General features: G+C 60.3%; 7 protein-coding genes across 13 annotated transcripts in view; 2 read left to right on the top strand and 5 right to left on the bottom strand.

Annotated features, from left to right (window-relative positions):
* Positions 1–22,503: 22,503 nt before the first annotated feature.
* FAM174C (family with sequence similarity 174 member C) lies at positions 22,504–23,539 on the bottom strand (the record flags this gene model as incomplete). The annotated part of the gene is made up of 2 exons (XM_082297814.1): positions 22,504–22,669; positions 23,289–23,539. The coding sequence occupies 2 exons, from the start codon at positions 23,537–23,539 to the stop codon at positions 22,504–22,506; spliced, it is 417 nt and encodes a 138-aa protein (XP_082153940.1).
* Positions 23,540–25,272: 1,733 nt separating this feature from the next.
* On the bottom strand, positions 25,273–29,813 carry CIRBP (cold inducible RNA binding protein). 4 transcript variants are annotated; one of them, XM_082297805.1, is made up of 8 exons: positions 29,741–29,813; positions 28,976–29,084; positions 28,773–28,879; positions 28,237–28,375; positions 28,055–28,139; positions 26,223–27,949; positions 25,549–25,641; positions 25,273–25,413 (listed from the first exon to the last, which is right to left on the bottom strand). In XM_082297805.1, exons 2-6 carry the CDS (start codon positions 29,076–29,078, stop codon positions 27,856–27,858), a joined length of 528 nt encoding a protein of 175 aa, XP_082153931.1. In that variant the 5' UTR covers positions 29,079–29,084; positions 29,741–29,813; the 3' UTR covers positions 25,273–25,413; positions 25,549–25,641; positions 26,223–27,855. The 4 variants fall into 4 exon arrangements, with proteins under 4 accessions (XP_082153931.1, XP_082153932.1, XP_082153933.1 ...); XM_082297806.1 differs by having other exon boundaries at positions 25,549–27,542; positions 27,885–27,949; XM_082297807.1 differs by having other exon boundaries at positions 27,885–27,949.
* Positions 29,814–48,025: 18,212 nt separating this feature from the next.
* On the bottom strand, positions 48,026–59,768 carry MIDN (midnolin). 2 transcript variants are annotated; one of them, XM_082297802.1, is made up of 8 exons: positions 59,577–59,768; positions 57,419–57,644; positions 56,325–56,412; positions 55,963–56,025; positions 50,964–51,350; positions 50,355–50,487; positions 49,935–50,243; positions 48,026–48,792 (listed from the first exon to the last, which is right to left on the bottom strand). In XM_082297802.1, exons 2-8 carry the CDS (start codon positions 57,634–57,636, stop codon positions 48,530–48,532), a joined length of 1,461 nt encoding a protein of 486 aa, XP_082153928.1. In that variant the 5' UTR covers positions 57,637–57,644; positions 59,577–59,768; the 3' UTR covers positions 48,026–48,529. The 2 variants fall into 2 exon arrangements, with proteins under 2 accessions (XP_082153928.1, XP_082153927.1); XM_082297801.1 differs by lacking the exon at positions 59,577–59,768 and having other exon boundaries at positions 57,419–58,669.
* A 12,000-nt stretch (positions 59,769–71,768) lies between these two features.
* ATP5F1D (ATP synthase F1 subunit delta) lies at positions 71,769–74,890 on the bottom strand. Its single transcript, XM_082297808.1, has 5 exons — positions 74,701–74,890; positions 73,759–73,912; positions 73,316–73,404; positions 72,730–72,858; positions 71,769–71,891 (listed from the first exon to the last, which is right to left on the bottom strand). Exons 1-4 carry the CDS (start codon positions 74,833–74,835, stop codon positions 72,736–72,738), a joined length of 501 nt encoding a protein of 166 aa, XP_082153934.1. The 5' UTR covers positions 74,836–74,890; the 3' UTR covers positions 71,769–71,891; positions 72,730–72,735.
* A 671-nt stretch (positions 74,891–75,561) lies between these two features.
* On the top strand, positions 75,562–82,119 carry CBARP (CACN subunit beta associated regulatory protein). Its single transcript, XM_082297800.1, has 10 exons — positions 75,562–75,602; positions 77,751–77,822; positions 78,380–78,525; positions 78,624–78,685; positions 78,988–79,153; positions 79,223–79,397; positions 79,593–79,745; positions 80,065–80,272; positions 80,386–80,569; positions 80,893–82,119. The coding sequence occupies exons 2-10, from the start codon at positions 77,775–77,777 to the stop codon at positions 82,085–82,087; spliced, it is 2,337 nt and encodes a 778-aa protein (XP_082153926.1). The 5' UTR covers positions 75,562–75,602; positions 77,751–77,774; the 3' UTR covers positions 82,088–82,119.
* Positions 82,120–82,951: 832 nt separating this feature from the next.
* STK11 (serine/threonine kinase 11) lies at positions 82,952–116,122 on the bottom strand. Of its 3 annotated transcripts, none has more exons than XM_082297904.1 (11): positions 114,993–116,122; positions 114,511–114,889; positions 109,334–109,417; positions 106,017–106,106; positions 105,125–105,257; positions 104,519–104,655; positions 103,899–104,026; positions 96,920–96,977; positions 89,621–89,814; positions 85,533–85,752; positions 82,952–84,255 (listed from the first exon to the last, which is right to left on the bottom strand). In XM_082297904.1, exons 2-10 carry the CDS (start codon positions 114,798–114,800, stop codon positions 85,544–85,546), a joined length of 1,323 nt encoding a protein of 440 aa, XP_082154030.1. In that variant the 5' UTR covers positions 114,801–114,889; positions 114,993–116,122; the 3' UTR covers positions 82,952–84,255; positions 85,533–85,543. The 3 variants fall into 3 exon arrangements, with proteins under 3 accessions (XP_082154030.1, XP_082154031.1, XP_082154029.1); XM_082297905.1 differs by having other exon boundaries at positions 114,511–114,886; XM_082297903.1 differs by having other exon boundaries at positions 114,511–116,122.
* Positions 116,123–119,997: 3,875 nt separating this feature from the next.
* SBNO2 (strawberry notch homolog 2) overlaps positions 119,998–123,440 on the top strand; it is a 47,393-nt gene continuing 43,950 nt past the window's right edge. The window contains exon 1 of the mRNA XM_082298072.1: positions 119,998–120,097. The gene's annotated coding sequence lies outside the window, so the exon portion shown is untranslated. The remainder of the gene's footprint in view (positions 120,098–123,440) is intronic.

Below are 123,440 nucleotides of genomic sequence, written 5' to 3'. Positions count from 1 at the left end.
CCCCGGGGACACCGGAGAGACAAAGGCCGGGCCGGGAGGCCGCCGCTCGCTCAGTGCCGCCGCGCCATGCTGCGCCCGCCGCCCGCGCCCCCCGCCCGGGACCGCCCCCGGGCCCGGCCCCGCCCCGGCCCCGCCCCCGCCCCGCCTCTGACACATTGTTGCCACCGGCGGCCGCGCGCGCGCCCGGCGCGATCCCAGGGCGGGGCCCCCGCGCGCTCCCGCGGCCACGCCCCTGCGGGGGGGGGGGTCTGCGAAGGGTGGGGGGGGGGGGGTCACACCGGGGGGGGGGGAACGAACCGGAACCCCCGGGGAAGGGGAGCTGCATGGGGGGGTTACAGCGATCGGCTTGGGGGGGTCTTTGGAAGGGGAGGGGTCACGCTGGCAAAGCGAGGGGGCTTTGGGAAGGGAAGCGGTTCGCTGGCAGGGGATTGGGATTTTGGAAGGGGGGGGTCACATGGGTGGGTGGGGGGAGTTTGGAAGCAGGAGGGAGGTTGGGGGTCCTTTACCTTGAGGAAGGGATGGGTTGATGGGGGAGGTTGGGGTGCCCGGGGGGTGATGGGGGGGGATATGTGACGAAGGGGCAGTCAGGGGCTTGCGCTGGAGGGGACGGGGATGGGGACGTGTCCTGTGACCCGCAGGTGCCAAGGAAAGACAGACAGATGGACGGTGACACAGAGAGTCCCCCCCTCAGCAGGGACATTTTTTCAGCTCTGATCCAAGGATAAATTAATGTGTTAAGGGATCACTCTGCTTTGTCGAAATCTTGGAAAACAGTGATGGGAATAACACAAAGCCCTGGAGCTGCTGTGGGGCCATGTCTGGCTCTGGGAAGGACAGAGCTTGGGGAGAACAGGGAAAATCCAGTGGGATTTTTGGTCACAGCTGTGCCACCCAGCCACATCCCTGAACAAGGACACCCCACAGCCCTGGAGTCACATCCCCGAGCAAGGACACTCCTCTTGGGCTGTCTGGGGGGGCTGGTCCTCGCTGGACAGGACCTGCTCTGCTCCCAGACCCCCCCAGGTCCCCCCAAATTTCAAAAACTGTTTCAGAGGGATGAGCAGACACAGGTGGATTCCAGATCGTCCTCCCTGATCCTGGAATGTCTCCCTGGGTGTCCTGGATTGTCCTCCCGGGTGTTTAGGTCCCCCCTGAGCTCCTCGGAGCCAGAGCTGGCTCGCACCAGAATTCCTCAGGTGCCTCCAGATGCAAAGACACTTCCAGTTGGATTCACAAAGCACCAAGGTGCCCATTAAGTCCATCAGGAGGAGCAGTTCCAGCACATCCCGCTGCCCGTCCTTCTGCTCAGCATCCAAATATCCCTGTAAATCCATCTCCATCTCATGAGCTCTTTGGAGTTTGTCCGTGCTAAAAGGGAGGGAGCGGCCCGGTGTAAAACACCTTCAGCGCCACACGGAGAGGTGGGATATAAATAAAATATGGATCCTCCTCATTATTTATTTAGCAAATCTATTTAGGAAAAACTCCACGGACTGCGGGGCTCCACATCCCTCCCCCTGCCCCAAAGGAAAACAAATAAAAACCAAATTATTTTGGAATAATGCCACCGGAGCATCCTCCCGCGCCGCAGCTCCATCAAGGTTATCCATCTCCTCATCCCGCTCCCATCAGGATCCGTCTCCATCAAGCCCCCGACAGCCAATCTCCCTCCTGTCAGCGGACGCTGCCATAAACCCGGACACTTGTCTGTCAACTTCATTTGTTTCCATTTCTCCAGCCAAGCCACTAAAAGCCTTTCCGGGCTCTCTGGGAGGCCCGGCCGTGGTTTCTCCCAGCTCGGGGACAGCGGCAGGAGCCCCAGCAGAGCCAGATTCCAGGGTGGGAACTCCAGGGGCACAGCAAAATCCGGAGCTGCCACCTCACAGAGCGATCCCATCAGTGTTTGTGGATTGGGGAATGGGAACGATCCAAAGGGTGCAGTGCTGGCCAGGGGGTTGAGGTGACGGGTCACCAATGGGTACTCGCTGGCGGGAGATTCCCAGTGCATCCCAGTTCAACCCAGTATATCCCAGCTCGGCCCAGTGCATCCCAGCTCGGCCCAGTTCAACCCAGTACATCCCAGCTCAGCCCAGTGCATCCCAACTCATCCCAGTCCAACCCAGTACATCCCAGCTCGGCCCAGTGCATCCCAACTCATCCCAGTCCAACCCAGTACATCCCAGCTCAGTTCTACCGGAGCTGCAGGGGATCACAGATTAAATCCCCTGGGAATGGGGTGATCCCATGCTGGGATCAGGCAGGAGCAGCCCCACACCCGCTCCGGCGCGTTCCCTCCCAGACAGGATCGGTCCCAACCTGTCCCTGCCCCAGGCGAGGCAGGGGCCCAGTTCTGCTTTGCATGGAACGACTTCTCCTTCCCCACTCCTGGTAACGGGAAGGAAAACGTTTTCCAGGATTTTTCTGGCTTCTCCAAACAACACCGGGTTGTTTTTCTTACCAAACAAAACCAACTATTTGCCTTAATTACTGCAAATCCTGTGATTTCCAGCCCCCAGCTCCATGCAGGGGGCAAGGCTGGATGCAGGGAGGGATAATTCACACCCGCCTTCCTCTGCATTAATTGGATCGGCCAGGAAATTATGGAAAATATTTGCTACCGACAGAAAAAACCCTTCCCCCTAAAAAGGCGAGGAGTCACAGGGAAAGGGCTGGGAAGCGCCAGTGCAGAGCAGAGCCAGGCTGCTGGGAATGGAGCAGCAACAGGGAAAAAAAGGGGACCCGGGTGGGTCCCTTGGAGCTTCCCAAACTGGAAGGGATTGGTGTGACGGGAAATCCCAGCTGGCAGCAGGATCCGGATGCCCGGCATGGAGGCAAGAGAGTGGTGCTGATGCCCCCAGCTGAGGGATCCTTGGCATTATGTGGCATCCACAGGCACCAGCCCCCATCCCCAGGCTCTGACCCCATCCACAGGCACCGACCCCCAAATGCCGGGGATGGGCCCATCCCTCGGGATCCCCAGGCTCACAGGGCTGGGGGGCAGCGCTGGGGACACCCATCAATGTGGCTGGACTGTGGCACAGCTCCAGCTCCCAGGTTTTGCTCCCTGGAGCCGCCCAGGTTCCCTGAGCTCCCAGGTTATTCAGGAAACCAACCAAGCTGCCACCGAGGTGCAGAACTGCAAAACCTCACAAATATACCCCAAATGCGGGTGCGCCCGGAGCTCCTGTGTGGGCCCCCAGGATCCTGGGCAGTGTCGGGGGGGACTCCAGCAGGATGCGAGAGAGCCACAACCTGCGGCTCAGGGTGGGAACCCGGGAACACCCAAACCCCTCCCGCAGCCTGGGCATGAAACACGCCTCGCCCGGGGCCGTTCACACCTTCCCGCAGCAGCACCGGGCACGTTCTGCCGCCTCATCCGATGCTCGTTAAAGCACCCAGCCCTAAAATCCAGCTGCGGATAAATCCTTCCCACGCCGGAGCCGTGCTGCCCACGAGAGAGCGCGGCTCCCCCCGGCTCGGTGGCATTTGGTGGCCACTGTCCCTCGGCCACCGGGGACGGTGGTACCGGAGCGCTCGCTTGCAGCAGCGTCCTCAAAGCAATTTCCAAACATGAATGAACCCACAGCCCCTTCGCGAAGGGGGCGGCAGCGGCGCAGGAACGGCACCTGGATACCAGCGCAGCCGACACCTGGAAAACCAGCCGGGAAGCCGCCAAGGGCCAAAATCCTGCCAAAATCCTGCGGTTTCGCCCCAAAGCTGAGGCGGCGGCGGCGGAGAAGCAGCACCGCATTGCTTAGGCAATACCCCCCTCTAGTGCCGGTGCCCCTCGCGGCCCCCCGGGGCTGTCACCGTGCACTCGGGTCGCCGCTAACGCGACACAGCCCCGACCCCTGGTTGGATTGGGGGAATTGATCACCCGGGAAAACAAAGACCGCCCCCCCCAGACCACAGCTCCACAGCCCACCCAGCCCCACAACCCTGCAGCCCCTAGTCCCCCCAATCTTGCATCCCCTCAGTCCTGTAGCCCCCGACCCCATAACCTTGTAGCCCCCAGCACCGCAGTCCCCAGCCCCCCCCAATCCGGCATCCCCCCAACTCTGCAGCCCCCCAGTCCTGTACCCTACAGTCCCGCAACCCCCAGCCCCCCAAACCCTGCAGCTCCCCAGCCCCGCAGCCCTCTGGGGACAAGCAGCTGAACAGCCGAGAGCTTTGGGGAGGGTCTGCAGCCCCTCATCCCTCTGGGGAACCCCCATCCCTGCACAGACCATTCCCAAAGCCCCATTAAGGGCGCTACAGGGACACAGCGCGGTGCCACGGCCACCGTGTCCCTCTCCCACGGCCACCGGCCCCGCAGGCCGGCCTGAAACCCCCGGCCCCGAGGCCCCCGCTGCCATCCGGCTGCACTCCGGGAGCTTTTGAATATGGAAAGCGCAGGGGAAAAGCGTTTTCTGTTCGGCCAAAACCCACCCAAGTGGAATGGGGAGGGGCGGGGGGAGGGAGGGCAGCCCGAGGAGTTAATCCACTTTGAATTGCAGCGGCTCCAGCCAGCGCTCCGGGCTGACAGCTTGACAGAGACGGATTGGCAGCTCCCGAGGTGAGACATCCCGGCCGAGGCACGGAGCCGCAGGAAAACCCGGCTTGGAGGGGGCAGGTTCCACCGTGTGGTTTTCCATGAGGGGGGGAAAAAAATTAATTAAATAAATAAAGGTGAGAAGAGAGGGAGAGCAGGGAGCTGGAACAGGCCCTGGCAGGGGGAATGGTTCCTTGGAGCCTCCCTGTCACAGGGTGGCTCCTCAAACACCCCCAAACCTGACCCTGAGGTCTGCAGGCACAATCCCCCTGCGACCACCACGGCATTGTCCCCTGGCTTCCATCCAGTGGCTGAGGCATCTCCCAGCTCCCACAGGACTCGGGGCAGGGTTTTCCCACCAGGATCCCCGAGGAGCCGCTGGAATACAGATCAAAAACAAACCGGGGTGAAGGGGAATGGGCACCGTGGGGCGATGCCCACAGGGCCACACACCTGCTCGGGTGGGTGACGGGCGAGCACAGCCGCAGGCAGGGCGTTAAACCCCTTCTTTTGGCAGAAAAAAGGCGTTTTCCAGGCAGGAAAGAGCCGGGAAGGCGAGGCCCGGCTCTGCCTCCCAGGGCCGCTGCCTGTCAGCAGCCGGGAATCACTGAACTACGACGGATGTCTCGGAGGGATGATAGGGCAGCGACCCTCATATTTTCTGCGGCGAGCGCTCCTGTAAGCTCCCTTTGTGCTGGAATGATGGGAATTCATTACAGACCACCCCCCGCTGCGCGCGGGCTCCCAGGGGAGGGATCTGCCGGCTCTCTCCAAGGCTAAATGGGATTAGGTTATCTCCCGGCACGGATACCCAGACAACAGCACACCAGGAACGGTCCCAGAGCATCCAGCCCGGCACTGGTGGGACTCAGCAGACATGGTGGAAGTATCACCACCAGCTCCTCCACTGAGGATCCGCTCCCAAATGGACACAGCAGAAATTTACTGGTGATGCTGATCCTGGAGATGTTTGGCCTCCCTGTATGTTTTGGGGGAAAAGCCACTCCATTGTCTGGCCACCACCAAAGGACCCTCACCCTAATCCTGACCCTCACCTTGTGATCAGCCTCTGATCTACTGCTCAGCAAAGTGTGGCACAGGATCTGCCAGCCCCATTCCTCCCAGTTTTGGTGCCAGGAGCCCTGATGCCACCCTCAGTTCTGGATCATGGCACAGGGAGTGGGGTTGAGCTGGGCTTCACCCTGGGAGAGGTGGGAGAAGCCAGAGGGAGCATCGCTGTGCCCAGCCTGGCACCACTGGCACCGCTGGTGCTGCTCCCAGAGGGCTCACTCTGAGCTGCTGCAGGAACAAGAATCCCCAGGTTGGGCCAAAACAGCTTAGAGCACCAAAAACTCCATCTCAGGGGCTGGCAAAAGCAGAGGTTGAGTTGAGGCAGGAGCACCCTCACTCTCCCCTTCCACTGTCCCTGCCCGCTGCAGGGCTTGGCTGTTCTGCTCAGAAGGCATCAACTGCCCCCAAAGACCACCACAACCTCCTTCTGAAGACCACCATGACTTCCTGAAGACCACCACAACCTCCCAAAGACCACCCCGATCTCCTGAAGCCCCCACCATTGTGACCCCATCTGTGCAGATCCCAGCACAGCCCACCTGGGCCCCCTAAACTCTCCCGGTGCCCCCCCTCGGCACAAGCACCGGCTGTGGGGTTGGTGTGAGCACGGCTGCACTTGCTCCATTCCCTCTCCCTGTGGCTGCTGGATTCCCTCAATCATGTCAAACAAACCCAGAGAAAAACACGTTTGACTGCATCAAAGTTCAAACCTCCACCTGGCCGCGTCCCCGAGCAGGGACCCTTTAAAGCTGCGAAGATGTAAACTCCCCCAGGTCTTCATTATGTCTTACAGGCCCGATATTATATCAGATTATGGAATCATTAAACAAAAAATTGTACTCGGCGCTGTCCGGAGGGGCCTCCAGTTACCTTGTCTAAATATAACAGCATCATTTTTAACTGAGGAGCTGGTACAGTCCCTCGGGCCTTCATTATATTTCATGGGTCTGGGCTGGAATATCATCTCCCTCATCGGAGAGCTCATCCTGCACTTGTGCCAAGGCCAAGGCCAGCAGTGCCGAATGCCCCTCTCCATGGGACACCTCCCACTCCACGGGGCACCCCCTCATCCCATGCCGGCAGAGAATGGGCACGGAGAGGAGCGGGATGGGCTGATGGGATAGAACAAAGGATGGAGAGAAGGAGATGAAGGGAGAACAGCGCCGGGGAGGGGGGAATCAGAGCCAGGTACGCGCCCAATTATTTTAATTGCGTGTAGGTGCCCTTCCGGCTCGCTGATGCGACACATCAGTGTTTACTGCGCTGAGCAGAACCAATTATGTTTGAACATCGAGGGGCTGAGAGACAGCAAATAAACACGGCAGCGTGCGGGGGGCTCCGCCAGCCTCCGTTTGCACCCGTCCGTCAGCGCCCAGCCAGGCATGGACCGGGAAAGGGGGCCTCTGGGCATGGGTCTGGGCAGGGAGCCCCATGGCGCAGCACGGCCGCCAGCAGGAGCGCGGCACCCGGAGGGGAGAGGGAATAGATCTGTTTGGGAAAAAAAGGGGCAATAAATAAAGCTGTAAAGTGATAGTTTCTGGCGGGGCTTTGACACGAGTTGTCAGAGGCGGTGGTGCGTGTGCTCCTGTCTTTACAGTAAATAACTGTCAGCAATTAGGAAGTGGAGGTGGTTCGGGGGAGTCGGGCGGCTCCACACATCACTCACCGGGGATGGGGAGTGGGGACCACCGGCAGCGGCCCCGGGGCTGCGTCCCCTCAGGGAAGAGCTGCCTGTGCTCCCGGCTTACCCACAGCCAAGGCTCAAACCCCCAGGGCTGCTTGAATTCCCAAACATCTGGGACAGCAGCTGGGTGGGCAGGGGCTCAGATCCTAAGGGTCCTTTCCAACCTAAATGATTCCATGAGTCATGAAATCCCAGGATGGTTTGGGATGGAAGGACCTTAAAGACCACCAGTCCCACCCCCCTGCCATGGGCAGGGACACCTTCCACTATCCCAGGGTGCTCCAAGCCCCATCCAACCTGGCCTTGGACACTTCCAGGGATGGGGCAGCCACAGCTTCTCTGGGCACCCTGTGCCAGAGCCTCCCCACCTTAACAGGGACAGATTTCTTCCTTATACCTCATCTAAATCCACCCCATTTTAGTTTAAAACCATCACCCTTGTCCTATCGCAACAGGTCCTACAACACATCCCCAGGAACTCGGCTCCGTGATCCCTGTGGATCCCTTCCCCCCACCAGGATATTCAATGATTGCACGATCAGTGATGAACCGAGCCCCGAGCCTCATCCTTCCCCCTGCCCTCCCCACCGCTGACATCTCCATCACCTTCCTCCTCTTCCTCCCACCCCGCCCGGCAATAATTGGCTCCAGCTCCCAGCTCTCCCCTTCCCTCCTCCCGGTTTTCACTTCCCTCCGCTAAGAGCAGCTGTAGCCGCGGCTCAGCCTCTGGAGCTGCGAGTTCTTTGACACCAATAACCTCTGTCTTTGTGCTCCGGGGCTCGGCGGCCGCCGCCGCTCCCTCCCAGGCTGGCACAGCCCGCTCCCCCCGGCCTTGAGCAGCCCAACTTCAGAGGCTCCTTGGAGCTCAGCCCCAGGAGCTGGGCCCCGGGGGAGCGGGCGCGGGGGACTCCCAGCTGCCGTTCCTATGGCGACCGAGGATGCCGATGTTGCAGCCCGAGGCGGTACCTTTGGTACTTACGGATCAAACTGCAGGCCAAGCGGTGCCGGGGAGGGGACACGGAGTGCAGGGAATGGAATGACTTGAATTAAGAGCAGGAGAGCCGGCGGCTCCCCTCAGAGCAGGGCGGGAGGAGGCCAAACTTGTCCTGGGTGGGTTAAAACTCGAAATCTTTCCCTTTTTTTCCCCCCCTGTCCTTGGCCTCTCCCAAGCTTTTGGAAGCACACACCCGGCGAGGGCAGCGGGCTGGGATCACCAGCGTGGGCTGCAGGGCACCAATCCGGTTGATGTTGGCCCCACCGTGCTCACCAGGGATTGAGCCAGAGGTCAGGAGAATCCTGACAGGCTCCAAGTATCTGCCCCTCAGTGTCCCCTCCAGTGGCCCAGGAATCACCTTCATCCCCCCCCAGGTGCCCACTGGTGCGGGACAGAGCCCAGGAAGGGCAGGGAGAGGGCGGGCAAAGCCCAGCTCTTGCCTGGAGGAGCAGCAGGAGCTGGGGGGACCCTCAGCATCCAGCTGCCTTCCCAACAGCAAAAACCAGGAAAGTGAAAGGGAAAAGGTGAGTTCTCCCTGGTTTTGTCTCTCCTTGCAGCCTCTTTTCTTCTCTTTTCCATCACCCTCCTTCCTCGCTGCTCTTTCCGCTCCGGAGCGTTCCGTGCTTTGCTGGGGCATTAAGAGGCGGCAGCTCAAACTGTTTAGTGAAGCATTAAAGGGGCAGGAAAACACTCACATCACAGGAGCTGAGAGCCCTGGAGCATCCTCGGCAAAAAAAGCACCTCCCAGTTCTGGGAAATAAGACATATTTCTGTGCTCGCAGCACCAGACAAAACCCATCTCCCGGCTCTTGCCAGCCCCGTCGTCAGCCTGGCCATCCGACATTCCACTGCTCCTGAAGTCAATCCCTCCCCATTCCCATTCCAGGGCACTTGGGAGCAGCTGGGCCACCACCCCCACAAGCCACCATCTGCCACCATCCAGTCACTCACCAGCCCCCCAGGATACCTCAGACATGCCCAAACCCCGGGATTCACATGGTTTGGACACATTAAAACTGTCACAGCTCGAGTACATGAAAAGGAACCAATTCCTCACTCCCTCCTTCCCAAATCCAGCAGAAACCCGCAAACATCACGGGGCTAAAAAGGAATTTTCCCCCTTTTAAGGGGTTCAGAACCCAGCGGGTACAGACAAAGCTCAGGTATCCTCTGCACCCCATCCCAAGCTCTGAATGCAGAGCCAGAGCTGGGAAAATCAGGAAAAATCCGGAAATCAGAAACCTGGCTGTTCCATGGAGGGGAAGGGCTGCTCCACACTCTCAGCTGGCTGAGAGTTTTTCCCTCTTCCTTTAACCTCCCAGCCACTGGGAAACTGGATTCCCTGGGAGGGGATGCTGTCCTTGTCCCAACACCTGGAGCTGGGAGCGATGCCTGTGCCCCATCACCCAGCCCTGCTCCCTCTGGGAAGGGTGAGGAACATCGTGAAGCATCACAGCAGGAACAAGAGGATTTGGGGCTCCCTCTGAGAGACCCCCGTCCCTTCCCAAGATCAGAAATCAATCCCAGATCTCCTACCCCCACTACTGCGAGGGCCCAGGGTATCCCAAGCATCCCCAAATGGGGCATTCCCCAGCTCCAAGGATTCCAGACAAGAAAGGAGATAAGCTGGAGACCTGCCCCAGGCAAGCACCATTCCCTGTGAACACACGGAGTGGGAGGAACCGAGAGTGTGCCCTGGCCAAGGCACAGGACCTGGGTGTGCTGGTTGGTGCCTGGAGAAGGTTCGGCACAGGCTCTGCTCCAGCCACGGCTCCAAGAGAGCTGGAGCAGCTCTCCCATTTCAGCAGGACGAGGCACGACTGGTGCCGCTCCCAGATGCATCTCCCCCTTCCTTTCTTGTCACGGATTTGCATCTCTCCTTTGGGCAGCTAGTTTCCAGCACTGAAAGGGCTCTGTTGGGGTCTCCTCCCTCCAAGGGCTCTGTTCAGGTCCCCCCCTCCAAGGGCTCCGTGCAGGGTCCCCCCCTCCTTCCCCAGCAATTGTTACGTTAAAATCCCCAGGACATGTTTCTGCAAAGAATTAAAGGAGGGTGAGGAGGGGATTGTTTTCGTCAGTGTCTCACCGAGTCTCTGACCTTGAGCGTGAATAAAAACAAGAAAAAAGGAACTTTATGCAAATCTCCCGCACTCGGCACAAGGGGGAAAATAATAACGGCAAATGGAGATTAGGAATGCAAATCGACTTAATGAAGAGGCAGGGGCTGGGCAGGAGCTTGTTTTGCTCTTGTACAGACGACTCACCCCGCCTGGTCCTGCTGCACCCCAGGTCTGATCGTTACAAATTGTATCGGGGTGGGGGAAGAGAAGCACAGGAAAGGTTTAATTCCCTAATTATGGCATTGTTCGTCTCCCCTGCCCGCGGCTGCTCCTTCCATGAGCCCTTTCACACCTCCCTTGAGTCAACTCCCAGCCATTCACGACCCAAAACTGGCCCACTATCCTGCAGATCCCACCGTGCCAGAGCCAGATCCCAGGGTCCCCAGTCCCACATTACGGGGGCGCAGCTGCTTCCAGGGGCCCGAGGGGATGTTGTGTCCCTGCTCCCTGGGTCACGCCAGATGGGTCTGGCACTGTGGGACCTCCGTGCTCTCCACCAGCCCCTTCACAAGGCTCGGCCTCACCACTTGGGTTATTTTCCTCTCCTTTTCCATTCCCTCCCCAGCCTTCTTGGCTGAGGCTGCTGCACTGGGGCGGGGGAATGGCTCCCACATCCCCATGGAGTGGAACAAAGCCCTGGGCCTGGCAGGAATCTCCAACACACCCCCACAGTGAGGTGTGGCCAGCCACAGCCCGGACAGAGGACACGGGATCACGAGGAGCAGCAGGAGGCCACTGGCACCTTTTGAGGGGCAATTTGTTCACACACAGGGAAGTTGGGATGGAAATAGCTGAGTGTGGCCCTCAGCACCACATTTCCAAGGCTGTGGAATGTAATTGCCTCTTCCCACTCAAAATGTACCTTAGAATCTCAGGATCATGGAATATCTTGAGTTGGAAGGGATCCACAAGAATCATCCAGTCCAGCTTCGGGCTCTGCGTAGGACAATCCCAAAATCCCACCTTGGCAGGGCACGATGCTCCTGGGCCAAGCTCTGCTTTATAAAACCCTGAGCTCAGAGCCACATCCACCAGGAGCAGTCACCGCTGTGCTGGAAGGTGCTGAACACCCAGATCCACCTGGGAAGGTGATCCCAAAGCTGCCACCAGGTCTGTTGCTGCTGGGTCACACACCCCTGGAAGTTTGGAATGGTTTTCTTTTCTTCTACAAAAGAACAATCAAGGTCAGTTCTATTTAAATGAGCCTTTCACTGGCCTGAAGATGAAATCAGGCCCCAAACTCATTCCAAATTATGCTGGGCTCACAAGGAATTGCCTGGGCTGGCTGAAACCCAGGCAGGATTAATTCCTGAGGTGTCACAGCCTCCAGCATCCCACTCCCCTTGGCCCCACTCCTCTCAGTGACAAGAACAGATCCCACAGACCCGGGGCTGCCCTCAGGACATGCTTAAACCTCGGCCTGAAGGTGCTGAAAAATTCCTGGAGTGTTTAAAACCAAGTGAGGCCCCGGGGGCAGCGACCTCGCCAAGGCCCGGAAACCATCCCTGGGCTCCGGGTCGCGCTTCTCCGCCAACGCCAGGGCTGGTGATGCTTCCACCCCACAAACATCCCCCTTCCCTCCCTCCCAAACAACATCCACGGGAGAGTTTGGCTGGGAATGCGGCGCTTTAATCTCCTGGAAGCCTTTGACAACCTGTCTCGTCCTGGCTTTTAGCTGCGTGAGAGCTGCTCGTTAATGGAGCATTAACCTTGGAGAGCTGCTGCAATTACTCCAACACTAATTCTGACAGTTTTTGGTGTATCTGTTTGTTCTTTTGACAGGCAAAAGGAATTTCTTTTTAAAAGCTGTTTGATACATTTGAGACCTTCTGTCCACATTTCCCTTTTTTTTTTTAATCTGCTGGAGATGGGAAGGTGGGGGGAACGTGCGGAGGGGGAGACGCCGCCTTCCCGCGACACCTCGTTCAGGCACCAGTCGGGATATTTCCCCCCTCTCAACCCCTTCCCACCCCTGCTTTAAGTCACAGAAGCATTTGGTCTCTCCTGACCTCATTAGGGTAATTAGGAAACCTTTTGAAGCTGGGAGAATGGCTCTGAGCGGTGGGAAAGGAGGAGAGCAAAGAGGCTCTGAAGGAGCACGAGGATGGAAAAAGGGGGAGAAAAACATCTTCAGCTGCGAGGAGGTGACCTGCAGCTCTGCTCCCCTGGAAAGCTCCTTAAAATGCCTCTTTTAAGAGGATGGAAATCCAAGTCCTGGTTATCCCACAAGACCTGGGCAGCCAGGGAGCAGGAAAGGAAAAGGGTGGTGGGGCAGGCGCGGGCTGAGCCGAGGATTCCACTTCCATCTCTGATCCATCACCGCTTCCCCGGGTGCCCTTTGGCAAATCAGCTCTTGCTGTGCCTTAATCCTTCCTTCATTTGAAAAAACCATTCCCTACATGTTATTTTCTAGGTGGGAAACACAGGCTTTGGAGGGAAAGGGCTCCCTCTGACTGCGCAGCTCCCAGGAAAACCAGGCTGCTCCTGGGGACTTCTCCTCCTGGCAATCATCCACTCTGGCAGTGGTGCCAACCAACACCTTGATGTGAAGTCTGATAAAGCCACATCCCACTTCAGATGGAGGGAGAAGGTGATATCGGTTTGAACTCAGCTGCTTTCCAAACCCACCTGAGCCACCAGGTAACTCCTGGGTGACGGGAGTGGGAACCTTCCTAAGAACACCCAGCCCTCTCTTCCTCTAATAAATGTGGGAAGCATTTTTCCTGCACTCATCCGAGCCAGTCCAGAAGCCCAAATGACGACTGTGGCGAAGCTAAAGTTATCACAGGGATAAAACCTCCAGTTCTAAAGCAAAAACGCGCTACCGCAGCCCTTTGCTACCAATCACAAAGGGCACAAACCCGATGCCTCTCTGTGTTCTGCAGAAAGAGGAGTTTGATGTGAGAGAAAAGCAGATTAAAATAACACTGGCAAGAAAAAGGATCAAAATACACCAATATACCCTGGCACGAGTGAGTCTGAGCCACCGCGCCCAAGGTCCCGCTGTGCCTCCGGCGCACACAGAGATGGAAGCACTGCCACGATCCTGCTCAGCTGCTTTGAGGGTCCCCTTTGTAAGATGAGGCTTCCCAGCCATCCCTCCAGGAGAACATCCCATCAGGAGCTGCTCCTCCAGGGTGGCCTTGGAAGCAGAGCCGGACCAGCCCTGCGCTGCCAGCCTGGGTTTCAGCAATGTCACGGAACACTGGAATGGTTTGGGTGGGAAGGGACCTTAAAAATCATCCAGTTCCACCCCCCTGTCATGGGCAGGGACACCTTCCACTATCCCAGGGTGCTCCAAGCCCCATCCAACCTGGCCTTGGACACTTCCAGGGATGGGGCAGCCACAGCTTCTCTGGGCAACCCGTGCCAGGGCCTCACCACCTCCCAAGGAGGAATTTCTTCCTTTTATCCAGTCTAAATCAGCCTTTTTTGGTTTAAAACCATCACTCCTTGTCCTACTGCAACAGGCCCTGCCACACATCACCCGGATTTGGACCTGGTGATCCGTGGGATGTCCTGGAGAAGCACCTGGGGGCTGCAGGTGGAGCAACCCCCCCAGAGCCTCAATCCCCTCAGCTGTTGCTCACGGCGTTAATGCCCATCAGTTTTTCCCTGTCAGGAACAGCCTTTCTGCAGGAGCGGGGGTGGCTGGGCTCAGCTCAGGCTGAACAATGAAATAATTGGGATTATTTAAAGTACATGAGGTTTTATTATTTTAAAGAGCGAGAGTAATTAACCACCAGAACGTAACAGCAGCGTAGCGGGGCGGAGTGAACACTCCATGGAGGGGCTGGAGCCTCTCCAGGGAAACCTTCTGCCTTCACCTCACACAGAGCAGGACAAACCTCCTGATGCTCTGCTTGAGAGTGACCCCAGAACGGGCTCTTCTGGCTGCAAACCCGCAAATCTCCACACCCCCACTTCCAGGCTCCAGCTACCTGGTGGATGGAAGCATTTTGAGGATGCCCAGGTGCTGCCAACAGCAATCCCTGGAGATTCCAGCATGGCAGGAGGGAATCACCAGCACTGGAAGATGCTTCCAGTGGGAGGGGGGGTGAGAGGGTTGCCCACACATCAGTTCAGGGCCGTTTCAGTTCCATTTCCCAGCACTGGATGTGACATCACAAACCTCTTCACACCCAGGAACCACAACGACTGGGAACAGGGTGACCACAGAATCCCAGGATGGTCTGGATGGGAAGGGAACTCCCAATCATCTTGTTCCATCCCTGGTGAGCTGCTCTAAAACATCACCCCCCATTCCCCACATGCCACTTTAATTAACACAGGTGGTAATTGCCTGCAAACGCCTCTCCATGGGCAGGGGCTCTCCAAGGCCTGCTGAAGCAGGATCTGTTCAGATCCACAGAGATCCCACAGCCCATGGAAGTGCTTCCAGCAAATCAGACCTAAAATCCCCCTTTGCTGGCGATTCCAGCCCACAGGTGCATGGAAGTTCCATCCCCCCAAGAGGTATCCCTGGACATGAGCTTCAGCTCGTGACTTTGATCCAGCACCGTGAGAAGCAAATGTGGGATTGTAACATCCAAGACATTGTCTCCAATTTAATTTTTGGGCTGTTTCCCCCCCGCTGCATTTGCACATTCAGGAGCACAGAGCCCCTTTCATGTTTACTCATCCTTAGATTGCAAAAATTGTCGTGTGAATTCCTTCTCCAATTAGCTCTGGTACTCAAAAATAAAATATTGTTCTGTTGCCAGCACAGTTCTGATCATTCCTGTCCTTTATACTTTTATTCCCCAGAGTCACTTGAAAAGCAGACGCTCCTTCCTCCTCCCCTGCAAAGCCCCCTTGGAAAATTTTTAAAACAAGAAAACAACCAGCGATTCTAAAGGAAAGGCTTTGGTGGCTGAAGTGCCACTTCCATTCACCTTTCCATGATGGAAGGGAAAAAAAAAATAAAGATCAGAAGGAGGATTTAGACAAAAAGCCAACTAAGTAAAGGTAATTTCTGATACAGGAGAATCTGCTCGTCGTGTGGAGGCGCTTTGTTGAGTGGAACAGAAGACACATCACACACTCTGCAGCGGGTGTTCAAACATTCCCAGCTTCCTTCCCAGTGTGCCACCCAATTCCACACCAACCCAGAGACACATTTTGGAGTGCCAGTGTCCATGGAATGAAGGTGAGGAAGACCACCCAGCCCCTGCCCGTGACGAGCCCCAGAGGGACACGGGCACAGGAGAATTGTGAGTGCAGCTGAAAACGTTTATGGGGAAATTCCAAGAGCCACCCACAGTCACCCCAAAGTACCCAGAGCAACCCAGTGAGTGTATGAGCAATAAATGGGACAAAACCCATGGCATTTTTTTCCTGACCATGCTCATCTCCTCACCCATCCAATGGGACCAAGAGCCCGGTGCGTTCACAGGGACAATCCCCGGCTTAGGGACCCATGGAGATAATCCCAGGATAGTTTGGATTGGAAGGACCTTAAAGCTCATTCAGTTCCACCCCCTGCCATGGGCAGGGACACCTTCCACCATCCCAGGTTGCTCCAAACCCCATTCAAGCTGGTCTTGGTTAATGCCACCTATTAAAACCGAGGTTCATTTGATACTGGAGGAATCCAGTGACAAAGAACTCTGAAATCCATGAATGGAGCATCCTTTACCCATTCTATTTTTTTCTCTTTTCCCTGCTTGGCGGGGCTGGAGGGACTTGGACCATCTCTTCTCCTATAGAGTGACCAGAAAACTCACACACAGACTGCTATCACACACAAAACCACTAAAAAACCCCCTAAAAAACCTCAACTTTAGACACCAAGCTTCATTAAAACCAGGGGACAGAGAGCAGGAGAAGAGCTCTGTGTGTCGGCAGCGCTCCCTCCCCGGGCTGTGCCGCAGAGGTGATTTTGCACTCCACGGAGCACAGCGCGAGGAGCCGCAGCAGCAAACAGGCTCTGGAATCAAAAGAGCTCCCCAGCACTCCACCAGCCCCGCAGCTCCCATTCCAGGCAAGGAAATTTGCATCCAAAGCATCAAGAGCACTTTACCTCGAGTTTAAAATAAATTCCGAGCAGATCCATGCCGCCAGCTTGTGTTTGTGACTGGAATCCCAGCCAGCACCAGCCGGAGCCTGTCCCCAGTGAGAGCTCGGGAAGAGGGGATGGCACAGAGCAGGGAACAGGGATGGGGGAAGGACAGCACAGCTGCAGCTGGTCCAGCACCACAGGCCACGGCAATTAGTGCTAATTGGGGTAACAGCCCCCTGAGCCTGAAAAGGAACAAGCACTTGGTTCGCATCCTGTGGCAGCTCCCAGCACTGCACACAGACAGACCGTGAAAGCACAGAATCATGGAATTGTTTCAGGTTGGAAAAGACCCCCATGGTCACGAAGTCCAACCATTCCCCCAGCCCTGCCAAGGCCATCATCAAACCATGTCCCCAGGTGCCACATCCAGGGGTTTTTTTGAACGCTTCCAGGGATGATGACTCCATCCCTGCCCTGGGCAGCCTGTGCCAGGCTGGATCCCTTCCTTTTGGGGAAGGAATTTTCCCTCATATCTGATCTAACCAGACAGGGTGATGCTGTCCTGCCCGTGCTGCTGCACGGGGAGTGCTCTCTGTTAGTTCATTAGCACTGCAGTTAATTTGGCCCAGGAAAGCCAGGGTACCCCCAGGGCAATGCTGTGCCAGGGCTGGGTGTTCACTCTGTGCTGGAGCCGGTAGCTTCACTCCATCAAACCAGGGCATCCCGAAACCTCGTCAAGCCCAGAATCATAAAAATCCTTCCCAAACAAGTACTGACAGGACCAGGTGAAATCCAGCTGAGGTGGAGCCGGGGCAAGACCTGAGAGAGACACTCCCTGAGAGAGACACTCCCTGAGAGAGACCCTCCCCAGCCCAGCAGCTCCCCAGGAGCTGCCCCAAAACCTGCTGCTCCCCCACCCCGACTCCAAGAGAGACACAGCCCCCAAAGGGCACTTCCAGCTCATCCCAAACAGCTGCTGGAGGAAGGAGATTTCCGCCAGGATTTATTTGCAGCTTCCCCAGGTGCCGGCAGTGCCCCGGCAGCCGCAAGTCTGGTCTGTGAGTGCCACCTACAGGGATCCCCTGCGCCCCAGCTCCTGGTGTGTCCCGACCCCGCTGCCCCCCAAGAACTCCAACAACAACGAGGGTAAATCGTGGAGTAAACAAAACTCTCTCCCCTCCTCGGCTGCTCCAGGACGGGAGCAGCCAGGACAAGGGGACACGGACAGGGTGGCAGAGGGGGACAGGGGGAACGTGGCTTCTGTTTTCTCAGTGCCACTGATCCACGCAACCAGAATGAGAAGCAGATGTGAGAGTCAGGGAACGCCCTTGGTTTTGTTCTGGAACAAATTCCTTGCAGGGAGGAGCCGGGACATTCCCATTTCAGCCTGGAGGAGACTTAGGGGAGACTCCTGAGGCGCGGCTCAGATCTCTGCTCTCTGGGACCTGGGACAGGACCTGAGGGAACGGCTGGAGCTGGGTCAGGGGAGGTTTAGGTTGGAGATCAGGAAAAGGTTCTTCCCCCAGAGGCTGCTGGGCACTGCCCAGGCTCCCCAGGGAATGGGCCCAGCCCCGAGGCTGCCAGAGCTCCAGGAGCATTTGGACAACACTCCACAGGGATGTGATTGTTGGGGTGTCTGTGCAGGGCCAGGGGTTGGATTCGATGATTCTTGTGGGTTCCTTCCAGCTCAGGAGATTCCATGATCCAATGATCCAGGCAACAGCCTCGCTCCCAAATAAGCCAAATGGAATTTGGTTCTGCTGCTGTGGAGAGGCTGGAACTGGCCTCACAGGGACCTTATTTGGTCTTCTGTACGAGAAAAGGGATTAATGTGGGACCAGGGAGAAAGGAGACTTCAGAAAACTGAAACCAACCCAGAGATGATTGGAGAATCATGGAGTCATGGAATGGTTTGGGTTGAAAGGGACCTTAAAGCTCACCTCATTCCACCCCCTGCCATGGGCAGGGACACCTTCCATAGACCAGGTTGCTCCAAGCTCTGTCCAACCTAGCCTTGGACACTTCCAGATGTGACACAAGGTGACCAGCAGCCCTGGGAGCACACGGAGGGACAGTGCCACTGTCCTGGGAGCGGGAGCAGGGGGAAAACCCAAAGGACTCCATAAATCCATGAACCCCCCACAGCAGCCTCATCCCACGGGCTCAGCAGCCCCTGCACGCAGCAGAGAGGGATGGGTGGGCTGGAATGCTTCATTCCAGCAGTTCCAGGTACAAGGGAGGGGATGCTGCAACAACAGGAGAACTATGGATCAATACAGGGCCGGTGGCTTTTTAAAGATAAATCAGCATTTCCAGGAGGGTGAAACACGAGCTGCTCCCTGAGGAGTTCAGACAACAATGCGCTCAAGTGCTGTTTATTGACTCCAGGGCTCCCACCACAGGCCCCTCTCCCAGCACTCCCAGTGCTGCAGATCCCATGCCAGGCACAGAACACAATGGCAGAGCCGATCTCACCCCGCTCCCATGGATCCCATTAACCCTGCAGATAGCCCAGGCAGTTTGGGCAGGTCTGTATCAGCAGCAGAGCATCCCATAAAATCTCCAAAACGACAGAGGGATTACGTAAACTTTGGAATTTGGCTTTGGCTTAATTCAGAGCAGACTGTTGTAGTCACTCGTGACGCTCACAGGTGGTGACTGTCACAGGTCGTGGTCCATTGGCTCCTTTTGGCTGGGATGAGCAGGAATCCTGCAGACCAACGGGCACACACAGCCTGCCACCAGCACCCTGATTCATCCCGGAGAAAAAAAAGTGCAGTAGTGGCTGGTGAGGCCTCAGCCTGCCCAGGGCCAGGCACAGGCAGGTCTGGTTGCATCCCCATGTTTAGCCTGAAAAACTAAAACTGGAAAGCTACTGGAAGATCCAACTGGTGCAAAGAGACCTAAAATGAGGGTATCAAACACACGTGGAGGAACTGAAAGAGTAATGGAAGGAACACCCGAACTGCTCCTTTGTGGAAATGTCACGTGAGGTGTTCAAAGCTGCTGTTATTTTTAGGATCCACCCCAAAAAAACCTGCCCTGGCCTGGCACTGATCACACTGCAGAAGTGACAGCTCCGGTTGGTTCCTCCTGGAGAAATGGGATCGTACTGAGCACCCCAAGGAGTCTCAGGTCTGTGACTTGGTTTTCTCCTCTTAGAAAACGACTCAGAGCAGAGCAGGGATGGAATGTCACGGCCCACAAAAGGCAAATCCAGATGCCAACTGCTGCCAAGGGGCAGGATGGAAGTGGAAGCAGCTTTCACAGGGTCCCTGGTTACAGCTCCAAGCTGTCCCCAGCCCAAACAGGACCAGAACAAGTGACAGCCCCACAAGCACCTTTGTACCCTGCACTCTTCAAAGGGGGCTGGCAGGACTCTGAAAACATGGAAAAGGTGCAGAAATTCTAGGCTGGCACCTCAATTTCCTTCCCTGGTACCTACAGAGCACAGCACAGGCACCTCATTACCTGCTCCACACCTTTCCCTGCTCAAACACAAACACCTGTTCCAGCAAAACCAAATTCCAGCAGAATTATTTTCAAGGCAGGACATCAGGCTTGAGGTTCCCTCTGATGCAAATCATTTAACAATAAACAAATCCTCCACTCCTGCGAGGTGAGGAAATTTGAGAATTCCAAAGCTCACCTGTCCAACAAGAGGGGAGCCTAAGGAATGCTCAGGTTCATCACTCCAGGTAAAGGAAGGTCAAGGAATGTGTTGGTCCAACACCGAGCATGGCAGTGGATTGGGACAGTCGGGCTCATCTGGCTTCAACAGCACAAGGAGCACTCTCCAGAGGGAATAGAAGAGCCAGGGAATTACCAGCACGTGCAGCCCTGCAGGATCAAGAGATCCCTGACCAGGGATCACAGAGCTCGGATCATCCCCAGGGAAGCTGCAGCCGGGTGAAGCCATCCCAGCAATTCCCACATGGAACCTCTGCCTGCTCCCAACTGCAGCAGCCACACAAGCAGAGAACACCCCAAAACAGGTGTGAAAGGGTCCAAACGACAGGAAAACAGGGCACATCCAAGCACTGTGTGCACACGGCAGCGTTATTAAAAATATATCTATATATGTAAAATCCTTCGTGCACGTGCAGACGGAGCTGCCGCGGGGGTGGGATTTCTCCAGGAAACCTCACCTGGTCCCGAACAGACAAACGTGGCCAGGATCACACCAGGATCACAGCACTCCCTCTGCTGCCTCGGGGATCCCGGAGCAGCTGCCAGCCCGCCCCGGCCCCTCCCTGATCGGCACATCCCTGTCCCTTCTCCAAGTGTCACCTGTGCCCCCGATCCACAGGGGATTTGCAAGCCAAAGGAAAGGAGCCAAAGACATTCCAAATATTCACCCTAAAGGTGCCACAGGGACCTCCCTGCCCGCAGGGCAAATCCCTCGGGTTCTCCAAACAAAGGCACTACCAGCTTGGGGGGAAGTGGGATTTAAGGATGTGCTGCCAGTTTCTAAGGAAAGGAGCACTTGGCGAGCAGTTTTCACTCTTTTAGCAGCAGATCCACCCAGCAACAACCTCCTGACACATTCACCTTTGGTCCTACACAATCAGATCCCAAATACCCACTTAACAAAGGGATTGAAACTCCAGGGTCCTTGAGTGGAGATAACTCACAGCCAGGGCTGCCCTGAATCACAGTCAAGAGGGGTTGGGGTCCCCCTTTTCCAGTCATCAGCTGCTCCAAGACACTCCCTGGCTCACACCTGGCTCTTCCTCAGGGATCTCAAAATCCAGAGCTTGGCAGATGTCACACAGTGTCCCTGGTGTCACAGGGGTGGGGCTGGGCAGAGTCCGGGCACTCCCAGCCCCTTTTGGTGGCTCTTCTGGAGAAATATTCCTTTGGGTTGTGGCCCCTTTCATTTGTAAACACATCAGTAAACCCATGAATGACCAGGATTATCTCAGTAACTGCTAATCCTGCAAAATTTAACTCGTTTAACTCATTCCCAAAGCTGTTCTGTCTGAACTATCACCCTCCCACCCCTGTTTGTGTAACAGACACCAAGAGCTCTCCCAGCTCCTCCCAGGAGCTGATTACAGAGACACTTCCCAAAGAAGCAACCTGATCTTGCATGAAGGAAAGAGGATCAGCATGGAAAAGGAATCTGATGCTTCCAGGGCAAGGAGAGAGGGATATGAGGCACAGGGGCAGCTCTGGAGCTCAGAGCTCGGATTTCAGGTGCTGAAAATCATCCAGGAGCATCTCCCTTACCTCAGCCTCTCCCCATGCAGTGAACAGCTCCCATCTTTCCCCAGAAATGTCCCCAAGAATGCACGTGAAGAAAACAAGTTTGGTCCCCTTTCCCCTGCCCCAGCCATGGAAGGGCTCGAACTGTTAATTAAGAGTCACTGTAAGCAGATATGAAACTTGAGCACTGGAGATTCCACTGGGATTGGACCCTCCATCAGCCCAGGCAGCCGGTGCCACTGGTCATCTGGAAAAAAAAAGGAGACACCCAAAATCAGGGGGAGCCCAGGTGGGAGAAGCTGAGGTGACATTCCCTGAGGTGACATTCCTCCTCAGCTTAAAACAACCTCCCCAGAAATCGAACTTGTGGGATGTAAGCATGACACTGGGAAAACAGGAATGGATGTCCCGGTGAGACTGGGAGTTTGAACTGTGATATGACTTGGAAGCAATTCCCAAACTGAAAAAAAAAAAAACCCAAACCAAAACAGGAGTTTTGCTGGGAAAGCAGGAATGGATGTCCTGATGGGACTGCGAGTTTGAACTGTGATATGAGTTGGAAGCAATTCCTGAACTGAAGAAAAAAAAAAAAAAAACAGGAATTTTTGTTTTCCTGTCTAACATAGGGAGGCCCAGACTGGGCACAAGGGCTGCCTCTCCCAACAGCCCTGTGACCTCACAGCAGCGTCCACATAACCTTGTCAGTGGGACTTTCCCGGGCAAAAAAATGAGGAAAAGCGAGACAAATCCGTGTGCCAACACAGAGACCACACACAGGCGTTTTAATTTATGCAGATCTGGTTGGAGGAGCTGTGCCAGAGCTCCCACGGCTTTGGGAAAGGAGCCTCAGCCTCTTGTGAGGAAAAGAGCAACACAGAAAACACACAAAATGCTCCCTCACCGCCTCAGGTTCCGTGTTTCAAACAAGGTGTCCTCATCACTGTCCAGGGAGCCCAGCTCAATGTTCTCATCGTGGCTCGAGAGCAGCCCGTACTTCTTCCTCTGGGGCTTCTTCAACCTGAAATGAGTTTTGGGCTCATTTCTTGGGCCCTCGGACCTGGGGCTGAGGGACAGGGAGAGCACAGTGAGTGAGCCGCTGTCCCCCCGCAGCGGGACCGGAGATGGTTTAGCGCTAATTACCTCGGGTAATTAACAGTGCTGGGGATTTACAGCAACGTTTTGCACTCGCTGCCAAGAGGATGAGCGGGGAAGCAGAGCCCCGGCTGGCAGAAGGAGGGGAGAGGAGGGGAGGAGAGGGGGATTCAGGGAAAATGGGCACAAACCCAGGGATTAGGAGCGGGACTGGAGCAGGCAAGGGACAGGGGACACCGTGACGGGCTTCGGGGGGACCCAGACACGGACCGGGACTGGAAGGGGCACGGCCATGGGGGGCAGGGACCGGGACAAGCAGGGACACTGCCCCAAGCAAGGGGGACTGGGTCCAGGACCAAGACAACCGGGGTGACATCCCAGACCAGGGGGAACCAGGACAAGAGGGGTAGATCCCCCTCTGGAACCGAGACAAGCTGGGACACAGCCCAGGACAAAGGGAACAGGGACTGGGACCAGCAGGGACACAGCTCCGGGTCAGAGGACATCAGGATTGGGACAAAACCAGGAGCGGGACCAGCAGGAACGCGGACACAGCCCCGGTCGGGCACCCATCCCCCCCCCGCACTCACCGCACCGCCCGCAGCACGAAGTAGAGCCCAGCCAGCGCCGAGAGAGCGCTCAGCACATAAACTGCCCGCCTCAGCACCGGCAGCCCCAACCCCACCGACAGCCTCGGCCCGGACTCGTGCTCCGGCCCCGACTGCGTCTCGTTCCCTGCGGCCGCCCGCGGCGGCTCCGTGCTGTTCCCCGGGCTGGGGGCGGCGGCGCGGCCGAGGTGCGGGACGAGGAGGAAGAGGAGGAGGAGGAGAAGGCGCCGCATGGCCGGGCCGGGGCAGCGGGGCGGGAGCGGCGGCCACAGGAAGGCGGCGGGACGGTGCGCGCGGCGCAGGCACCGCCCGGGCCCCGCGGAGCCGCTCGCGGGTTCCGGGGCTGCGCCGTTCCGGGCTGGCCGTGAGCCGCTCACGGAGCCGCCGCGGGGCTCCCGACATTTTGCCCTCAGGGTCGCCGTTCTCCCCTCGCGGTCTGCGGCCACCTCGGCGGGGCCGCCGTTTCTCCGTCACTGCAACACCCCGTTCGTCACCGACGCCATTTTCCGCTGAGGGTCATCCTTCCTCCCTCAGGGCCGCCATTGCCCTTTGAGGGCTCTCATTTCTCCCTCAGAGCCGCCATTTCCCCCTCAGGGCTGTTCTTCCTCACCTAAGGCCACCATTTTCCCCCGAGGGTCATCATTTTTCCCTTAGCGTCACCACTTCCCTCTCACAGCAGGACCTTCTCCCCCAGAGCCGCCATTTCCCCCTCAGGGTTATCCTTCCCCCCATCACGGCGGCCATTCCCGCCCCAGGGTGAACACAGCTGGAAACAGGAGCAGTTTGAGCATTTCTAGAATTTCTAGCCCCCACCTTTTTCCTCTGCAGACACTTGCGGCTGACCAGGGCTCAGTCACCGCCCTTCAGCCCTGCCCCGCTCGCCCATTTTTCCTCAGGGAATGGCTCAAGCTGCCTGGGCACCCAGGGCTTACTTTAAAAAAAAAGGGGCTAAAACTGGGTCACCCGAGCTCCCGTCAGACCCACGGTACCCAAACACCTTCCCGATGACGCCACCGGGTTCCACATCCAGCCCCTGGATCCAGCGATTCCCTCACCCATGCCAGCAAGACATCATTAACTCAGTGCCATAATTAGCAATGCCAAAAATAACAGCACCTCCAACCAGGCTCTATTTTTACACCTGTTCATTATTTCTGCCAGCGTCTAAGCATCCTATTTAGGGAGATCTTACAAAGCATTATTTGTAAGTATTTTCAGCCTGAATTCATTTAAGCCTCACCTGACTGCATTTTTATCAGCTAAGACTTCACAACTCCTCAGCCTTCATCGTATTTAATACCCTCCCGCATTAACATGCAAAAATCCTCACTGGTGAATTGCTCAGTACAACCCCCAGAAGTGTGTCACGGCTGATTGCTTTTTTTAAATCCTGTTCACTTAGATAATTTGAAAAAGGTTAAAGGAGGAAAAGTAGGTTTCGCGTAAGTGAGCTAAATAATCCCCTCCCGCAGGTAGGAGTGTCTGGAGACTCTTTTTATCAGTCGGAAATTGGGAACTGATGACTCCTGGGCAACAAGTCCTTGGGGCTTCTGAGTGAGCCCATCATCACATTCTGAGTTTATCAGTTTAAACAAAAGGGAGAAAAGGGCAGGATGAAGCAATCAGCCCTCTTTAACAAAAAAAAAAAAAAAAAGAGGAGCAGCTGAGATCATCAAAAACTCTCACAGCTCTCACCCTGCAATCTCCCGCCAAAGACACATTCAGAGTTGTCAGCCTCTTCCCCAAGACTAATCCTCATTACTGAGCTGCCACATTCCTGGGATTTAACCAGCAACAAGACCTCATTTTCCATGAGGATCAGGCATCAATCGGCTCGGAGCTGAGTGCATCCACCTCCTCCAAGCACCACCAGCGGTGGTTTGTTCTGGTGCTCTGAACTGGGCTGTGCACCAGATAAATACTTTTGCCAAAAATATTCTGTTTCCCACAAGAAGTACCACAGAGATTTTTTTTTTTTCCACATTTCAGTGTTTTATTCTGGCTTGGTTGACTTGGTTCATGTAAAAATGAGCAACACCGCTGCTCCGAGCTCTTCATCTCCCCACTCCAGTGTCTGTCCTTCTGTCTTCTCCGACGTGTCTCAGTGCTGAAACGAAATGGAGACAGAATTTCAAGGTGGATGAAGATACAGAAACAGAACAGGGTTACTGGACCACTTAGAGCTCAGGGCCATGGAACAAGGACACAGCCAAAGACAAAAAGCTCAGGAAGGGGATGTTACCTGGTTGGCAAACTTGCTCCTGCATCCCTGGAACGCAGCTCTGGTCCCTCAGGATCTGCTGGGCCTCCGAGGCGTGTGCCGGGTCCCTTCAGCCTGCCAAAGCAGAGAGGCATTAACAGGAGCCCTGGGCAGAGGCTGCTCTCGCCCCCAACCTCCCCACACAGCTCACAGCGCACGAGGGTCTCACAAGCCATCGCTGAACCCATCACACCACAAAGCACAGTCTGGGAAAACTGTTCCGGGCCGGCTGCTGCCCGTGCTCAGCCAGCCCATGGATTGGATCCCCTAAGCAGAGAGTTAACACTTGGACATGGCTGCTTAGGAAGTGTGGGCCATGGGAAAAAGTTAATGGCAACAAGTAGGATGGCAAAGAAAGCTACAATTAAAGTGAGCAACTTAATGAAGTCTAGGAAGAGTCTCAATAGATGAACACATATCGAGTCAGGGAGTTCGTTCCCATCTTGCTTCCGTACCTACAGCAAGACACGGCTGCATGCCCAACTCTGATCTGTGGAACTCAAGGTGTGCCACAAGCCAAAGGTTGCATACGGCATGGGTTAACGTTTTTCCAGCAGCTGACCAAAATTGTCAAAAGGAATATTTCACAGGTACATTAGACTTTCAAATGAGCTCTCAACAAGAGGAAGGATGCGGACATGAGCAAAAGGAGTTACCTCGAATTACAGGACTATTTCCACATATGAACTAGCCAAGAGAGCAGCTCTCGTCTCAGAGGTTTCTGTTGGAGGCACAACACTTCTTTTCTCCAAGGACACTGCAGTTTCCATTTGCTAGCAAAGAATTCTTAGAACTTGTAAGCAATGACACAGCTAAGCTAAGCCCGGCATTCCCCTACATCGCACACGCGCTCGGCACGCAGGGAACAGCCCAGGGACTACAGCACTTGGCTCTTCTCTACAGCTTCCCAGTGTAGGCTACAGCAGCTTTTGAGGAAATATCCATCATCCTTCCTAACATTCCGACTGCACTTCGCTCCTAGCGCACCCTCAGGTTTGTACTTTCAGCCTCTACAGACAAGTTTTGACTGTTTTATGTGAAATTTGTTGGCCAATTCAGATGTCAAGACCGATTTTAGCATTTAAATTCCAGCGCCCGGGCAATCGTCCGGCTGGCTCTGCCACTGTCCCTAATCTCCTCCTCTCGCTCCCAAGACTTTTCTTCGTCTCCAAGGGTTGTGTTGTGCAATGAAATGTAAATGTCAGGAGCAGAGTTCATTTCAGACGGTCTTTTAATAGGCTTCGTAAAGCCAAAGAAAACTGTATACAGGAATCCTTTACCACTTCAAATACAACAGCAATGGAATATGCATATTTCTTCCAGTAAAAAAGGACAATATAAATAAACATTTTCAAGAACCTCTTTATGGTAAGTTTGCAAGTCTAGTTCTGGGTCATTTACATCGTTACAACAGTAAAAATACCGTTATGCGGGTTGAACATACAAGCACGTTTCTCTTTAGATATATCAAGGTGGTTTGCCTTCCAACGGAACCCAGGCTGCATTCCTACCTTGCTACACTAAAGGAATGTTACAAAAGACGAAGGTAATGCACTTGGATAAAAAAAAAGAGAAAAAAAAAAAGTCCACAGCTTGTTCAGCTTCCAGTGAACATCGGTACAAGGTCCTTTCTAGCTTAAAAGAAACGGAATTGGGGCCCCAACTTTAAAAAAAAAACCAAAAACCGAACACCTTGGCTCATTCATGGAGGATAAAATAAAATCTGAAGTGCTTTCAAAAAAGATTAAAACCACTTGAAAGCAGAGCTTTCTCCAAGACAGTCTAATCAGACCGCCTCGTCTCAGAAGCTGCCAGGCTGTGTATGACAAGATCAGAACTGATAATATTATAAAAGTGAAAATACAAGTAGATGTACTACACAATAACCATTTCAGCGAAGCTCCAAAAATCTTTATAAATACAGCCATTGGAAGGACGATCTTGAGTCAGGAAGGATTTTTACTCGTTGTGTGTAGCTGAGGACAAGAAGCAGGCACAATTGTAAAGGCACTGAAGCAAAGACAAGTTCCAGCATTTTACTCCCTTTGCATTATTCCGAGGCTACGGCTACTTGGCTACTGAGATCCCCCACCCGCGGGTCAGTGCGTTAGGGCAGCCGAGTTTGGGCTCCAGGAACACCTTTTTTTAACACTTGCTTTGCCTTAGATCCGAGCAACTCCTGCACATGCATTAAATTAGAATCTCCCGGCACCACCACGTCCACAGCCTGAGCCTGCCCCAGCTCCAGGCTCAGGCTCAGCAGGTTCAGAGTTCCTACAGCACACGGACTCAGCGCTCCCGGTCGAAGCGGGACTTACCGTAACTGTCGTAGCTGTCTCTGTAGGAGCCTCCTGAGTTCCTGTCTCCATAGCCACCTTGACTCCTGCGGGACAAACAGCACCCACTTTACAGCTGCTCAACTGCTTCTCTGCTGGTTTGACCTCCACCACAGCTTCCCCACGAGCCCCAGCACTGACAGAGCCCTTACCTGCTATTATAGTAGTCTCTGGAACCATTATAGCCTCCGCTTCTGGAATCAAATCTGCTGCCGCCATAGCCTCTGTCTCCACCTCCTTGGAAATACGTGGAAATGAGGGGTTTTTTTAAGCATTCTGATAAGTGACACCCCCCCCATCCAGACATTACGGCTGACCTCCCACACACACTCACCTCTGGAGAAGCCACGGCCCCGGCCTCGGCCCCCGCGGAAGAAACCCCGGCCCCCCGAGGACCCCCCTCTGTAGCCACGGGATCTGTTCTCGGAGGATTTCCCAGCCTGGTCAACCCGGATCTGACGCCCGTCTACAGACTAAAACAGAACCACAATTAGCCAAACCAAAATATTTAAATAGCTAAGCACATGTAGAATGAGCTGTACGATCTACTGCTGCTCACAAATTAAACATGTATTTCATGCCCCAATTAACTCAAGTAGGCAAGGAACTGACATATTAATTGTATTTACAGGGATTCCTATGAAGCCACTATCTCAGTCATCCAGATTCCATCATGGAACTTTATCAATCTATAGTCCTAACATATATTTATACACAAATTCACGCAGCCCGACTTTTTACATCTCTATCATTTCGTGTCTGTAAGACACTGGCATTTATCTGTTTTTCCACACAGCCTAAACAGCAGCACACATCTGATTCCCTTCCTACATTACCGGAAATAAAGAATCAGCTCCAGAGCCTCCTCACCTTTCCATTCATGGCCATCATCGCATCTTTTGCATCATCAATATTTTCAAAAGTAACAAAGCCAAAACCTCTGGATCTCTGAGTCTCTCTGTCTTTCACCACCACGACTGTGAAAAGGAGAGGCAGGAAATAAATAAACCCATCGCACGAGCGAAATTTAACAGATTAAGGGAAACTATCCCAGCTTGGCTCTGCAGTCTCACCTTCAGAAATCTGTCCGTATTTAGAGAAGACTTGCTCCAATGACTGCTCATTGGTGTCGAAACTGAGCCCGCCGACAAAGAGCTTTCCCTCATCTGATGCCATTCTGACCTGCCAAACCAACGGAACCGAGTCAGCGACTCAAAAAAACCCCATATCCCCCGCGAGGTCTGAAAGATTAAATCCTTCTACCGCCACCTATAACAACACCGATGTGAGCTCACACTCCCGGACGCCTTATGCGCCTCTGAGCCCACGCCTTATGTGGCAGAGGAGTTCTCCCTCAGGGTGGCGAGGAGCCAAGGCCCACAAGGGGCTTCCGCGGGGCTCAGCACCGCGGCCGGGCCCCGGCAAAACCCACGGACGGCTTCGGTCCCGCCAGCCCCCGGTGCGATCCCCGGCCCCCGCCCCTTCGGGCCCAACGCGCATGCGCGCCCCGCCGCGCCCCCTACCGACCTCCCCGCGCAACGCCGCCGCCGCCTCCTCCTCCCTCCCGCCCGCCGCCATTTTGCACGGCCGAGGCCCGTCGCCATTTTGTTTCTGCGCGCGCCTTTCCCCCCGTCGCGGCCCCTTCCCCCACACGGCCCAGCCGGGCCCGCTCCGTCGCGCCCCCCGTGCCCGCAGACGGCACCGATCGGCGGGTCGGGAGCCGCGGCCCAGCCTCCCGCGAGACCCGGCCCTCCGGCCCTACGACAAGGCTCCGCTCACCGCGGCCCACCCAGCCCGGCCCGGCCGCGTCCGCGTCCGCCCCGCGCGACTGCGCTCACCGGTGCCCGGGCGGTGCGGGATCCACACAACACTTCAAAGCCTCAGCGCAATGTACGGCGAGCCTGGCGGGGCGGCGCCTTATAAACGCCCGCGACTCGGCCCGCCTATCTCATGAATATGCAGATGAACATCGCTGCAAGGCGGGGTGATACGTCACCAAAGCGCTGCCGCCGCTGCACCACCCGATTGGGCGGGACTTCGTTAATATTAATGAGCCGCGGCGGGGGGCGAAGGGAGGGGGCGCGCGCACAAAACCGCAGCGTGGCCCCGCCCCCTCCACCCACGTGGGGGCGGGGCGCGACGGACGGCATCGATTGGCTGCGCCCGCGGAGGCGGGCGGGAGCGCCCCTGTGAGAGGGAAGGAAGTGGAGGCCGCTGATTGGTCGGGGGCCGCCGTCGCCACGCCCCCCGGTAAAGGGGGCGTGCCCACACTGCCCCAGTTTCGCGCCCTTCTCGCACTGCGGCGGCGGCCGCAGACAAAGGGCCGCCTCAGGGGCTGCCGCCATCTTGGACGCTGAGCGCTGCCCCCGGCCCGGCCCCGGCGGCTCCTCCCGCTGCGGCCCATCCGGTCACCGCCCCGCTCAGGGGGCTCGTCTTGTCCCCGCCAACTAGCCCCCGGGGCGGTCGCCTTCCTCCGTGTCCCATGGGGAATGATCCTTTCCGCCGTCTCCTTGCACTGTTGTCCTACACGCACTCGTGAGAAGTAGCCAAAGCAACAAAGTTTTCTTCAAAAACAAAAGGTCTTTGCTCAGCCCGTTTTCACAAAGATTGAAGTCTCTAAAAGCCCATCGTGAGGTTTGACAAAGGTGAGAATGCCTTCAGCAGTAAAAACTTCCGTATTGAAAGAGGAAACTGGCAAAGCCAAAGACGTGTCTCAGCGAGAAGCTACACAGCTTTGAAAGGCCTAAAAATAAAAATTTTTAGTGTTTCATACAATAATTACAACTTCGTGTAGAAAAGTGTTTGGAAACATTGGAGAGGAGGAAACGCACGTGAAGAAACAGATTGGAAAGGAGGAGATGCATGGGAGGGAATAGCAGCGTGAAGGAAACAAGGGAAGGAAACACAGCAAGGACAGGGCTGTGGTGTCACCGTGTGTGTCCTGTGTCTGAGGACAGGACTGGACACATCAGGGGTCACTCTGTGTGTCCCCTGCCACAGACAGGGCCAGCCACGTTGGCTCTACCTCCAGAAACTCTTTGTAATTCGCGTTGCAGTTCGCAGCAGGAGTTTGCAGCCACCGGCCACCCTCCTTCCTTCCTTCCGCCCTTCCCTCCCAGCATTCCCAGTCAGATCCAGGCTGCACAGAAGAAAATCACTGAAGTATGGAAATCACCACTCTTTGGTGACCGATTTCCAAGCCAGGCGCTGAGACAGAGGAAAAACAAACCACGGGGAGATGCAAAGAAAGAAACCTGCCTGTGATTGCTCTGTCCGAGCAGTGATCACCCATTCCCTGCCTCCCAGAGCGTAGAAATCAGGCTTTTCCTCCCTGATTTGTTGTGTTCCCTTGGGGATCTGCAGGAAAAGGGCAGTTTGTACATAGCTTAGACAGTAATTACGAAACCCAGAGGCACCACATCAGTGGTTTTTCCGAGTTCACAGGGCCATAGGGACAGAATGCTGCCACCAAAGCGCTCAAAAACACATAAAAAACCCCAACATTGATGTCAGACCAAGCCAATATTATTATTTTCCTACCATGAAAAAAATTACTCACTTTCCTAGGCCTGGAGGAGCAAGGAGACACATCTGCTGTTACTGCAAATTGATTTTTGCCCTTCAAGAGAGGAAAAGATCCCGGCCCTGCACTCACAGGCACAGCATTTTGATTAAATTAGAGACCCATTAACGTGAGCCTTTCTGGTCCATGATGAGGGCAGATAAAGTGACCTTGATGCACAGAGTCATTTTCCAGCCTGGGATGCTGCAAGAGGAACAGCACCAGCCCAACACCAACCCTGTTGCAAACCTCGAGGGACAAACACCAGGATTCACTGGGATTTGACTCCACACAAAGCCAGGCAGGTCGGGTGTTGTGCAAATAACACCGAGAGCCTTTGCTGCTTCACGGGAATTTGAGTCCGAGCAGGATGAAGGGCTGCTGGGAGCAGAGGAGCTCCTGTGACAGGGAATGGCGAGCACAGCCCTGCTTGGATGTGTCCCAGAAGTGTGATTTCTGTCTCCCTGGGGTGTGTTGATGCTTTTGCTTTGACAGTGAGAGTCACCCAGCGATACATGGCGAGAGCTGAACTGAATGCGTACTCTGGCCCCAGTGCTGCTGCTGCCAGGAGGTTTCAGTGCTCCAGATCATTCCTGACCCAGGGCATCAGGCATGGAGTTGATGATCCTCATGGATATTCCATGATCAGGCTGCACACAGGGGCCACAGCAGCCCAGTGTCACCGGCCCAAGGGGCTCAGGGACATCTCCGCAGGTACCACGGGTTGAGCTCTGGCAGGTTGCACTAGTCCTTGGGGCAGTTAATTAAGCACTGAAACAGCCCAGGATTCACGTCCTTAGAGCAAACCTCCTGCAGCAGAAGGGCCCTGGCCAGGGGTCCCAAACAGGCAACACCACATAGGAGACTCAGAGTTCACTCCTGTGTGAGTTCCAGACCTGAGCACCCACGGGTGTTTTCCCTGGCTGAGCGCCAATTTCAGTGACCGGGAGCTGGTGGTGATCAGGGCTGTGGCTGCAGTGACCCAATACGACAAAAGTGCCGGCACTTCCTTAGGGAGTGCAAATATCCGCTCTGGAGCAGAGCTGTGTGTGTGTACAGGTGCAGCCATGGGAAATCGTGAATCACCAGAGGCTGGAGGGACCTCAGGGATCACCTGGAGCTGATTCAAGCAATCCCCCCCCACATGACTGATGTTTTTATCACCCATTTTTTAAAGCTTCCAAGGGCAGAGGTTGTAGGACCAAACATCCTGTTAATGCAAATCCAATTTCCTGGAAGCGTTGCCTGTCCAGCAGCACAGCAGGGATAGTGCCACATGGAAATGCCATGGGGGAGGAGTGATGTGAGGAGTGGTGCTGCCCTCCTTCCTTCACCCCGTGCCATTTCCACATCAACATGAACCTCTCTCCTGCCTCCGGCACATCCCGCAGCCAGACAGCTCCTTCCACGGCGCCAGGGGCTTCTCTGGGGATCCCCACTTTGCTGTGGTGTTTGTCGGGACCTTTCCCAGTCCCTGCACTCATGGCCCGTTTCCAGGGCACACGGAATTGCCCAGAGCCGTGCAGCAGCCGAGCCCAAACCTGCTCAGCAGCCCCAGCACCTGCTGAGGAGCCAAGGGCAGGCAGCCCCCGCCCCGGGCACTGCTTTGATGAGGTTCCCAAATCCCGGAGCAGCTCCTCCGGTGTTGCCGCTGCGGGCCAGGGCTGGGGAGGGGAGTGCCCGGGGGGAGGACAGGGCAGCGGGTGCCACGTCTCGTGTTCTGGGGCTGTGTTTTACCCTGGACTGGGAGGGAACAGAACCCTCCAGGCAGCGCCCCCGCCCGCTCCGGGCTCCAGCATCGCGTTCCTGCCCCCAAGCCTCGGCGAAGCCCCTGGGACCACCCTCCCTGCTCCCAGGCACGGCGGTGGGAGAGCTCTGCACGCCCCAGCACATCCTGCACGGCGCAAGAGCCGCCTCCTCTGCCTTTGTTTTTGCTGGGATTGCAGGAAAGGAGGGAATGTGAGGCTGGACTGAAGCAGGGCTCATCCCTGCGCCTCCACCCCATCCATCACCAAACCTCTGGCTCCTTCCTGGTTTCCCTGCAAGATCAGCTTATACCACGAGCAGGGAGGTGCCACAGGGAAGGCACACGGAGTCTTCCCAGCACGGGAGCCCTCACTGCCCCCAGCACAGGAACCCTCGGTGTCCCTGGCATGGAAGCCCTCGCTGCTCCCAACGTGTCTGGCCCATCGCAGCCTGGGTCCAGCCTTGGACCCAGGAGCAAGGAGCAAAACACCAAACCATGGCTGGATTAGGGAACTGGCAGTCCCAAAGCGCCCCAGGGAAAAGAATATTCCCTTCTCCCTTACTACAGTCCCCGAGGGAGTTGCTCATCCAGCTTTGCAGTTGGAAAGAAAAGCCCTGACGCAATCCCGCCGTTGCCATGGCGAGGAGCGCGGCCGCTGCGCTTCCCTGTGACCGGGATTTACCGGGTTGTAGGACAAAGCCACAGGGAACGGGGGGGACAGGATCCGCGGGGATCAGATCCGTGGCGAGTGGGGGAAACCGATCCACAGAGAGCAGGAGGATCGGATTCACAGGGAGTGGGGGGATCGGATCCACAGGGAGCAACGGGATCGGATCCACAACAAAAAGGTGCACGAGATCAGGGCTGGGACACGTTGCCCGGAGGTGACGGGGGGTGGTGGTCACAGCAGCGTCGGGATACCCAAACTGGAGTATTAGGAAATGAGCTGAGGTCAGCGGGGATTCGGGATCAGGGATACCGGTGCACCCAGCTGGAGTCAGGGCAGGATTCAGAGCTGGGAATGCCAGTGCACCCCCAGTTGAGGTCAGGGGGAACTCAGGGTTGGGAATGCCGGTGCACCCCGGCTGAGGTGAGGAAGATGGTGAAAATAAGCATGTGGTAACCATGGCAACCATGTAACTGCCTTGGCACTGAGCAGCAGCTTTATCAGGGCTGGTGCTTCCCAAACAGATTATGGGAAACCAAATCCTGTGTGTCAGACCGTCCCTACCTGCCCAGAAACAACTGCACCCAGCGGCTCCAGCAGCAGCCTCATCACTCCTCACGGGCCACACTAAGGTGTTACTGTGACATTTTTGCCTTTTTCCACCAGCACTCCCAGCTCACCAGCACAACATTCCAGCCACTGTCACACATCACTGCTTTTCCAGCACAAACCCTTAACCTCCCAGCCCTGCTACACCGTAGAGCCTGGCCATGCCATGGGCAGCATGGTCCAGGGCAGCAGCACTGGCTGCTTGCTCCCACGAGACCCAAAACTGCTGGGAAAACACGGGTAGGGGCTGCTCCAACTACTTCCCTGTGGGTGGACTCTCCCCTACATCTGCCGGGGTCCCCCTGCATGGAACGCAGCTGCTCCGGTGTGGGAAAAGCAGCAGCGCCAGCGACGTGCACTTTCTCGCTCCCACCTTCCCTCCTGTCACCCTCCCGGCTGCATTAAGGACTCAGCTCGGTTATATAAGCACTCATTAATCATCGTCTAAGAGTATTTGCAGCATCGAGTTCTTAAGGGCAGGAGATGCTACCCCAAGGACAGGACAAACATCCTCTGACCGCCTGACACCGGGCGACCTTGCAGGACAGAGGGCTGCGGACGCGGGAAGAGTTTATCGCAGTCTGCAGGGGAAAAGCTGCCAGGAATCAGGAACATCGTATCCCTCCCCAGCAAGGGGTAAAGTACACACCGAGGGGGGCCAGCCCAGGTGTTGAGGGAAACTGGAGCTTTTCCAAACCCTTCGGGCTCCTCCACACATTCCCTCAGGCACTGCCTCACACTGGGGTTTGCTGCCACGATATGCAGGGTAGCCTTTGGTCCAGCTCCTTCCACAAGGGTGCTGGGGCTCCCCAGAATCCCAGTGTCCCCCCCCTCGCTCCCTCTGCTCCTCAGCAATTCACTGCGTGCTGCTGTTTCCCTGCAAGGACACGTGAATCACCTTGAGCCCACAGCCCTCCCCGAGTGATTTTATTGCCATCGGCACGAGGGGCGGCCCGGCGGAGCGAGCCGGGATCTGCGGGAACAGCCGCGATTGCAGAAATCCCTGAACTGCAGCATCAACGTTTTTTCCTGCCCAGAAGGTTCCCGCGCCCTCGCATGAGCTCATCCTGCACCGTCCCCTTTCTGCGCCTCCCGTAACCCAACCTCTCCCAGCCCCGCGCCGCAGAGCAGGAATGAGACACGACAGCGGAGCAGATTCTTGGCTCCCTGGGTCACTCTCCCCGCGCTGCCTCTCGGGAAGCTCCAAGTCATGCGCCTCCTTCTCTTTTTTTCCCCTTAAGGTGGGGAAACGAGTCGGGAAAGTTCCCCCGCTCTCCCCCCTCGCGCTGATCCGAATGGAGGCAGGTAGAGACAGCGTCTCTGCCTCCAGCAGCACCACACCTGCCCTGGGAGCCGGGCGTTCCACAGGGAAAGGCCGGATCCTGGCACTGCACAGGATGGTGCCACCCAGCACAGCTGCCCTGAGACAGGGGAGCAACTCCTGGAGCAATGAGCTTTTTGGGGGAGCTTGGCAACGCTCCTGCCAGAGCAGCCAAGACCCCCAGCGCCCATCGGGGTGAGCTGAAGGGAAGCAAGGGCTGATCTCCCCACTGCCACCTCCTCGGGATGGCAGTGCCACGTAGCCCCGCACCGCTGGAAATCCTCCTCCCACAATCCCCAAAAGCGCTGGAAGAGGCAGCTGGCTGCTCCCAGCAGCCCGGAGCTGCCCCAGAAAGCTGAGCTCCCCCGGCATCGCTGCCGTACCGGGAGCTGGACGTGACCTGCTTCCCAACGCAGCGGGATGGAGGATGGGATGGAGCTGCGGGATTCATGCCAGCCCCACGTCCGCGAGAGCAGCGGGGGCCACCAAGAACTGACACCAGCCCCCCCGCAGGCTGAGCCCCTTCCCCATGGCTCTAAAAGCCCAGAAAATGCTTCATTCCCTCCCGGCTGCTGCGTGACCCCATCGCAGCTGGGGGGGGCACAGGGTGGAGGGGGATTTCATCTTTAGCAGCGTCTCAGAGCCCCCGCCCCTGCTGCCTCACACTGGCAGTCCCTCACCCCAGCCCGGAGGGTTCTGGTGTGGGCCGGGGGCTGGCAGAGAGAGCTGCCATTGTTCGGCACCCAGGGGGTCCCTGCCGCGGCCCCCCGGCAGCGTCCCACGGGTGCCGGGGTGCTGAGCGCTGCCGTGGCCGTGGCAGCAGAGGGCAGCCACGCTACACGCACCGATCCTGCCCACGCGGCACCGCACGCGTGTGCCCACACAGCCCACGCGTGTGCCGCGGCTGCGCTGCACTCACCGGCAACCCCGTGTCACCCCCTGCCCTGGGGTCCTGCCCGCGTCCCCCCCAGCTCCCGGCTGCAAACCAGGCTGATCCTGGCACCCAGCACCCCTTCCGCACCCCACAATCCCACCACAGGGCTGTGGGCACCAGCAGCATCAGGCTCTGCCCACGTCCACAGGGTTGAACACGTGTGGCCGCGGCAGACGTGGGCTCCCCACGTGGACCCCCAAGTGCAGTGGTCGTGGGTGGCCTGGCAGAGGGTGCAAGGCACAGCAGGAGCTGCCTGGGGGCAGGCACTGCCTGCCCGAGCCCTCCAGCCTCATGCAGAGCTGGTCACAGGGCTCATCCCGGGGTCTGCAGCCACCCAGCTGTCCTGGAGGCAGTGGGTGGTCCCAGGGCTTCCCTGGCACAGGGCCCAGTTCTGGCCCCCACCCCACACTCCCCTCATGCACCAGAGCCAGAGCCCCACACACACACACCAGACCTCCCGCAGCCCCCCCACTGGGGTCCCACTGCCTGTGTGGTGCAGTCACCAAAAAATGCTGGGTCCCCCAGCCCCCCACGTAGGACCATGCACACACATGCACAGAACACATGTGTGCAGGAACTCACACACCAGGTACCTGCACCCCCATCCCAGCGCAGAGGCTGCTGCCGGGTGCGTGTGGGGTCACCTGCCTGCAGAGCCCCACACGTGTGTGACCACAACCAGGGTGTGACGGTGCTGGCTGGACCCAGCACCATGCGGGGAGGGTCAGAGGTGGTGGCAGTGTGAGATCCCCCCCATCCCCAAGCTGCCCCTGTCCCCAGGTGACCGTCTGTGGCAGGGTGAATCCCATGCCGCCACTGCCTCAGTTTCCCTCCCGGCACTGCTGCAGGAAGAACCAGACAGTGCCGAGGGCCCTGTCTGCCAGCAGTGCCCCAGGGTGGGGTCCCTGAGCCCCCACAGCCCTGCTCATGCAGAGCACATGTCAGTTCTTGCATGTGTGCACACCCAGACACGCGTGCACATTCTGTGCCGGCACCGTGCACGCACATGTGCAACCACACACCGGGAAATCCCACACCTGTGCCACCACACACCTGGGAAGTCACATGTGTACAATCCCACGCATGGATCCAGCCGGCCCCCCCCTGCCCTGCCGTGGGCCTGGGCCCCTCGGCAGCCCCGCACCCGCTGCGCCCCATTGCAGCGTCGCCGTGGCAACGCTCCAGATTTATCAATGGAGACACTGCGGAAACGCTCTGGGGGAGGCGGGAGGGAGGGGTGTTCTGTGGGAGCTGGCAGGGGACAGACGGACAGACGGATGGCTGGGGGGGCTGGGGTGCAGGACAGGCTGTCGCACTTGCAGAGTGATGCACACGCGTGTGCGTGGGTGCACTGTGCACACACACGTGTGCGAGGGGAGCTGCAAACGAGGGCGGCTGAGTACTCTGGCTCTTCCCTGCACACCTTCCCCAAGGTTTCCCCAGCCCCTGGGCACAGCCCTGGGGGCTGGTGGGGGGCTCTGTGCCCTGTGTGGGTGCAGGGAGAGGGTCCTGAGGTGAGGCAGCCACTCCCTACCTGCATCCCTGCCTCGTCTCCTGTCCTTGTGGCTGCTGAACAGCAGCAAGGGACAGAGCCAGCAGCTCCCAGCTCTGAAGGGGGCCAGGGCCGATCCAGGAAGGGGGAACCCTGATCACAGGGAAATGGCCAACAGGTACCAGGGGTTATCAGGGCTGCGGGGCTCCCCCTTCCTGGGGAAGTGCTGCTGGTTTCACACATGGGTTGTGACTCAGGCACCCGACTCTATTCCTGTCCAGTCCCTGACTCAGCGTGTGGCTCCAGGCAGGACACACTCACGCCAGCCCTACACAGCCGGCATGGGGAAGAGGAAGCAGCTCAGGGACTCCCAGAGCAGCAGTGTCCCCACCCAGTGTGGGCTCCTCGCCCTGTCCCCCCACAGCAAGGCAGGAGCACCCAGGGCACCTGCACTGACCCCCAGCCCTGCAGCCTTTGGCCTCAAAGGCTCTCCCTCCTGTATGAGGCACCCGGATGCCGTGGGGATGGGCACAGCTGCCCACACCCTGCACCCAGCAGGGACCTTCCCGGCAGCTGTTCCAGGAAGGGCTGGAGAGGAGGAGACGGGGATGGGATGGCGGGTTCACACCAGCTCAGCACTTTCACAGCTCTCGCCAGCCCCGGCACACCCGGCTCATCACATGCCTGCTCACACCCACCCCCCGCGCCTGCCCCGGGCCCCCAGCCAAACCCACAGCAGAAAGGGTGGAAAAAAATCCAGTAAGCGACTGACCGTTTTCCAGCTTCACCACAAAACGTTCCTGATGTTCTGGGTGCGTGCGTGCATGAGGTCCCAGGTCACAAGGTGCTGGCAGTGGTGGCACAGCCCCACTGAGGATTGAGGACATAATGAACCCTGTGCTGGGGCACAGCATCACTCACAGTCCCCCAGCATTAGCCACACACTGGCTCTGCCCTGGCTGCAGCAGGGCTTGGGGAAGCACTTTTGGGCTGAGAATAGACAGAACTGGCTCAGTAATGAGACCTCCAGGTCAGGGGTTGCAGGAGCAGGACAAGCCAGAGCCAGGCAGTCAGCTGCCACTCCAGAGCTCGCTCCCAGCCCAGTGGGCACGTAGCCGAGCCGCAGGGTGCCCGGGCAGGCCGGTCATGCCGTGAACCGGGCAGTTGCCTGCAGTTGGGTTTTACGCCTGCCGGCCCAGGGAGAGGCCGCACAGCCCCAGCCCAGGTGAACCTGGACCATGGAAATCCCCAGCTGCCAGAGCCAGGTGCCTGGCCCTGGCCACTGCAGCTCCTGCAGCGAGGGCAAAAGGCAGGTGTTCGGAGATCCCCGGAATTGCCAGTGCCCATCAGCCCCTGCCCCGCATTCAGGACCCTCGGGTCTGTCCTGCTGGCTGCAGGGCAGGGGTGCCCCGTGCACCTGTGTGTGACACCGCACGTGGCAGCAGCTCCGTGACTGCTCCCGATGCCGTGATCACTGTGGGAGATCAATGACCAGGGTGCACCAGCAGCTCCCTGGTGCCGGGACGCGGAGGAAGCTGCCACCGCAGCTTCACACGGACTCGCCTGTTTGTTTGTTTAACACATGAGTCATTCCCCGATCACGGTGTCCCCGATCAAGGCGTCCCCGTCCCCATGTCCCCATCCACACTCCACACCTGCCTGTGCTGACTCACCAGTGGGCATGACCCCCCCACTGCCACCCCCCAGCCCTACCGAGGGGGCTACAGCCCCACAGAAACACATGGGATCCGCTCAGGAAGGCAAACGCTGCCGTGCTCAGCAGCCCCTGGGAGCTGGCGAGGGCCAGGGTTAAGAGGGTTTGGCTGAGGGCAGCAGCAGCAGCAGCACCGTGCCAGGTCACAGGCAGTGACGTGGGGGCAGGAGGCCACAAGGTAGCATGGGCAGAGTGGGTCAGGGTGAGCTCGGCAGAGCCGGGGTGGCTGCATCAGTCATTGTGAAAGTGAATCTGGTGAGCAGGGCCTGGGAACGGGTGAGCGGGAAGGGGGCAGCTGCTGCACCTTGCTCTGACTCACAGAGGCTGCCCGTGCCGTGGCACCACGTCTTGGGCACTGCGTGGCACCACCAGCACAGCACCCTGGGCACTGTACAGTGCCACTGACCCCCAGCACAGTGCATGGCCCTGCTGGCTCCTGGCACAGCACTCTGGGCATCACATGGCACCACTGATTACCTTCCTCTGCAGCCACTTGACCCTGCCCAGGTCCACAGTGCTTCCCGCATGATACTACAACACCCCAGACCCTTGCCCAGCACTGGGCTGAGAGCCAGAGCAGCTGCGGAGCCCGGTGCTAGCGGTGGCTGAGCGCCAGGGGCAGGTGGAGCTGCAGCCACAGCCCAAATCCACGGCAAACCCTGGGCAGGTGGAGCAGCCCTGGCCCCCCACGCAGAGAGGACGCTCCCGCCCCCCGGCTGGAGCTCGGGGTAGCGCCTGGCACCGCTGCCCGGGGGTGGCAGAGCCGGAGCCGCCCGAGACACCCAGGAAACGTGCCCGATCCGGAACCCCACGCCCAGCTGGGGCGGGAGCTGGGGCGGGCGCGGTGCCACCCCGAGCCCGGGGCATCTTCCTCCTGCACGCCCGAAGGCACCGGTTCCCAGGGACCCCGCCGTCCCCACGGCCCAGGGAAAGGACCCGTGCCGCCAGCACGGCTCCGAGCAGCCCCACGAGGACCCCCAGCACCCCCACTCGCGTCCCGCCGGGCCGGCCGCAGGTCCCGCGGGCTCCACGTGGCCGCGATGGCCGGAGCGGCCGGGGGGTGGGGAGCGGCAGGAATCCAGGACTGAGTCACGGCTTCCTCTGCGAGCCCGTGAGTCATCCCGGCAGCGCCAGGCGCCCGGGCCCGGCGTGCGGAGCCCGCGACGCGCACACGTCTGCATGTGAGGGCAACCCCCGCGTGTAGGGGGGCTCTGCACACCCGCCCCGGCGGTGGGCTGGGTGCAAACACTCACACGGATGTGCCCGAGGGCACAAGCACCAACACACGTGTGCACACGTGTGCTCTTGACTGCCCATGTCCTCCACATGCACAGATTCGGTCGGGAGAGCCCGTCTGTGCAAGGCACACGCGAGTGCAGCCGTGTGAGGATCCATGCTCAGCCCCACGCTGATCTGGGGCACTGCCCTGTCACGCTTGTACATCGGCCTGTGGGGCTGGGGCTCACCTGTGGGGCTGCAGCGGCAGCTTCTCCTGCACCTGTGGTTGTGGCTTCTCACTCCCGATGCCCTGGAGAGGAAAAAGAGGCCGTGGGGAGAAGCTGTGTCCAGCTGCAGCTCCCCGCTGTGCCCCTGCTGCATGCCAGAGCTTTCTGCCACCACCTGCACAGCCCCCTGTGCAATAGGTGTCCACAGCACCACATCTGTCCTCCCCACACAGTTGGACCTGAGGTGCACAAAAGGATGGCTGCAGGGTCTACACAACCCCCCACACATGCAGCCGTGGGTGCACACGTGTGACCTGCACACACCCTCACATGCAGCCCCTCTGCCACCCGGCAGTTCGCACCCACAGCTCCCCGCTGGCACTCAATGCACTCCACAGGAGGTTTCGGGGTGGTCGCCCCCACTCTGGGGTGAAAAAACTGCACTCTGCAGAGCCGGAGCTCAGTGCCACGACCACAGAGACAGGGGGTGGGCTGGGAGCGGGGGGTGGGGAGGGAAGGTCAAGGTTATGCTGCGCCAAGCCCGGCCCACGATGGAAACCGCCGGGGCCGGGCTCCTACCCCAGCCCCGGGGAGCGAAGGGGGGCCCTCCCCGCCGACGTGGCAGCCGCTGCCCGAACCTCAGCGGGACTGAGCCGGCGGGAGCCCCCCCCTGCCTGCAGCCGTGCGAACGAGGGGACCCCCGGGCGCAGCCCCCGCGGGCTCTTGTCGCCAGGAATCCCCCCCCATACACACACAGAGGCTCACGGACCCCGGGGCGGTCCCCGGCCCCCCCAGCGCTGCGGCTGTGCAGTGGGAGCGGGAGGGGGCGGTTGCTACGGTAACGGGGCTCCCCGCGCACCGGGATGAATGGGCCGGGAGCGCGCGCGATCTATGAATGAACGAGCGGGGCCGGCAGCACGGAAAGCCCGGAAGGGAGCACGGAGCGGAGCCTGAGGCCCAGTCCCGCCTCCCGGCCGGGACCGCCGGTCCGCGGGAAGTCCCCGCCCGCCCCGAACCCCCGCCCGAGCTGCGACCTCAGCTGTGTCGGGAACCGGGGCTGGGACTCGTGGGGTGCCTGGTGCCGTCCCGCTCCCTGCCCGCTGATCCAGGCCGGGCTTTGCCGCCGCGGCGGGCAGGGGTCCGGCGGGCCAGGGGGAACACCCGGCCCGGATCCGGCGGGCGGAGGGGAACGGGGCAGGACCTGACTGTGCCCCCGGCCCGGGACAGCCCCAGACCTCGGCACTCCTGTGGCCAAGGGGCTCCAAAGCTGGACCTCACCTCGTTCACCCCTGGTATCCCCAGGGCTGATCCCGGTCATGGCTGGGTGCTGCTGCTGGGACTCCCGACGGGACCCCGGCCGCGGGCTGCCCTTCCGGGCTCTGGGGTACCCAGAGCAGAGCGAGGGGGTCCCTGGGGGAACCTCGGCTCCTTCGGGCCCCGTCCCTGCCAGCCGCTGGGCCCCTCACCTCCGCCCCTGTAAGCGGTTCCCAGAAAGCAGGATGGGAGGGGGGGCAGGATGGAGGCGGGGGGGGCAGGATGGGGGGAGCAGGGCGGGGGGGCACCGCCTCATCTTCCCAGCAGGGCCTGGGTCAGCCCTGGGTGTCACCGTCCCCCAGGACAACCCGTTCCCAGCACAGGCCAGGGGCGGGGAGTGGGGAGGGGGCATTCCTGGGCTGCCTGGGGGCTGAGTCACCCCCGGCCAGCGAGGCCACTTGCACACGCGGAGACACGCCACGGCCACACACACAGCGTGTGCACGGCGCAGAGCACACAGGGACACACGCATGAGGCCGGGTACAGCGACATGAGCGTGCCGCCGCCGTGCACCTGGGGACACACGAGCGGGCACACGCGGTGACATGCGTGGGAACACGCGGTGACACACGCAGCTTTGGACACACAGAGACACAGCATCCATTCTCAGGGAGCGTGTGCACACACAAGCACACACAGGCACGCACACATGGGTTTGGGGGCGGTGCAGGCACGTGCCCCTCGCAAACCCCCTCCCCGCAGAGCACAGCCAAGGGCTGAGCATCCTCCAGCTGTGACCAGCACATGTGGGAACCTCCCCCAGCACCCCGTTCCTGGGCGATGGAGGCCGGGGGCTCGGAGGGGGGGCCCCGGGAGCCGGTTGCGGGGGCGTGCGGCCGAGCGTCGCCGGGGCTGCGTCACCGCGCTGACGCACCGTCGCTACCTGTGGGTCCCGCTGCTATAAATAGCCCCGAGCATGCCCCATCTGCCGCTCGCACGGTGCTTTGTGGCGGGGGGGACACCCCGCTCCGTGCTCCCCGAGCCACCGGGGCCCAAGGTCCAGGTGGCCCCATGCCAGCCCCTAAAATCTGAGCGGTGGCCGCGGGGGTAGCGCGGCGGTGGTGGCACTGTGCCACCTGGCAGGGCCTGAGCTGGCAGGGCCAGCGCGGACGTCACGAGAGCTCCTCGAGGTCTTCATAAACACGGTGACGCACCGGTGCTGCCCTCTGGCCCCGTGTCCCCACCAGCCCCGTGTTTGGCCTGGCCCCACTGCCCGGGGCCGTGGTATGGGGACGAGACCCCCAGGGCACAGGCTGTGGGTTTGGGGTCACACAGGGGTCACCCCTCAACCGTGCCAGTGTCACCGGGGCCACTGAAATGCCATCTCCTGTGGATGCCAGCTGTGAGGGGCTGAGCCGGTGCCCCCTCCCACAACACCTCAGCTGATAGATGCCTTTGGGGGGGTTCTCCAAAAGGAGGGGAGAAGAGGAAATTGGGGTCTTTTTTGCTGGCAAGGGCGGGAAGCCAGGCTGGGATGCCCAGTGCAACCAGTATCGGTTCCCAGCGCAGCTTCGGCTGCTGCTCTGTCCCCGCTGCGACCTCGGCCGCGGCGGGTGGGGGTCCGCGGGGATGGGCTGGCGCCGCGCCCCCGGCCCCACCGCCCCCGTGATGTCACCGCCCAGGCACGCCGGGCTCCACTGGCCGCGGCTGCCGGCCAGGCTGGGGGAGCCGGGGAGGCCCCGGGCTTGGCCAGGACAACAAGGGGACCCTCTGCCCCACGATGGGCTGGGAGGGAGCCGGGGCCGGGGTTGGGGGGGGGCTGTTGTGCACGCGTGTCTGGCTGTGTTCCACGTGTGTACGCGTGCACTGCACACCGGCTGTGTGTGCACCCCCACAGCCCAGCCCAGGGGGGCTGCAGCCCCTCGCAGCAGCCGGGGTGCTCAGCCCTCCTCCGGCGACCCCCAGTCCCCCACAGCAGCCTGGGCACGCCGGGGCTGCCCCCGCAGCGGGGCTGTGCTGCACACGCGTGCACAGTGGCTGCGAGCTCCGCCTGCACACGCGTGTGCAAGGGCCCGCGTGGGACAGTGGGAGGCTGTGGGGAGCGCCGTGAGGCCGCGGCCGGCGGGCGGGGTGAGACATTCCTCACGGCGCTTGTTATTTTATCTGGTTCAAAGTCAGTTCCTGGAATGTTTTTAATTCCAGGATCCATCCCTGCGCCGGCAGCTCCCGGCCCCCCCCCGCGGCCACCTCTGCACCCCACACCGGGACTGCCTGCCCACAGCCCGGCCCCACGGCAGCACCAGGGCCCGGTGTGGGGGCTCAGCCTTTCGGGGGCCTCTGCACCCTCTGGGACACCCAGAGGGCACCCATGGGTGCCCCAGCCTCGGTGGGTGCCCCAGAGCTGGGTGGTGGGGGAACCGTCTGCAGCCCCACGCAGGGGCCTGGGCTCGCCCCCACCTGGGACCCCGCTGCAGCAGACGCCGTGTTCCCAACTCGTGCCAGGGACACGCAGCAGCGCGTCGCCCACCCGGCGTCTGGCACCGCCGCGCCAGCCCCGTCTCTCGCCCGCAGCCAGCACCGGGTGCAGCCGGAGGAATTCCAGGGGGCTGTGGGGCTGCGGCTCCGTGATGCACCCCACGCCATGAGGGAGCTTGAGGCGGCCGCGGGGGTCCCATGACCATGGGGACGCGGGGTGGGCACACAAGGCACAGCCACCATCCTCGGCCGTGGGGTTCACGGGCACACACGGGGTTCACACGCGTGTTGGCAGGCGGGGGGGGGGGTGCAGGCAGGCACTGCGGGGAGGCCGGGTGTGTTTGTGGGGTGCAGGGTGCAGTGGGTGGGCGTGCAAGGGCTGGGTGTGCAAGGATTGACGTGCAACCCCACGCATGCCTGCGCCGGGGTGTGCCCGGCACCGCGGGGCCGCGGCGTGGCCGGCGCCGTGGGCGTGCGCGGGGCCCACGGGTGTGCCGGCAGCCCTGGGAGCCGCGGCAGCTGTGGGTGTTTCCTGGCGCACCCTCTGCGGCAAGGGCTGGGCAGAGGGACAAGGGGGGCACTCGGTCCAGCTGTCCCCACCCACCGGCCGTGGGTGCATGGACACACAGTCCTGTGCACGGACACACCTGCCAGGTGACACCCACGCTGCCCCCACTGCGGGCACCGCACCGCAGGCACAACGATGGTGCCGTGGATTGCTCCATACTGGGAGCACTGGGATGAGCACAGCCTGGCAGGAGGGCCGGGTGATGGCAGGGCTGGGGGCAGTGGGGAGAGGAGCCAGGATGGGGTGCAGGGGGTGTGAACCACCCTGGCACCTGGGCTGGGCAGTGAGGGGGGCTCTGCCCAGCCTCGCCCACCACCAGCGATCCCTGTGTTATCAGCAGCATCTGGGGGCCCTGGGCGCGGTGATGTCACCCTGTGGCGTGGCACGATGCGGTGCCCCATGTCCTGGCTTGTCTCCTGCCATGCCACAGACACCTCCTGCGGGCGCCTGGTTCGTCCTGTGCCATGAAGCTCTGCCATGGCTCAGGGCCAGGCCTGTCCCAGCTCACACCCTGCAGCACTCCCTGCTCCCCCGGGACCCCCAAACCCTGAGCTGAGCCCATGGGGAGGCAGCAGCTGTTGGAACCCCCCAAAGATGGACTGGGTGCTTGTCCCTGCGTGCACACGCGTGTGCGTGTCCCCCGCGTGCCCTCCCGGCAGCGATTGCCTTACAAGGCTGCCGTGTTGCTCCTGCCGCGGTCGGCGGCTCTTCCCGTTGCCAAATTTGGCACGGGCCGGGGGTGTGGGGGGGGGCCGGGGGCTGCCGGGGGGGGCCCCGAGCTCTGCTCTACCCGAAATGACGTCAAAGCGGGGCGCGGGGTGCCCGGTGTGGCACAAGTCACCGCAGGAACCTGAGCTGCTTCCGCTCCCGCCCGGCTTCCTCCGGCGCTCGGCTGCTCCTGGGGGTTCAGGGTCCGGCCAGGCCCCCCCAGCCCCACACTGGGCCCCCCAGGTATTCCCCATGGGAAGAGCCCCTGGCCTCCCATCCTGTGTGTGAGATGCCGAGTGCCCCTTGGAGCTCTGGATTGTTCTCTGTCCCCAGTCCCCCCGGGGTGTAGGGACAAGGCTGGGACATGGCAGAGGGGATATGGGCAGCCACTCCTGCCCCCTCCCCAAATAACAGCTCCACAGCCCAGCTCAGCGCCCAATCAGGATTCACCCCGCCCCAGGTGTGCCTGGAGGTGACAGTGTCACCGCATCCGTGTCACAGCACAGCTCCGGGGGTGTCCCAGCCCACAGTGTCCCCCCCACTGCCATCGACACCCCGAGCCCCCCTCCTCCCGGGTTCCTCCCTGGGGGCTGCAGGAAGTGGCTGCATGGGTGGGATGGTGTTGACACACGGCCCCAGGGCCACCCCCACACCATCACCTTCCCCGGGGCAAGTACAGGTGGGGAAACTGAGGCACGGCCGCATTCAGGGCCACCAACCCCCCCCCGCCCCGGCCCGCGGCCACCCCGCCGTGACGCAGGAGGGAGGGAAGGAGCTGGCAGGGAGCTGGCACTCACGGCCAGCCCGGCTGGTGCAACCGGCCCAGCTCCTCCGGGCAGTGGCCGGTGGGACGAGACTGGGAGCACCCAGTTGGATGAGCATCCACAGGCTGGGGGGTCTGGCACCCAGAGAGGGTTGGAAACAGCCCAAGGAGACCCCAGACCTGTTCCCCTTCTAGGCAGCTCCATCACCCCCCTCCTCTGAGGTGCACAGGTACAGGGTCACTTGTGGCTGTGCTGTGTCCCCCTGACACTGATGGGGTGCTCAACTGTGCCCTGTCTCCCCATACCAACACCAGACATGGTTGCATCCAGACTGCCCAAATTTATTTCAAAAATAAAAAATAAAATATTAAAGACCGAAAAAAGCCTCGCTCTCCCCCCCGCCCCCCCTTTCCCCAAAACACACACAAAAAAAAAAAAAAAAAAAAAAAAGACTTTTACAGACAAAAAACACATCACGTGGGGGCTCTATTTGCACAGATCCTGACAGAAAAAAATCCAAGTCGGACGAGAAAAAGGATCCTACGGCCTATGAAGACTATGTCAGTATTGGCTCAGTCGGGTCATTAATGTCTATAAATACCGGCCCCGTGGCCGGGACCGAGTTTGGGGTTATTTATTCAGGGATTTTTTTCTTTTTTTTTTTTCTTCTCCTTTTTTTTTTTTTTAAGTTAAAAAAGAAAAAATCCAACCACCCAAGCGGCGGGCGGGAAGGAGTCCAGCGACTCGGAAGTTGGGCTCGGCCGCGGAGGGAAGGCGCCTTGGCTTCTCCCTCCCCAAACAAAATTAACACCCCCCTCCCCCCACAAAACAAAGCCCCCCCCACCCCCGTCCCCCCTCCCCGGGCTGCGGCAGTGGGGCCCAGGCACACGTGTCCCCCCGGCCACCCGGGGGGGCCCAGCCCCGCAGCCGAGCAATGCTACATATAGAAGGGAAGGAAAACAAACGGCCCCCAAATCGGGGGGGCTCCAGCACCTCCGAGAGAGACTTCATCTCCTCCTGCCTGCACCGGTGGGGTGGCACAAGGTGGGGCCAGAGCCCACCCCGCTGTGCCCCTCTTCACAGCAAAGCAGCAGCTTCGATACGCCCCAGGGTGCCCCCCTGGTGCTGGGACCCCCCAGCTGGGGAGGCTGCAGGGAGGGGGCGGCTCCTGCTGCTCCCCCCACATCGCCCCAAACCCCACCGAGCAGGGGGTGGGGGGCTCCCCCCGACACGCGGGTCGGCCCACGGCGTCTGGTCGCAGGAGATGGCAAAACTCGAGGAGCCCGGCCCGTGACACCGGCACTGCCCCCCCGCAGCGGGGGCAGCGAGCGGAACCCCCCGGCACAGTCCCCCGGGGCCCCGGCTCTCTATGCTACGACAAACTCGGATTTCATCTCGGCCTTGACCTCCGGCTTCCAGACCGAGTCCTCGAAGTCCAGGTCCAGGCTGCCCTCGCTGGAGACGCTGCTGTTGCTGTTGGTGCGCCCGGCCTTGCGGTTGGGCACCCAGTGGTACGGAGCCCTCGCATCCCTCCGCGCCTTCCGCCGCAGCCGCTTCTGCTGCAGCAGCAGCTGCAGCCGCTCCACCTTGCAGCGCGTCGCCCGGTTCTCCGTCTGCCGCAGCCGGTCCCCTGCAAGGGAAAAGGGGAAAAGGGGTCACGAGGGGCTGCCGTGCAATGCCATGGGGGGGACACGCCAGCCGCCAGGCAGCCCCGCGGGGCACGGACATGTGGACATCCCTGTAACAGGCAGGGTTGTCCCCTGCAATGGAGAAGGAGGGGTCATGGTTCCCTGATCCATGGCTGGGGGGACACAGTCCACCAGGTAGCCCCCCATGGCACAGGCACATGGACACCCCTGTAGCAGGTGCCCTGCCATAGGAAAAGGGTGAGGGGGTTACGGGAGGGTGGCCTGACTCATATCCTGGGGGGGTCACGGAGTCCCCCATGGCACAGTCCCTTGGACATCCCAAAAACAGGGTGTCCACCACAGCACCTGGCTGGTCCCCAGTGGCCTACAGCCCTTTTTTGGGGTTCTGGGTCCCCACCACAGCACCTCCTCCATCTCCCTGGATGGAGAGGGAGGGGTCCCAGGACAGAGCAGAGCTGGGGGCAGACCTGGAAGACCCAGCCATGTCACCAGGGGCTGGAGCCAGCACAGAGCCATCCCCTGTGGGGACCTGGACTACTCCTGGCCAGGAGAGAAGGAAGAGTGAACCTTGAGGGGGACGGGCCAGCACTGGTGGTTTCACTTCTTTCCTCTAAGCAAATCACAGGGGATCCAGGGCAGGCGCCTGCGGCACCTTCCGGCCCCAGGGCTCACAGGTGTGCACCCAAAAACGCCAGGGGAGTCACCACCATGCCCCAGACAGGCCCCCCAGCCAGGCCCACCCTCACCCCCAGTCTGGGGAGACGGGTTTGGAAAGGGGGAGCCCGGGTCTGGGTGACCCCAAAACCTCTGCCCACACAGCAGGGACAGGCCCTGAGCTCCCGGGGGAGCACGGACACCGCAGCCACCTGCCACTCCCCCACACCCCCACCCACACCGGGACACTGTCCCTACAGGGTTGGGCAGAGATGGCAATGCAAGGTGGGAGGGGGACCTCCCAGGTCCCCAAGGGTGCTGGTTGTCCCCAAACGTGCCACCGCCTTGACTAACACCTGTCAATCATCCAGTACCCAGCCCCTCTCTGCTCATCTTGGCCACGAACCAGGGACCCCCAAGAGGCGCCGAGCCCAAACCCCGACTCTGCCTTGGGGGCAGCCAGACTCACCACTGGGCTTGCACATCCGGATCTGGCTTTGGCACTGGACTACGGGGTGCAGGGTGGGGGCGGCGGCCGCTGGCAGCGGCTCTGAGGTAGTTTTGGTGGCGAGGTCCGGGGAGGCAGGCGGCGAGGAGGAGGAGGAAGAGGAGGAGGAAGAGGAGGAGAACTGCGTCTGGCAGCGGAGCTGCGTCAGGGACTGGGGCATGCCCTGGTAGTGTCGCGTGGCGCTGAGGAGGTCGTTGAGGATCTGCAGGATGGTGCCGATGTCCCGCCGCGGCCGCCCGCTGCTGTCCTGGCAGTTGGGGTGCAAAGTGCCTGGGGGGGGGAAAGGGGAGAGGTGGGTGTGAGATGAGCAGCCCCCCAAGATCCCATCGCCCCCAACATCCCCCCAGCCCCAGAGCCCCTGGGGAGCTCAGCAGCACGTACCGGAGAAGGTCCCTGAGAAGACCCCAGGCGCGTGGTTGACGAAGCTCTCGATGACCGCCCCGGGCTTGCGGGATCGGGCTGAGGGGGCTGGACTGCTGCCTGGGGAGCTGCTGCTGCGGGAGCCACAGTCCACCTGGGATGGGGAAAACACAGGATCAGCCTCGGGGTAGGGGTCTGGTGGGGCACACAGCCCTGCTCCTGCCTCCCCATGAAGAACCAGGTCAGGAGAGCCCAGACAGAGCAGGTGCAGCAGGCACCAGTCCCAGTTATTGTGGCATGCAAGGAACCACCCTGGGGGTCCCAACAGCCCCCCTGCCCTGCTGTGCCATGTGAGGGGAAAAGAGAAGCAACAGCAGCAGCTCCTGCCCACCCATGGGGACAGACAGGGTGTGAGGACAGGCAGGGTAAGAGCCTGGGTTACACCCTGTCCTTGAGCCCCTCCCTGGGACCTGGGGACATTCTGGAGACCAGACTGGGGACAACCCATTTCCACACACAAGAGAACTGAGGCAGGGCCGGGCATTGCCACAGCCAGGCTGGGAAGTGCACGGCTTCACTCCCCTTTCCCAAAGCAAGGGTCCCAGTGTCCCAGGACACCCCCAGACTCACCTCTGAGCAGGAGGAGACCACGCTGCTGTTCACCGTCTGCGTGCTGGCCCCGTGCGACCGGAACATCCCAGCGGTGACGGGAGCGGCGTGAGGGGCGTTACAGTACATGGGGGGGGCCGGCGCGGCGGGCGCGGGGCTGGGGGCCGGGCTCTGCTGGCACGTGGGCACCACGGGGATGCGGGCAAAGCCTGAGCCGCTGGCACCGTGCAGCGTCCGGCAGTGGGGGCTGGCGCTGGCCCCCGCCTCGCCGCGGCTGGCGATGAGGTGCCGGTGCTGGAGCTGCCCGGTGCTCTGCTGAGCCGCCAGCTGCAGCTGCACGAACATCATGTGGTCACCCACACGCAGGGCCAGGGTCAGCGGGGACCGGCCTGACAAGAAGTCGTTGACCTGGGGAGAGAAAGAAGGGACCCTCATCAGCCATGGCACGAGCAGGGGGGCGGGGGTTGCCCCCCTGGTGCCAAGCTGGGGACAGTGGTTGCCCCCACAGGTTTGCCATGGGCACAGGGATGGGTCACTGGGGCAGAGAAGGGGTGACCCCACTCCCACAGCCCTTTCCAGGCCCTCGCCCATGCCAGGCTGGCAGGCGAGCCCGGCTGCCGTCCCCATGTGACCCCAGCCCGGTGCCAGCTCTGTCAGCTGACAGTGCCAGGGGGTATTTTTCTTCCTTCTGCCCTTCCTGCCCTTTATTCCCCACCACTGAGTGGCCTGGCCCCTCCCCAGCGCTGATCCCGGTGGACAAGGACAGGCAGGGGCCACAGCTGGGACTGCCCAGAGCCAGCGCTGCTGCTCCGGCCAGCCCAGGGCCAGCGGGAGGGGTGTCCCCCCTCCGAGCACAAGGGGGTGCCCCTGCTGGCACAGGGGGAAGAGGAGGGGGCAGGTGAGGACATGCCGGGTCCCTTCATGCCCACCACTGTGACTCAGGCAGTGCAGCCCACCTGCCCTCCTCCCCCCCCTCAGGGCAGCTGGGGGTGGGGGACAGGCCCTGCCCAGCCTGGAGGCTCCAGCTCCGGCAGGTGATGGAGCAGCTGCAGTGCGGAGACAAGAGCCAGGGCCTGACCCTGCCCAGGCTGCAGCTGTGGGGGGCCCCCAATGCCCAACACCTGCCACCCCCCAGCTCACACCCCTCAGCCCCCCTGCTCAGACGCATAAATCACTTGGCAGCTGTGCCAGGGAACACGGGAGCCCCCCAAGCACCGCTCCATGTTCTATGGGGGGCTGGGGTAGCCATGAGCCCCCTGAGCCCCCCTTGCCCTCGTGTGTGCTGCAGGGGGGGCTGTGCCCCTCACCCCTACCAGCCCAGATGGGTTAATGGGGATGATCCCCCCCTTCCACCCCCCTCACTATTCCAGGGCATGTGGGGCCCGGCTTTCCCAGCCTGTCACGTGCAGCTCCTGATACCAACCACCCACACCCCACAGCACGTTTGGGGTGCAGCCATCGAGGGGTGCCCCAGGAGACCCAGCACCCCCCCATCCCCAGCACCGCAGAGCGGGGTTCCCCCCGGGCCCCCCCAGCCCTGGCCCCGCTCCCCCACGCCCTGCTGCCGCGGAGGCCGGTTCTGAGAAGCCGTGGGAAAAGCAGCTTTAAAAATACCAGCAGCAAAGCCCCGAGCGTGTCAGGCGGAGGCTGCAGAGGAAGGGGTGGGCAGGAAGGAGACGCTGCAGCTCTGGACACGGAGGTTACGGGGCGAGGGGGCGGGAGAGGACGGCGGGCGTGCACATGGGCACGCGTGTGCACACGCGTGTGCGTGCACAGAGCGCCTGGCCGCGGGAAAGCGTCACCCCAGCCCCCGGCTTTGCCTCAGTTTCCCTTCCCATAGCAGCCTGGATGGCTTCAAGCCAGGCTGGCACAGCCCCATTCCCACTGCTTGGCCGCATCCCAGTTCTGGCCACCTCGGGTCCCTGCATGGAACCCCCACACGGCTGCTGGGCCACCCCAGCCCTGCTGCTGCTCTCTGAGCCACTCCAGGGGATACATTTCACACGGGGACACCACGGACCCCAACACCAGGTCCACACACCGTTCACCAATGCATGACCCAGCTGGGTCCCGCTCCCACTGGGCTCCTGAGCGGGGTCTTTCACAGCCCCACAGCTGCATTCCAGCCCCAGTTCTGCACCCAGGTGTGCCCGGGGGAGCCCCGAGCACCTCCCGGGGCCCCCTGACGTCAGCCGGGCCCGCGGCCGCCTCCCGCTCCCTCTGACTCACCCCTGCCCTGCCTGACCCCTCGCCAGCGCTGGGAGAAACCAGAGCACCCCAACCCAGCCAGGCCCGTGCTGCCGGCGCTGCCCAGCAGCACCAAAACCCCTCCCTCCATCCCCAGGCGCGGGGGTCCCATGGCCCCCGGCAGCACCCCCGGGGTAGGGCCGTGGCACGGAGCCGGCCCGGTCCCCGCGGCGCCCCAGCTCCGGGGCTCCCAGCACCCGCCCCCACGCCGCTGCCAACCTTCCCCCCCCCCGGCGAAACCAGCCCGCTCCAATGCAAACACGTCCCACCCAGCCGCCCGCTCGGCCGCCCACGCCGGGAGGACCCCGTCCCTCCCAGCCGGCTCCGCCGCGGGGGCTGGGACAGCCTCGCCGAGGGGGCTGGGGCCACTGAGCCCCCCAAAGTCCCCGCATTCACGGGTCCCCTGGGACCTTGCCAAGCCCTGGGGGGCTCGGCTGCACTGTACCGGCCTCGGGGCCCGCAGGGATGGGGCAAGTGTCTCCCAGCTGCTTCTCAGAAACGCCGATGACTCAGAGAACGCCGCATTCCCGCCTCGCTCCGACGCCTGGCCCCGCGTCACCCCGGCCCCCAGCCCCAGACACCCCCGGGCTCCCAACTCCGGGCTGGCAGAGAGCGGGAGCTGCCCCCGGTGAGCCCCTGCCCCGCATGGGGAAGGCAGCACCCCCAAACAGGCACGAGGAAACCATCCTGGGAGATCCAGATGGCAAAGGCAAAGCCAGGCCAAGGATGAGGAGGGGGAGCAGGAAATGTCCCCCCTCCCCAGCCCCTGCAGGGTCTCCAGCTGGGCACAGCTGGGCCCCCCATCCAGCCACCTGTGTCGGTGCCTAGGGGTTTGTCTGTGCCAACGGGAGCAGAGGGCCAGAGCCCCCCGGCCACATTCCCGCAGCCCTGGAAGAGCAGGATGTGTCATCCCCCTCCTCTGCTCCCCCCCCTCACCACTGCTGGGCAGAGGGACTGGGGGAAGGAAGAGCCGAGCCAGTGGGACTGAACGCCTGCCATCCCTGGAAAGCGGGGGCAGCCATGCGGGGAGGAAGGAAGTGCAGGAGCATTTCCAGGAAGCCCCCGTGCCCGGCAGCCACTTCCCCAAAGGCTGGGGAGGGGGTGGCAGCGCCCCGGCCCCCCCCCCGCCGCCCCCAGAGGAAGCGGCTCAGCTCTCCCTGTGCTCCGGAGGCTGCGTGACGCAGGCAGAGCCCAGCAAAGCATGAATGGGAGGAGTGGTTTCCTGCCCCCCCCGCCGCCCCCCAGGTGCTGGCGGTTCCTCCTGCTCAGCCTTGGCTTCCTGAATCACCAACCGGAGGAACCTGCGGTGGGCAGGGAGGTGCGGTGCCGCTTCCCACAGCCAGCGCCAGACCGTAGCCCACCCACCCTCCTCCGTCCGCTGTGCTCGGTGTGGGGGAGCCACAGCCCTGTGCAGGGGGGTACCCTGAGCTGCACGGGCTCCTGGCTCCCCAGTCCATCCCACACCAGAGCAGAGCTGCGCAGCCCCATCAGAAATATCTGCAGCCCTGAGGCCAGGACGTGCACGATGACCCTCGGGCCAGGCTGCCCTCTCTCACAGCTCTGCACCCCAGCTGGGATGGGCAGCACCCTGCAAGCCCTCCATGGCACCCCAGCAGCCTCTGGCACAGGGCTCCAGTCCAAGCTCACCCTGCTGGCCCCTACGGGGTTAAACCAGCTCCCAAAAGTCAAGGTCACCCCAGGCAGCCAAGGGCACTGCGGGTCAGTCCCTGCGGGCAGGGCAGCCTGGCCACATCCCCACAGGAGGCACAGCTGTGCCCCCACCAGCCCCCTCTCTGAGCCCTGGCACCTCATGGGGCTCAGCCCCTTCCCAGAATTCAGCAAGGCACGTTATAAAAACCCCCAAAAACCCAACCCTTAAAAACCCGAAGCTGCAGCACCGGCCAGAAAAAGGAAGGAAAGAGTTTCACAGCAGTAACAGAGACGGAAAACAAAGGAGCGGGGCCTGCACGGCTGGGGGTAAATTCCACCTTCGCGGCAGGAGCTGGCGGCTGCGTGCGCACCCACGGCTCACCCACGTCTCTCCCACCCTGGGAACGCTTCCGCCCCGCAGCTGAGACCCCCCAGCAGTAAGGACTCCCCACCCGCCCACCTCCCACCCTGCCAACAACTCCACAGCGATTCAACCACAGCCCCACCAACGCCGCCCACTTGGCCCCCTCCGCGCCCCTTCCTTGGCGCATGGCCTCCCAGCACAAGGCCACCGAGCAAGGGACAAGGAGAGGGCCAGAACACCCCAGCACGGGCAATCTGCACCCCCCAAGGACGGCTCCAAGGAAAGGGGGAAGAGCTCTTTGGGTGCTGGGGGGAAGCCGGGCTCTGCAGCCCCACGAGCCCCCAGTTCCCTCAACACCCATCACGGCTGTGGGGCAGATGGGCAGCCCTGTCCCTGCACCCCGGGGTAGGAAGCTGGGGGGGGGCTGCAGCCCCACACCCCCGGGCAGGGCCCTGAGCCGCCCTGCTCTGCCACCGACCTGCGGCGTGACCTTGAGTGAGTCACTTCACCTCCCCGGCTCCCGGCTTGTTTGGGCTGTGAGGCTGCGGCGTGGGACCTCCCTGAGCCCAGAGCAGCACAGGGTGACGGTGCCCGCCCCGGGCACCACCCTCAGCGCTCCCAGCCCTGCTGAAGGTGAAACCTCAGCGAGGCACCAACGCCAAAGCTTTTGGGAGGAGAAGCAAAGTGAGGCCGCAGCTGTCCTTCCCCCACCCGCCCCCCGCCTTTGTCTCCATCCTGCCCCGGCATCCAGCCCCTCACCTGAGTTTCAGTTAAGCTTTCCAGAGCTTGCATCACCGACTGTTCTGGTCTGGACGCCTGGGACTGGAAAAAAAAGGAGGAGGGGGGGGGGATTAACGTTACAAATGCAGCGAAGGAGGGGGCGTCCGCAGCAGGAGGGAGGGATGACATGTCACTTCCACTATTTCTACACAAGCCCTGAGAAAGGAGTGAAATACTAAACCTGCTGCCGTGCCCAACCCAGCACTGAGGAGGCAGCGAGAGCAGGGGCAGCAGAGCCGCGGGGCTGCCAGCACATCACATCCTCATCCTTGCCCGGGGCTTTAATAATAGACAGGGACGAGTGGGAGGGATGGAGGGAGCAGCAGGAAAAGGCCACTCACCATCAAGCCGGCCTCCACGGTGGGCACCAGTGTCAGCTTGCTACCTTCCACGACCCCCAGGTCCTGCAGTTTGCCAGAGCTGAGGCGGCTGCAGGGGGAGATGCCAAAAGCGGGGTCAGTGCGGGTCGGGCAGCCACCCCAGAGGGTACACACGAGGTGGGGGGACACCAGCTGCAAGTCTGGCTGCTCCCAGGAGACCAACATCCCCCCCCAAGCATCCCTACCCCAAGAAATTCCAAGCCTTGACAGGCAGGAGGGGACCCTGGCACCTCAGCTGCTCCCCGGGGGAACTCACGGTGTGGGTCACCCCTGCCCTGGGCACGGGGCAGGGCTGAGGGGGCCAGAGAGGAGCTGAGCTTGGGGGGGGGGGAGGTTGGGAGCACGGGGTTCGTGGCACAGGAAACCTGCCCACTGGGGGGGCGGGTAGAGAGAAGTTGGGACCAGCGTAGGTGGAGGAGGCAGCACTGGGAACGTGCTCCCCCAACCCCGTGGGTGCCGGCAGATGGATGTGGTGTCCCCATGTGTCCCCCACCTTCCTCCCTGAGCCGGGAAAGACTCTCCAAGTTACTCCCAGCCCGGCCCCACGCGGGCCCCGCTCCACGCGGGGGGTGCGCAGCCCCTCGGCCCGGGCCCCCGGCAGACAAAGGCCCCCCCCGCCGCCCCCGGCGCTGGGGGCTCAGGGGGGGCCGGGCCGCGCCGCCGCCGGGGCTGAGCCCAGAACAAAGGGCCGGGGCACGGCCGGGCCCCGCCGCCCACAAAGGAGCCCCGGCAGGGCCGGGCGAGGGGGCGGCGGCCGCGCTCCCGGCCCGGCCCGGCGCCCCCCTCCCTCCCTCCGCCCCGGAGCCCCCCCTCCCTCCTTCCCTCCCTCCGGCCCGGCCCCCGCTCGCCCCCGCCGCGGCCCCCCGGGCTGCCCCCCCCCCCCCCGCCCCGCACAGGAATGGGGCCGAGAAGGGGGAGGGGGCGGGAGTCTTTGTGCAGTGCCGAGCCCGGTGCGAGGGGGCCGCCCCCGCGCCCAGCCCCGCTGTCGCGGGCTGGGGACCCCCGGCCTCCCGAGCCGCGCAGACCCCCCCCCCCCGTACCGAGCTGTGCCGTACCTCTCTTTGTGCAGCAGCGCCAGCCGCTCCTTGGGCACCTTGAGGCGCTGGGACAGCCGCCGCTTCAGCCCCTCCACCGTCTCCTCGGCGGGCACCGAGAGCTCATAGCGGGTGCCGGTGGTGGTGTGGATGTAGAGGTTCATGGGGGGCTCGGGCGGCCCCACCTCGCAGGCGGGAGCCCCGCGGCTGCAGCTCCTGGCGCCGGGCTGCGGGTCCATCCGCCGACCTGCGGGGGCAGCGGCGGTCGGTGTCGGGGGGCGACGGCGGGACGCGGCGGGGGGGGCGGCGGGAGCGGACAAAGGAGGGAGCGGGCCCCGCTCCGCCACACGCCCGGCGGGACCCACGGGAGCTCCGGCTGCGCGGCGAGGCCTCGGGCGGGGGCCGGGAGGAGGCGGGGGGCGGCTAGGAGGGGGGTCCCCAAGCAGGGCTGCACCGGCCGTGCCCTCCGCGGCCCGGGCGGAGAAAAATAAAATATATATATATAAAAATAAAAAATATAAAATCTCCCGTTCTCGCCCCGCTCCGGTGGCTGCCGCGGGAAAGGGGGGCGGTGGAAGCGGCGCTGCCTGCCCCTGCCTGCCGCCTCCTTTCTTTCTCCTCGCCGCCGCTCTGTGCTCTCGGTGCGGGGTGTCTGGGGGCGGGGTGAGGCCCGAGGCCGCGGCGAGGGGCGGGGAGGCCGCTCGCTCCCCCTTCTCTGGGGCCGGACCCGCCGAACCGGCCGCCGCTCGCGCTGCCGTGGGAGCACCGGGGGGGGGGAGGGAAGTTACAATGTAGCAACGTCCCGCGGGCGGGGCCTCGCCCTCATTCACTCCGGCTCCTCCGGCGGCCGCGGCCAATGGGAGGGCGCCGAGCGCCCAGACATCCGCGGTGCCGGCCAATGGGAGGCGGGCGCAGGCTCCCCACGTGGCCCGGTGGGCGGGGCGGTCCGGCCGGATTCCTCCCGCCCACGCTGCCGGGTGGCCCCGCCCCCGGCCCCGCCCCCCGCGCGCCCTCGCGCCGCGCCTGGAGCCATTCATAATCCCGGCGCACAACAAAGGGGTGCGGGGGGTTTGGGGGTCCGGCCGGGCTTCGGCGCTGCTGGGCACCCGCCGGGCCGTCCCTCACCGGGGAGTCGATGGGGTTGGCGTGCGAGGTCCGGGCGCCGCGGAGGGGTGAACGCGGGACACGGGCAGGCGGCTGCCCGGAGCGCCGCGGCGGGGGCGGTGAGCGGCCCCCGCACCGGAGGAGGCCGCGGCGGGAGGTGACTGCCCGCGGGGCCGGGCGGGAGCCAGAGCCCCTGGAGCCGAGTGACGCCGGGACACAGAGGCGGAAAGGGCGGGGGGTACACGCACAGTCACCCGCGGCCGGTCACACCCGCCCGGTCACACGCACCCGCCCGGTCACCCTCCCGGTGACGCCGTTACAGCTACGGGGAACTGTCCCGATCAGGGGTTGAACCCCCTGCTCCCCCCAGCACGCTGTTGCCCCCCCCAGTTTCGCAGCTGGAACCTCCGCCCCAGCGGCCCCAGCCCCGCCTGCCGCCGCCCGGGGGGTGGAACGGACACCCCGCAGCCCCGGGGCCCCGTCCCGGCACCCGCACCGGGGGGGGCTATGAGTCAGCAAAGCGCGGGCGCCCTCTGCCGGCCCCGCCGCGCCTCGTGCGCCCGGGGGGGCCGCGGGGGCCGCACCGGCGGCGCGCCGGGGAGCCCTTACCGCGACACCGGGTGGCCCTTACCGAGCAACCGGGCGGCCCAGCCGCGCTGCGCCCCGGGGCCGCTGCTCTCCCACCGGGACGGAGAGACCCTGCCCGAGCAGCCGCCCCCCCCGGAACGCCGGGTCTCGGGGGTTAGAAGCCGCTCCCCGGGAGGAGGCGGGCGCCGAGCGGGCGCACCGGGGTCCCGACAGCTGGAGCGAGGAGAACCGACCCAGCTCCCGTTCCCCGGAGGCAGGCAAGGCTCCAAGTGACCGAGGACACGGAGGGTCTCTGAGGATAAGCAGAGCTCCCGAACAACCGAAGAGGGGCTCTGCCGTGAGTCTCCCCGGGAGCCCCGGGGAAGCGAGGCCACCCCTCCCGCTCCGGGGAAAGCAACCGAGAGAGCGCGGCCCCGGTCTGCGGATCCCCCCCCCCCCCCCCGCAGCCCGACCCGGACCTCCACCGGCCCCGCGCGGCTCTACTCACCGAACACGGCCCCGCGGATCCCGGCGCGGCGGGAGCTCAGCTGCCTCCGGTGGCAGGAAGAGGGAGAGAGACCCCAGAAACGTCCCGGGGGGAGGTGGTGGTCGGTGCGGTGTCACCTCCTGAGCGCAGCAGCCGGTCCGAGCGCAGCCCTGACGCGGAGCTGCCGGGGAGGTGCCCCAAGTTTTATCCCGCACCGCCCGGGGTGGAGCCTGGCGGGGGCAGGGACCGGTCTGGCCCCGGCAACGGCCCCGGCAACGGCCACGGCCCCGGCCCCGGCGGTACCCGCACCTGCTCCCGCGGGGGGTCCCGGTCCTTGTCCCCGGCTCTCAGTCCTGCCCCCGGGGTCCCAGCCCCTACCTCCTCGTTTCGGATCCTGCTCCCGGGATCCCGACTCTCCGTCCCCTAATCTCGGTATCAGCCCACCGGGGGTGTCTCAGCCCCTAACGGGGTCCCGGCTCTGCCGCTGCACCAGGCAGGGCAGGGGCGACCAGCCCCCCACGGGCCGTGGAGAGGGGACGGACCGGACACCTCTCCCCCTCCGGGTGCCCCGTCACCGGGGTCAAAGTCAGTCCGTGGGCAGGGAACGGATGGGTTGAGCTCTCCTTGGGAGCCGAGCGTCAAAGCTGCTGCTACTGCCCGTGGAGACTCAGTGATGTCTAATATCGAGACTCTCTGATGTCTAATAACAAGGTTGGGCCATTCCTCCCCCAGGGATTCCCTCTGCCCAACCACCACCCACTTCCCATCAAGGACACAGACTTAGCCCCACAGGGTTTCTTAGAGCAAGGGAGAAACGGGCTGGTGGGCACCAGGTCTGGGGGGCAATGCCCCGGGGGCCATGGCGCAGAAGCTGCTTCCTCCCGGGCCAGCGGGTGCCCCGTGCACGCAGGGAGGGTGCTGGGAAGATGCTCGTGACCTCGGGCTGCCTCTCCGGGTCTCGCCCTCACAGACAATGCCCTGGCACACCGAGACACAAAGCAGCTGGAGGGGGGATCTGGCAGCCGGTCTGCAGTGGGGAGACCCGACCCGTAAGGCAGCAGCACCGGGAGCCAAGGGGGGGGGCTCTCTGAATCCCCAAAATGCTGCCGCTGTGTCCCTCCCGCCCAGCCTCCCCTGGGGTGGGTGCAGATGGCTGGGTGGGAGCGAGGCCACTCATGTGCAAGGCACCGAGCTGGGCTGGGAGGGAGCCTTTGTGGTGCAGCCCGCGGCCCCCCGCCCGCCCCAGCCCCCTCCAGGCTCTCGGGGGGGAGATGAGCTCAGGCGGCTCCGACTCCGGCTCCTGCCATTGTTGTCCCTGGGAGAGGGGCCGGGGCAGGGATGCGCCATTGTTCTCCCCGGGAGCTGTGGAGCCCCGGGCCTGCGAAGCCGCCCCTTGGGGGGCCACATCCCCAGCTGGCTGTGCGGGGTGAGGCCCTGGAGCAGCGAGGAGAGAGGACAGCCAGGGCGGCAGGTTTGGCCCCGCCACAGCTCAGGTTTGTGCACCAGGAGGGGCCATGGTGGGGACAAGGTGTCACACCAGAGCTACTCCCGCAGGGAGCAGGGTCTGGCCGCCAGCTCCCAGCCCCGATCTGTGGGGAGGGACAAGGGGACATTGTGCCCGTGGCTGGGAGTGTGGCCCGCTTGGGTTCTTTGGCAGAGCAGCCATGCCCCAAGGGCAGGGCATCTCCCCACATCCTGGCAGCCTTGAAGAGCCCCTTTCCCAGTCGCCACCCTCCTCACACGGCTCCATCTCCTTCCTGGGAGGAAGCTCATCTCCTCCGGCGATCCCATGACTCCAGGAGTTGGTGCTTTAGGAAGTGTGTGCAGATTTCAGTATGGTTGAAGGTATCTGGAGCCTCCAGAGACACAAGCTGGGAGATCCCAGGATTCCCAGCAGCCTGGATTTTGTGTGTTTAGTTTATTGTGTTGCCCTGGGAATAAATCGTTAAAGATTACAGGCAGACTTGGGCATAATTGCTGCGCGGCATCCGAGGCTCCTGCGTCTCCAGAGGGAGCGTTCTCCAAACCCCGCACAGCTGAGCAGCTCGGGGAGAGACAATCCGACGAGCAAATACCTACACAAATCCCGCTGCAGGCCACACGCAGCTCCTGCAATCCGCTTAGCTAACCTGGGCCCTGGGATTAGCCCCCGCGGAGGCTCACGCACCCGGGAGGGCAGCACGGGGCGGACGAGAGGGGCTTACCCGGGTCCCACCGGGACACTTCCCACGGGGCCTGGCCTCCGGGCATGTCCCGGTGTCACGGCAGAGCCGGGGCAGGACCGTGGTGTTGGCTCCTCTGTGTCCCACGGTCCTGCCGGCCCCAGCTCCAGCTGGGAGCCCCGAATCTTTTGGAGGCTGGTTCTTGGAAGTCCTCTCCCTCGAAGGAAGGGAATTCCCAGCCCTCCTTCTTCGGGGAAATCCCCCACCAGCCCCGGGCAGCAGCAGCTTTTCTCTTTTCTCTCTCTTCCCCCCCCCCCTCCCCCGCCCCCCTTTTGGACTGAATTCTTGGCTGATTCCACAACTTTGGCAAACGGGGGATTTTATCGCAAGTCTCTGCATTCCCCTCGCAGGCGCGGGGTCATGGGATTAGGGCAGAGCTGACGCCGGCTCCGGAGCGGAGAGAGCAGGGGAGAGGAGGGGAGAGGGGGCGTTTCTCGCTCTTGCGGCTGCAGAAGACGCCGGGCTGCAGCCTGGGGGGACCCAGGTGGGACAGGAATCGTTTTCCTCCCTCAGCCTGAGGAGAGGAGCGATCCCGTGGCTTCCAAGGGGCTCCCAGGCCCGCGGTGCCCAGCTGGGGCCTCGCATGGAGCTGCCGCAGCGAGTGGGAGCGTTCCCACGGGCGCGGGGCCAGCGGCCGGGATCATGCGGGGCACACCCCGGCAGGAGGGTGCAGCCGAACCACTGCACCTCCACCCGCCCGCCCGGCCCGGCCCGGCCCACCAGGCACCGCCGCGGTGGGAGCGGTGCTGGGCCGGGGGTCTCGGCGCCCCCTCCCCGTCCCCCGAGCCCCGCGGGGCCGAGCGGCTCAGCCTTAGTCACGCTGGCAGTGGTGACTCAGTCGCCCGGCGCGCTCAGGTGAGCCACGGCTGCTGCCGTGAGTAAGGAGCTGCTGATCCCACCCTCCCGACACCACGCTGGGCACGGACCCCCGCCGGAACCCCCCCCCCCCAGAACCCCCCACCCTGCCGGGCTCGGGGTGGCCTCGTGGCGGGCGCGGATGTCCTTGGGCAAGACGGCGGTGCCTGTGCCGGTGACGCTGGCGGGGCTGTAAACACCCAGGCGTGTCCTTAGAAACACACAACCGGCTCTGTGTGTTCCCAGCTCTCGGGGACGTGTCCTGGTGGCCTTTGGCAGAGTGTCCGGGCGTCACAGCCTGGGGACACTCCAGCTGCCAGCCCGATGCAGCCGGAGCCAGTGGCCCTGCCTGGCCTCACTCGCCATGCCCTGGCTCTGAGGCACCCCACACTCCCAGGGGCTCTGCCCACCACTCTGGCCTCGGCCCTGGGGAGTCCCAGGGATGAAGTCACCCCTGGAGTGACTCAGGCAGCCCCCCTTGGGGGGCTGGGCACACGGTGAGCAAGGGGACCCCAGCACAGGCTGGATGGCTCAGGCCAGACCCCAGGGTGAGTCGGCTCTTGCAGGAGGCTGGGGCTGGGGGGAGTCACCAGAGGCTGTCACCCACCTGGCCCTGGCCCCGGGAAGGATGGCGAATCCCTCTGGATTTAGCAGCGCCCAGGTGTGAAACCATACTTGGCTGTGCTGGGCCGTGGCCCTGCTGCCACGGTGAGGCCAGGGCTATTCTGGGCTCCCTGAGCTCACGGGCCCCTTCAGGACGCTGAACTCCAGTCCCTGCTCCGATCCCAGTGGCTCCCAGCCCCTGGCCTCGCCGCCTCCCTGCCCATGGCCCCCTCAGCTGGGGGCAAGCAGAGCTTCAGGCCCCAGCCCTGATTCATCCTGGAGTCGTGATGGGATGAGCAAGGGGAACTGTGGACCCCATCCCTGGCCACCTCCTGTCCTGCTCCATGTCCTCTGTCCCTCTGCCCCCACAGCCCTGGTGCCCCCTGAACCCCATCCTGCCCCCAGCTGTGTGCTGGTGCTGGTGTGGCAATTTTGGCAGCCACAGAATTCCAGTCAGGAGAGGTCCTGGTGGTTCCATCAGTACCATGGGCACACGCTGCCAGCTTGTGCCCACCAATGGGACACTCCCCTGGGCACAGGCCAGGGGCCGAGGCCCCCCCAATAGGGCAGGACTTGGCTCCTGTGCCTGGGGAGCCCTGGAAACACAGAGGGGGAAACTGTCAGGGTGAGAAGAGACACCCAGGGCACAGACACCCTGCCCGCTGCGACCAAGAGGCACCAGAGCCCTGATCCCCCACACCTCCCATGCCCCCTGTGCCCCCTGGCCCCTCACAGCCCTTCCTCAGCGCCAGCGGCTGTTTCCCAGACGCTGCCACATTTCTTGGTTTGCTTTAAATCCCGGCTCCAGGAGTCAGCTGACAGCTCAGCTGTTGTTGACGGTGTTATTATTGTTGTTATTATCATTATTATTATTATAAATGCTTGAAGCAAGTTGCCAGCCTTGGGGAGGGGAAGGACTCAGGATTTCGGGAGCCTCTTTGGATACACACTGAACCTTGTTCCTGGAGTGACCCAGGCTTGTAAACACGAGGGAAAGTAACTCCCTATTCCACCGTATCCAATCCCACCCTATCCCATCCCATCCCATCCTATCCCACCCTGTCCCAACCCATCCCATCACCCTCCAGCCCTCTGATCTCACCGTGGGCTCGCCCTGTGAGGCGTCATCCCCAGTCCTGGGAATGCCCGCACACAGGGTGGCAGAACCTTATGGGATGGATCCCGAGCCCGTGCCCAGAGCCGGGGGTGATGCCAGCAGGGATCCCGGTGCCCGGCGGGAGAGCGAGGGGGCCGTGGGGCGGGTGTCCCGCCGGGCTGCCCCACTCGCTGACACTCGGGCGCACACTCAGCGCCGCGGCATTCCCGCCCCGCGCCTGCCCCTGGCTCCCCTCGGAGCCGCCTCAGGAATGCGGGAACCTCACCTGGGTGGGGATTGCGGTGCCAGCGCGGGGCCGCGGGCACCTCTCCACCCTCCATCGCCTTGGGGGATCGGTGGGGGGATGGCAGCCCCCCCAGCCCAGCACGGGATGGGGCAGACACAGCCCCGGTGTGGGCCCAGTGCTGTCCCTGCCCTTCTGCAGGGTTAGCACCCCCTGACCCCCAAAACCGGGAAGAACAGGATCCATGCAGGCAGGATGTGCCCCATGAAACCACGACTCGGGCGGGATGGGGATGGGAGGAGGCACTTCCTCCTGGCCTTGTCCCTTCACACACAAGTGCAACGCCTTCACCCCGAACGGGCACACGCGTGTGCACAGCCACACATGCTCACCCCGCACACCGGCACACGAGCTCCGTGTGTGTGCACACACTCCCGCGGGCTCGCTCGGCCCCGGTGGGTGCTGCACCCCCGCCCACGCTCCCACACCCACGTTCCCACACCCCGGCCATGGGCGCAGGCTCCCCCTCCCTTCCCGGCCCCCCGCGCTCCCCCGCGGCCGCAGTTCCTGTTTACGGTGATGAAGCCGCCTGCCCGGCCCTCCCAGCACCGGGGGGGCTACCGGGGCATCGCTGGTGCTGCTGCCTCTCCCGTGCCTGGCACCGGTGCTGATGGGTTCCCGGCTGATGGCTGTGCGGGATCACCCCACGGATGCAAGGCCACGGCCCGTTCTGGGAACAGCAGCAGGAAATCCTGACAGGGAAAAGAGCTGGACCCTGTGTGGCGCTGGCATGGGCCGGGTGCCACCAAGCTGCTGTGTGTGGAGTGTGGGTGCCCCCGCCCAGCACTTCCAGACAAGCCGGTGTCGGGATGTCCCAGCACTCCGGACTCTCCGGCTGGAGGGGGCCCCCTGCCCAGGTAGGGGGCTCAAGGGAGTTTCCATGCCCGGGGTCCAGGTGTGTCACAAGGAGCCAAGGGAGGAATCCAGCCCTGGGCCGGACCCACTGTGCCGCATTCCCCAGCGCCAAGCCACGCTGTGAGGAGCCGGGCTCAGCTCATCCCAGCGCCCGACCTGTGGGGAAACTGAGGCACCGGCTGGGGAAGTGACTCACCTGCACTGTGGCCTTTAAATGCACTGCTCCGATTAGATAATGGGCGGAAGGATCAGAGAGAGTCCGACAGCCCCTCATTAAACCTTGGGCTCCCCAAAGAGCCTTCAGCTCCATCGGAGCCCGTGGCCACCTGGGCCGGTGCTGGCCCGCGGGAGGCAGCCCTGCCCAGAACCCACCCACTCACATCCGCAGGCGGCTGCAGCACTTCACATCTGTCCCTGTCGATGGGTTCCTACCCACAGGAGATGCTGCCCCTCCCACGCCCCCCCAGGAGCCTGCAGGAACTGGGGGGAGGCATTTTGCAGCCCCCTGGCAGGACCCTGCAACTTTGGGGTGCCCTACCTGGCACACGAGACACAGGGGCTGCAGCTGCCCGGGGTCGGGGCCGCGGCCCATCTGCCAAGACAGGATGTGGAGCCGGACGGGGGACACAATGTGGGGAAGCGAGGAGGGGACAGCAGGGACGGGGACATCCCACTGGGCACAACTGGGCTCACAGCCCCTCCAGTCCCCAGAGCTCCCGGGCACCCGGAGCTCCGGCTCCTCCAGGCCCCCAGCGTGCCCCCAGCGCTCCGGGTGCTCCTACCTCCTGCACCTGCCTGGCCCGGGGGGCCCTGCCTGCAGCGGCCTGTCCGCGGGCGGCCGGGACGCGAAGGAGCTGGTTGGGCCGGGCAGGTGCCGGGTGGGAGCGGGGTCCGCTCAGCCCACACAGGTGTGGCCGCGCCGGCTGCGGCAGCAAAGCTCCGCGCCCGGCTGGCCCCGTCTTGCTGGGTGGCAGGAGCCTCCCGCGCCGCTCGCAGCCCGGGGCGGGCGGGCACACCCCGTCATTAGCCCACAGCAGCTGCCGGCGCTGCCCGGGCAGGGAGGGGACAGCAGGGCCGGCACGGCCAGGTGGGGACGGGGAAGACGAGAAGCCATCGCCCACCCGCGCCTGGCCCTCGCCTGCTGAGGGGAGGGCGAGAGGGGGGTTTGTGCCTCCTCCCTGCGTGGGACCCCGCGGAGGAACCCCCGAGCCCCACCGGTGCCACCCCCGAGCCCCACCGGTGCCCCCGGCGCGTGGGGGATGCAGGCGGGGTCAGGCCCAGCAGCTGCTCAGGACGTGCCCTGCGGGACCGCGGCGCACAATGACCCCATTGAGGTCCGGCGGGGCGGGGGGGGAGGGGGACACCCAAGGTGGTGGTGGCAGAAGTGACTCCAGTGTCACGCCAGGCCTCAATCCTGCTATTTATACCCGGCGGAGGGATGGCCTTTGAGAGAATGGGGATGGAAGCGCTGCCGTCCCCTCCCTGCCGCATGCCGGGGCATCCTGGAGGGCAGCGGCCCCGGGCCCCCCGGCTTTCCCTCTCCACCCCAAGCCCCACCCCGGCGCCAGCCCCTCCAGGAAGAGCCCCAGCACCGGGACCAGCTGCAGCCGCTTCCTCCCGGCCCCGCCAGGAACTGGGCAGCCCGCGGGGGCTCCAAGCCCCCGGCTGCAGCGGGGCAAAGGGAACCGAGCGGCGGATGGAGCCCCATGGCTCACGGCGGGCTTGCACTGGGCACCTGGGTGCTGGATGCCAGGATCCAGCTGGGAACTCCTTGGGAACCTCCCAGCTTTACCAAGGGCGAAGTCCCGGCACATCAAAGGCGGGCGGGGGCAGCGGGAGCCGGGGCAGGAGCCTTTGGTCCCTGCCAGCACCCGGCTCCACCACCCCACGGAGCTCCCACCGCCCTGCACCGGGGTCCCGTGCCGGCACACCTGGGTCCGGGGTCATGCCCCCCTCCACGGCATGGCACCCAGCCCATCGCTGTGGCAACCGCCACCAGCTCCGGGTGTATTTTCTGCACCAGGGCCACCGTGGGAACCTGGACGAGTGCCACCTCATTCCGCTGGGCTCTCTGGGCCGCCTTTGTAGCCGGCGTGGAGCCCAGCTGGCAGCCGCTTCCTCCCCGGGCTCCCTCTGCCCCGCGTGGGTCACGGCCGTGGCCGGGAGGCAGTGGGAGGGGGCTTTGCTGGAACCCCCAGCACAGGGCCACGCACCCCCTCCGGCCCCCCACGGCTTTGGGCCACCTCCAGCGGAGCCGAGCGCGAGTGGCCGCCAAGGCCGCCCCGAGCGAGGGCCGTGCCCGTGGTCACAGGGCACCGAGCCCCTGCCAAGGCACCTGGGACCCCCAGGGCAACGCGCCGCCCCCGCCACCCCCTGCCTGACTCCGGCAGCTCCCGGGGGGCTCCTCCACAGGGGTGGAATCGCCAAGCACATCAGCAGAGTCTGAGATTCCCATGTCCCGTTCCCACTCTCCCCAGCCTGCAAGTGGCTTTCCCCATCTGTGCCTCAGTTTCCCCACGAGAGAACGCGCCCCGGGCCAAGGTTTGCCGCGTGGCTGGCGCGGCGCTCCGGGGCTGCTGGCCCGGGAGCAGCATGACAAGCTCTGTCGTGCTGGCTGCAACACCCGCCCTCCTCAACGCCTGCCGGCGCTCGCTCTTGTGCCCGGATTTTGGGGGTGAGGCCGCCGGGGTGACGCTCCCCACGGCTCCGCCACCATCTGCAGGCAAAGCGCCCCCAGAACCGGGACCGAGGGGCCCCACCAGGACAGATCCCGGTGCCAGACCCCGAGCCAGGTCCTGCTCCTGCCCACAGGGTTTTCCCTGAGCTGTGCCACGCTCCCTCCGCGGGGCCACGTGCGTGGGAGGGCGTCGGAAAAGGAGCATTTTCCAGAGCTGGAAACCCAGAGGAAAAAGGCTGCCGGCCGGAACGATTAACGCGGGCGGGTTAATCATTACAGCAGCTCCCCCCCTTCCCCCCCTCCCCATTCTAAGGAAGCTGTGAGGATTTGGCCTTCGAGCCGCCCAAGGGCAGCGTGGCCCAAGGACACTCCGGGCTGTGCTGGCAGCGTGTGGAGCCTCCACTGACCTTCCCACGCCGGGGCCAGCGGCAGCACCCACAGGCCTGGGGGTGGGAGAGGGCCAGGTCTGCACCCAGGTGCTGCAGAGCCTTGGGGACAGGCAGGGAGCTGCCCGGCATCCCGGGGGTCCCCAGACTTCGGGGAGTTGCTGCCACATCCTGCAGCCCCTGGTAGTGTGAGGGATGGGGGGCAGCCTCTGTACCCCCAGCCTGATGCTGCAGGGTGGGCACCGATGGTGCGGGCAGCAGCGGGGACAGGCAGGATCCCGAGCAGGGCCAGGCAGGATCCCCAACGCGCCAAGGTTTGGGCAGGGAAAGGGGCGGCTCTGCCGGATGAGTCAGCCCGGCGGGAGCGGGGCTTCCTGGGGCTGCGGTGGGGTTTGGGGTTGTTTTTCCTGCAGAGAGAGGAGAGCTGGAACCTTTCGCCTGCATTCGGGACTGGGTGGGACGGGGAAATGCCACGCGGCCAAACGCAGGGAGGGCCGCCAGCACCGGGAGATTTGGCCTGGCAGAGCCCGGCCCGTCTCGGAAATCATCCCCCGGAGAAGCGACGCCGCCGGCAGAATCCGTGATGCTTCACTTTCCGAGCGCTCCCGGCCCCGCTCCCCACCCTCCATCTGGCAGCAGAGGATGCGAGTCATGGGCGAGAGTCCTGGGTGGAAGGGGAGGAGGGGGGACAACACCAGCCCTGCCCCCGCTCCCACCACGTTCCGGGCAGCCCTTCCCCTCTCACACCCACCACGCCCCAGCCCAAAGCCGGAGGCAAACAGGTCCCGGGCTCCCGGGAATAACTCCACCACATTGTACTGATGCTCCCGGTCCTGGATGGCCCCAGCAGAGGCAGGGACCCAAAGGCAGGGGCACCTCGGCACCCACCACCCCAAAAAGAGGCAGAAACCACGGATAGAGGCTGCCGTGGCCCAAGGCAGGTGGCAGCACTCCAGGGACAGGAAAGTACCACACTGGTGTCACAGTCCAGGCTGGTGTAGGGAGGAGGGAGAGTCACCTGCTGATTCACATCATGACCCACACCTCCCTGCCTTCCCCCAAGCTGGGCTCATCCCTGCAGCACCTGCACAGAGAACCGGGAGCAGGAAAGGGCTCTGCCTCTGGAGCAGCCGCAGCCACACATCTCCTGCACCGAGTCAGACCATTTTCATGGCATCCAGCAGGATGTGACTGATGGCGGCTCCGGCGTGGGCAGCGGGAGCCAGGGGAGGAGGAGAACGTGGCTCTGCAGAGCCAGATAACGAGCAGGGAGGGGAAGGGCCGGAGGCAGAGGTGGGGGGCATCCCTGCAGGGAGCAGGCTGGGCTGGGAGCGTGGAGGAGCACAGGGAATCATCCACACAGGCCCTGCACCCCCAAAAGTGCAGCTCAGGGTGAGCAGGGCTATGATGCCGCCAGCCAGGCACCCACAGTCCCTGCCCAGTGCTGCTCCCGTCCCGGCTCAGGACAAAGCCTTGTCCTTGCACCCATAAGGCCCCATCCCCACGGTCTCTGGATGTGGAAGAGCCCCTCACTGCTCCCCCCAAACGCAGCCTACAAGTCCCAGCAGGCGTCAGGCCGTGGAACACCCGGCCAAGGGCACCCTGCGAGGGGGGCAGGACCGGATTCCTCAGCCCCCCCTCCCAGCTCCCCCGGCGCTGGCGGGAGGCAGTGGGAAGAGCTGGTGAGAGGACGCTGACGGAGACACTTTTTTCCCATCCTAAAAATAGCAGCTGGCCGTTTCCCCAGCTTCCCGGCCTCGCCAACGCTCTTCCATTAGATGAAAAACCCAAGGCAGCCACCTTCCGTCAGCGCGGCTGCGTGTGCCGGGGGAGGCTCACGCAGCCGAAGTAGCAGCTGGGGACAGAGAGGTGCAGCAGCAGAGGGAAGGGAGCCGGCCGGCCCCAGTAATTCCCAAGATGTTTTAATTAGCACAGCTCTGACTCTGAAGCTTTGCTCATGCTCGGTGCAATGTCTGACCTTTCAGGAAAAAAAAAGAAAGGGAACGAGAGGGGAAGGGGAAAAGGCACTAGAGCAGCTCAGGAGCTGGAAGTCGGCTGAGCTTCAAATAGGCTCCGCGTCAGGCACTCGGAGGCTTTTAATAAGCCACAGAGTGAGAAATTTAACACCACAGGCTCTATTTTTGATCACTTGTGAAGGGGGGGGAGAGAAAGACAGAGTGAACGAGAGGAGGGGGAGGAGGTGGCGGTGAGAAGAGGAGGCAGCCAAGATTACATCCTGGGTGGCAGCGCCAAAAATAGCTGTGCCCTGCTCCAAGCACGGAGCGGCGGGAGCCGCACGGGGCCCGCGGGAGGCCGGAGCGGCGAGCGCTGACCTCACAGGCAGCCAACACGCCTTCCCGGGCTGGAACACTGCGGGCAAAAGGGGATTAGAGCGACGCAGAGGGAGGAACGGAAGCTCTGCACAGCAGTGGAAACCCAAAATCCCTCTGGGAAGGCGTGGGAGGGTGGCACAGAGCGAGGGGCCCGGCAGCAGCTGGTGCAGCAGGGACACACAGGACACACATCCCGGATGCCTGGCACAGGCAGAGCAATCCCCTTGCCCAAACCCGCCCCTTCCCAGCGGCGCCGTGGCCCGGTGAGCCCTTCCTGCTTTCCTGGGCTGTGAGGAGCCCTGAGGAACCCCAGGTGGCCTCCTCAGAGAGGGCTGCACCCAGCTCGCCCCGAGACCAGCAGAGCAGCTCCAGCCACCCCCAGCATGAACGGAAGCAGGAAAGATTCCCACCATGCATCTGCTTCCCTCTCCACACCAAGCCCGTCTCCAGGAGCAGGGGAAGTGCCACTGGCAGCAGCAGGGGATGGGGCAGAGGCCGGCAGCTGCTGTCCAGCTGTGAGAAGCACCGTGCCAGAACAGCCAGGCTGGCGTGGATTCCTGCAGTGCCGGAGCCGGGAGGCTGAGGCAGAACTGGAGTTGGGACACAACAGCTCTGGACCAGACCTGTGCTCCTCCTGTGCTGCTGAAATCCCACTGTCCAAGTGGTTACTGGAGATGGAGGTGGCTGGAATACAGGGAGGGGGTTATAAACCTGTCTGATGAACCTCCTGGGGGTGAATCTCCCCTGGGGAATGCCCAGCCAAACCCCAGGGCAGTGCTGGGGACCCCTTCCCAGGGTGAATCTGCCTTGGGGCAGGAGCTGGGAGCTGCTCCTGGCTCTGGCTGCAATTGCTGCCTGGGAAGAAGGCGACGTGCCACGAGAGGGGGTCACATTTCCTTTTAATTGATCAGAACCATTTCTCCGCTTCCATTTGTCCCGTTCCAACTGTACAACCAGGGAGCAGAACAGGGACAGGCTGGGAGTTCTGCATCCACAGTGGGATTCCTGCAAAACACAAAGTGGGGTCGGGTTAGCGCGGGGTGAGCTCAGCTGGGCCATGGATCCCAATCCCAGGGCTTGGCCCCACTCCAGCTGCTCAACTGCTGTGAGTAAACACGAGCCACCGGCTCTGAGGGATCAAAGAGCACCCGGACCAGAGAGCAGGAGAGAGCAGGAGCTGGTGCCCTCCTGTGCTCCAGGCTGAGCCCGTTGGAGGCTGTCAGTGACTCACAGCCCCACACAGCACACGGTGCAGCAGTTCCCAACTGCCAGCACGTGGGAAGGGAAGGGATGAGGCACAGTCTGAGCAGGGCAGAGCAAAAAGAGGCCACAAGGTAAGAGCCTGGCCTCACCTCCCCTGAGACTTAAGCTGTTTGTCTTTAGTGGGAGCATGTGGGGCAGAGGCCACGTACTCTCTCTCTCTGTGGGGCCCAGCATCCCCCCTCTGCCCCCAAGTTGTCCCCAGGCATGGCCAGTCCCAGTGGGGACCCGGGGCACCAGCGAGGCCCCAGCAGTCACTGCAGCTCCCAGTCTGTCCCAGCACCATCCACCCACCCTTGTCAGGGCTGGACCCTGAGGGCTGGGCTGGACCCCACAGTGTCAGGGTTGGACCCCACGGTGCCACAGCCCAACCCAGCCCAGCCCCAAGCCCCGCTGCCATCTTGCAGTCCCAGGTCAGCTCTGGGCCAGGGACCCCCAGGAGCCCGCCCAGAGCTGAGGCCTGACCCTGGCAAGTGACAGCTGTGGTGTCACTGCTCCCCAAAAGTCAGGCAGATCCTCTTGCCCAGCCCGGCAGGCCCTAGAGCAGGTCTGGGTGCTCTGCCAGGCTGCAGGTGAGCCTCACCTGGATTTACTCCAGAGCCTTAACCAGGGCTTCATTAGCTTCTACCTTAATCTGAGCTTCTGCTTTAGCAGCTTCATCGGATGCTGCTGCCATCTCTGACACAGCTTTCTCCAGGTTGGATTTCGCCGTCTGGACATGAGGGCACAAGGAACGTGTGTCATTGGGAGACAGTGCAGGACAGGGGACTGTCCTTCCCTCCCTCCCTTCCTCCCCTGCAGCCACTGGCCCTTCACATGGATGCCAAGGACCCACTGACTTGGGAGCCCCACAGAGCTACAGACACAGCTGTGCTGGCTCCAGACACCTTATCAGCAGGGAAAAGCTGTTCTGGGGGTGGGGACAAGGTCAGTGTCTGTCCAAGGGGTGGGAAATAGCATGGAGATTTATGACTGCAGAGCTCCCTCTCTCCAGAGAGTTCACCAAGGAGGAGCCCCAAGCCTCTGATCCCAAAAGGTAGCGGGGGTCAGACACAACCCTGGGTTCTGGGCACAGGAAGCTCCCAAGACAAGCACCCCAGAGCAGAGAAGGGGGGCAAATCCCCTCCAGAGAGGGAGCCCAGGGCTGGCCACAATCTCTGAGTACTCACAGCCAGGTCCAGCATGTCCATGGTCACTGCCTCCTCTGCCAGCACCTGCACTGTGGAGTCAGCGTGGACACTGACAGAGCCGCTGCTCACTGCGAGGCACAATGTGGGGTGGGTCAGCCTTGGCATCCCACCATCCTTTCCCAAAACAAACCCTCGGCCCCCTCCTGTCACATTTCCAGGGACTCCCACATTCAGGGACTCGGCTCCCATCCCATGGGAAGCTGGAGCAGGGGATGCTCCCAGAGAGCCTGAGCAGAACCAAGACCTGACCCCAGCCCACGGCTCCCAGAGCAGCTTCCAGGAGCCCCTGGCAGGCTGGGAAAGCAGAAATCCCTGGAAGTGCACCAGGCCACACCCGGATGGGCAGAGCCTCCCTTGTGAAAGCGCCAAGAACACCATCCCCACGCACACCTTTCCCACCCAGCTCCTCCTGACTCGCTCACCGAAGTACTTGGTGGCCGTCCCATCCTCGGCGTGGACTGTGACAACGCCCGGCCGGAGCACCTGGAGCGTGGGGACGTGGGATGCCAGGATGCCAAAGGAGCCGGTCAGCGTGGGCACATCTACCTGCTTCACGTTGGCACCGTTGTAGAACACCTGCATGAAGAGGGCAAAGGGGCATGGTCACCAGGGATGGGGGGGATCAAGAGTGGTGGCTCTGCAGAGCCCAAGGAAGAGCCCATCCCGAGGGAGCAGCCCAGCTCCCAGCTCCTGGCAGGTTCGGCACGCCCAGGTGTGCCCAGGACAGGCTGCACCTGCACGGGGTGGGAGCAGAGCCGGGCTCCGGAGGAGAGGTCCTGGCAAAGGCAGTGGGGAAGCGTTCCCAGCTCCCAGGGGCACGACGGGGAGGCGGCTCATGGAGACACGGAGTCGGGAGTGGGCGAGAGGCGCCGGCACAGCCGGGAGCAGCCTGGGAAGCGCGTGGGGAGCCCTGAGCTGCCGTCCCCGCTCCGGCCCACGCTGCCGGGCTGTCCCTGTCCCCAGCACCAGCCCGCGCCCTGCCCCGGGGACAGCCCCGGGCCCGGCGGGGGCGGACCGGCCGGGTACCGCTCCGGGCCGGCGGCGCTGCGGCGGGGCCGGGCCTGGCAGGCACAGCGGGTCCAGCAGCGGGGCTGGAAGGCCTGAACCGGTCTCGGGCAGGCCCCGGGAGCGCTGCGGCGGGGACCGAGCGCCCGGAGCAGGCGGGCAAGGCCCGAGGTCAGGGCCAAGGTCAGCCCGGTGACATCCCCGTGACAGCCTGGCCGGACTCCGGGGACCGCAGAGCCCCCGGGCACGGACAGCCCCGCGGGGGCGGCAGCACCGGCCGCGCCCCGCCCGCCCCGGGCCCTCAGCGGGCACCGGGCGAGGAGGTGGCGGCGGGGGCACCGGGACCGGGGCGGGCCTACCTGTGTGGGCGAGGCGAAGGTGAAGGCCATGGCGGCGGGGCCGCCGGCGGGCTCGGCATAGCCACGGGCGGGGGGTAGCGGCAGCGCGGGGCGGGCGAGGCGGAGGAGGCGGCGGGCGCAGAACATCGCGGCCATGGCGGCGGCGGCGGCGGCGGCGGCGCGAGGCAGGCCGGGACGGCGCCGGACCACAGCTCCCAGCGCACCCCGCGCGCCGCCCGGCGGAGGAAAAGCGTCATGCTGCACCGCATAGCCTTATGGGAATTGTAGTCTTCCCGCCTGCCGTGTGTCGTGGTGCTGGGTGGGGGGGGCCCCGCTCCGCCCCCACACCGAGGGGCCGCAGCACCCCCGGCCCCCGGTCCGGCCGTGCCCCAGCGGCTCGGGGGCTCCGGGGCAGGGAGGGAGACAGGGAGGTGGGACAGGGATGCAGGCAGGGCTACGGGGCAGGCAGGGGTACAGGCAGGAGTGGTACAGGCAGGGATGCAGGCAGGGATACAAGAAGGGCTGGTGCAGGCAGGGATGCAGGTAGGGGTGGTACAGACAGGTGTGCAGGCAGGGGTGTAGGCAGGGCTGGTGTTGGCAGGGCTGGTGCAGGCAGGGATGCAAACAGGAGTGCGGCCAGGGCTGGAGCAGGCAGGAATAAAAGCAGGGGTACAGGCAGAGGTGCAGGCAGGGGTGCGGGAGGAGGCGCAGGCAGAAGCACAGGCAGGGCTGTGGGGCAGGCAGAGGAGCAGGGGGGTGCAGTGGGGGGACAGGCAGGGCTGGTGCAGGCAGGGCTGGGGCAGCCCCTGTCCCCACGTGACGCCCGCGCCGCGCGGGGGCGGCTCCGGTTCATTCATAAATCCCGGGGCCGCCCCGCCGCACCGAGCGCAGCGGCGGCGATGGAGCCCCGGTCTCGGTTGTAGGTGAGTGTCTGGCTCCGCCGCCTCGCGACAGCCCCTATCGCGACACAGGGAACCGGCCCGGCCGAAGGGAGGCCAACATTCCCTACCGCGCGTGGAGGTCCCGGGGGCTCCCGCCTCGCTGTCACCAGCCCTGTCGGCAGCCCTGTCAGCAGCTCTGCCTGCATCCCTTATCCCTGTCCCACATCCCTGTCCCACATCCCTGCCCGCATCCCTCATCTTGCATTCCTGTCTCCATCCCTGCCCCACATTCCTGCCTGCATCCCGCATCCCTGCCTGCATCCCGCATCCTTGCCTCCATCCCCGCCCCACATCCCTGACTGCATCCCCGTCACCGGGCTGGGGCGCGGGGCTGCAGTCACAGGGGGCAGAGCGGGTCCCCGCCACACCCCCAGCCCAACCCCGGCCCAGCCGGACCCCGTGGGTCGCACACACGCGTGGGGCACAGCCCCGGCCCGCCCCCCGCGCCCCCTCCCACGTGCGGGGGCGCGGCACCATCGGGGTCCCCGGCCCCCGAGCCTCCGCCCTGGGCACTGGTGGCGACCCCAGGACCCGCCCCGTGTCCCCCCCCCCCTCCCGGGGGGACAGCCCGGGGACCGGCCCCCTCCTCCAGACAATGGCCGTCCTGTTCCTGCCGGGTCGCCATGGAGACGGGATTCCTCCATGATGGGGAACAGGAGGAACATTCTTCCCGCTCCCCCCGGCGCCCCGCGACCCCCGCCTCGGGCCTGAGGGTGCCCCGCAAGGATCTCGCCCGTGGGGCGCCCATCCCGCGTGGAGCCGCAGCCCCTCTGCCGGGGTCCCCCCATGTGGTCGGAAGCGGGACCTCCCCCCTCCCTGTCTCGGGGGTCGCGGGATGGGTCCCCTCACCTCGTGCTGCATCCCACCAGCTTGGAGATGCCCGAGGGGCGGTGTGGGCAGGGGATTCTCTGCCTCGGGAGGCCCCCAACACCCCGATAATCCTCCAAGGGGTTCATACCCCGACCCGTGACAGGGCTGCCCTCAGCCATCACCATTCCTCACTGCCAGCTGCGACACGGCCACCCCTGCGCTGTCCCCACGAGTGACAGTCCCCACCCCTTCACGGGCTCCATTCACATTTTTCACTGACCTAATTTTGAGCGGCTTCCAAGTGCCCACCCCTGCCCGCTCCGGGGGTCCCCAACAGCATCGCCCACCCAGCTCAGGCTCAGCCCCTTCAGCAGCCTGGGGACACACGGAGGGGACACACGGAGGGGACACACGGAGGGGACACACGGCCTCGCAGCGGGAGCTGGAGCTCGACAGCCCCCGGGAAGGGTCGGACACGCGGGAGGGTGACGAGGTCCCCGCCGGGTCCCCAAAGGCCGCAGGGCCGATTCCGCGGAGGGATGTGGGACCCCTGTTCCCCGCGGCTCTCGGTCCTCAGGAGCTCGGCCCGGCCCCCCCGGCCCCTCGGTGTCCCCCCCGCGCGGACAGCCCGGTGACGGAGCCGCTCTCGGGATGACTCACGAGCGTCACCCGTCGCGCTCCGGCGACACCCACGCCACGAGCTGTGGGGCGGCCACCTGCCCCCCGTCCCTGCCGGGTGCCCCCAGCGCGGCTCCCCCCGACCTTCCGCGGGCAGGGGGTCCCCCGGCAGCGGGGCTGGGGCTGCGTTTGGCCTCCGGGGACGGCAGCGCGGCGTCACCCCGGATCCGGGGCAGGGACTTCTCCCCCCGGGCCAGCTCTGGCCACCAGCACCAGCCACTGTTTGGCGGCTCCGGCCCCAGCCGGGCGTGGGGACCGCGGCCGTTCTCCGCGGGGTCGGGGGCTGTGCCCACGCGAGTCCGAGGGCTGGGCGCGGGGGGTGGCTGTGCCCGGCGGGGGTGAGGGGCTCCCTGGGGAGGGGCAGCGGTTCTGCCCCCTCCTCCCCATCCCTCCATCCGTCCATCCCTGCTTCCCTCCTGACCACACCCTCCATCCCTTCATCCTTCCCCTGAGCACACCCTCCCTTCATCCCTCCATCCCGGTCCCTCCCTCCATCTCTCCATCCCGGTCCCTCCCTCCCGGTCCCTCCCGGCAGCTCCGCACCGCGGTGCCGGGCAGGGGCCGGGCAGGAGCCGCCGCCGCCGCCCCCGGCCCGGCCCCGCCGTCCCGGCCGGTGCCTCCCTCTGTCTCCCCCCGCCCCAGGACACGCTCGGGCCGGGACAGACCATGAGCGATGACCCAACACCCTGGGACAACGCGACCGAGAGCGCCACGGTGAGTCCTGCCTGTCCCTGCCGCGCCTCCCCACGTCGCCAGCCTCGGGGTCCCGCGGGAGGGGGGGATGCATGTTGGGAGCTGTGGGGTTCTCGTGGCTGCCCTGGGGCTGGCGTCTTCTCTCGGATGGGGACAGCAGCAGCCCCTCTGTCACCTCTTGCTCTGCCAGCGCTGGGCGTGGGTGACAGCTCTTCGTGCACCGCTGGGATGCTCTGGGTGCTTGGGGTCCAAGGGCCTGGGGGCTGCTGCCGGATCAGCCCCTCTGCCCCGGTCAGGGGGAGTGAGCAAGGACCCCCGCGGCGGGGAATGACTGGGGGCCCTGTCGCCGTCCCCATCCCCGTTCCCACTCCCGCTTGGCGCGGGGGCCGCGGGCGGCTCAGCCCCCCCGGCTGCCGTTGCCTTGGTGCAGGCAGGGCCCGGGGGCGGCGGGGGGGTGGGGGGGGGGGGGCGCGGCGGCTCTGGGGAGCAGTGCTGGCGTCAGCGCAGTGGGGGCAGATTTGGGGTGGGCTGGGGTCCCCCAGCGCGTCCCCTCGGCTCAGCTCCTCGGGCCCGGGCAGGCGGTGCCCGGCGAGGTGTCCCCCCAGGATGGGTACGTGCTGCTCCTCGCCCTGCTCTCCATCTTCATCGGGGGCACCCTGGTCCTGCTCTCGGGCATCCTGATCATCTGCCGCCGCTGCTGCGAGGCCGACCGCCGGCACTCCAGGTGGGCTAGGGGTGATGCCACTCTCTCCGGGGTGTGTGGTACCGCCAGGAGGGTCGGGCAGGCTGGGCCGGACACCTCTGATCCTCCTTCCCTCACAGAGCCAGCGATGACCCCGAGAAAACCAACACCACTTACCTGGATGACTCGCAGCCAGCGCAGGGTGAGTGACCCGAGTGCAGCGCTGACCTCCCCAGTGGCATCCCAAGTTCTGGGGAGGGCAGTGAGGCAGCTCCTGGGCCCTCCCCTCCCAAGGTGCAGCTGCCGGCCCTGCAGCAATGACCACCACACACCCCTTGTACTCTCTATTATCCATCCCTGGCTGTGGAGCGGGACTGGCAGCCGGGAGCAGGGAATTCCAGGCTGGCATTGAGGCCATGGGTGCAGCAAGTTTGCCAAGCCTCAGCTGGGGAAGCCGGGGTGCACCACGGTGGGGGAGCTGGTTGCTGACCCCCTTCTCCACAGATATCACCGGCAAAGCAGAGGACCCCGAGTGCCTGTCATCCTCCAGCTACCGGGATGCGGAGAGCGAGCGGTTCCTGTCCTCCAGCTCCTCCACTGCCCGGCGTGTCTCCTTCAACGAGGCCGCGCTCTTTGACCAGGGCAAGAAGACCCAGGAGAAGGGGAGGAGGTGAAGCTCTGGGCTGAGGGGTGGGACAGGAGGGCCAGGGCTGCCCCTCCTGACCTGGCTGTCCCGCAGGTACACACTGACAGAGGGGGACTTCCATCACCTGAAGAACGCCCGCCTGACCCACCTGCACCTCCCACCGCCTGCCCTCAAGATTGTCACCATCCACGAGTGCGAGTCCAGCGAGAACAGCCTGGCCATGACCCCCCGCCTGCCCCCGCCCAAGCCCGGTCTCGCCATCTTCCAGGTGAGCCCCCAGCGCCAGAGGGACAGGTGGGACTTGGGGAGCCGGGCATCCTACAGCACCCCAGGGAGGCACCGCTGGGCCCAGGGTGGGAGTCTCAGGGCCTTGCTGGAAGTGGAGACAGGAGGCCCTGGGGTGCAGGGGCCCCTCTTGGTCCCCACCCTCATGCAGACCCCCTGAGCGTGCTCTGCCTTGCAGCCCCCTGCGGGGGCCCTGCCTCGGCCAGTGCTCCCCAGCCATGCCGTGGGCCCCAGCTCTGCCCTGCCCGGGGACACCTACAACTCCACCGTGGACACCAGCTTCACGGAGGCCAGCCCGTCCACCTCCTCCAACTCCGGGGAGGGCCCCTCGGTGAGTGCTGGAGCAGGGGGCCGGGACTTGGCAGGGGAAGGGGCTCCCAGCCTGCGCAGCCCCAAGGGTCCTGTCCCGCTCCCTCCCTGTTCCCCCAGATCCCATCCCTTCCCCCCCACTCCGTGCCAGGGAGAGATGTGGGCATCCAGCTAGAAACAGGCTCTGCCCCCCCCTGCCTTGTCCCTGCCCCGGGGGATATTTGTGCATCTGCTGTGGCCCAGCTCTGTGGAGCGGACAAAGGAGCCGAGTGGGATGCGGCAGGGCTGGGGGGGCATGCGTGGGACCGAGCGGGCACTCACGGCCCCCCCCACACCCCCAGTTCACAGCAGCACCCAGGAGCGGGAAGGCGGCTGGGGTGGGCAGTGCCGGCCCCGGGGAGATCCCCCCGACCCCCCCCCAGGGCACCGTCCTGCAGTTCTTCACTCGCCTGCGTCGCCACGCCAGCCTGGACGGGGCCAGCCCCTACTTCAGGATCAAGAAGTGGAAGCTGGAGAGCACCCAGCGGGCGTCCAGCCTGGACACCAGAGGTGGGGGGCAGTGGGAGCCCCACGGGGCTGTGCAGGGTGGGTGGACATGTGTGGGTGGGGGGCTGGCGGTGCCGGTTGGGTTTGTCCCCCCAGCCCTGCCCTGCACCCCACAGGGTCCCCCAAGCGTCGGCAGTTCCAGAGGCAGCGGGCGGCCAGCGAGAGCATGGACCAGGAGGACCGGGACCCCCATCAAACCGACATCATCCAGTACATTGCCCACACGGACGACGTGGCCTTCCACCCCGCGGGGGGCCCCTTCCTGCCCTCCCCCGCCAGCCCCCCACCCTCTCTCGGCAGGTATTTTTCAGTAGATAAGAGGGGACGGGGATGGGTGAGCCGGGCACCGGGAAGTCACCGAGGGACCCCACGCTGCCCTGGGCATGGGGAGCTCCCACTTCTGCGGCTCTGGTGGGGCAACCGGGTCTGGGGTGAGGGGTCTGGGGGAGGCTGGTGATGGGGAGGTTGGGTTGGGGCGCGGGCACGGTGGTGGGGACAGCATGGGGGACCGGGTGGCACCATGGAACCGCGGTGGAGCCTGCAGGGGCCGGGCTGGCACATCCCTGCCCGCTGCCTGCGGGGTCTGTCCGGTCCCTGACGTGACACCGGGGTGGTGCTCGCAGGCTAGAGCCGGGCGAGGGGGGCGCGGGCAGCCCCGGCGAGTCCGGCGTCCCCGAGCAGCCCAGCGCCTACCACGACATCTGGAGCCTGCGCGCCTCGCTGGAGCTGTACGCGGCCTCCGAGCGCAGCAACGACCAGGACTCGGTGCGCAGCGACGGCGGGGACAGCGTCTCCTCCGCCAGCGGCGTGCCCCCCTGCCCCTCCCCTTCCCTGGACGAGGCTGAAGGCCCCGAGGAGAAGTTCTGGGGTCGGCCCAAGCCGGAGGAGTCGGAGCCCGGCACGCGCAAGCTGCTGCAGATGGACAGTGGCTACGCCTCCATCGAGGCGCCCAGCCGGGGGGGCGAGGAGGGTCCCCCCAAGGACCAGACGGCCTCCGAGAAGCGCATTTGCTTCACCAGCGCCGGGCGGAAAGGAACGATCTTCGAGAGCTTCGAGGGCCGGGAGCCGGAGGAGGAGGAGGAGGAGGAGGAGGAAGAAGAGGAGGAAGAGGAGGAGGGGGGGAGCACGACCCTGGGCGCAGCGGGTGGGGGCCACCTCCGTCCCCACAGCCCCCTGGCCTGGTCCCCGTACGGGCAGATGTTCCCGGGGAGGGAGGGGCTGCCCCGGCGGGACTACAGCATCGACGAGAAGACGGACGCGCTGTTCAACGCCTTCGTGCGCCACGACCCCCAGTTCGACGAGTCGCCGCTGCGGGGGAAGCACCGCTCCCGCACCCACCTGCGCAAGCAGTGGCAGCACACGAAGCAATTCAGCGACCCCGGCGTGCGGTACCCGGCGCTGGAGCGGCACCGGACGCCCCTGCGCCGCGGCGACAGCGCCAATTACCCCCTGGACGCCCGGTTCCACAGCCCCCTGCCCCGCATCGTCAGTGCCGGCGACGAGGAGGCGGCCGAGGCGGCCGATGGGGTCCCTCCTGCCCCGGCGCTGCCTGACCCCGAGATCCAGGTGATCGTGGAGGAGCCCGGAGAGGCAGCCCCCGAGCCCAAGGCTGGCTCCGAGCCCCCTGAGGACGATGACTGCCCCGGCCCCGGGAGATGCTTGGGGCTGGGCTCCAGCTCGGAGCTGATGGACAAGATAGCCGGCGGCCTGGAGGAGCGGCTGTATGGGCACCTGAGGAAAGCGGGAGAGAGAGAGACCCCCGAGCGCACGGTGGCCGTGGCGGCCAGTGATGCCCCCCCCGACCACAGCCCGGTCTAGGCCCAGCGTGAGGGGGAGAGACCCCGGCACAGGGGGGCTCAGCTCCCACCAAGGGTTCGGGGGCTCCATCCCCTCCTGCTGCCGGCACGGGGTGCCCGGTGCGGGAAGGATGTCCCGGCCCGGGAAGGCCAGGAGAGCACGTGGGGGCCCCTGGCTGTACCCCCACCGCGGGGGTCCGGTAGCGCGGGGTGGCCGAGCCCCCCGGCCCGGGAGCGAGGGCCCGGACTGAGAGAGCCCCGGGGGTCGGGGCGCGGAGGAGAAGCCGAGCGTTGGCCGGGGGTCAGCGCTAAGGGACTTTGCTGAACCCCCCAACCCCGCTGAGCCCCCGTGGCACCTCCGCTCTCCCCTCTCTCCGTGGTTTTACAAGCAATAAGCCTCTCGTCCGGCCGGGAATGTCCCCGCCAGGAAGGGGCCGGAGCTGGGTGTTCCCGCTCCGGGGGATGCTGCGGTGCCGCCCCGGCCAGGGGGCAGTTTGGGGAGGGGGGAGTCACCTCCTCAATCCCAAACCCCCTCCACGATCTGCAGGGAGCCTGGGATCTAAACTGGAAGCAGGAGGCCTGGGCCAGGGGGATTCTTGAGGGGCTCAAGCACCTCCTGCGGGGGGGGCCCCACAGTGGCAGCCTAAGGGCTGGGGGGGGTCAGGATCAGCCCCGGGGACCCCAAAAATACCCCCCGGAGGGGTGGGGGCTGCCTGGTGCCTGCCCCCGGTGCTCCCCCCTCGGCCCAGGGTACAGGGTGAGAGCAGAGCAGGGGGTCCCCAGTGTTTGCTGTGGGTGACCCCCAGTGCCCCCCACCACCCCAGGAGCTCAGTGGGGGCTCGAGGATATTTACTGATTTTTACAGAGGCGGCGGCTGCTCCGGGGGGAGGGGCGTGTTTGCTTTTTATTGGGTTTTTATTTGTGTTTCAAAGGATGGGTGAAAAAGAGAAAAAAAAAGAAACTGCCCCAGCCCAGCCCCGGCTGCGTCACCTGGGACTCGGCAGCGGGGGGGGGACAGGCAGGGCCCCCCCAAACCCCCATTGCATGCGAGTAGAGGCCGGGTTGCCCCTTCCCTCTGCGCAGGCTCTGCCCAAAGCCCTCCCTCCATCATCTCCGCGTTTTTAAGTCTATAAACAAAGGAGAAATACCAAAACCAACCAACTGTGACGTCTCTGAGCTCTTTTCTTACCTTCTTCCCCCCCCGGGATGGTGCCTCTTGGGGGGGCGGGGGGGCTCCGGACCTGGCATTGCCCCACAAGTGTAGGGTTTGCCTGGGGGGCTGTGCCCTTCCAAAAGGAAAAGGAGGAAGAGGGGCTGGTCGTGCCCCTGACCCCGCCTGCTGCAGGAGGAAGGACATGAAACCCACCTGCTGTTTTCACTTTATTTTTCTTTAAAAAAGAAAAAAAAAAGAGAAAAAAAAAAAAGGAAGGGAAAAAAAAAGCAAAAAAAAAAAAAAAAGGCAGGAAAAAAAAGCCAAGTGGCTGCCAGTGCCCCGATCCCTTCTGAGCCCAGATTCCTCCCAAGCTCTGAGCCCTTCCTGGGCCCTGTTCCCTTCTGAGCCCCTCCGAGCCCCCGTGCAGCATGCAGGTGTAATAGAGTTCTGCTTTGTCTTAATACCTGTTGGTTTTTTTTGTTTGTTTTTTTGTTTTTTTTCCTCATCTGGTTTATTTTAACACATCACGATGTGTAGGAATCTCTAAATATACCGCAAATATAAACAAAACAAAACAAAAAAAGAAAAAAAAAAAGAGGAAAATATATAATATATAACAGTAGTCTAAAACATAAAGTGCACGGCAATGGCTTTGCACGACTCTACATGGCCGGGGGGGGGGGGGCCCGGCAGGGGGGAGGGGGAGGGTCCCACCCCCCCGACCCCTCATCCCTCCCTTCCCATCGCAAAATTAAAAACAGAATCAGTGTCTTGATTGGCAAAGAGTGATTGGGGGGGAGGGGGGCAGCGTCCTGGCAGCGGCAGAGTTCAACTTCCAGGTGTCCAGAGGGGAAGGTCCGGCCACTGCAGCTTCGTGTCCTGGCGCTGGCCGGAGCAGGGGGCGCGGGGAGGGAAGGGGGGGCTCCTTGGTTGGTTTCCTCTGGTTTCCTTTTGGATCGCAAGCACAGTCCAGTCCCAGGAGAGAGGCAGAGCTGGGGCGAGGAGGGGGACGCAGGCTGGCCCGGGGCCTGGGGACGCTGTGGGGAGAACAGAGAGAAGGGCATTAGGGAGGGCAGGGGGTGCCCAGTTTGGGGTGCTGGCTCTGCTCCTGCCCTGCCCCGGGGCTCCCTCTGGCACCCCGGGATGGGAGCAAGGGGCCTGAGGTCCCTGCAGAGGCAGAGGGGCCTGGGGTCCCTGAGCTGCCCCTGGAAGGTTTTGGGTGCTCCCACAGCTCGTGATCCCTCAGCCAGGTGAGCCCAGACCTGCCCAAAGCAAAACCCCGAGGAGAAAACGCTGCCAAGGAATGTCATGGATGCCAAGGAGGGGAACATTCCCTTCCTTCCAAAGGTTTCTGGGCTAAGGAGGGCAGTGACCCAGCCAGGCTTGGGCAGCCCACACGGAGCTTCCCCTTCCAGCAGCAGCGGAGCGGGGAAGGGGCAGGAGGAGCAGCAGGTCCGGAGAGCCCCATCCCAAGCTCCGGCTGCACCGACTCCCCGCAGGTGACTCACTGCCCCCATGAATTAAAGATGGAGCTGCCACGGGCCTCTGACAGCTGCAGGGGGAGGATCCGGCTTTTATTTCGGGCTTTTTTCACACCACAAAGCTGGTCGTGATCCAGGAGATAACAGAGCTCAGCCCCAGCAGCGCCGTGACGAGCATGAGGCCGGGGGCGGATGAGGCTGAACATGAGTCACTGCTGGCTCCGTTATGAATGAGGGGTGGGAAGGAGGGGACAGGGCTTGGAGATAGGGAGGAAGGAGCCGGAAGGAGGGGGGGAAGCAGGGAGTGGGCTCAGCTTCCTCTGGAAAGGGCTTGGGCACGGCAGTGGCCTGGCCATGGGTGACTGGGCCACCTCCTGGGCTGGGGGCAGGTCCCATGGGGGCCTCTCTGGGGACACCCTGGAGCTCAGCATCCCTCTGCAGCCCAGCTCCTCTGTGCTCCCCAAATCCGGGTGAGTGGTGAGGCCGGGAGCAGGGCAGGGGGGGGCCTGGTGCCAGGGAAAGGGGGTGTCATGACGCAGCCTGGCCACAGCCCAGGAGGGGAGAGAGACCATGACAGCACCTCTCACACAACAGGCCAGAATAGAGCAGAGCCAGGTGGGCAGAGCAGGGCATGGGGAGTCCCCCCTGGGCTCTGCACTCCCCAGCACCACAGGGAGTCCAGACCTTGGGTACCAGGGACTCTGCAGAGGGATGCTCAGGACCCAGACTACAAAACAGCCCTCCACTCCCTCCTGTTACCCATGGCTGGGGCAGGCTTGGATGTCCCCCTCCCCATCCCTCAGGCAGAGACCCCCGGGGTGCCCCTGCAGTACCTGGGCAGAGCTCACTGCTGCTTGCAGGTGGAGAGCTTGCGGATCTTGCTGCTGGCAGAGCAGGCCTTGCGGGAGGGGTTGGAGGAGGCGCTGGCCCGGCGCTCGCCCTTGGCCCTGGTGCTCAGCTGCCCCGGCTCTGTCCCGTTCATGCACACGGCCTTGGGCAGCCCCTTGCCGCGGCTCTGCCCGTTCTGCCCGGCCTCCTCCTCAGGCACCTGTCCTGCAAGGGAACGGCCACGGTGAGATGTGGCAGCAGCCCCTCAAGGAGCATCCCCTTCCCAGCGCCTGCGATGGATCCTGCTCCTGCAGGAAACCTGAACCTGCTCCTCCTTCGAGGAGCACAGGGGAGAGATCCTGAACCTGGCAAGTGCAAGGTTGGGAGCCTGAGACTGCACCTCCCTCCCTGCTCCCCTCGAGGACGGGTTTGGCCCCCGTTCCCCCAGCACACAGCAGATGCTGGTCCCCAGCACACAGACACGGTGTCCCCTCCTCCCTGGACTATGTGTGTGCCCTGCTCCCGACCCCAGGCAGCAGCCTGGCTCCTCCGGGGAGGAGAGGGGCAGCAGTGGATGAGGTCACTCCTCTTCCTCCTGCCTTCTCTGCAGGTCCCAGCCCCAGGCACCAACTTTGGGGTACCCAGGGGCTGGGTGTGTTTGCAGAACGGGGCAGCACAGCCCCTTCCCGGCAGGGCTGGGGCTCAGGTGTGTCACCGTCCCCTGAGGGAACACCCTGATGGGTGTCATCAGCCCCTCTCCCTCCTCAGCTCCCTGTGACTCAGCAGAGCGGGTGAAGAGCTATTTCCAGAGGCATCTCCTGCTGCCACAGCCGGGACTTGGGTCACATCCCTTCAGCCGGGGAGTGACGGAGGGATGTGGCTGCAGAGCATCCCTGGGGGCTCCCAGCGGGCACACGGCGCAGCCCCCAGCCCAACGCAAGGCTGAGGAGAGGCTTTATCAGGCTCCTGGCTCCCCCCCACCGGATCCAGCCGAGGCAATTTCCTTCCAGCAGGAACGTCACGCTCCAGGGCCCTTCAGTTATGACTCAGAGGTTTGAGTGGAAGCAAAGGCTGTAAGACGATTATGTATAATTTTCTTTAAAGGATGCTCAATCCTTTCTCCGCCAAGGCCGGGCGGGACGTCAGCTCCGCTTGCGCCAACGATCACCCCACTGCTGGGAGCTGGGGGGGACACGCAGGACTGGTGGGAGAGCTGCTTCTCCTCTGAAGGAGCACAGTGGGGGTTCCACCTCGGACCCCTGTGCCTTGCCACATCATCCCTGGCCACTGCCAGAGATGGGAAGGGATGGGGGGATGCATCCTGGGTTACACGTGCGATCGATTCCCTCCGGATCTGCCCCCCGGATCCCTCCCAATGGCTCCCAGAGCTGCCACAGCTCCCAATCACTGCCTTGTGGCTGCTAACCTGAGTGCTCCTGCCACGGGAACAGACATGGGCTGACTGGCCAGGGACAGCTCCTGGCTCTGGGCACCCAACCCTGGCACTGCCGGAGCCGGTAGCACCTGCAGTGCCCAGCCTGGCACCCCAGAGCAGCACAGTCCTGGCACAGCTCACCACAGGGGATTGTGGTGATGGGGATGCTCTCCCCTGCCACTGCCTCTGGCACTCTGGCAGTGACTGGCACAGCGGGAGGCTCGGGAGCACAAAGCTCATGGCCCTGCTATCGATCCCTGAGTCCTCTGGAGGGGTGATGGCTAGAAAGGGATCAGGGATCCAAGTTCCAGAAGAGGGGGGACACACTGGCCCCAGAGCCCCCAGGGATGGGGCTCCCTCGGGGGCTCACACGGGTCAGGCTGCAGCTCCAGGGCAGCACAGCCCAGCAGCAGCCCCAAAGAGCTCCAGGTTTTTCCTCCCATCCCTCCATCCCACCGGCACCACTGCAGAGCCTCAAACAACCCCATTCAGAGCAAAGCTGAGCGCTTCTCCTTCCCCTCCCTCAGCTGAGCTCGGGCCAAGTCAATTAACATTTCTGACTGGGGAGGGAAAAAAGAATCCATCCAAACAGCTCATTTGTCTTTTGTGTGACTCTTCCCTCCTCCCCTCCCTTCCCTGCTTCAAAAGCACAGTCCTGGGAGTCTATTATGGATACCAAGGAGGGAGGTGAATCGTGAGCTAATTTTACCTCCTTCACCAATGACAGTTGCTGACGTTCAAATTAATGAAAATAAAAATTCAGCATGGGCTGAAGTCTTGGCAACTGCTGCCCCCGCGGAACCGCTGACCCAGCGCTGCGTCTGCCCGAGCAGCTCCTGCCCACCTCACCCTCACCACGAGCAGGGCTAAAAATAAAATAAATAAAGGGAGGGCTGAGAGAGGAACCAGGAACGTGGCTGCTCATCCCTGCTCGTCTCTGCCACCCCTCACATTCTTAATGGCTCCGCATCCAGCTCATTCAGGCACCAAAAAAGGTTTCAAAATAACACCGCAAAGAGGTTTTGAATCGCTGTTTGTCAGACTGAGCACACAGACACCATGAGAAGTCAGGAATGCACCTTCCTGAGCACCAGGCTTGGCTCAGAAGCTCCAGTCCTGGCTGTATTTTCCAGCCTTAGACTGAAAAACCCAGGAGCAGGTGCTGCAGGATGGGGCTGCAGCAGAGGAAGGGTTAATGTAGGACAGGAAAGAGAAGTGCTCGGCAGAGCAGGACACTCACATCCTTTCACTGCAGGCAGAGTGGGGAGAGGATTCTGCCTGCAGGCCACAGCCATCCTCTCCTCCATCCTCTCCTCAGCACTTCCCTGGATGGGATGTTTAACACCGATTGAACCAGGGGCTTGAAACATGTACATCTCCCCACAGAGATGCATAAATCTTTAAATAACCCTTTAAAAATGAAAGAAGTTCCTCAAAGCCCCTTCTTCCTCTGAAGAACACAGGATTTAATGAGGTTTCCTCTTTCCCCCCCACCTCAAAACCCAACACCCACCCCCACCCATGAGTCACTCACACTCCTGCTCTGGCCGCCCAGCAGAGCCACAGCTGAACTGATCCACCATGTATAAGAGGGCTTTTAATTTATATTTTAATATGGGATCAGTTCTAGAAATGTAGTACTGAGCAGGTTCAAAGGGATGCTGCAGGAAGACTTGGGCAGAAAAATTCACATTTATTCCTCTCTGCAGCTGCCCCCACCTCTGCAATGCCTCACAAACCCACCGAGGGCCTGTGCTGGGACCCTCCTCACCCTGCTCCTCCCACGAGTGTGCTCCCAGTGCTGAGGGGATTCCTGCCCACCACAAACGCTGCACATCCCACCTCACCAGCCCCTCTCATCCTTTAGGTATCTAATCCCTCTGAAACAGCATGAGTTACATAGAGAACATGGAAGATCTTCCAGTAATCTGTCTGTCATCTGCCATGACAGCTCTGATTTGGGTTTAAACGCTGCTGTTTGTATGAGGAGAGTGAAATTCCTGGTGACACTGCTCTGGAGGGGATCCCCAACCTCAGCCACCTGCCTGCATGGGGCTCATCCTTCTCAGATGGGATGGACATGGAGCTGGGGAGCACTGGCAAGGGCCAAGCTGGGATGGACATGGAGGTGGGGAACACTGGCAAGGGCCAGGCTGGGATGGACATGGAATTGGGAAGCATTGGCAAGGGCCAGGCTGGGATGGACATGGAGTTGGGGAGCATTGGCAAGGGCCAGGCTGGGATGGACATGGAGTTGGGAAACACTGGCATTAGGCCAGGCTGGGACCAGTCTCCCAGCGTACAGGGGATCCCCCAGGTGTGCCATGTAACCTGAAGACAGAATCATTTCAGGGCTCTCCTCCCAAATAACTCATTCTAGCAAAACTGGTCCAAAGAATGAACTGTGCTGAACAGCAGAGTCCAGCAGCAGCTGTTCCTGGGAGAAAGGAAGAAGCTGGCACAGGGGTAACACTGGGAAGGGCATCCTGGTCGATGGAATCAAGGACTGAGGAATCTGGATCATCATGGCTCACTCACACCATTCCACAACCAACAGTCTCCTCCTCTGCTGAAAGGACTATTCAGACCTTGAGGCCTTTCCTAATAAAGCTTTAAACACGAAAAGAAAAAAAAAAAACCCAACCACTTCTCCCCTACCTGGTACTGTGAAGTCCTGAGTGTAGATGATATCATCTTCAATGTCATACAAGTCATCATCCTCTTCCTCATTGTAGCCATGCAGATCTTCCAGGTAAGGCACCGCCGTCATGCTCCTCCACCTGTCCTTCGTCTCGGGGCTGGGAGGGATGGGCACCAGCGCCTCTGCCTGAGCGTGTTTCTTCCTAAACCAGCTGCAGAGAGCCCAAGGACAGAGCTGGGTCAGTGCACAAGGCATGCAGGAATCCTCCACTGAGGATGGCCCCAGCCCACCCCAGTATTCTGAGCTGGGAGCTCCACCCACGGCAGGTCAGGAGGAACCGAAAGGTCTGGCCAGGTGTCAGAGTCTGCTGCAGCGCACACTGGGAACGGGACAGGAACAGAGGGACAGGCACAGAGGGCAGCTCAGGACCATTCTGCTCATCACCCAGACTACCTGTAAGTCAAAACACATCAGCAGAGCTGCCAGAGCTCCTGAGTTTTATTATCCAAGCAAGCAGGACAGAAGGAACTTCTCCTATCCTGAAGCTGAGGCTGATCCAGCCCAACAGACACAAGTTTGCGGGATCCCAGCCCGAGGAGAGGGGCAGTTACCGCAGCAGTTTCCTCTAAAAGCCAGTTTGCACCAAGGCCACAGCAGAAACGCTCCTACTTTATCTTTTTATCCCCCCTCTGTCTCAAGGGACTCCTATCACCACCAAACCCCGTGCTGCCATCTGGCCAGGAAAGGATATCAGCTCTGAAAGCTGTTGTTAATCAGATCAGGAATCCAGCAGGCTGCCTCCCAGCAGCATCCCAGAGCCAGATGGGATAAACCTCTTAGGTTTTCATCGTACTCCCATAGCAGAGCTCTGACTCCAGACTGTCTGGGACATTTCCCAGGGCTGCATGTGGGCACCCAAAGTTTTCTGGAAGTGCTGTTGGAGCCTCCACACTCTCAGTGACCCCCTAAATGTGGGTGGGAACAGAAGTTCCTCCAGACCCAGGTACCTCTAACACACCTTTCCAGCCCACACAAGCCTGATGGGACACAAGTGCTTCCCACCCTGCAGTTGGCACCCAGTAACTCCTGGCCTACAACCACGGAGGAGGGCCTGAGCCAGCCCAAGAGCTCTCACCAACCTGAGCCATCTGGTTTTTATCACCCCAGTTCCAAATTCCTTTCAGGAAGGAAGGCTGAAGGCACCTCTTGCACAGAGCTGTAATTATCATTTTGTTCTAGTCTTACACTGCTTTGACAGTCGGCCTAAAAAAAAGTGGGATTCTAACAAAACTAGGAAAAGCGAGGAGATAAACAAATGGAAATGCAGCTACTGGGACAAATTAGGCAGGATTCAAGGGAGGGGTGAACTCTCATCCAGAAACTGCTTCACCATCGGCATCTTTAAACTGTTTTCTCCGCAGCAATCGAGTTTTAGAGTCAGGCAGCCCCTTGCCTGCAGGAAGGAAAGTGTTGTTTGGGGAGAGGGACAGGAACTGCTGCAGCTCTCAGCTGGCAAGTGTCACCTCTGGGCCCTGAAGTGGCATTACAGGAGCTGAGCAAAGCCCATCCCAGCTGCTGGACCGGCAGGAAGGGAGCGGGACCAGCGTAACTCGATTGTGGCCAAGGGCTCTTCACAGACCCCACGGATGGCTTCCTCGGTGACGTGCATGGCACACCGCTCTCCTAATCGGATCAGCCCATTTCCCTTCCCTGGAGACTGCGTTCATCGAGGAAGTGACTGCCAAGACAGCAAATCCAGCCAGGGCTGATCTGGCCTGGCAGGATCAGCAGCACAGAGGCAGAGGAGCCACCAGCCACCAGCTGGTTTTGCCAGGGGAACTGAGGCTTGAGGGATCCAAGCTCAACACCAGAGACCTCAGGAGAAGGGAATATCCAGGACAAATGAGATCAGAGTGACTGCTGTTAAAAGGAGAATTTTAAAGGGAAAAAGCCTGGAAGTCCACAGCAACTGGTGTTTTTATTTTGCTGTATTTCAGCTCTGCCTCACTCTTCCCTCCTGTCCTACTTACCAGGAGAGTAAAAATAGGTTTTTATTAGCAGCAGAAACCTGAATCACTGTACTCCAGTCATTATGCTTCCATCCTCCGGGAGGTGATTTCAAACACTTGCATATGCATATATGGTAATGAGGATAGAGAGTGAGAAGAGAAATCCATTGAAGTTCTAAGAAAAATCAAAGACCTCTTAGAAGGAGCCTCGAGCAGTTCTGTATGGAGTAGTGGAGTATTTCCTGGCAAGGATTTTCCAGCAGGGACAGTCATTCCACTTTCTGTGCTGGTGCTGGAGGTTGTCAGTGAAGATTTACTCTTCAGCTGAGAACCACTGGCTCCAGGAACACCCTCATCTGCCTCAGGAAGCCACTGCCTGAGCCAGAAGGCAGCACCTCTTGGTCAGCGATGGCCATGAGATAAAGCCCCTCCTCACCCTGCCCTCACCACCACCCGAAACACGGGCTGGGTGCTGATGAGCACCTTGCTCCACCAGTTATTCCCAGCTTTAGGGATGCTCTCTGAGCCAACTGCACTGGCACACACACAATTACCTGGTGCTTGTGGCAGCTGCTTTAACCCTGAGGGCGAAGAAAAGATTTTGGGTATCTCAAAAGCACCCCTTGTGCAGAACATCCCTCTGCAAGAGGCAGATTCCTCCCTGGTCTCTGTTTCAAAGGGCTGGGAGTGGCTTAGAAATGCTTCAGAGTGAAGGCAGCAGTAGGAAGGGATTATTTCTTCCTATTCCACAAGCTCATTGAGGCGCCTGCAAAGCTCAGAACTGCTGGGCAGCAGCAGCACAAGTGTTAATTGTGATCCTGCCAGGCAGAAGTGGTGCCCAGACGGCTGCTGTCAGCCACAGGGAGATAAGACAGCAAGGGTCAAGGACTGAAGGAGAAGAGGAATCTGGGTTGCCCAGTGCTTAATGAGCCCGTTTGGTTTGCAGCTCCCAAGCTCAGATCTCCCATCACAAGTCCTCCCTCTGCTCTTTTCAAGTCCTGGTATAAGCAAGGTTAAAATAAGAATCTTGTAAGCACAGCTGCAGCTTTCCAACACTCCCAGCTATTCACTTCCCATTTGGGTCACAAACATTGCAGTTGGCTTGGTTTGCACAGGGATGGTTTTCTCTGAGAGCAGATGCCAAGCTGCAGATCCCTGCCCTGCCACCCAGGGTCGGGAGGAGCAATTCTCCACCTCCTGTGATGCCATGTAAGGGCCTCGAGCTCCCTGGAAGGTCACTGTCACCACAAGCAGCAGCTAACAGGCTTCCAGTTTAGCTCAGCTCCCTCACAGGCAATCGTGGAAGGCACACAATGTCCCAGGGAAAGGCAACACACGCCAGCAGTGTCCCTGCAATCACTGCTCCAGCTTTTGTTGCATCAAGAGATGTCCAAGCTCTTCAGTCAGGTTCAGAAAAAACCAAGGTATGAAAACAGCAGTTTCTCCCAGCTGGTGGTAGGACCAAAGGTGGCAGGGATGGCTCAGACTCCTACAAGGAGTTCTGGAGATTCAGTCCTTTAACACACCACGTTACAAAGCTGATTTGCAGAACGTGGGTAAATGAAGGAAAGATCCCTCCCATGTGCTGCCAGAGGGCAGGAAGACTGAGCCAAGTGCCTCAGGAAGGAAGAGGAAAAGCTTCTTTATGTCCTGCTGAGGGGAGATCACTGCCTGGCACAATGGAAAAGGGATGGGGAAAGCCCACAAGTGCACAGGCAGCAGTAGAGGCTCAGAGAAACCCCTCTCCCTCCCTCAAGTGCAGCTCAGGAGCATTGTCAGCCCTGGAGGTTGCAAAGGAGCCCTCAGCAGCACCACACAGATTTCCAAGGGGTTTGGTACCCAGGTTTGAACAGCACAGCATCCCAGAGCATCTTAAAGCCATGCTCCAAACCCCACAGGTGCTGGGAAATGCAGCACAGCAGCTCCAGGAGGGCAGGAGGAGACCCCAGCCCTGCAGGTTAATTTGCACCTCCACTAATAAAAGGTGGAAGTGCCTCCCCTCTCGTGCTATGAACTCCTGCAATCGGATCTGCGCCTGAACAAATTAAGTGTGACACTTGTGGAGAGGGAAGGGAAGATGGTTGCCTTGGAAACAAGGGACAGAGGTAGAATTCTGCATCCACTTCATCACTTTAAGTGCTGCAGCAGGTCAGTGAATTAGTAACAAAATGCAGTGTGTGAGCAGGAAGCCCTTCAGCAAAAGCACGGGGCAGAGGGGAGGTGGTGGATAATCCATAGGGAGTAGGTTGGAACTCCCTGGCTCTTGGCAGCTTTTCCTCCCTGCCCTACAATCCCCATCCCAGGAGCACCAAATATTCACAGAGTTGAGCTATGAGCACTGGTTTTCCACTGAACATCATCCCACTCGGCTCCTTCCAGGGAAAGCAGGTTTCCAGGCTCTTCCACTGCTATTCAGGGGTTGGCTTCTGGCAGTTCCTAAGCTCTGAGATGACAGGCTGGGAGAAGTTTAACTCATTTCCAGTTCCAACTCCAGGTCTGCTCTGCACGGACTGGCTTGAGCAGAGCAGCATTTTGCTTTGTCCCGCTCCAGTAAAAGTGCAGAGACAAGAGTTTGATGCAGTTCAGCTGCAGGAGTGAGGAGGGGGGAAGGCAGCTGGCAGGGATGAAACTCAGCAGACTCTTCCTCCAGCATTCCTCTGCTGCTGCAGGGGGAAAAGCATTTGGAATAGCTGACAGGAATAATGGGAGGAATGGCTGGATTATCATTGCTGGGCTGCCTGGATGCCTTCCCTGCCTCCTGCAGCTCTGCTCCCTATGGAACAGCACTCTGTGCACCCTCAGTGCTTTCTCAGTGCCCCTGGGCCACTGATTTTATCCCTGATCCCACTGCAAGGGCCTTCACACTTTATGGAAGGTGAAGTGGGGAAGGATGGATCCTGAGCCCAAGCTCTGTGGCTGCAGGACACCCGATTCCCTTGGGATCACCCTTCCCACAGGGCAGAGGAACACAGCCCCTTCCCACCATCCTGACACGAGCCTGGCCCAGCAGCTCCAGTACAAAACCCCTGCCCGGGGCCCAGGGGCTGCTCCTGCTGATTTCAGAGCACTTTGATGATCCTGACTATCCATATGAGTGAGTCCCTGGGAGTAGCAGCTCAAAGACATAAAAGGAGACTTCCAGCAGCACGGAAAGGCACGGGGTGATTCTGGTTTGAGCCGGGATCCATCCCAGCAGGGCAGCCTGGGGAAGTCGCTTGATGTTTCTCTGATTTAGTTCCTGTCCTTAGCACACGCTTTTAAGGGGAGGAGTGTAGAGAAACCCACAGTCATTAATGATTTACTCCCGCCAACACGTGAAATCTAAGGATTCTAGAAATCCAACCTCTTCTTACCAAAATGCTTTCCCAAGCCCCTCTGCCAATACCCGAATGGCTGCCTGCTGTCCTGACTGCTGTGCTCCATTTACAAAAAAAAAAAAAAAAACCAAAACAGGGTCAGGTTAAGCATCAGGGCTAAGCTTCTATTTAAAGAAAAGGCAGGAGAAGCAAGCTCTGGATTCTTTAGCACAAAAAGAAGCTGGACAGACACATCCGAGGCCCAGGCCGCAAGCTCTGCTGTGCTTGATGTAATTACTAGATGCCACAGCAGGAGGAAGGAGGCAATTACTAATAGGGGAGAAAAGCCTGTTAAGAAGCACTGGCTAAGCTCACACAAAACTAATAAGAGCCTAAGCCTTGGAAATGCTTCTGGGTTTGCAGGTAGAGCCTTTCCTCAGCCCCTCTCGGTGCTGTGGGATGAAAAGCCTCAGCACAGCAGCCAAGGAGCTCCATGGCTGCCCCGTGCCGGAGCCGTGCTCCAGTTTCTCCAGCTTTCTAACTACAGGCAGGGTCTCTGGAGACCCCTCTGTGCTTCCAGCTGGGCAACGCTGACACAAAAACTCACTGCCACGTGGGAGGAGGGCAAAATGGAGTATCTGGAGTTGGGGAACCAGCTCAATCACCCGGCAGTGACCCAGGAGGGCCCAGGGCAGTGCCTGAGCTCAGGGGCGGCCGCTGCAGCCACAGGAAGGGAAGTGCTTTTAGTGCTTTTCTCAACACCTACTGATGACTCCATAGACAATTCCTGCTTCTTTCCAGTGCTTCCTGACAAAGCATGGCAAGCTGACCCCCTCTGGTCATGGCCACTGGTACTGGGAGGCACCTGCAGGGAAAGGCAGCCTCGAATGGAAGATGCCTGCTCCCGGAGCCCCTGAAACAATCCAGGCATGGGACTTGGCTGCTACAAAAGAATTGTCCTGACAATTAATTAATTGCCTGGGCAGCTCCAGAAACCCTGCCCCCTCAGCCCTGCTTGCACCCTGGCTCCTCCAATCTCTGTTGGAGCTGGTCCCAGTCACTCCCTGCAGAGCCCCACTGCACCTCAGGCCTCTCAGGTTCCGGCTGTGGCTCCTTGGGCACCTCCCAGGGACCATCACCTGCCAGCACATGGCTTTTCCAAAGACACAAGAGGAAAGCAGCGCTGTTCCTGCAGCATGAAGCGGGCTCGGCACCACCCTGGATCACATCCTTGCTTTTACAAGGCTCCCAAAAGGATCTGGGCAGGCTCACAGGCCAAGCAGCTGCAGTCCAGAGCAGCTCTGCCTGTCCTCAGAAGCACTTCCCATTCCAAGAGGAGATAAGCTAATGCAGCCTCCGCAGTGAAGCAGCCTCATGATGCTTTTTGTTCTTGTACTTTTATCCGCCCAGGAAATCTCTGCTCAGAGCCAGCATGTTCAAACAGATCCTTAAAAAAACCCCTCAGTGATAACGGGGCATTTCCCCCCCTGACTATGGCACGGAAAATGGGGGAGGATATGGGGGAGGGAGGACTGTGATATAAAAGAGAAAGAAAAAAAAAAAAATTTCCTATTGTCCTGGAATGCTTTTCCACATACTGACTCCATATGGAGCAAATAGCAGGGGATATTTCTGTCCCCAGACTGGCCAGAACTAATACACGTTACTGAACAGTCCTACTTCAACAACACAGCCTTCAGGACCTCCTGTTCTGCTCCATTAGTACTTGCTGGCCTCTGGAAAAAATTATCCAGAACCCTTAATTATCCAGAAGCAGGCACGCCACGAACAGACTTCCAACATATTCCTTATTTACTGGTTAGCAATTCCAGTGCTTTACCGGATGCTCTAATAGGAGGAAAAAAGCCAAGTGGAGCTTGCCAGAGCCCCAGCAGAGCTGGAGGAAGGAGATCTAGTGATTTCCATGTGTCTGCTGTCAAAAGGAAACAGGAGGTGAGAGCAGGAGCACAGGTACAGGAGAAGCAGGAAGAGAAGGACTGGTAACACTCACTTGTGCTGCCTTATCTGCTGTATTGAGAACCTCTTCGCTGGGTCGTATTCAAGCATCCCTGAAAAGAAGGAAAAAAGTCCAGGTGTGATCACAGACACTCTCAGCTGAGTCAAAGCCAGGAAGCACAGAGCTCTGCCCTTCCCTCCCTCTCCCTCCCCAGCAGCCATGCTGTGTCCAGTCCTGGCAGCTCCAGGCAGGATTTGCTCCATTGGCCACAGGAAATTCAGCATAAAATCCCAATCCCACTGCTGACCCGACCCAGTCTGTTCCTCAGCTTCCCACCTGCAAAGCAGGTACAGCCCTGCCCTCCCTCCCAGAGTAGGGACTGAGGCTTGTCCAGCCCTCGATCACAGCTCCAAGAAAGTCTCCAGGCAAAGAACATCAAGACTTTGCATTTTAGAGATAATTCCGTTGAACCTCCTCCATGGAAGAGCCAAAGCCTCAGGCACAGCATATGTCCAGTTGCTCAGTGTCCCAGATACTCTGGTCTAGTGGAATTCTATTGTGAGGTGCAGCCAGGGAGAGCCAACAAAAAAATCGTCCTGCTGCCCATCCCTGTGCCCTGGCCAGGACTCGGATTTCTGGGATCATCTGCTGAAGTAGCTGGGGTGGGTGGTGAGCAGAGTGGGCAGAGGAAAAGCAGCTCATCCCTATTCTCTCTGGGAGAGAGGGAGGTGGATTCCTTAAACAGCCTCCTGGGATGCCCACTCTGCTCCACTGCCTTTCAGAAGCTTCACAGCTCAAGAGAAGGGAAGCAGCAAATTTTGCCTTATTCCTCAGAAATGAGCCCATGGAACCCTGGGAGTCTCATCCAGCAGCGTCCAAGATATTCTCCAATGAAGGTTCCAGGAATATATTCACCTAATGAACATTAACAAAGCCTCATGGCTGAACACAAGGAGTTTTGCTTTTACTGGATGATCCCCTGTTGCTCCTGAAGTGCCTGCACTGTCAAGTCTTGCACAGGTTGCATGAAGAGTGAAGGTTTGGAGATGGGCGGGAACAGGAGGAGCCCATCTCCAGCAACCAGAAAAGTCTGGGAAGCAGCACTCACTGTCAAACAGGAATTCAGAAAGTCAGGGCAGGAGCAAATGGTGCAGAGTTCTGGGGAGAGCCAGGACACGGACACATTGAGAACACAGGGGTGGGACATACATCTGGGTGGACACTTGGGAAGGGAGGGCTGGAAAGACACATCCTAGCTCGAGCAGGAAGCTGCAAGGGCCTTGCAGGTGAGATCCTGCAATCCAAAGGTCACAGAAGAGATAAATCAGCACACCACATGTGATAACAAAAGCTGCTCCAGAACATCTTCGTGTCAGTCCGTTCGTAACACATCAGATCAGGATATGGGCAAAGAGCAGGGATAGGACAGTACAGCAGGGAAGGACTGAAGTTATTTTCCCCCCAGAACCCAAAATACACTTTGCCCTGGCAATTTGGGAAGGTTTATCCATGCTGGTGACAGCATTAAGAGCTTTATGGCAGATGGGATCACTACTGACCTATATGACATCACAGGAATTAGGTTAAAGCAATCCAGGAAGAGCTCTCTGGGTCACAGGTCAGGTGCATCCCAGGCCCCTGGCTCAGGAACTCAGGGCACTGGAGTCCTCAGAGCCCAATTCCTCAGAGTTTTGGATTGTTTGGACTGGGTTTTGAAGGTCTCTGAGGATGGAAACTCTACAACCCTCCCCATTGCAACCTGTTCTGAGCATAACCCTGGCAGCAAAGGAGTTTTCTCACATTCAGATGGAATTTCTCCTCACCTTACAGAAAAAGAAGTAAGTTCAGAGGGGAAAAAAAAAAATCCCACACCTAATTAAAGAACCTATTAATAAGATGATCAGACAGTTTCACAGCTGAGCTGCCCAAATTGAGTTGGCTTTTTTTTTTTTAAGAAATAGGGCTGCAAAGAGCTATCACATGAAGTTTAGGGGACAAGAACAAGTTGGGTTCTCTTATTAATGTCGTCAGAAACAGGAAAGTCAGGACACCACCCACTCCTCCCACTGATTTATTTAAAGACCACACTTCAAGGTGTTTTTGAAATTTAAGGCATTTACCAGATGAAACCGGTACAAGCAGGAGAGGAAGTTTAAGGTAAATTATTAAAAGAGGCCCAAGAGCAGTAGTCACAAACAGCCACGGCACAGGGAACTGTTGCTCTCAAGCCATTAAAAAGGCAGAAGGAAAATAATCGAGCGAAAGGAATTTTTAGTTCAATGAAAAATGACCGCATTTGGGGCAACGATTGAAAGAAAACGGAAAGTGTCCTCACTGAAAATGTACATTCATACATTCAGCTCTGAGTCACTCGTGGCAGCTCCGTGGCTCAAGTCGTGCACTGAAGAGAGTCTTCAGCAAGACAAAACATCATGTTCTATTCACCAGGCAAGTCATCCCGGAGCGTCTGCCCGCAGGAGCCGCCGCTCGCGGCCATTTAGGGTAAAGACTTCCCTGGAGTTTATCTGTGAGCAGGGATGGGACAGGCTGTGCCAGGGAATGCTTTGGGAGGCCCAACTCCAACCTCTGCTCCCCAGTATTCCCGGAGGATTTCACTGTGCCCATACAGGGGTGTCACAGAATCACCGAGTCCGACCTGCGGCTGATCCCCAACTCAGAGCAGAGCACTGAGTGTCACATCCGGGTGTTCCTTGGAGACCTCCAGGTCTCCAAACTTCCCTGGGCAGCCCCTTCCAGTGCTTGACAACCCTTTCCATGAGGAAATTATTCCTAAAATACAAAGACTTCTCATCGAGGATGTATCAGATATTAAATTGATAAGAACAGACACCACACGGTCGTGCCCAGACAGGGGTATCCTGTCCTCTGCAGCACATCAACAGTTTCAAAACCCTTTCAAATCACATCAAGTGATGACCCAGAAACTGGAGATCATGGATCTGCCCTGAGCTCCTGACAGCCCTCAGCCCACACACTCAGTGATCCTGGACAGGCACAGAGCCGTGTCCCAGGGCAGAACTCCTGGAGTTCAGAACACAGGACAGTCACAAGTGTGGGACTGGAGAGGCAGGAAGAAATCCAACAGCAAGGTTAATGAACTCAACCTGGATTCCACTTCAGTCTCCAACTTGGATTAACATTTAACAACCACTGTAAAAGCAGTGTGAGGCCAATCTGCAAACGAGGCAGGACCTTCTCCCCCTCCCTGCACTCAGCCGGGTGTTCTGGCCACAAACTCCCTCTGCAGGCAAATCCCGAGCCTGTGATCCAGGACAGACCTCTGGATGGGCACAGGCAGCCCTGGGGACCCCCTGCCACAGCAGAATTAAAGCATCCCCCTGTCACCAAGACACATCCTCTCACTGTCCCAAGGAAAGGTCATGGAAGTGAGAAAACAAACTGCTGAGGATCCAACTATCAAGTCCCAGGTCACAGGGCTTGGAAATCAATTCAGATGCTGATTAATGCAGAGCTGCAGCCTCAGAGCTTCCTCTTCCAGTAAAAGTCTATTAGACCAGGAGGAGGAAAGCTGACCTTGTGCATTTTTCTGGTCCAGAAGCAAAGTGCACAGGAGTTGATAAGCCACAGGCAGATGCTGCCAGAAGAACCTTAAGGCTATTTATAAACTCTTCCACTCTGACACATCTCTCCTGACTGCACACACAAAACAGCACCAGCCCTTCTTCTTTCCATCCCTGAAGAATATAAATAAAGCTTCATCCCTGATTAGGGAGACAAAAAGAGGAGCAGCATCCCAACTAATCTGGAGGATATACTGTCATGCGAGTCTCTTTACAAGCCAAATACCACTGAAGCTGTAAGTCCTCTAAACTCTGCTCTTCTGGAAAAGGGGAACAAAGATAAAAACAAGCTTAAGGGGAAGAAAAAGTAAAGACGCACTACAAAAGTAGTCAACAGAAGAACAAAAAAACCTTACAAAGTGTTTGTGTTTGCTTCACAGCCTGGCTGTGGGGCCTGTGGTCAGCACAGCCCTGGCAGACAGAGGAAATGAGCACTTTGCTGCACTGAATTCTGCCTCACTCAAACCCAGACCAGGCGCTCACAGCCCTGTGAGGGCTTTTAGAGCCTTTCAAAGCAACACAAAGATGAGACAAAACCGCCAGAGCGACAGAGCTGAGCTGGGGGTGTCTGTGCTGCTCACACAGACACAGCCATTGACAGTATCTGATCCACAGGCGATGGATTCAGCTCCAGCCCGCTGCAGGGGGAGCGGGCACCGACCAGGAAATGCAGATGTTCTGGAGGAAAAGCAGGAACTAAATAAAGCATCCAGGTTTGTCACCATAGCTACGTGGTACCACCGCTGCACAGCTCAGCCTTGGGCCTCAGCAGATGCTGGGGAGCTGCTCAGGCCTCCAGAGTGGGCAGAGCCCACCCCAAAATTCATCCACCTTGGGGCCACGGGGCAATCTGACCACTGGAAAACGTGTGTCACACCAAGCAAGGGGACTATCAGAAGGTTTTGCCAGATTTTACAAGGTAGCAGCTTGTACACAGCAAGATGAGGGGTGGGAGACTGTGCTCAGGTGGGAGAGAGGACAGGAAGAAAGATCCTTAGGGCTTCCCACTGCCCTGAAAGAGAGGGGTGCAGCCACCTCCTCCCAGACAAGCTCCTCTCCCCACCAAACCCACTCGACTCCCACCTCTGTGGTGCACAAGCACAGAAGGGATGCAGACAGACTGACAGCAGTGAGGATGCAAGAGGAGACTCAGGCTGTAAGAGATGGACAAAGGGCACCAGAGTCAAGGCTCATCCATGTCAAATCAGGCAGAGGGAAGAGCAGGAAATTCTGGCTCCAGATCTCATGCAGAGGTGGGAAGAGAACTAGGAGGGGAGTTATTGTGCTAATGAAGCACAAGATTTTAAGCTGTCAATATCCTCAGCACAGGAAAAGAGGAAACTGCCACGCTCCTTTTCCCTGGGGGAAGCACTAAGTGCAGCTGCGAGGCTGATCACAAACCTCCAAGGAGTTCTGCTGGATGCTTTAGGAGAGCTGCTGCCGGACCACCAGGATTGCGGGATTTGCTCCATTTGGGCAATTCCCAGCTCATTAAAAGGCCACGTTTGGAGTCAGCAGTCACAAGCCAAACGCCACACAGAGCTCAGGCCATTGTTCACTGGGGCTGGCAGGTACAACGTGAAGCACATCAGGCCACGAGCAGCCGCTGTGTCGGGCTCAGCTGAGCAGCCGGATCCCGGCTGTGCCGAGCGCCATTGGAAGCGCTGCCTTATGTAACGCCTTCGGAAAGCTGCTAAAGCTGGCTAATGCTTTTGGAAACACATGGAAATAACTGATTTCATCATTGGCATGGGGCCAGGGAAGCTAAAATAGCCTCCAAGGGGGGCTGTGGGGGTCTGGCAGCTCCTTGATGCTGAGGGGCCGGGGGAGCCCCGGCGGCGGCAGCGGAAGAGCTCGGACTGACAGCACCACCTGCCGCCGGCACGGCCGGCACCGAGCCAGGAGCTGGGGCCCTGCACCGAGCCCGGAGCTGTGGCCCTGCACCGAGCCCACGTCCCTGCACCGAGCCTGGAGCTGTGTCCCTGCACCGAGCCCGGAGCTGTGTCCCTGCACCGAGCCCGGAGCTGTGTCCCTGCACCGAGCCCACGTCCCTGCACCGAGCCCGGAGCTGTGTCCCTGCACCGAGCCCACGTCCCTGCACCGAGCCAGGAGCTGTGTCCCTGCACCGAGCCCATGTCCCTGCACCGAGCCCATGTCCCTGCACCGAGCCAGGAGCTGTGTCCCTGCACCGAGCCCATGTCCCTGCACCGAGCCAGGAGCTGTGTCCCTGCACCGAGCCCACGTCCCTGCACCGAGCCCACGTCCCTGCACCGAGCCCACGTCCCTGCACCGAGCCAGGAGCTGGGGCCCTGCACCGAGCCCATGTCCCTGCACCAAGCCCAGAGCTGTGTCCCCCCACACCAGAAATCCTGTGATTCTGTGTCCCAACACTGAGCCAGGAAGCCCTGTCCCCACATCGAGCCCGTGTTCCTGCACCAAGCCAGGAGCTGTGTCCCTGCACCAGGAGCCTGGATCCTGAAGAGGTGACACACTGCCAGCAGGGAGGCACTCAGTGCCCCCCCCCCAGCCCCTCACCAACCCCACAAAGCACAAGGACCAGGAAAACCAATGTGAAACAAGACAAACATCCCACATTTGGGGGCTGATTCCTCACAAAGAGCTGAAAAGAAAGAAGAGGATAAGCCTGTGCTGAGGGCTGGGGAGCATGGCTGCACCCGGCTGTTCTGCTGCCAAGGAGGCACTGGGAATGCTGGTGAGGCTCTCCCAAGGGCTGGAATCACATCCCAGCTCCTGCCAAAGGGGCTCACCAGGCACAGCACAGCTGCTGCCCTCCCTGGCCACTCAGCTTCCACAGGTAGAGACTGTTCAGCACTAAACCTCAAACTGCTGCAATAAGTGATGGGAATTAAAAAAACCAAAAATCCCCATAACTTTCTCTCCAGGAAGTGCCACTCATGGTCCTATTCCAGCTTTGCTCCAATATCCTGCAGGTATAGGAGCAAATGGGGGGGGAGGAGACAAATGGGACTGAGACAAATAAGTCCAGAGCAGAGGTTGATGAGGAGGGACAGGAGACCCCGAGGATTCAGTGTGTCACATTAGGGAAAGCCTGGACACAGCATCTGAGTGCTCTCACTGTCCAAATCTGCATCAATGCTATAATGCCATTTTAAATTTAACCTCTTGTGGGCTTTGTCTTTAGATGTAAAAGCTTCTCAGAGCACAAGAAACAATGCAAGGACCAACTCTATAAAGTAGTGGCTGTGAGCTGTGCAGGGGTTAGTGGATCTCAGGAAAATACCAGTGCTGAAGATCTGCCAGAGTCTTGTAAGGCTGTAAGTATAACCTCCCTGTCTAACAGGATCCCATATCCCCACAGGACACTTAGAAGGAAGCTCTGGCACTGTGCAAGCTGAGCAGTTGTTTCATCTATAAATGTTACCTTTTTAGAACCAGGTGGGAAGACTCACCTCTCAATAAGTCTGAGAGTGGAGGACCACAATCCTCTGGAATTGTGTAGTCGCCTTTCCCAATGTTTTCAAATAATTTATAGATATTATCCCCTTCAAAAGGGTACAGACCCGTTGTGATGTTGTATCTGTGGAGGCAGAAGGAGAAGTGGGATGAGAGGCAGCACACAGGTACTCAGTTCTTACCTGACTACATAAGCCAAAAGCAGCCAAGAGGAAACCAAAAGAGGAATATTTGGCAGTATGTGGAAAGCCTCTTTAAGCTTAGCCTGCCTTCATCACAGCTTTTCATTCACAGGGATCAAAACCACCAGGATATCTCCCTGACAGTCTGGGACAGCAAAAACTTAAATACTGGAGATACTTGTAGTTTCTGTTACTGCCCTGGCTGTGCCTCTGGGTGCTAAGCAACAGCTGCAGAGTCACTCATGGAGAGCGAAGATCCCCTTGGGCAGAATTACAGGTACTTTGGGGAGCATCAACCCACCCACAGGAGCGAGCAGCATCCCCCTCTCTGCTCCCCCCACCACACAAGAGCAGTGATGGCAGAGCTGGGCCAGGTCTGAGCTATGTGGGGGCATCATTAGTTACTAAGTTTCTGGGGTCTCCTGGGCACTCACAGCGTCACCCCCGCGGACCAGATGTCAACTTTAAAGCCTGAAAAGGTGTCAAGGCCATTGGCAATTTCTGGGGGCTGGAATGCTGGCGACCCTTGGCTCGTCCTGCACGTGTCGTCCTCTGCAAACGGATGCAATGCCTGCAGCAGGAGAGACCAAACAGTGTCAGGCTTCCAAGGAAAACAAACTGTGCCTGTTGGAAAAGTTCCACCTGGGAAACAAAAGAGGAAAACTCCTCTACGGAACACGTACAGCTGATGAGATCCTGTCACCACAGCAGCCACACGCCGCAGCGACAAGTCTTGCATCTCTCCTACCTAAGACAGTCTCCACATAAAAAGAAGGATAAGGTTATGTAGCTTTATCCCCATTTCCCCCCACTTCTAGGCTTGTCCAAGATTGACATCTTCCTTCTCTGTCCTTCCTGAGTGGAGGTTTCACGCTGTTATCAAAAGAAGTGCTTTGCCAATTGCAATAAATATTCAGTCACTCAGAGCTCTCTGCAAGTGCAACAGAACAAAAGCCTAAATGCACAATAAATCAATGACACCACAGAGGTGACCTCAATCTAGAATGCCCCATTCTGACTTTGCTGTGCTTCTCACATACCTCTGCTACGCCTAAATCGGATATTTTTAGTGTCCCATTGGTTGTTAGCAGGAGGTTCCCCGGTTTTATATCCTTGTGGACAATCCCTTGGCTGTGCAAGTATTCTAAGCCATCTATAAGCTGACAAAAGTACCTGCAGAGAGAGGCAGAGGGGAAAAAAATCAAACACTTTTAGCCAGCAGAAAGGAGCATTTTGCTGTGGTCAGAGACTCTGGGCCATCACCGTAACCCAGACGCAGCCTGGCAGTTATGCAGGCAAGTGTTTCATCTCATAATACCCAGAAGTAATACTAATGTATTGGGCTGTCTGTAATCTCAGAGACCCCTTAAAATAAAATGAAAATATGACCATAAAATTATGTAGTTGCCACAGATTTTCTGCTCTGCCCCAATTTGATCCTTTTGATCCATTTGACAATGTTTCTGTACTTATTCCCAGAATTCTCAGGTTTCTTTCCTTGCAGAGTGAAAGGGGTTCCAGCTTATCCCAGCTAACTACCCCAGCTACCAGATCATGCTGCATATTGCCAATCCCTAATCCATCCCAAGGCCTTTAAAGTCTTTTCTGATGCTGAACTGTGGCTTGACCTCCATTTAGGCAGGAGATTCCCCCCTCACACCCTTTGGCACAGCAGGAGCACAGGGACTGGGGGGGCTGTTGGGCATCTCAGGAAGTAAAACAAAAGTAACAGAAAAATCAATAGAAAGATGGTTTTCCTCCCAGAATCTAAGGGCAATCCCTGCTGCCACTTGGAGAGCTTTTCACTTTTTTGCACGGGTGTAAAATATGAAATTATTGCACAAAGCCAGGTTTGCTTTCAAACGCAGCCTGAGCAGAGCAGAATGTGCTCTCCATTCGAGAGAACACAGTGGGGACAGGAACAGAACTTACCCGTGAGCCTGAAACACTGGAAACCTCTTCTCTGGGACACTGTCCAGCATTTCCTGCATCCCACACACACAGTACTCCATCACCATATACGTGAAGGCAGAGTTAAGGAAGCTCCAGGGTTAACACTCCTCAGTTTTAAACACTCCTCCGATGGGCAGCAGCCCCATCCCAGAGGGAATGGCTGCACTCCCCAGGTACTGAGGGACATTCCTCCAGCTCCCACAGGACAGGAAAGCACCTACAGGGAAATCCTTCTGCTAAATGAGCAGCTGCAGCTCTGTGACCAGACCTGGAACAGGATGGGAATTCCACAGAAAACAAGCTGGGGATCTCACAGGCATGACAGAGAACAGGGAAACACCCTGAAGTGGGCACAGAAAGTTGGGAACTCCCTGGCAGAAGAGCTGTAGCACATTCCCCCAGTGCCCCGGGTGCTCTGCACCTGATGTGACAGCGAGCTCCCACCACCTTCCCCAAAGTTGGTTATTCCTCATTCCCTGTCCCAAACAAGCCAGTTGTGTGCTCAATGGAACAGCTGCTGCTTACCTCCAGCCCCACAGGAGTGTTTCAGTAGCAGGAGACAGGATCCCTGGAGAGCTGGGAAGCTTTTTTGAAAACCACATGGATAAAAACAGTTACAACAGAATGCCAAGAGCTGGTGGCACTTTGCAGCATTTGTTCCCTTGCAGCACATTCCAGTTTTTATCTCTGTAAGCTTTAATGTTGAGGCCAAAAAAATGGGAACCAGACTGCCTGATGCTGTAATTGCCTGTTTCCTCCTCTCCCTGGGCTTTTGAAGACAAAGCATGGCTTGGAGTGCCCTGGGAGAACAGACCCTGGGACATCCAGGAGTGTCCTGACAGAGCAGAGGCTGCCAGGGCTCCCCAAAAACCCTGAACACTCCTTTGGTTACTAATTATTCCTGGCAGGTGCCTTCTTAACCTAAGCCCAAAATAAGTTACTTTTGCTCCAGGAAGCCACCTGAGGCAGGAGGGAGACTCCTGCCCTGTGTGGGATCTGGGTTGAAGACTGTCCTTCCCCTTTCCAGCGTGTTCCATCTAGCAGCTCCAAACACTGAAAACTCATTAAATTCCTGCTCCACTCCCCATGAGCTGCTCTTCAGAGAGACTCTAAAATACTCTAAATATACCCAAAACAAGATTTTTTGATGGGCACAAAGACACTCAGTAAATCAATAAAAGCAAGAACAGAAGAAAGAGCTCCCAAAATGAATTTCTACCCTTTCTTACTCTGGAAGAAACCTGTGAACTACTCGTATCACAGTGATGTGGAGACATCAACTCTCCCACTGTCAGGAGAATAACAGTGACAGCAGATAATCCAGACCAGCTCCCGGGGAGCAAACAGGCTCAAGGACAGCCTGGCTGGGTGTCATTAATGGCCAGGCTGCTCCTCAGCCCTCCCTGGTCACTGATCCACTTCAGGTTGATCAGTCAGATTAGAGAACAGACTTCCAGGCTGGAGCAGATCTATTACAGGTGCCCCAAGCTCTCAGTTCTCCCCCTCAAGGGGTTCTGCTCCCACACTCAGCTGTACACACTGGTAACGGGATCCCTGGGATGCTGCTCATGGAACTGGGCTCATTTTCTGCCTGGATGAGCTCTCCATTCACCACCAGCTCTGCACTCCCAGCCACAGCAAGCCAGCAAAGAGCCCTTAAATACTAAAAGTCGTTGATCTTTTTAATCCAGTCACCACAGCTTTCCCTTTCCCACAGAAAATCACTGAAGGCTTTGATTAGGTGAGTTGCTCAAACACTGTCTTAACCTGAAGGGAGCCTACAAGAAAGATGGAGAGGGATTTTTTACAAGAGCATGGAGTGATAGGACAAGGGGGAATTGCTCCACACTGACAGAAAGGGGCGTTAGATGGGATATCAGGAAGAAAATCTTCCCTGTGAGGGTGGGGAGGCCCTGGCACAGGGTGCCCAGAAAAGCTGTGGCTGCCCCATCCCTGGAAGTGCCCAAGGCCACGCTGGACAGGGCTTGGAACACCCTGGGATAGTGGAAGGTGTCCGTGCCCATGGCAGGAGGTGGAATGGGATGGGCTTTGATGTATTTCCAAAGCCATTCTGTGACTCTGTGACAAACAGCTCAAGCCTGCAGTGCACTTCCACCAGCAACAGAACACTCAGGTGGGAACAGAATCCCTCCTTCCACAGCCCAAATTTCCAATCCCACAATGCTTGGTCTGGAAATGAGGATTTCTTTTTATCACCAAGAAGGAAGTTGACATCCCTCCCCTAAACCTCAACTCTGCTTTCACCTGGCAATCCCTCCTGCAAGGAACCAACACAGCCCTGTGCACGACTAAGGGCCCTGCCCCCAGGGCAGCCTCAGGGAGACAGTCCCTTTTCTGCTGGATCCGTTCCCAAACCTCTTCGCCGTGTGGCTGCTCAAGGTCTGCTCTGTCACAGCCCAGGACATACAACACAGGAGCTGGGGAAGGGTTTGAACAAGATCAGGGATGAATTCCTGCTCCCAGTTCCAGCAAAATTCTCCCAGTTATTGCCAGAATCAGCACAAGAAGGAACAAACTTCGTGAGAGTGCAGGAGCAGATAAAGATAAAAATAACAAAATCAACTCATCCTTGCAAGGGAAAAGCACTGAAAACCAACTCTGTGGACCAGCACTGCTCAGAAAGTCCAGCGAGGAGCATTCTTGGAGAGATCCCATCTCCCAGTGATGGTTTTGGGTTGTCATCACCTGGTACCGACACACGATGTCTCTCTTGGGCTCCTTTTCCCCACACTGCCTCCTCCCTTCTCCCTAATTAAACGGGATCTCTCTATCAGTAATTGACTCGCAGTCCCCCCCCTCTGTCGAGGCCACTGCACAAGCAGAAGTTGTCACACTGCTTTATCCTAATGATCTGGTGGCAGAGTGTTTGATCTAATTAACGCACACAATTAAATTACTCCTTTTCTGGAGTACTGTAATAAGAAGACAGTAGTTAGAAAACACTGTCAAAAATAAAAGCACCCATTTATAACACTGTGCTACAAGGGACCAGCTCCAGCAACTTCCACTCTGGGTGAAGGCAAAGTGCTCTCAGTGTGGCAGAGTCACAGAAAATCCAGCAAAGGGAGGATAAAATTGCCTTGATCAGTGTCTGTGTGAATTTGTGTTTGTGTGGAAAGTCTCCCAGGTGGGCAGGATGGTTAACAGCAGTGAAAGCAATTTAGTTGCAAAAATTTAAGCTTAAGAAACATCCAAAAGGGCCTTCCCAAAAGCAGAACTACAGCAGGGAACAGTGGGAATTCAAACCTGATCAACAGCCCTGTGCAAAAGGATATATTTTCTGCTTCTCCTCATTGTACAACACATCTACCAGCTGGATGACGTTTTTGTGCCGTAATCGCCGCAGGAGCTGGATTTCCCTGCAGGAAGAGACAAGGAAAAAGTTATGTTTAAAAAGCTTATTCCCAACTCCATTTCTTCCAAAATTTCACCCAAACTTAACTTGACTGAACAGCTCAGAGACCTGAACTGAATCCTGTGTTTGTGGGGAATAAATAACGTAAAACAGTGAGGAGCCACCTTCCCTTGGCTCGGGGAACAGCACCTTGATTGTCACTTTCTGTCAGCTGTTCTGATCTTTGTCTCCAGGTATTTTGTACCTGCCCCAAATCACGGTTCAGTCTCTTTCGCATTAAACTCAGCCTGCAAAATCCCACTGGATGGCAGCTGTAGAGAAACAGGCAGAGCAGGACAGTCAGGTCAGGGTGGTTGTGTTGGTGCCTGGCAGTGCAGGTCCTGCTTTTCACTTTGTTCTGCTGCTGCTCCATCCTGGGCTGTGCTGAGCTCCCAAATTCTCCTTCCCAATTCCCTTCCCGAGCCATTTGGCGAGTGCTTTAAGCAGCGTGGTCACACTTCATCAGCTCAGCCTCTGGGAAGCAGCACTACAAGGAATTCTGAGCACAGCTTGGGAAGTGAGAGCCCCTGCTCAAAGCCAGCTCAGAGCCCCTCATGGGCACAATTAGCAGCTCCAGTAAGGAGCTGGGGCCAGCACAAAGGCTGAGCAACAACCAGGAGCTGCTCTTTAGAAAGGCTTCTCTGATGCAGGAGTGCAAGGAGAATCCCTACTGATCTTTTAAGGATGCCTGAGCAGTGTGAATTATTTCACTACCAAAGTTTAGGCCAGAGACTCCTCCTTTCTCAGCTCTGGATTTAGAAGAAGCCATCAAGAGCTGAGCAGAGACCCGGGATACCACGGCAAAGCTCCCAAGTGTTCTGCGGACATGGCAAACAGGTCTAATTATAGGAATGACCAAAGGGCTGAAGTGGATTAAATTAGCACGGGAACTGCAGCCAGTGTCAGTGTGGGGCTGAGGAGATCCTGCAGCATGGAGGGAGAGGGCCAAGGGCTTCAACCAGGGCTGCCAGAGGGGAGCAAAAACACTCACACACAACTGCTTTTAATGTTGGGAACACATTTAAAATCCTGATCCCAACAGCTCACTCCCTGTAATACAGCTCGGAAGCACAAACACTAATTCCTCCCACCTTCAACAGACCAATAAATATCTCATATTTCTGTAACAATTCCCCCCCCCCCAGGAGGACTTTGTGAACCAATCCAAAATGCCGGGGCAGTGCCCCCACCCCTGGGGCAGAGGCCAAGCAGCCCTTTTCCCAGAGGAAAGATTACTTCTATTTTTAGCCCCTCTTTTGCTCTGGAATGCCTGAGGAGCAGGGACAGCCAGCCCAGTCACCTCTGATCCTGTTTCACTTTGCAAACCCCTCGAGTAGGGGAACACAGGTCTCACCTCCTTAGAACAGGCCTAAATTTGGGTTTTTTTCTTCCAAAATTAACACCAAAACCCCACCCCAGCCCACTGCAAATGTGTGACCAGACAGAGTGCCCGAGGGCAGGGCCTGCTTCCAAGTACAACCCCTTGGAGGAAGACAAGGAGTGAAAAGACCTTCTAACTCAAGCTGTCAGCTCCATTAAGCTCATCCTGGTGGATTAAGACTTATCCCCTGCAAGGTACCTGCTCTGGCAAATAACAGGGGGTGTTGTTGCTCAGAACTGTAAATAGCCTCCTTGTTCCATGTGCCACACCATTTTGGAAGATGCCAAAGGCAGCCTGGAAAGCAGACATTCCTTCCTGAACATCTCCACCATGAGATCCAGTGTTCTTCCTACAGCTTGTTCCCAGTCATTCCTGCCTAAACAAAACCCAGCAACACAGCCAAAGGATTCAATCCCTTCCTTTGGTTCACAAGGCTCTTCCCACAACATCCTGAAAGCTTAGGAAGTGCAGTTCCAGCTCCGGGACCGTGTGAGCCCAAGGGCTGCAAGTGCCAGGAAGATCTCGGTGTTGCTTTTTCCCTTTCCTAGTCCCAAGGGTCCATCCACATTCTGCTCCTGCAAGGATGTCTGGCATTGCAAGCTCTAGATCCATCACAACCTGTGATTACAGCTCCCAGCATTTCACCTCTCAACCCAAGCATACATCCAGCTCAGCAGAGGAAGTCCTTGAGCCACGCGGCTCCATAGGGAATGCGTGTCTGGAGAGGAGGGATCAGCCTGTTCCCACCTGAGCCCACACCTCCGGGGCTGCCAGCAAGTCCTTCCCCAGCAGAGATGTCCCTGTTTGGAAGTTCCAGTTTGGGACATGCAGATCCCAGGAACAAACTGTCACAGCACAGCCCCATGACCCAAGTTAACCCTCCGAGGAATTCCAAGGAGCACAAATTCCAACCGGAGCAATTGCCGAGGTGGTAAGTACAGCACAGGGCACTTGGGATCCCACAGAGCCCCAAACACTTAATTAACGTGTGAGGCTATTAGCACACGGCTTTATTAAACCTCTGCTGCTGCAGCCACAGGCTGCCAGGTTTTCCTGCCTCTTTTTGGCAATCCCACTAAACTCCTTTTTTTTGCAGGGATGAGTTCCAGCAGCATCTGCCTGACTGAGCCACCTCCACCTGCTCTACAGAGAAATGAAGATTCTCCCAATGGATTTAAGGAAACTCTGTCTTACAAGTTTAAGGCCTCAACATCTTCTCCAGGACTCAAGAGAGCCCTTCAGGGCTCATTTTCCTGGGCCAGAAGTGGAGTATTTTGGGGTAGAGAAAAATCATTCAATTTGATCGAAGTCCCAAACACATTTTAGTCGTAATTTCTGGGTCTCCAGAACACCAGGAGACAGGGCTGGGGCAGGGGTGAGGCTGTAGCCTGGGATATCAGCAACAAGTGACCCAAGGATGGCATTAACATCCTATTTCCAGCCCCACATGTCCAGGTGCCCAAGGCCCAGCTCAGATTGTATGATCCTCCACAGCTCATTACTGCACTCTCATTACTCCCCTGTGTGTTAGTGCTCATGGAATCACCCGAGGGCCACAGTCTAGGAACTGTTTTCCAGGGAATTCCTTGGATGACATGCTATCAGCACAGCTGAAGCAGCACTGAGGTGCCCTGTGAGGGGGCAGAGGCACGAGCCCACCACAGTAACTCAATCACCTCTGCCCAACAACCCAAGCCTCACGTGCAGCTTTTCCCTGGGTGGTAGGAAACACTGGAAACCACTTCAGTGATCAGATTCCAAGAGAGAAAGCAGAACCTGACAGTGTGATCCAGCCCACAACCTGATTTCCTGCAGTTCTGTGACACAGGAGCAGTTTCTGGATATAAACTCCTCGAAGCTGCTCCGACACAGCTGCTCAAAGTGAGATTCCAGGGCAGTCTGGCCATGTTGATGTTAAAACACTGATGTCAGTGTCCTGTCCAGCACCACCTGGAGACCCGATAGAACTTTGTTCCTCCCACACTGACCACTCAAACACCTGGGTTTGGTCACATATCTCCACACTCAGAGCAGACACAGCTTTCACTCCCTGTCGCAGCAGTGCTGAAGAGTTCTGATAAGCTCAGAGTGCCACGGGCCCAAGGGACCACAAAATACAACAGTTTGCCTTAAAATTTCCCAGTGCAGCAGCAGATAAAGCACATGGATAGGTGGGCAGAGAGGAAAGGACGAGGGGACAGAAATAGGAACTTGAACTAAAGTAAACCCTGGGTACAAGACAAGACCTAAAATCTGTCTCAGTGTTTTAGAGCAGGAGGGGCTGAGCCAGGAAACGTCCACAGAAAACCTATCTTAGTAACTCCCTTAATGACCCATCTGATACTCTCAGCCCCACTCTGGGCACGAATAAAACTTCCACAGAGTTCACCCCAGGACACAGGAGCATTCCCATGGCTCTGAGAGCAGGGAACTCTCCTGATGTGGGCAAGCTCTTTTTATCTAATTTACATTAAAGGTTTCCCTAAGGAGGAAACTATCTCCACGTTCCCCAGTGGCAGCTCTGGATGTGCCCGTGAAGGGACCCAGGGACGGGGCACCCAGCCTCTACCAGAAAAACAAGAAACATTTTATTACACATTAACCAAGTTTGCTGGATCCTGAACCTGAGCCAGGAAGGGAAGGGAGAGACAGGGAGGTCCCAGCCTTGGGATGTGACTGTTCCACAGCCAAGGCTGTCAAGAAAGGTTGGAAGGCAAAGTGAGAAAGCTCCCTGACAGCAGTGCTGGGACAGGATGTGAAATATCCCACAGCTAAACTGGGAAATCAAACTGAGGGACAGACACGGGACCCTGCAGGTCAGGGCTCACCACAAGAGTCTCCTCAACATCTCAGAGTTCTCCCTCCCAGCCCAGATAAACCCTCATGGGTTGTTTGGGCTGCAGAGGCTCCTGCATGGCTGATAAGCAGCTCCTGGCAGGGCTGGGACGCAGCTGCTGCGAGGTCCCGGGAAGGGAAAGTTCCCACACCAGCCCCAGAGATCCAGCCCCACATCTGGCTTCTCCTAGGGTTCACTTCCATGAGGTCCTTGTGCCCTGAGTAACCAGGTGTGTCAGAGGCACAGACAGACGACAACCCTTGGCCCCATTTTACAGCTACAGAAATCAGCTGGGGAGAGCCTTGAGTTACCTCCCAAGCACCTCAGAAATGAAGCCAAGGAAAAAAGCTGAAAACTTCCTGTGCCCATTGAGTGCCCCCTGTACATTGGATCCCATCCCAGGCACCGTCCACATGGGTGGGAGCAGGAATTGCCACCCCAGAGAGCTCCAGGGCCTTTGGAACACACCTGGGCAGGTACAGGAATAACCCCGACTGTGACGACCTGGGTGCATTTGTGTCCCCCCACCTTTCCCAGCCAGCAGCACCTGGGGAAGGTGAGACCTTACAGAGGGATTGCTTTAGGAAACACCATTTTATCCATTAAACAACACCAAAGTGGTGTATTCCAGACTGTCCTGGCCCTCGGGAACCTGTCCCTTCCCTGTGCCCAGCCTCACCCGGAGCACTGGCGGCTGTTCAGAGGTAAGAGATTCCTAAATGCCTGTGGATTAGGAAGAACTTCCACAGCAGAGCCACGCTGTCAGCTAAAACAACACAGGAGCTCAGCTGGAAAACAAGGACCAAGTTCACCCCCTCAGCTCCCAGAACTCTTTACTCACTTTTTCACATTGGCCTCCCCGTTGGGGATCCGGCGCAGCTTCTTCTTCTTCAGGATCTTCACAGCTCTCCTGCACAGGGTCTCTGAGTCCAGCATCTCCTTGACTTTGCCGTAGGAGCCCTCTCCCAGCAGGTCTCCCATGAGGTACTTGCCGATGAGCTTGGCCCGTTTGCGCCGGGGCTGGTAAATGACCTCGGTGGAGTCGATGCGGTGGATGAACGTGTCCATCCCCACCGACATCAGCTCGCTCTCCGCAAACATTCCCAGCTGCTGGGGCTCCTGCAGATCCATCCTGGATTAAGTTCCTTAACCTGTTTTTTCCTTAAGCGCTCAGGGCTTTAATCCTGTTCGTTAGTTTCCAACGCTCCCTTTTACTCCTTCTTGGAAAAAAAATATCCAGAAGATTGTACAAACATGAATAATAAAAAAAAAAAAACACCAACCAAAAAAAGAAGGAAAAAAAAAAGAAAAAGAAAACCAAACCTAAGAGCTGCTTCCAGGTCAGTTGGATGCCAAAAGATCCCGGCCTGGCTCCAGAATGTCTTTGAAAAAGAACATAAATCTGTGACGGGACACACTCAGTTTGGGACTCGCTTTGCCTCCGACCCGGTCCCGGCTGCCGGGGGCTCTTCCCAGTCAACTGGCCTTGACTGGGCCCAGTTTGATCCTGCAGTGTTAGGTCATCTCCGGGCCGTCAGGCCACCCCGTGGAACCAGAGCAGCTCCCAGTCCCTCTCGTGACTTTCCATCCCTAGGAGCTCATGATTCCCAGCCGGGGTGGGAAGCTGTGCTCCCGCCGCCCTCCCGGGAGCACGGGGCGGAGGGGAGGGGTTCAGCCGTTGGGGAGCTGGAACCAAGTTTCCTTGAAGGAGTTTTCCGAAACAATTCTCGCGTCTTCGCTTTCGCCTACAAAAGTTTGAGGCCTTCGGTGCCTACCGAGAGCTCCCGGGGGCATCCTTCATCCACCGGGATTCCGCCTGGCACATGATGTGTCACCACCTCTGCTCCGGGTGTCAGCGGTGCAGGACAACACAACCCACCCCGGCCCCGCCGACCCCGGGGGGGGTCAGGGGGACTCTCTCTGCCCGGTGCCCCAACACCCGGGTCCTCCCGGGGGGGTCGGGGGGACCTTCTGCCCGGTGCCCGGCCCCTCACCGAGTGGGGTCAGGGATGCCCACCTGGCCCGGGCGGTCCCTCCCGCACCTCCCACAGGTGTCACCGGGGCAGGGAGGACACAGCGGGGGAGCAGGGAGGGCTGACAGGGGACAGGACACTTTTAGTGCGACAAAATCAGCGCCGGAGCCGGAATGGGACGGACTCCCAGCGGGGGGGTTCGGTGACCTCCGGGCCCTTCCCGGCCCGGGCCGGGTCCCTCGCCGCAGGCAGCTCCGGCCGCTCCCACCGGCCCGAACGGTGAACTAGGGGAGGGGGGGGGTGAGCGGCCGAGTCCCCCCTCCCCGCCGCCGGGCGGGGGAACCGGGCCGGGCCCCGGCGCCGCGCTCCGCCCCGCCGCCTCCCGCGTACCCCCGAGCTCAAGGGCCGCCCCTCGGCCGCTGCCCCCCGGCGTTGTCCCGGCCCCGGTCCCGCTCCCTGTCCCGGTCGCACCGCCCCGTTACCGCCCGCCCCGCCGCGCGCGCGCCGCCGCCGCCGCTGCCGCCATCTTGTCCCCGCCCGCCCCCGCCGTTCCGTCCCCCCCCCACTCCGCGCCTCGCGCCGCCCCGGCGCGCTCTCCCATTGGCCGCGCTGCCGGCCCCGGCCCCGAGCGCTCGAGCGCTGATTGGCTGTGGCGGTACCACGTCGGGTTCCGGTTGGTTCGTTACGAGCAACCCGCCCACCCACTCCGGCCGGGGGCAGTGCAATATGATAGGTTAAGTGAGCTGTCAGTTGTCTTCAGAGGCGGGGTTTGAGGTGAAATGCAGATGTGATAGGTCGTAGGGTATGTCCGTCGCCAGGAAGGGCGGGGCTTGAGGCGGTAACGCACTTCGATAGGCTGCGAGAGCTGTCCGTCACCGCTCGGAGGCGGGGCGGTGGAGGTGAAGGGCGGAGGGCAAAGGGCACGCGGGTGTCATGGAGACGAGGCCCGGCCCGGAGCCGGCCCTGCCCCGCCGCCCTCGCGGTCCGTCCGCCGTGCTTGGGCCGCACTGCAGCAGCTTCGGGGTTGGGGCGAACCCGCTCCCCCCGCGGTGTCCTCCAGCCCGCGCGGTTCCCCTCGGCTCCGGCTGCGCCTCATCCCCTCCTGCCCAGCGTGGCCGTGTAAGTCCAGCCAAGCAGCTGCGAGGGCATCGCCAAAATAACGGGGGCATCCCCAACATAACGGCGCCCGGCTCCTGCACCCCGGGCAGACCCCGGTACAGCCCGAGGGAACGGGCTCCTCTCGGTGCCGCCTGCCCCTCACGGAGACCTGCGGGGATCCTCCGCTGGCTCGTACGGGCTGGGCTGCACAACGCTGCTCCCCCCGCAGCAGGGGCGCTACGAGGCTCTCCTCCCGGTTTCACCGGACACCGGAGCCCCCTGCCCAGCCCGGGAGGCTGCGGTACGACAGCTCCAGCCTGTGCCGTGCCTGCTCCCGCCGGGAACACCGGGAACCGGTGCCGGCACATCGGGTTTGTGCAGTGCCAGCTCAGGGGAACCACGATGTCCCTGCAGCCGCCTCCAGCCCCGCTATGCCAGAGGGTCGAAGCCTTGGGCAAAGGGACGGAGCCAGACTCGGCTGGGATTGCAACGTGGAGCACCAGCTCCGAGAGCTGAGCAGTTATTTTGAGGCGGGGCAGGACAAATCCACGTGTTCTGCCTTTCCACAAGAGCTGCTGGCAATGCACGGATCCCAAAGCACAGGTGGGAGAGCCCTGAGCCTGTTTTTGGGGGCCTGAGCAGGGTCAGAGCTCCCTGGGTCCCCAAAGCATCAGAGCACAGCGACGCTCCAGGGCTGGTTTGTTCAAGGAATTTGAGCCTGTGAAGGGTCAGGAGGAGGTTCCAAGGGCTCTGAAGAGGGGGTGTAGAGGAGGGGGCTGCCCTGCTGAGCCCTCCACTCCTGGCTAGCACCGCCTTTCCCTCCCTCAATGGCTTCTGTCATGACAGCGCCTGGCTGGTAATTTACTCCAGTCTTGGCACCGAGTCCAAAGTGCTGGAACGCATCCCCCAAATTCTGGTAAGTGCTGTGCATCCCCTTCCCGAGGTGTTCCCAGCAGTGGGAGGGCAGGATCGGCTGGAGGAGCTCCTGGCACTCCACACTCTGCTGCCTGTCCTGTTCCCTCTCCCACGAGGGTGGCAGGACAACAATCCCCCCCAAAGGTAAAATCCTGCTCGACCGTCCAGGAATGGGCCACTAGAGCGGGGCAAGCCAAGGACTCACATGGGGTGTCCCCAGGAACCCCCGAGCACCCCAGCCCTGTCCCCCAGGAGGGCTGTGGGTGCATCAGGCAAAGCCAGAGGCTCTTGGGCTTTCCTGAGCGTGTGCACCAGCATCATCCCCTCCAGTGGGGAGAGCACAAGCTGGGGGAACCAGCTGAGACCTGCCAAGCTCGTAGCACATGGGGCACTGCAGGAGCACAGCCCCCGCTGTCCCCTCACCCTCCACAGCCCCTCAACCTGGCTGAGGGAGCACAGAAGGGTCTATCTGGACATGGGATGGTTCTGTGGGACCCTGGCGCCCCAGCCAGGTCCCAGCCTTGGTCCCAGCCAGGTCTCAGCCTTGGCCCCAGCCCAGCACTGCCAGGACCCTGCATGGGGCAGGGTCTGTCCCCTGGCTGCCTCTTCCCGCAGCTCTGGGGGCAGAGGGCCAGCTGGCGGCAGGGCTCTGCACCTCTCACCCCACGGAAAGTCAGGGGATTTCCAGGCTCTGGGAAAAAAAAACAGGAACTGGCAGTGGGCGACAGCAGCCAGGCGCACCCCGATGTGGAGCTGCTGTGCAGCGAAGCCCATGGGACCAGGGCCCCAAAACTCCCATCTTTGTCCCCATTTCCTGAGGTTGTCTCACAGGGACCAGCTGCCTGGGAAGGACTATTCCTGGAGAAGCCAGGCTGTTTTCTAGGGACACTGCTCCTGTATGGGGACAAACAGACAAGGACACAACTCAGCCACATCCCCACGCCTCCCACCAGTGCAGGCACAGGGCAGCCCCAGTGCTCCCAGACCAGCATCAGTTCTGCTTCATCCCTGCCTTGGGGTTTCCTGTGTGAGTTGGGATCCAGGCTGGGATGGGAAGGAGATCCTGGTAAGGGAAATCCAGGTTTGGTGGTTCTGGGAGGAGGCTGGTTCAGCGCCAGATGAATCCCTGTGTGTTCTCCCACTTTATTTATTTGTATTTGTGTAACACCAAATAAAGAGCTGGGGGGGGAGGATTTAAAAGAAGGATCCATGTAAGAAGGATATGTTGCAAAGTGTGACAGGATTGCCTTGATTAATTACTGTGTGCAAATGAATGAAGCCTGGGAGCAGCAGGATTAGGAGGGAGAGAAGGGGACTGAGCCCCACACAGCTGTCTCAGACCTTCCTGGTTCCCCCTTTGCCTCTGGCAAGAACCCAGTATTCCCAAGGACCCATTGTTAACGTGGTTCCCATTTGCCAGCACTTCCCTTCTTGGGAATAAATCAGTTTCCTCCTGCTGCTGCTGTCCTGGGGTAAAACCAGACCCATCTGGGAGGCTTTTGTGTGACTCCTCGGGATTTTGTTCCTACCCTGGGACTGCAAAGATGGCATGAATCCAGTGCAAGCAAGGGGAAATTAAAAATATTAAAAGGCCCGGTGTGGGAAAAACGGGTGAGGACCCCGGGATGGTCAATTCTTCAGCCCTGTGATCATTTAATTCCTACAGCAGGACTCGCGGCATGGCAGTGGGCAGAATCCTTGGAAGTTGCTCAGGGTTTGAGTGTTTCCAGCTCTCCTGGGTCCTCTGTGGGTTGAGCTGCTGCCCATGTCCTGCAGGGAGGCAAAGTGAGGAATTTCCTATCCTTTTGTGAGGAGAAGGACTGGACAGACTCCGCTCGGCCTGCGGCTGTGCGCAGCCAAGGCTGCTGCAGGACTTTGTTTTCCCTCCCATTTCCACCCCATCCCGGGACGGATGGATCCATGTGGGACACAAGGCGAGTGCTCCGGATCCGCACTGCTCCAAAGGCTGCGGGAAGGGGCCGTGCCGGCACCCACGCGAGCCCCCGGGCCCGGTGTGGGCCAGGACCCGCCGCTCTGGGGGCGAGGGGCCGGGCGGGGGAGCCGCGGCCCCGGGCTCCCTCTGCGCCGGGGGTTCCTTCGGCCGCGGGCCTCTGCCACTCTCCGGGGCCACTTCCCGGCGCCGCGGGGCTCGCTGCCCGTTCACCACCCGGGGCCGCCACGGAGACCGGGTTCCGAGCCCTGCCTCTCCTGCTGCCCGGTTCCCTGGGGCCCGGTTCCCTGGGGCCCGTTCTCGCGTTGCCCCCGTTCCCCGCTGCCCACTCCCGGTTTTCTCCCGCTCGCCACCGCCCCTTTCCCCGGAAGTTCTGTGGCTTTTCCAACATGGCGGACCCGGAAGCGGCGCCAGGCGGCGGCGGCCGGGCGGGAGCCTGAGCCCCGGAGCCCTCGGGACCCCCCGGCGCCCCCCGCGAGCCCCGGACACAGGTAAGGGCCGCCCGCTCGCTCCCCCTCCGGGGCCCGCGGGTTCCTTTTCCCCCCAGCCCGGTCCCTCTGTGGGCGGGGGCCGCAGGCCCGCTCGAGACGGGCTGGGGGCTTCGGTGGGGACGCGGCCCCCGGCCGGGCCTGTCCCGGGAGCGGTCGGTCGGTGCCGCGGGGAGTCCGGGGGCTGCGGGGTGCGGGTCGGGCCCGGAGCAGCCTGTGGAGGCGGCAGCGCCGGCCCCGCTCCCCCCGCGCTTTGGCCGCCCGTGTTCCCCACGCGTGTCCGTCCCGTGAGTGGAGCGGGGCTGCGGGTGCTCGACGGAGACCGCTCGGGGCTGTGCCGGCACCGGCAGCGCGTGTCTGCATCGGAGAGAGCCGGAGATGCTGCGGAGCCTCTGTGACCCCGATCCCAGCAAAGCCCAGACCCCTCCAACCCTGTCCGAGCCGGGTCCGGAGAGGGAATTGCCCCGGCACAGCCGGGGTGGCCACAGCCAGCGAACCTTCGTGTTTCTGGTTCTCTCTTCAGCTGCTTTTCCACGTAGCGCTGTAAAAACTGCACAGCAATCACAGAATCGTGGAATGGTTTGGGTTGGAAGGACCTCAAAGCTCATTCAGTTCCACCCCCTGCCATGGGCACGGACACTTTCCACTATCCCAGGTTGCTCCAAGCCCCGTCTAACCTGGCCTTGGGCACTTCCAGGGATGGGGCAGCCACAGCTTCTCTGGGCACCCTGTGCCAGAGCCTCACCACCACTCTCACAGGGAAGGATTTCCTAATATCTAATCCAAACTTCCTCTTTGTCAGTGTGGAGCCATGAATCCATCATGCACCGAGCTCCTGCTGTGGTGCAGCCTGTACTGGCCCAAGTCAGAGCCTCTGCAGTAGGGAACCAGTGCTGTCAGACTGTTAACTGGGCTGGTACCAGAGGCTTCACCTTATTAAATACTAGTGCCAGGTCTAAAACTCGTCAGACTAACCCTAAATTCCAGTGTGAGAACTGTGGCTCCCCTTTAGCAGGCTGGATTTACAGTGAAAATGAGATGGGCTGGGTAGGGCAGGTCGTGCAGGTTCAGCACTGGCATCCCAAAGCTGGGATCCAAACCCCCAGAGGGTTTTCTGGTCCTTGTACTGGCCCTGGGGTGAGTCCGGAGGGCAGGAGGGTGTCGGCTGTGCCTCCTGAGGCTGTTCCTGCTGCACATCACGGAGTGTTGAGCTCGTCCTGAGCCATGCAGGAACGGCTGAACCAAGAGCAGCTGGTGGTGGGAGCGTTTAAGTGAAAAATGATGTGCTGATACTGTTGCTGTGGGGTTGGGAGTGCTGCGTGTCCCGTTCAGCACTGCCAGGATTTGCAGAGCTCCATAAGCTGCCAGCTGGAGCCTTTGGAAGCCGGAGCTCTGTTATCTCTTCCACTGGCTCTTTACTTGATGGGGGTCTGTTTGTTGGATGTTTACACCCTCATTTTCCTAAAATAAGCCTGTACCTGTCTCATTCAAATGTTGCCGGGAGGTCTCTGCACAGGAGAAAACCGCGCTGTGACTTGCCACCGTGAGATTCTGGATCCTTCAGGAAAGCCTTCCAGGCCTAATTGGGAGGTTTATACTCTCCTGAGACATTTTTCTGTTTAAAACTTAAAACTCCGAAGTCTTTTTTGGTTACACAATCGAGGTCTGCACAAGTGTGGGTGTGATCAAGGCGAACACACGCCTCTCATGGAGCAGGTGCACACTGAGCCTGCCTTAAGGCTGCCCTGATCCGTAGGGAAGTTGGCTTTGATGTCCTGGAGTGGTTTTTCCACCACGAGTGGCTGCGTGTGAAACAGAACATCGGGACCTGCTCAGGTCCAAAGGGTTTCTCTCAAGTGTCTCCTGGGAGAGAAGCTGGGGGAAAAAGGGTGAAGAATTTGGGACCTGAATTTTCCTGGCTCCTGACCTCGCTTAGCCAAGTTCTTTGTGGAAGGGGAGCAGCCCCAGTGCTCCCAGTGCCTTGCTTAGGCTCTGCCCCATACTGGGAAGCGTCCAAACCCCTGTTTTTGGAAACATTCCATGCACCCAGTGTCTGAGCCACTGCCTCAGCCCTAGCTCTGCCTTGCAGGGATGCATTTGTAGTTTGGGAATGTTGGTGCTGGATGTGTGAGGGTGATCTCGGCAGGGCTGTGTGTCCTTTGGGAATGTCAGTGCCATGTGTGTGAGGGTGGGTGATTCCTGCAGGACTGTGTGTCCTTTGGGAATGTCAGTGCTGGATGTGTGAGGGCAATCCTGGGTGGATTTACACAGGAACGTGTCGAGTTCGTTATCAGAGCGTGGGTGATTTTGGGGGAAGCATTTTTGCCCTGTCCAGAAATAGTCCTGTGTGTTCTCCCAGGTGGAAAAGCAGGGACAGGTGGAATCTACCTGGAGGGGACAGTTAATATTTTCTTGTAAAGGGGACTTTTCCCTCCGAAAAGCTGTATTTGATTGGTTTTATCCTGTATGGTCTGAGTATCAGACGAGGAGCAGCGAGCACTGCTCTTCCTTTTCTCCCTTGAAACTCTGCTGTCCTTGGAGGGCAGGTTTGTTCTTTTGTCTGCACCACCACAGCTCTTGCAAGAACCTCTGGAATGATCCAGATTTGTCTTCCCTTTCCTTGCAGACTAATTCTCACAGCTAATCGGTCTCATGGATTGTTCCACGCTGCAGCTCTGTGTTGGCTTGTGGTGCACAGGTGGTGCCAGGGTTTGCCCTGGTGCCTGGCAGTGCCGTGCCCAGCTCCAGAGCTGCAATGCCTGTGTCCCAGGAGCCTTTTCCATGCTCAAAGCATTCAGGAGATCAGGGTGGCTCAAAGTGCTGACTTAGGATTCCCTGAAGCGATTCTGTTTTCATCACCCATAATATGTGTTTTCTGCTCTAGTGTTCTCCTTTGTGCTGGTGACGGGACCGAGTCCTATTCCCATCTGCTTGTTTGGTCTAAACTTCCCAAAAATACGTCAAGGAGAAGCATGAAAGAGGAACTTGAAGGTGCCTGAGTGCTTGAGATGTATAACTGGCTGTTCAGAGTTCCGTAGTGTTGAGTTCCCATTTCTTTGGGGCCGTTGCATCCTGACTGCATCCCGCAGTCATTGTATCCCACAGAATTCCCTCCAGCTCTGGTGGGTGCCCCAGCTGGGGGCTCATGAGTGGATGGAGCAGGGTGGGGACACTTTGGGGCTCCCCTTCTTCTCAGTGGGGGTGAGGAGGGTGAGCGGAACTGATCCCTGAGCAGGAGGAGGAGCAGGATCACATTCCCAAGGTGTTTTTGTTGTTCCCAGTGCGTGGTGATTCACGATCGGCAGGTTTAGCTCCGGCTGCTCCTGGCATGTCTGTGGGTTCCTGG

Source organism: Coloeus monedula, assembly GCF_965178545.1.
Source record: "Coloeus monedula genome assembly, chromosome: 27".
Classification (NCBI taxonomy): domain Eukaryota; kingdom Metazoa; phylum Chordata; class Aves; order Passeriformes; family Corvidae; genus Coloeus; species Coloeus monedula.
Note: the sequence above shows the minus strand (reverse complement) of the source record. Positions and strands in the feature narration are given on the sequence as shown.

Excerpts from the sequence above, each read along its gene's own strand:
- CIRBP (XM_082297804.1), bottom strand. The coding sequence starts at position 29,078 with ATGGCATCAGATGAGGGAAAGCTCTTTGTCGGCGGGCTCAGTTTCGAC. Across the intron at positions 28,140-28,236 it reads GGGCCGTGGCTTCTCCAGAG|GAGGTGGAGACAGAGGCTAT; the intron begins GTGAGTGTGTGT and ends CGTATTTCCAAG. Across the intron at positions 27,950-28,054 it reads AGAGACTACTATAATAGCAG|GAGTCAAGGTGGCTATGGAG; the intron begins GTAAGGGCTCTG and ends TTTGTCCCGCAG.
- MIDN (XM_082297801.1), bottom strand. The coding sequence starts at position 58,434 with ATGAATGGCTCCAGGCGCGGCGCGAGGGCGCGCGGGGGGCGGGGCCGG. Across the intron at positions 56,413-57,418 it reads GCGCTGCTGCACAAAGAGAG|CCGCCTCAGCTCTGGCAAAC; the intron begins GTACGGCACAGC and ends CTCCCCCTGCAG. Across the intron at positions 50,244-50,354 it reads CTTCTCAGGGACCTTCTCCG|GCACTTTGCACCCCAACTGC; the intron begins GTACGTGCTGCT and ends TCCCCCCCCCAG.
- ATP5F1D (XM_082297808.1), bottom strand. The coding sequence starts at position 74,835 with ATGGCCGCGATGTTCTGCGCCCGCCGCCTCCTCCGCCTCGCCCGCCCC. Across the intron at positions 73,405-73,758 it reads GACGGCCACCAAGTACTTCG|TGAGCAGCGGCTCTGTCAGT; the intron begins GTGAGCGAGTCA and ends TGTGCCTCGCAG. Across the intron at positions 72,859-73,315 it reads TGGACATGCTGGACCTGGCT|ACGGCGAAATCCAACCTGGA; the intron begins GTGAGTACTCAG and ends CCTCATGTCCAG.
- CBARP (XM_082297800.1), top strand. The coding sequence starts at position 77,775 with ATGAGCGATGACCCAACACCCTGGGACAACGCGACCGAGAGCGCCACG. Across the intron at positions 79,154-79,222 it reads ACCCAGGAGAAGGGGAGGAG|GTACACACTGACAGAGGGGG; the intron begins GTGAAGCTCTGG and ends GCTGTCCCGCAG. Across the intron at positions 80,570-80,892 it reads CCCCCACCCTCTCTCGGCAG|GCTAGAGCCGGGCGAGGGGG; the intron begins GTATTTTTCAGT and ends TGGTGCTCGCAG.
- STK11 (XM_082297903.1), bottom strand. The coding sequence starts at position 114,800 with ATGGATCTGCAGGAGCCCCAGCAGCTGGGAATGTTTGCGGAGAGCGAG. Across the intron at positions 109,418-114,510 it reads GGGGAGGCCAATGTGAAAAA|GGAAATCCAGCTCCTGCGGC; the intron begins GTGAGTAAAGAG and ends CTCTTCCTGCAG. Across the intron at positions 104,027-104,518 it reads TGGTCCGCGGGGGTGACGCT|ATACAACATCACAACGGGTC; the intron begins GTGAGTGCCCAG and ends CTGCCTCCACAG.